The sequence below is a fragment of the Aotus nancymaae genome, unplaced genomic scaffold (assembly GCF_030222135.1).
Source record: "Aotus nancymaae isolate 86718 unplaced genomic scaffold, 86718_ANA_hifiasm-v0.15.2.pri h1tg000007l, whole genome shotgun sequence".
Taxonomy (NCBI): domain Eukaryota; kingdom Metazoa; phylum Chordata; class Mammalia; order Primates; family Aotidae; genus Aotus; species Aotus nancymaae.
Window position 1 is genome coordinate 49,861,072 of NW_026988418.1, and position 144,179 is coordinate 50,005,250.

Below are 144,179 nucleotides of genomic sequence, written 5' to 3' on the forward strand. Positions count from 1 at the left end.
CAATGTGCTGGGGAGTGAGTACAGACCAAGTTCAAGTCATCAGTTCCCAGTGGTTCCGTCAGAGTGTCTTGTGAATTCTGCCAGGGCTCTCCGGTTTTAGCAGGGTCTCCATGTGTAAACCTTGCCTTTTCACAGGCAGGAGGCTGACCAAGCTGTTCTGGGGAGGTGAAAGGTGCCGGGCAGTTGATGCTTCCTCCTAAGTGCTGTATAGAGCAGGCTTGGCCCAGATCCAACATGGGCACCCAGTAAAGGCTGGTTGTCTCCCTACAGCCCTCCCAGCCATCCCCTCACTTCCCTCTGTGGCATGCTATTTGCAGCTCTCTCCCTCCACATGCCCAAGGGCCTTTCTGGAAAGAGGGGTTCAGAGATATCCATGACCAGCCAATCTAACCTTTTCCGGGTGGGAGGGCAGAACTGAAGTTTTACAGTAGACACAAGGCCTGAAGCCAAAGGAATAAAACCTCTGCCTCATGGGAGTCCAGGCATGCTCAGGCAGGAGGGGTGGCAGGTGGGTAGGAGAGCTTCCTGACCCCAGAAATCTCGCTTCATAAGTGGCACCTTCTCTGAGCTTTCCAGAGAACCCTGAATTTGGTTCTACCCTCTGTTCTTGCCTCTTCCTGTCTCCTCCTCCTCAGTCCCTCCCCACAACATTCCTTTTGTGTTTAGGGAAATTTTCTAGTCCCTCCCTGGCTAACAGATCAGATCCATCTGAGTCACACTCAGCCTCCCATTTAGTCAGGACTCTGGAGTCCAGGTGGCCCAGGCCTCATGCCAAACCCACTACTGCTAATAGTAATACTATTATAATGGCTTTTATACTTAAATCTTCTAGGAGCCCCAAGGTCTTAACAAATCCAAGAATTACACCATAGTCCAAAAAATAGAAACTGAAGAAAAATACATTCCTTATTCCAAGTCTACTCCTTCATGGCTTTACATAGTTGCTTTGAAGGATGGATCTTTAAAGATTCATAAACTTTGGTGGGTGAGCGGGATGGATAAAGGAAACAGGCTTTCTTCTTGCCTGAGACCCCACCAGCTTTCACCATCTTACCTTTCATTGGTTTTGCGGCTCAAAGACCCTGAAACTGCATCTGGGTGAGTCTAATAAACTTACGTCTTAGAAGAAGAGGTAAGGTTCAATATGAAGATATTTGGCTCTCATAGAGGTTATGGATCTAACAGGTGCTTACTGAGCTCAGCTTGTTGTTGTGTGGCTTAGGACAGACAACAAGGATGACCTACAGCAGACACCTTGAAGGATGGAGTCCGCTTAAAAGACAAGTGTGAGGTTTGGCTGCTCACCCCTGTCCTTAGCACCTGTGAAGATCCGTGCAAAGAGAAATCCAGAGCATGGCCCACTCCTCTGCGCCTGGCGCTGTTGGGTGCAGAGGAAGGGAAGAAGCACAAGGGGTGGGCATGACCAGGACCTGCCCTCCTTTCAAGGGTCCAGCCACCTTGTTTCATGTAAGGGAAAGAGAATTCATCCTGAAGCCAGGCAACATAGCTTCCCGTTTGGACTGCACCTTTTCACACCTGGCATTCCCTCAGTGTCCACCAGGTTGCTTTCTTTCTGTTTGAGAAGAAAGTGCTGTCTAACTTTAAGTATTAAGATCCGATCTCCTGGCTCAAACTCATTCTTCACTGGTGACAGAAAGAACGTTTCCGTCTTCCAGAGAGAAAGTTCGTGTTGCTTCTTCGCTCAGAAAGTCTCAGTGGCTTCCCATCCGCTGTGGGAAGGGGTGTGGCTCCTTTAAGGTTGCATTCAGGACCTTCTATGCTGCGTCCCTAACTTTTCTTTCAGCCTTGTTTACCACCACAGCTCTCTGGTAGCCTGGACCAACCAGGACACTTATGTGTACTTTCATAGCTTTTTCCCTGCTCTCCCAGTTCTCTATGGAAATCTTTCTCACCACTCAAGACCTAGCTCAAACAGCGTTTCTCTGGGACAGGTTCTTTGATCCTGAAAGTCAGAATCTGTTCCTGTTACTACACTCACAAAGCCCATTGTTTGTGCCTATGTTCAATAATAGTGACTTGAGAAGCACATACTTTTTGAATAAGACTGACTCTCTTGCTTACCTGTCATGCACCTTTGGAAAATCACTAATCTCTAAGTTTCCTTGTTCTATCAAAAGTAAAACAAAAGCCAGCTTCACCTTATGTGCTGTAAGAATTGAATGAGGTCGTAGCTCTAAAATCCTTGGGAGAAGAACACTGGGTGAACTGAAGGCATCAGTGTTCCCTAACGCTGTGTTCCTGGTATTGTCCACTGGCCTTCTTCCCTATAGGTGGCGAACTCCAAGTGAGGGCCTGTTCTGTCTCTTGACATTGTCCCCATCCAACTCCAACATCATGTCTTGTGTATAGGGACATTCACTAAACATTTACAACAACGAAAGCACTTAATTTCTCAGTTCCTTAGTTTCTCTATCTGGACAGTAGTGAAAAAGAATAGCAAAAAAGAACATTCTGGACTCTAAAGAAAAACTCTCAAAATGCCCCTCCCAGGACAGAGCCTATTTGTTCTCAGCTAAGCATGTCTTTTCCTTTCATGGGGCCCCCTGCAATGCCGTTTGGGAGACAGTTACAGCTACTTTGAGGATAATAATGACTGTCCCAAACTCCTTTGGAAGAAAGTTGGGAAGATAAATGAGATAATCCACCTGACAGCTCTTTGAGCTCTTATGAAAAAGATACCCTTGAAATATAGGATACAGGTGTGCCTTGCTTTGGTATGTGAATTTTGGAGATTTTATGAAAATCTGAACCTACAAAACAGGCAAATTAAGGGGTGAAAATTAGCATCGCAAACAGCCTCTTGGCTTGACAAAAAGATTCACAGCAGGATCCCTTTAAATAGCCAGCTCCCCTGGTGCATCTAAAATATGACTCAATCTATAAAGAATCTGATTTACATGTACCCAGTCAGGGACACTTCTACTACAGAAGAGGAAGCACATATGTTTTTTATAATAAAAATTGATAACTTTGGGGTTTTAAAAATATAAAATATTTCTTTCTTCTCGTCATCTTTAATCCTGCAGTTAACACCTCCAATGCTAGGAAGCAGCTCTGAAAAACAACTGCATGTTCTGCAGGGTCTGGGTCCCCACGAGCACAGCTCCAGGAGTGTGCAGATAGAAAATGCTGTTCAGCTGATGCCCATCACTTCTAAATGCAACATGCTGTTCCTAACTGGGCTAAAGCTTTTTTTTTTTTTTTTTTTTTTTTTTTGAGATGGGCTCTTGCTCTATCACCCAGGCTGGAGTGCAGTGGCGCAAACTCAGCTCACTGCAACCTCCGCCTCCTGGGTTCAAGCAATTCTCCTGCCTCAGCCTCCCAACTAACTGGGCTTACAGGTGCATGCCACCATGCCTGGCTAATTTTTTTGTATTTTTAGTAGAGACAGGGTTTTGCCATGTTGGCCAGGCTGGTCTCAAACTCCTGACCTCAGGTGATCCACCTGCCTCAGCCTCCCAAAGTGGTGTGAGCCACTGTGCCCTACTGGCTAAATCATTTCTGACTTAATATAAGATTGAAAGCAAGTAGTGGACTTCTGAAGTCTGGAAAAGTAAAGGCCAGCCTTATTTAGAAGCAGAACCATATATGGCAGATGCAGGAGCCTCTAGAAATGAGCAACCTCATTGTTCAACTTTCCTCTTTGGGAGTCTCTCAGGGTGTGTGTGTGTGTACACACATGCATGCATACCAGTGCTTGGAACGATCTCCCAAAGATGTCCACATCCTAATTCCCAAACCTTCACATATGCTATGTTACGTGGCAAGGGGAAATTAAGGTTGCAGATGGAATTAAGTTTGCTAATCAGCTGACTTTAAAATAGGAAGATTATCCTGGATTATCCAGGTGGGCCCGGATTATCTAGTGTAATCACAAAGGTCCTTAAAGGAAGGAAGAGGAAGAAAAATCAGTATCAAGTGATGCATGTGAAAGAGACTGCCTGTTCAGTGCTGGCTTTGAAGATGGAAGTGAAACCAGCCTAGTGAGACCCATTTTGGACTTAATGTTAGACTTCTCGTCGAGTTCAAGGAGGAAACAGAGACCGGAGTGAGGAAATTAAAAGCCAATTTATTTAGCTCCCGGGCGAGGTACTATGGTCCTGGAAAGGGGCCAAAGAAGTCGCGCTTCTCTTCTTGGGGCGTGGGGTTTTATAGGGAGTAGAAGTGGCTGATTGACTACAGGGGAAACAAAGACAAGGTAGTTCTATTGGGTATTAAAGACTGGGGACGGGCGAGGTGAACAAAGCGGGGCATTTCCATTGGGTATGAAGGGAGTGAGCACGGATGAGGGGCTGGCCGAGGACGTACGGGGGAGCTACCATAGGGCAGGTTCTTGGCGGGCCTTTTCAAAATTTCTGGCGGGTGCAGGGCTGAGATTGGAATGCGGAAATGGGCAAGGGGGAGCCCGCGTGGAGAGGGCAAATGCTGAGCAATGCGCTCAGAATGATCACGTAGTTTTTAGGCGCGGAGAGAGAAGGGCGTGTCCATTCGGCTCCCAAGGAGGCACCGGCCTTACACTTTTGATCTCAAGAACTGTAAGATTACACATTCGTTTTGCTGTGAGGCAATAAATTTCCAGTAGATTGTTATAGCAGCCATAGAAAACAAATCTGGTAGTGGGGAGGTGGGTGGTAGCAGTGGTTATTGCAGCTTCACTGCAGATTTCATGCTGAGGAGGCCCGTGTAAAATCTCTGGTGGTTTTTGTAAACGTGGATGCAAACTCATATTCAATTGCTATAGGCCCCACGTGCCTAGAACCACATTCTAACCAACAGGCGAGTTGCAGGGGAAAACAGAAACACTGTGGGCTGGGCCTTGAACCATCCTGTGTGCCACACAGGAGGAGACCTAGAATTTCCTCGAATGACAATGACTTCCTTCTTCTGATTAACTTCCCACTGTAGGTTTGCTCCACAGAGCCAATGGCACAGGTATGAACAATTCCAAGTTCCTCCCTTCCTCAAAGGGACTATGTCTCTAGACCCCTCCTCTGGCCTCAGCAGCTCCATCTCCATGCGAGCCCTGGTTCTAGCCATCTTGGAGCTCCTCTGTGCCTCCCAGCCCTTCCCTTAGTCCCTCCAGAGCAAGAGGATGTGGTGAGCTGGCTGGCCTGCCCGAACATATCCTAGAACACGGTTTCTGTTGGAGGAGCAATGGAACACTGCTCTGCCTTTGACATCGGCCTGACCCCTGAGGGTTCGGCATGCTTGTCTCCCTCACCTGCCCCTGGTGGGTTGCCCCCCTGCCACTTCCACTGATGACTCCTTTGCTCCTCGAGCTGAAGTCTGCACCCCTTCCCACCTCCTCTCACAGCCTCAGCTCATCCCCTGATGGCCCAGATCAAGTTTCCATAGGATGAAATGAGGTGGGGGCGAAGTTATGTCTGCCTCTTAGAGTTCAGGGAATATCCAAAACAATCTAAGTCATACCACCCTGTTCAACTTTGTGACCTCATCCATGTGAGGAGAAGGCAAGAATCCCAACAGCTGAAGTGTGCCAGAAACATCATGTTTTGTTTTAGTGAATCAGTGTAATTTCCATTTCGAGTCCCCATTTTGCTTGCTGATTGACAGCTGATATTACCGCTGGATAGTCTTTCTCTTGCTGGGGGTTGTATCTCCATTATAGGTGGCTTGTTACTATCACAGCAGTGTGTGTGTGTGTCCTGCATGCACAGAGCGGCCCTCTTACCCAGGTTATCTGTCCACACCAGCCTCCCAGGTCTGTATCACCCCATCCCACCCTTGATCATTGATACCCACAGGTTTGTGGCTACACTGTCTCACCACCCCCACTGCAAGGTCTGTACAGATTTGACTCTTTCTTAACTACTTCTGTGTCCCCTTTTGAGGGCCTGTAAGGAATTCTGCTACGCCTCCACCCCATACCCTACACAACCATTCCAGGGCTGTGGTAACTCTATGGGGCTGTCACAGGCCTCTCGATCTGGGCACACCAGGAATCATTTTCTACTCTGCTGTTCCTGTCCATGCTGGGCACCCAGGAAAGAGACAGTGGTGTCTTTGCTCTTCCATCCCAGAACCTCTTTTGTCCTTCTCTTATTCCCCTCTATCCTCCAGGGGACAGCAGTAATGCAGCTCTCTCTCAGGGCCCCCACTGTTTCCCTCTGCTCTCTTTTGGAGACTCCATCTCATCTTGGGTGGGGAGTGGGGTGGATACACCAAATCTTTTATATCTTTGACAGACTTTACTTTTGAATCTCAAAACCCAAACAGTTGGATCTTGGGTGCTTTAGTTCCACTGGGACAACATTTTTTTTTTTGACATAGAAATGCCACATGTGGGAGAGTCATGACACAACAGTGACACTAGTGAATATGTGTCCCCATATTCACGTGTTGTCCCCATACACAGCAAATGGGTGCAAGATGCTGCCTGCCACTCATTGTGCAAAGACTACCCACACCAGGGAAACGCAGAGCCTATGCTCCATGAATCTGCAATCATGGGTGTCGAAGCTTAGAATATCCCACTCTGTTGCAAGTGAAAACATGCAGGTGTACCCAACTCAAAAGGTAGATGTTTCTCCCTTTTGTTAATACGGTCACTTGGCAGTTTCAGCTCTCTATGAACATTCTTCTGGAAAAGAATGTCAGCTTGTTGTGTAGTTAAGTTTATTCAGCATATAAATCCCTTAAAATTCATGCCCTTAAATGTTGATTGTCATGCGGGATATTGTCAGTGTCAGAGATGGGCAGGGTTGAAGGCATTTGGGGTCAGACTACTTTCTTTTAATCTTCTCCAAACATTTTAGGTTTGGCAAAACCTAAATTGCATTTGCCAAGCCTCTGTGCCTGTAATTTGCAAACCCCTGTGTATTTTCAGGGAAATGTAGTCCATATGTTTCTGATTGATTTACACTTAACTCATCTAAACGTTGTTTTGTTAGTGTTATTTGTCCAAAGGGCCTCAGAGCCTGTTTACGTCTGTCTAAGCTGCTCTTTTTCCTCCCTGAGACTCAGGAAGATCTGTTTTGCCAAGAGTAAACTAAGTCGAATACTGCACCACCCCTCCCCACTTCCAGCCCCCAGGATTGGATCAGACTTGGGTTGAATCTGACAAAGATCTGAAGAGGTTGCCCTGGACTTTGAAGTTGACCAAACACTCTACCCCACACTTCACCAAGAGGAATTAGAGCGCAAAGCCTCCCTCTTGGGGACTGTGACCAATAACACGAATACAGAGACCAGCTCATAGGCCAGGCCAACTTCCCAGCCTGGCCCTTTTCCTTATGGCACTGACATTCAGCTGCAACTAGCCACCACCGACCTCAATAGTCCCTTCCCTTATGACTATTTCATCCAAGCTTCAGTGGGAAGGGTGGAATAAATTTTATACAGTGAATGAAAGCTATTGAGCCTCTTTCTAGATCTGTGATAACAATCTCATAGAGCAAGAGTGTGGTTTTAAAATGAAACAAAAGAAATCCTTAGCTAGTGTCCCATTTCACTGAACCTTAATTTTAGATAGCTTGTATTTGCCTTGCAAATGAGTCCACAAATTACCAAGCCACAAGCATTTAAAACCATCCTGCCCACTGTCAGAAGGAGTATGCCTGGCAGAACCAACGAGGCTGGCCCCCTACCGCTCCACCACAGTGAAAGTGAGTTATAGGAGTGATGCTTGAACTGAGATGGCGTCCCACAATTTTGGAAACATGATAACTAGGGATGGAGGCAAACTTACTGCAACTTTATGATACATTATTGAGGGAAATGGCACTTTGTTTTGAAAGAAGCGCTTTAATGGGAATTTGGTCGTGTTCAAGCAAACTCTATTCAGAATGGAGGTATTTGAGACAAAGAGGAGCCAAGTAACTGTAAAGTAACGTGACGGGTTCTCTTTATACGCAGAGTTGCATCTTGGAGATAATTATTACATTGGACTTGGAGGACACTCTGGGAGATTTCTCTCTTTTTTGGACCCCAAAATGTATCAGGGAAGCCAGATTCTAGGTAGAAGGAACGTGGTCAAAGCATTTGGGGGAAAGCCGGCTGGCCCCTGAAATGTGGGACAAGTTAGGGGTTAAGGACAAAGATGGTTAGGACTTCTTATCTCCAAGGTTTAAGCTTTCTGTTTCTATTTTGTAATTCCTGTCTGCTATCTTTGAGCATTCAGAAAATTTCGATCAATATTGCAGTTTGGTCTTATGTTCTGGAAGACTAAAGGAGGAGTCTGGGTCTATGCAATGGGGGAGCCAGCGACCTGGAGAAGCCAGGGGAGACTCAGAGGAGGTAGAAAACTTGTCCATCCAGGGCAATGTGATGTGGCAAACAGACCTGATCTTTGGAATGTGGATGCATTTCTGGGGGATTCTCAGAAACACCTTGGATGGGAGAAGCTCACTAAAGGCTAGCTTTCCTGCAATCTCCTGGGATAGGAGCTAAGGTTGTAGCTATTTGCATTAAGGGAAGAATTGAGCCTTGAAGGCTGGAGAGCTTGGGGACATGAGTGTCGCATCAATGTTAACTCTGGTGGGTGGTCAAGTAACCATATTTGCATGTCTCACTTTCAAACTGGCAGCAGTGGTGCTATCACAAGGTCCCTCATGCTGGAGCCTCTGCAGAAGGCCAGGCAGGCTGCTTCCCGCAGTCATGTGAGCAGATGTCCTCTCCTGCCTCCATGAGCCATCCCGTGTGGTTACCTGGATGGCATTATATCCTCCTGCCCCACCAGAGTGCTTTCTCTGAACTGCATTTTACTGTGAAGGCATCAACCGCCACTGAGGGCTGAGAAATGCGTCTCCTGTGAGCCTGTTGCTGAGGCTGTCCTTTATTACAACCTTAAAAGTCTCCTTTTGGTGGAACACTAAGAAGAAACTTCTTCCTCATCTTCGTATCAGAAGCAGAAAGGTCAGCTTCTCAGGGCCTGGCTTTTTTTTTTCTTTTCATTTTTAAGTTGTAACATTTTAGAATTGTGGTAAAGTGGATACAACGTAAAATTCACCATCGTAACCATTTTTATGTGCATAGTTCAGTGGCATTCAGTGCCTATACCGTTGTGTTACCATCACCACCATCTATCTTCTGAACTCTTTTCATCTTTCCAAATGGAAACCTTGTCCCCGTTATACAATAACTCCCGGAACCAGCGTTCTGCTTTCCGTCTCTGTGAATTTGACTCCTCTGGGTACCTCCTCTAAGAGGGATAAGACAGTATTTGTCTTTTTGTGACTGGCTTACTTCATGGGTCTGGTTTGTTATGATCACTGACTTTTCTAACAAATCAGATGTCTCTCCTCCCCCATCTTTTTGCTTTGCCATGGCAGCTAGAAGACAAAGCCAAATCTCTGCCTGATCCCAAATAAGCATATGAGCTAGAAAATTTCATTGTAGCCTCATCCTTGATTCTACTTTTTATTTACAGTCTTGTTTTTTTTTTTAATTGCTAACCCATCTGTGATTTATCGAATAGTTCTTTATAGAAGGCGTCTTTAATCAACATTTTGTGACAAGGTTCTTCCTTGTATATTCTTATACATTTAAAAATACAGGCTGAGTTGCCCTTACCCAAAATACTTGGGACCAGGAGCATTTCAGCTTTAGAAAATTGTTGGGGATTTTGGAATGTTTGCATTATAAAATCTGACTCTGCAATGCTCCAGCATTTTGATGGCACTCAAAAAGTTTTGAACTTTGGAGCGGTTTGGATTTGGGATACTCGAATGTCTGTATTAACAAGTAGCTCATGGAGGGATTTAGGGGATTGGGCCAAGCACGTAGTGAAGTGGGTTCTCACAGCCAGAATGAGGCTCATCCACCCGACTGCACTCGCCCTTGCCCCTGAACAGCACCTCCTGCTGCAGGCGCGGGCAGTGGAGCTGCCCTCACTCATCTCTTCTTCCATGCTGACCCCCTCGGCTCCAAAGTCACTGCACTCAGATTACGGTTAAGAAGCCCAAGAACGCTTCTTATAATTAAAGGTACTGGTCTAAGCTAGTGGGTTCCTAAGTGTTCTGTGTCTTGCTGCCAACACCTTGGTCTTTTAGGGACCCCACTAAACACTCTCTTTGAAGTTTCTGGCAACCAGGTATGGGCTACCCACTCTGACCAGTGGGCTTTTGTGGGTGAGACTGGGGCTGAGGCTGGGCTTGGGGGTGAGGAGTCTGACTTGAATGAGGAGGACTTCTTATTTAAAGCCAATACTGCCAAGCCAGGATCTGAGTGATTTCCCCTGGAGTTATTTTTCCACGCTGGAAAATTGTTCGTGACCATTAAGCCCTGAGGAGTCTGTTTCTTTATGCTCATCGTGGAGTGGCTGCTTAAGCCTGAATCACTGCTGCGTGGGGTCTGCCACTGGGCCTTCTAGGGGCTTCTGGAAACCCCGTTGTTTACACTTAGCTCACTTTAAAGCGGACTGGTTCGTGCAGACCATTAGGGTTGAGTCCAGTGTTTGCAGTCAGGAGACCTCAAAGCCTGTCTCTGCCATTCACTAGCAGCATGGCTTTGGGCAAACTGATTCACCTCTCTAAAACTCCATTTCCTGCTCTAAAAGAGGGATGATAATACCCTTCTTTCAGGGTTGTTGTCAGATTAAGGGGAGTAACCACAAAGTTAATAACAGGTTATTGTTACAGTAATTATTGTGGAGAACAACTGATTATTAGACATTATTCCCTGAATCCAGCTCTTTGCAGCAACTTTGTGCTTCCTCTCTTGACTTAATTTTTACAAATCTGAGAGAATTAATGGTGAAGGACTTTCAAAGGTCATCAGGACCATGGTTCCCAAAGCTGGCTGACATCAAAGTCACCTGCAGAGTTTAAAAGGCATTTAAAGTGGAGGCCGAGGACTCTATTTTCAGGGGGCTCTCCTAAAATACAGAGGACTCTATATTTTTAGGGGGCTTTGTCTGCGGATGGACGTTTGAGTTACCCCCGGTCTAGACCTCTCTCTGCTATTTGGCAAGAACTCTTTTCTTGGCAGGTGAAGACCCATCCTGTGTTTACAGATTTCCCCAAACAGGACTCCATACCCTGCTGCAGAGTTTGCATAGTGTCTGAAATCCTTTCATGGCTCCACTCTTCCCTTTGCATTCTCTTCTTATATCTCCAAAGATCTTGAATGGCTTGTGATGACCGTCCCACCAGTTTCTTTGTCTCCCGGTCTGGTTCCTGTCATCATCATCTCCTTTGGGAGATGGGTTCTTCCATTTATCTCTTCTGAGGCTGGAGTTTTGCTAGACTCTAACTTCAGCTCTTCATTCTTTCCCCACACTTTCTCCCGTCTGGAGTTTGGGTTTATTTTTCTTCCTGCCTAACTACTTCTAATATACTAAGTCAATAAACAGATTCTCTGCGGTTACATATGGCAAACAGCTGAAATTTACAGTTGAGAGTAAAATTTCCTCATTTGGGAAAAAACCCCTCATTTCACAGATTTAGAAAGTGGTCATTCTGATCTCCAGGGCAAATAAAAGTGTTTTATAACCTTCCACAAAAGCTTATGCCTTGATTAAATTTTTATTATGAATTATTAATTAAACCAAGGAAATGCAGAGGCCTAAACCTTTGCTTAAATTTGCTCCAGATTGAGACACAAACCAAAGGCGGCAAGAAACCCTGAAGGGGAGATTTAATGATGAGCAACACATATAAAACTATCCGCACACTTTCATCTGCCAAAAGCTCCAAACCAGCTATGTAAATGAGCCCACGTGCCCAGACCCGGACAGAGGCTGGCAATGTGCCTGGAAGAAACGGGACCTCCTCGGCTTCTCTCTTCTGGGTTCTGTGTTTGGGTTGCATGGAGCACTGTGCTGTTAGAGACACACAGGCTTATCTACTTCATGAGCAGCTGTGGTTAGAGGGAATCGGTACTGGAGCAGAAAAGCAGCCTGGTGTCTTGGAAGCTGAGCCAGAGGTCAAGAGAAGTGGGTCACTGCTCTCTGGTTAGAGTGATTGATCTGACCAGAGCCAACCGATATAGCTGTGCAGGTTGCCTGGAGGCCGGCCCAGCGGGTGTGGACATCCAGCTCATGTCCTACTCACCAAGACGAGCTCCTTGCTGTGAGGCTGCACCCACTGTGAGGAGAGAGCACCTTTTTCTGACTTGAACAAGGGAGTCACATGGCCTTGCTGGAGGCTGATAGTGTGCATGTGGGGTGAGTGAGAGGGATAGGGCTGCATTCTTCTTTTCCTTAGAACACAGAGGTGTTGTTTGGGCAAGAGGTAGCCTAGAAGTGCACCAGTAGATACTGGGGATGCCAAGCTGAACCAGACTCTCATTCAAAGAGCTCACAGTACATTGAGGAAGCAGTCAGATATGCAGAGTATTACAACACAGTGGGGACAAGCGCCGTACAGGACAACTCTATGGGTGTCCACCCAGACGGGATCAGGCAGTGAGGAATCAGAAGCTTTCTTGGGGATGATGTCTAAATGAGTCTTGAAAAGTGGAAGGGGTTGGGATGAGGGTGAGAAGAGCGAGAAGGCACTGAAGGTAAACGGAACTGCAAGATCAAAGTCATGGAGGATGAAGGAGCACTGTCCAAGAGCTCTCGGGGAAGACACGGAGCTCCTGTGGGGGCTCCTCACTTCCGGTAGTTGCAACTTGTAGTTCAAGACATTCTCAAGTATGAGCAGTTATTCAAATATGAACTAAGCGGGTGGGTGATGCCCATTCCCTTCCCCAGTGACCAAGACTGGGGGGCTTGAGAACTCTGAGTTCCCAGCACGATGCTTGGCGTTTGAGTGCTAGTTTCTTCCCCTCCTCACTTCCTCCTGCCCATTCACTTTTAATATGAAAACGGGCATAAAATACATACATCTGTGTGTCTTCATAACCTTCAAAAAAGAACTAAAAAATGTGAAGTGAAGGGTAATAGCATGACCCTGTGGCCATGGTCGGCTCCCCATGATTTTGTGTCCCTGCTTCTGGGCTGGCTTCTAGGAGTGGATGGCGGTTGTGGCCCAGCAAGAAGCTGGCCTCTCCGGATCAATCACTCCAGAAGAGGAGAGGAAAAGGGAGTGGTCTGACTGCCTCGGAAAGTAAAAGTTACCATTATCTGATTATCTGTAGGGATTCCCGACTCGACTCTCTGGATAGTCATGACTAGAGAAGATTCTGCATGGAGGCAATGTAACATTTATTCGGCTTTTATTTTTACGGAATTCAGTGCTCATGGAAAGTGGCACATTGACAACACTGCTTCCTAGCATGACATCACATAAATAAGTTTGAAGATACTGCTTAATAAGAACCCTTTAAAGATAAGAGAAATGGTAGAAAGAACTGAAGGATGCTGTTTCCTTTTTAATATCTGCCATGAATCATAGTCCAGAGAGAAGACAGAAAGCCGAGGCACACAGGGACAAGGCACTAGCACAGGGGTCAGGGGATGGGCATTCACCTGAGCGGAGCATATAGCTCAAATCCCTGCCTTTGCTTCACATTGAAGCTGGCAGATAGGGACATGGAAAGCTATGGAGCTGGTCTGAAGGCAAGGGTGGGGTGGTTAAGCCTTTGCTGGCCTGTGGCCTTGCAATCTCATACACTGAATAAATCCATCAGAGCACTGCATCCGCTCACCCAATCAGCCTGCACCTCATGAACACCTATTGTGAGGCCAGCACCGTGGGGAAACTCTGAAAGAACCAGATATCCCACCACCAGCGAGGAATGACCTCACCCTGGGTGGTAACTCTTTCCTTCTGCTCACTTACCCAAAGGGAAAAGAAAGTGCAAGATGCCTAGTGTACACTGACTTGCTTGAGGGAGAAAAGGCTCTTGGTAAAACGATGCCTCATTCCTTTCCTTTGGAAGTTGTTTCTGCGGAATACAGCTCAATTGTGGGTCCCCAAAAGGCCCCTGAAGAATAAAAAAAAAAAAGAGGTGGTGTCAGGCGAGGGCTTTAGGGCGTAGAAAGTAACTTTTGGTTGCTGTCCTGTTGAGCCAACTGCTTTACTAACTGGAGCCATCGCTCAAGCTGGAGGGTGAGGGAGTGGGCGGGGCTGCAGCTGGGGCTTGCTCAGTGGTTGACCCCAGGTGATCCTGTTTGAGGAAAACTCCTGCAATCCCCTATCAGAATATTTTGAAGGTGGAAGAGTCCGCTGATGGGAGGGAGAAGAGTGGGAGGAGGAAATAAGCATCAGGCAGCTTCCTTCCTTGACAGATGGAAAATAAAGGGCCTGTCTGCAGCTCGGCAAACTGCTCCGTAGACCACCCAGTGGGGCTGCTTTCTGAGGTGATGGTCTTCTTGCTCCTTAGCCAGCCTGATGGAGCCAGCTACTGACATTGGAAAGGAGTTGGAGGATGGAGGTTTGTGGTCAGGAAATGAGAGTTATTGGGGAGGAGGAAAAGAAAAGCAAGCAGGCTAAGGAAAAATGTAAGGCAGGGAGATGGTTCTTCAATGAAACCTCTGGCCTTTTTTAAACCATAAAGATGTTTTGGCTGGTTTGAATCCAGTCCATAAAATAGCTCAGAAAGATCTTAGGGATTATTTAGCTCAAACCCCCGAGAAGTGAGGAAACTGAGGCCCAGAGGTCCAACTTGCCTTTGGTCATGGGGTGCATATGGAGCCCAGCAGGGTCCCAGCTCCTCTGAGCTGCGGCTCATGGTCTTATCCTTGCTGGGGAGGCCTCAAGTTCCTTCAGCTGGTCCTTCTGAAGCAGAGGAGGAGCCCACGAGGAAAACATTCATCTCAGAGTTAGGTGACCTTGGCTTTGGGGTCTAGTTGCCCATTTCTTCCACCTTCCTTGCTAACATCTTTCCCAAGCCTTCCAGACCAGGGCACAGTACCACCCCCTTGCCGTCAGGCAGGCGGCCTGTCGTGTGAGCAGGAAGGGGAATTCAAAGCAGGCGAGGCCCACTGTGAGCCCCCTGCTAGAAGTGCTCTCCCCTTCCTTCTTTTGGAGGTGGCAGTTACTGGGCAGCATGACCCTGAGGAGGAGATAAGCTGTCTCAGATAGGAAGGTTTTATCTTTGAGGTTATTGCAAATGCGCCTGACTTCTTCATCTGGTTCTGTCTGGATCTGAACTGGTAGCCAGATAAACTGTTGGTGGCCCCATTTCATGTATTTATCAAGTCTAAACAATTGTCAGGAGGTAATTATCCCCCAGGAAGCCAATGGCAGATAAGCAGTGCCCTGCAGTCTGGTTCCAGCCGCAGAATCTGTAAGCTGCCCCTCCTCGGCCTGTGCAGATTTTCTCCTCTGTCCCTGCTGCCCTGAATTTTAAAGGTGGTTTGATGTTCCAACAAGTTTGTTTTGCTGTTCTTTGCCCATAGCCCAAAATAAAATCTAATGGTTTTTATAGCTAGATAAATCCTTTTTAAAGGCTCTTTTGTTATCACCACGGGGTTTGTGAGCACTAAAACCGGGTTTTAAGGGATCAGTGAAACCTTAGAATCACAGTTTGCTGTATCTGGAAGGAATCCTGACCACTTGGTACAGCCCCCTCATGCTGTAGATGAAAAGGCCAAAGCACGAAGGGATTTAGTGGCTGGTGAAGGGAACGTGCTCTTCAGACTTGGTCAGACGTGCAGCTGAAGCTTGGTCTGGCCACCGATCTGCTGCCTGGCCTTCGGTAAACTTCTGGAACCTCTGTTTTCTTATCTACCACATGTAGATATCAATCCAGACTCCACATCATTGCCAGAGGTAAAACTGTTTCCCTCTGGTCAAGGTCACACGGACAACTGGGGGGCAGAGCCAATACCAGAACCTTAGTAACCTGGTTCCCAGATCTTGATCCTTTCCATTATTCTGCAGGAAGTCTTCAGGCTACTGTTAAAATAAAAAGTAAAGATTCTACTTTATTCCACCCAAAATTCTAGTTCAGCGTTTCCCAGACACAGCACCTCCAGCGGGTCCGAGGCTCAGTTCTATGTGGGGACTCATGTTTATAGGATGACAGCATCTATATTTTTTCTGAATGAACTAATAATCGACTTGCCATTGTATTTAAGAAAAATCAGACATCACCTCATGGAAGACGTCTCATTGAAAGGGACCGTCAGTTATTCCATTCGTTCTGGCAAATTTTCTTTTTAGCTTTGGTTGCAGCAGGAAGACAGAGACGTCAGAGGGGCTTTTTGCCTGGTGGAAGGGCATCACTGGTCCACAGCGGGGGGACCCTGGGATGACCCATCCCAATGTCCCAGCCTGAGTCCATGGTCTCAGAGCTGGTCGCAGGCCGTCCTTGCAGCCCTCGCTCGCCAGGGCGTTGTCTGCACCTCGGACACTAGGTGGCGCCACAGGAACATCCTCCCAGCCCAAGGCACGGTCGCCGGGGTGGACTAGCTACGGTGCCTTGGAATTGTCTTTTTTTTCACGCAGGGTCAGCCGTCCTGCTGGCCTCCTCTCGCCACCCTGCCCTCCCGTCAGAAGCCCAGCTCCTCGCCGGGGAAGGCCCTGTGCTGGCACACCTTGAGCTGGGACTTGTGCCCCATGGGGTGTCAGGAGTCTCTGGTGCCGCGCGTTCAACCCCACAGGGCCAGGCTGTTTGCTCCCCATCGGTCGCTGTTCCCGCTTCCTGGATTATTAAGGACTCATTTGCTGGGAGAGGCATCATTACAAGTGTTTGGGGTACTAAATATACTCCCTATTTTTCTGTTTTCGAAAGGCTGCAGGCGCGATGCACAGTGCGCTTGCACGGTGGGGCCTCGTGCTGGCCCGAGGAGCGGGCGGGGGCCGGGCAGGGGCGGTGGGCGCCGGCCACGTCTCGGTGGGGCTCAGCCAGGCGGTCCCCGCGCAGCGGCCTCGGCGGGCCCTGCAGCCCTTCACCCCTGGAGGCGGCTGGGGGCCGGGCGCGGGGCGCTTCCCCTCCTCAGAGCCCTCAAACCGCAAGGGGGTTTCGGCTTCCCAGTCGATGGTCTCCTCTCCCATACCCGGCTGCATCTCCATTTGCCCGTCGCCCATTTCCTCTGGCCGTCCAGGCTCCTTGGCTCCACTGGGGTCTCCGTTCCTTGTTCCCGGCCCCCCACGCAGGTCGCGGCTCCTTTGTCCAGGACTCCACAGGGGCTTGACCCGAGGGCGCTGGTTTAGGCCGGATCCGGGTCCCTCGTCACTCCCCGGCTTCTTCCACTTCCGGATCCTGGAGAACCGGGAATCAAGCCCTGCGTGTGCCTCTCCTTTCTCCTCCGTGCTGAAAGCACACTTCAGGCACGCTTCCTGTCTGCGGGGCATCAGTTCTGAAAGTGATCTGAGAACAAGGAGTTTCTTTTTCTTCCCCAGAAGTTGCCTTTTGTAAGGACTGTGTCTGCGCCGGGGCTTGATATCTGTTGCTGCTCCTGGGAGTGCGGGCCCGGGAAGTTGATGAAAATGTCAACATTAGCTTTAGTGGTGAGGCCAACGGGAAGATGGACCCAGCATCAAGCCCGGGTAGAGGAGAACGGGAGAGGGAGGACCCGGAATGGGTGTTACCAGAACCAGGGACCCCTGTTCACTGCTTTGGGATGTCTGAATCCTGCCTTTGCTGTTTGAGAGCTCTAGGATTATGGGTAAGTTGGTTGACTTTTTGAGCCTCAGTTTCCTGTTCTGTCAAATGGGTATACAACTCCCTAGCTCACAGAGTTGTGGTAAGGATTATGAACTATTATGCATCTACAGTGTCCTCCTGGCAAATGAAAAGGCTCAGTAAATGGTAACTGTTATCATGGTCCAATCTAAACTTCCGTTCCAGCCTTTCATCAAATTGATCTTACAGAAATCAAAAGGTTCCTGCTTTTACCGCCTTGTCTGGAATTAGGAAAAAACTTCCCTCACCATTAGTGTTTTATAGCCCTGCCCTTTCCAAGGCAGAAAGGAAGAGAGGGTAACGGGGATTATTTTCTTCTCCCAGAACTCTTGAAGAAGGATTCAGGAGGCGGCTGCTCCACTGGGGATGAACGGTGTAACACTGGGGCATGTCAGCTTCCTCCTTGGTACAGTGGGAATCTTATACAGGCCCCTTTCTTTCCAGCACCAGATACTGCTACACCATCTCATTGGCATGGACCTTCACGTGGCAGCAAGTCCATCCCATTGCTTTTGGAGAAAGTCAGTCCCTTTTGTAAAGATTCTCATTGTGAGAATGGGTAAACCATCCCTTTGACTAAAAACCAAACCAGATATTCCTTTACCTCCTCCTAAAAAGCAGCAGGAGGTATTGATAAGGGAAGTCCTATCTAAATTCCTGGTTTAGAGAATGACTACCCTCATTTTAAGAGTTAAACATGACTCCCATCAATACCTCTGAAAAACCTTCTCAACATGTTTATCTCATTAATATCATGGGGTTGGCAGGTCACTGTAGACAGAAACTGGGACACCAAAAGGGAAAACTCTGGCCACGCTTGCACCCTGTTCCCAGTCCTGGTCCAGCACCAGTCACAGGTCCTAAGAAGCTCTGGAGACTTGACCAGCCCCTGCGATTGGTCACCTTACTTTTCCATGGACAGAGCAATGGACTTAGATTCCTGCTGGCATCCTTTGAGGGCAAGCAGACCCTTCTTCCAGCTTGCACTGTGAACTCTGCTGCAGCCGTGAGGGCTGTCTGTGACAGTGAGCCCGAGATGACTGGGCTCTGTGCTCCCTCCCAGCCCTCCAGTCCTTGGCCCGCCACAGAGAACTGAGCTCTTTTATTAGCACCATGAATGTGACTGATACAGCTAGCCATTCCCTCGTGCGAATGACTCAGTTTATTAATGCTCTGCTAAAGATGGCTTCTTTGCTTGCCAGCAGCCTTAAACAGTATTTCATTAAAACTGGCTTAATTATTTTGAGAAGACGGCCCAATTAAAAGCTATACTCCCTCTATGAGAGTGTTTATACATAGAGCTGTATATATAATACATATTTGTAAGTGTGTGTATGTATATGTGTATGTACGTGTCTATAAATATATAGGCTTAGCAATTTAATTACATGGGATAAATTGTTGGAAAAAATACCCAGGAGCTGGTCCCCTTTCTGTTGCTAGATTCAGGGTAGAGGCAACCCCTCCACTCTGGGAGAGGCTGGTGTTGGTGGTCTCTCAATGACTCTGCAGTGGAAGTCCCAGCTGCACAGAGCTCTGCCCCAGTTTCAGGAGCCAGCAGCCTTGGGAGAGGTGGATCCTGACCTCTGCTCTGCTCTTGGGATAGTCTTTCCCTTCCCAGCAGGGTTGAGATACTTGGGCCGGGAAATGTTGTGGCAAACTGTTTGCCAAAGCTCGGGAGAGACACAGACTTGGGGCTTTTGTTTCTGGAGCTGGCTGTCTAGCTTTCCTAATGAGCAAATATGTTCTCTTTAAGGAAACAAACAAACAAAGCAAAAACACCAATTCATCTGGATTTTATTCATTTGTTTTAAATACAAACAAACAAAAGGAGAGGGGTTATTTCTGCACCAACTATTTCAAATGCAAGTTACTGCATCACTCGGGGTGGTTGGATGGTGCTTGTCACCATAGGACCCACAGGGCTAGTTCCAACTGTTATTTGGTAAGGCTTTTTTCTTTCCAAAATTCCCAGTGTTCCTTTAAGGCCCATTTAGCTGCGGGTTTTGTTTATTCTCCCGGCAATCAGCATTTAAAATAAGACAAACAAGCATTTTTCCTGGGCTGTGAATCCCCCCTGGCCAGCCTCCACCTGCACACCTGAAGCCAGCATGTCCAATCGAATTTCTCGGTAACCCGTATCCCCTTTAGAGACTTGCCCACTTCGTACACCAGCCTGGAAATAGAGAACTTAAGCAGGGCAAATGTAATTTTAAGAATTGCTAATGATGCTAGAAATCTGCAATGCAATTAGCATCATTGGATTTGGCGCTCCTCCGAAGGCACAAAACTCCTTGTCATACCGCAGTGGCAGCAGCGGCGAGTGCCTCCGCATGTGCCGGACTGTCCGGGTATGCTGGCAGCCGCTTTGCACTGAGATGTGAGCAGTTGGTTAGGCTTCCTCTCTTTCTTTCTCACGCTACTGACTTCTTTGTCTCTTTTCTGGGTTGCAGAGGGATGGGTGTTTTCCATTGATTATAACTTTAGCATTTGACCTTCTCGTGGAGTCACCTTGTTTTTTAGAAAACGGAGACTTCTGCTTTGTGAACTCTTTGTGCTCTCTGGGATTTCAGTGCTGTAGTTCAACCACTGATCCCCCTATCCTGAACTCTAGTACTTCGGATGCTGTTACTGGTACCTCAACAGTTGTGGGAGCCTTTCCATCATTGCCCACCATAGGATATACTTTTTTTTCTCTCTCTCTCATTTTTCTAATTTCCTTGTCTTCTTCACTCTCCACAGAGCCAGAGGTGGTATAAAGAGTCAAAAATAGGAATATAAAGAAAGTCAGAGGGAGAGAGGGAGTGAGAAAAATTTTAAAAAGAGAGGAAATGATTTATTGGATTAAAAGTAAATCTTTACTTTTTCACAGAAAAATTATTTTTGTTCTCTGGAAAAATAACATGGGCCAGGCATGAAAAGCATGTCAGCTGGCTAAAAGATTGCAAAATCCAGAAGATGAGCTTGAGGGATCCGATCAGTTTAGCAAAGGTATCTTCTCTGGGGCTCCTCTTTTAAATATGGATGCCCAAATCAGAAGCTTGTAGAGGGGAGCTATTCTTCCAAGATTCCAGATGTGTCTGTGAGACAACACGTTATGGGGCAAATTGATTTCACCCTTGGGAAACCAGGGAGATTTTCAAAGTTATGTCTGCAAAGCTGGCTAATGCAATTCCCCATTAGTGCATTAAAGTATGCCCTTATTAATTCAAACATAAAGGCAACAAAATAAGCTGTTAAATTTAAAATATAATACATATATAATGAGAATGTGTGAAAGCCTTATTCAAATGAAAATACAGGAGTGTTTGAACTACTGAGGTATCTTTTGTATTGAATTATGAGCATATGTAATAGATTTAATTATTAATTTCCCCATTGTTCTATGCACACAGACAGGGTTCAAGGCACAGTCATTCTCTGGCTTTCATAGATCTAATTTGTATAATTATTGCCTGAATAAAAAATTGCTCCAATTCCTAGCTCTCTTTCTTTTTTCCCCCTTCTAAATACTATTTCAATGCTGCATTCCAAAAGGGGAACACCTGCCACTTCTTCAAAGTCAGCTGATCATTTGGAATGATGGACGGCGCTGCTGCCGATGACGTCCCCTTTCAAGTCTCTTTGTCTAAGTGAATTATCGTGCATCCTTTTAATTTTATTGAACAAATTACATTTGTCAAGGTCTATCTTTGTAAATAAATGATAACTAGAGACACATGGATGTGTATTTCTGCTGTTCAAGGGCTCTTGTTCCATTTCTGGAAGCCAGATGAACATGGAACAAAGGAGAAACTTTCCTCTAAAAGCAATTATCTTTCTGCATTCCCATCAGTATAATTATATTGCAGGGAATTTTAAGAAGCTGTAGAAGTAGAATTGAATGCTTAAAACTGTGTTTGCTGAATTGCTATGCAAAAGTTGAACAGGCTGTATTGCATCACACAAAATAGTCTAACTCTCTCCTGGCCACATTTCTATAAGTTTAGAATGCGCCTGAGGATGGAGATGGTGTGGGGGAGGCAGTGGGGATGGGGATGAATTAGATCGCGTTTAGGGTTTCCTGTGTTTCTTGAATGGAATATTTAATGACATTTCTGAAACCTGAGGACTGTTAGCAAGGTGACTGGGAATGTGTATAATAAACCGCCCATTCCAGTCTAGCTGGAAAGCTTCTGATTTGCAGATTGCTCTCTGTCTGAAACAGTCCTCCTAGTTTATTAACTAATCCATGAATCGTGGTGGGATGGGGAGGGGACTGTTCATGAAATGATGGCAGCAGCAATTACACAGCCCTCAAAACAAGCCAGCAGCTGGCTTACGGAGATATTGAATGTGGTTTGTGTGGCTACTGTGTCAATACTGTGCATCAACCAGGACTATTTCTTTATCATTGGTTCTCCCACAATTTAGTGAAATAAACAGTTGCTGTGAGGTAAGTTGTATTGTCTGATCACTGATAGCTCAATAGCCTCATTCCTGCCCCTTCCCAATTTTTAACAAACTCCCTGATGAACATTCAGGAGGAAAGCAAAGCACTGGTGAGAAGTGGCAACAGAGGATGCCAGAATCATGCGTTAGTTTAGTATGGCTGGTAGGTTTTCAGTTACTGGACAATTGATGGGATAATATTATAGTCTAGAGATCTTGAGGAAAGGAAACCTAGAAGCAAGGATGACCTTGTATCCTCTCAGAGAAGTGAGTGAAAGGGTGAATCAGGAGCCTGGCGATAACTCCCAGTTCACAGAGGCTGCATGGAACAGTGGGATGAGCATGGACTTGGGTTGGGATGGAGACAGCCCCGGGCCCCCTGCACTCAGTGTCCACAGTGGTGAGATGAGGGATCTGGACCAGATGATTGAATAGACGATGTTTAGATTCGGGGGTCCAAGGTCAGGAAACCCATTGTATGGGACGCTGATCTCCTTAGGGAAGTAGTGGAGGGAAGGTCCATGTTCTAGGATCGCAATGTTAGAGCTTTGTGAATGTGTTGAAGGGGAAAAATGATCTTTTCTCTCAGGAAAAATGAGTCCAGTGCTTTCAATCTCTAATTTCTGTGGCTGAGGTTTGGTGATAAGCAAGAACCGAAACCCAAGGGATCATTGCAGGTGACATGATCAGAAAGTGGTAGGCCTGTAAAATAGGTTTAAAATGGTGCCTTGGCCATCTTGGTGATTGAAAAGGCTCCTCGCTCAGGAGAAAGTGGCCAGTGGGACTGATTTGTTTGATTCAGATCATCTCACTAAGCAGGCAATGAAGGGAATGTGCAGAAAGAACCAGCATGTCCAGCTTAGTGTTGAATTCAGTGCTCCCCTAAAGTGTCAGACCCTCTGCTGGAGCTAGGAATAGAAGGTCATATGGTCCCTGTCATCAGGATCATGTTGCATACGTATGACAATGAAACCAGGCAGGAATATCTGTGATACCAGCACACAGTGATTGGGGCCATGACACAGGTTTCCTGGGAGGGATCCTGGGGGTGCTGTGGTAGTCAGGGAAGGCCATGGAAGGAAGTGAGGCTTGAGTAGACACAGTCAGATAAAGGTTGGGGTAGACAATGGTAACAGGGAAGAATACGTGACAAGCAGTGACGTAAAGCAGCAAGACATGTTCAAAAAGCTGCTAATGCTTCAAGATGGCCAAGGCAGAGGGTGAGTGTGGGTGAGCAGAAGGGGATGGGGCTGAGGAAATCAGCCCGTGCCAGACAAGGAGGGTCTGGGGGCCTCGCCAGGAGGCTCGACCTTTCTGCTCTGAGTTACAGAAAAGAGGAAAGCTCTGAAGGAGTGTCACAGGTAAGCAGTGTGTCAGGGTCAGAATTTAGAAGGGTCATGTTGACAGCCAGGACTGGATCCTGGAGTGCTTGTACAAAATGAAAATGTAGGGCCTTTTGTTCAAAAATTAAAAAAAAAGTGATGTTAAAGGCATTAAAATACTGAGCGTTTCCCTTCATTCTGCAGTCTCTTGGTCTGTCATGGCATTTTTTTATCCTCTTTAATGTCACGACCCTCCAGTCCTCATGGCAGGACACTTGTGTGGCAAGTACAGACCTTTGAGGGAGCTGGAGATCTCCTTGAGACTTGGGACACGTGGTCCTCCGGCAGCTGGCTCCTCCTCTCAGTAGCTGTGGGACTGATGTGCCATGCCGCAGGTAGGGGCAGGAAGATGCAGCCAGGTGTCTCTCCTTCCTGGAGGCCTGGTGCTCCCACCCTTGGTGAGCAGGTAACCCCCGAGGGTATTACAACTTCCCTGTCAAGATGCACTGGGTATCTTGGTTAAGGTTGGGCCTGAGGCATCCTGTTCCAAGTCACCTGCTAAATGCACGGTGGCACTGATAGCCTGGGGTGAGAATGATCACTGACACACCCCCTTGCAAGATACTGTGAAGCACACTCACCAACCCTGCCCCTCTCCACCCTGTGCCCAAGCCTCCACTGAAGTGGAGTTGACAGTATCACTGGGACAGGTTGTGGGGGAGGCTGGGCAGGGTCCAGGGTGCCAGGGACAGGGAAATAGGTAGCTGAGAACCTGTCCTGGGAGGCAGGGAGGTGGTAAGAGATGCTGCACATGAGAGCCAAGACCCTAAGCCCCTGGCCCGTGGTTCATGTGCCATGGACTTCACTTCCAAAACAGTAAATCATTAGGAATTTCAGGATGGCAACCAGAGAGCATTTGCCCTCAAGCTTGGGCCCTACTGAGTATGAATCCCTGGGCTTTGTGACTACAGCAATCACTCAATCTTCATGAAGCCTATTGGCAGCAAGGCAACTGTAGCAGAGCTAGGCTTGAGGCAGGGAACCCACCAGGAAGGGGCTGGAGTTATCAGGTGATGAGTCCTGAGAACCACAGTGAAGATACTGGTTTTCAGAATGGAGAGGAAGCAACGAAGGGAGATATTAGGAGGTAGAAGTTGTAGGACTAAGAGGCAAACAGGGTGTGGGGGTGAGTGAGGCCGTAAGATATAGGGTCACTTACAGGTTTCTCATATGGGTAACTGGTACTTTATGAAATACTTTTACATAAATTTTATCACTTAATCTGCAATATATATCATGTTTACTTCCATCTTATGGTGGGGAAATAGCTGAAAGAAGTGAGGTAATTCACTCAAACTCATCTGGTCAGAAGACTTGGGATCAGCCCAAGGCCTTGATTTTGATGGCACATTCAATCTACCATGACTCCTCTGCTGCTCTGGATGAGTCTGCCCTGTTTGTTTGTTCATTCATTCATTTATTCATTGCTTCATTCGACAAATACTTATGAGGTGAGCACGAGGTGCTGGGCATTCGTCTAGGTGCTGGAGGTCCATTGGTGAACACGCCAGGCAAGGCCTCTGCTCTCATGGAGTGCACATTCTAACAGGGCCCAGGTGCCAGATTTAATCAGAAGTTTCACTAGGGCTTTCAGGGCCAGTGGAAGCCATTATTTATTTATATTTTCTGTTTCTTGTCCCAGTTTCTAATGAATTAGAGTTTGATTAGCTTCAACAGAGCACTATGACTAGAGGGAGAATAATAAAGTGTCCTTTCATCCACCCCTATCCGAAAGCTGTGTGTAATTAGAGGCATCAAACCCTGTGCGCTTCATCTCCACCTGGGTTGGCAGAGGTCGGTTTATTCTGTAGATACGTAATTATGTTGTTTTGCTCTTTCATTTAAAAAATATATTATCTCTTTCAATGAATCTTATAAATCTCAGGCTAGGAGACTGGATACCCCTGATAAAGAATAAATTTCGAGGTGTTACATTGTTGTCGAGCCAACAGCAATGGTTCTGAATACTGATCAGATGACTCAACCGTACAGGTCAGAAAGGCACTTAACTGGCTGACAACTCAGCCCTTCCCAGTGACTTGCACCATAGAAGACCATCAGTAATGCATGTGTTAAATGGTGTTAGGATGAACCAGTTTTCCCCCTTGGTGCACAGCCCCAAGGAACTCGAATGGCTGCCAGATGGCTCTGGGTGCTAGGACGTGAGCATTCATTGTGTGAAGGAAGTTTGGAGACTGAAATCCTTTTAAAGGCAATGTTTCACTTGATAGGAAACAACATTATTATAAGACTAATCAAGACCACTGAGTTAGTAGTCATGGAGAACTAAAATATTACAGGTTATTCTTGCCACACAAATTCCTGGACCTGATGATACCTCTGTGGCCTGTCATAGGTCAGAGAGTCGAGGAATGTAACATGAAAACCTGTAATAGCAGAGACGTAGAGCACGCTCCAGTCTACTCACTTTGGAATGTCTGGGGTTGGCCCTTGGCTTCTGAGCTGATGGCCAAGAGTGGGTGGAAGAATAAGTGGAGGAGTTGGTCTTAGAAGGTCTGCTCTACAGTAGGCCTGGGGAGAATGGTGGATCAAGAGGAAGATTCAAACCAAGTGGCACTGAGACATCTGAAGACCGCCCCTATACCAACCGGTACTCCCCTGGCACAGTGTCATCATCCTGGGCCCCATGTGGCTGCCCATCGCATATGGGAGGCCTTATTGTGTGTCTGCTGTGTGTGGCATGACTCCTTCTAATGGCATTCCTTTTCCCTCATAGCATTGCTCTGCTCTCGCAGTCTCTCTCCATAGTAACAGAAGCTTCCACTGAGTTAACACCTCAACCCATTAAGCTTAAGTGCTTTTCAAAACATTTTATTATTGGCTGAGTGTTTGTGAAGCCGCTTACCTTGGACTCTGACTGGCTTCAAGAGGTTTGAGCCTGTCTTGTGTTCCAGGGAAGTGGCCTCGCAAATCCAGTACATCCCAGCACCCAGCTTTCCACCCTTTCTTTACCTCTCTCACCAAATGGCATGAGGTCATTCATGGGAAGGCCACAACGAATTCTGATTTCAGTCTTTGTATCATTACTTAGCTAATTTAAAGATAGATATCATCCCTTAAAATTAAAAATTGTATGTTACCTGGATGGACTCCACCCACCCAGGGTCAGGCAATGAGCATATGATTAGACAAATGAGGGAGTGGCACTTTCCATGTTACTCTGTTGAGTGAGGATCACAGTGGACCATGTCCTGGGTCCTTTCTGGGACACTCCCTGGTGTCAAGTTCTCTAACTTCTGTTGGCTGCCAGGCACCAGTGTCAGCATTCATGTTGCAATCCTGATGCCACAGGGTGGCTATCTCAAGGAAATAGTATTCATAATATTAACATCTTCTTAAAATTACTTAAATAGGCACCCCAGTGTTTCAGGTAAGAGCCATGAATCTTGAGCAAACTTGACTCGTGAGGTACCTTCAGAGAATTATTTTTGTTTGTGTGTGTTTATAAGGTGGGGCAGGGGTAGGTCTGGGTATTAAACATCAAAAGGTCATGCTATGCAATACATGCAATATATGAAGTACTGATTCAATAGAACCATGGCAGGTGCTGTTGTAATTCTTTCTTTCTGCATATAACGTAGAATTTGCAATATAAAAATTAATACATGTTATAATCTTAAGGTAGCTTAAGCAAATAATAGGATAAAGAACTCCATGATAACAAACCACAGTGCATATTCATAGCTGGTGAGATAAATTTCCTTCATGAGGAGATTTTGATTTCCACCCCTTATAAGGGAATTGTAAGATAGCGGCAGCATCTAATCTTGAGGTAGGTAGATAGTGGTGAGATGGCTACTCATGAATAATTTTAAAATCAATCATCTCTGGCTAAATGTAGTGGCTTCAAATCACTTCACAGCTTTGAGCTGCAGAGGGGAAAAGCCATTGTGGTGAAATAGAGTAAGAAACGGGAGATGCAAAGCTTTCCTCATTTCTTGCTTCAGTTCGATTCCTGTTCTTTAATTGCTCTGGGACTTAAGATTCCTTTTCCCGAAGCTACAGAGCGTTCTACATCTTCTCAGAGCTGGGTCCTGCCGCCCTCTTCACACGGAGGGAAGCTCCTCCCCGGCTTCCTGTCGCAGGTGGCTCAGCAACTTGGGGAAAGCCCAGTTTGCCACCTTTCTGGACATCCTGGGGACCTGCGGGTCAGCCACAGCAAGGCCCAGGGAGCGGGTAGCTGGTGTCCTGGGCTTCTCCACTGCCCGTGACTTGGAAGACACAGCAGCAAAGAACAGAATGGTGCCCTAGGTTTCTGGAGGGTCCTTGAACTAAAATGTGATAAGAAAATCTGTGTCAGGAGGAGATGGCAAAGAGGGGAGAATGGTCTTCTGGCCACAGCAGGACTCAGGGGTGGTGATGGGCCACAAATGTGTACCCACCTCATTGGAGTGCAGGGCTTGTGGTGGGAGCTGGTGGGCACAGCAGTGTTTACACTGTACAAAGTAGACACTCTTCTGCAAACCTTCCTCCCATAACTCCCTGCCCTCAAGTATGGCCTAAACTGCATGAACCTAAAACATTTCAACAGTATATCAATGACAGCTAAATTGTCATGACACGACAACATGGTTAAATTGAACACTGCCTTTTAGCCATCCATGGTGTCTCTGTATTGGTGACAAAATATTTTCCTACAACCACACATCTGTTTTCACTCTCAGGTCCTTGTGTCATATATCCTTATTCACAATTAATGATGCTGATGCTGATGGTGATGGAGATGATAATGATAGTAGCTAACACTATGTAATGTTACACACTAAGCACATTTCATATGTTAATTCATTTAATCTCTGTAAGACCCATCTGGGGTAGGTACTATTATTATTTCTATTGCATTCACATAAGGTCACATTTTGGTAAGTGGTAGAAGCAGGTTTCAAATTGAGGCACTCTGGCTTTGCGGTCTGTGCTCTTAACCACTTTGGAATGGTGCCTTTCATTTCCTCTATTCTTAAACAACAGAAGAGTGCAAGTCAGAACAATTACCTACAGTATTTAAAGGTTATACGATTTTCTGTTAGTTATAAAGTATCAGCAACCAATCCACATAGTCCAGGGAATTATACCACTCCTTTGCATTTTCGCATTCTTGCACGGTTGCATTCAGACATTTATTGATTACCTACCACCTGTCAGACTACCATGCTGGGGGTAAGACCAAGACAGACATGGTCCCTGATCTCATAGAGCTTCCACTCATTCTGAAAAGTTAGCAAATTAAACAGGAATCACAGTGATGTGTGATGGAGATTATGCTAGATGAAAGTATAGAGTAACAACAGTTAATATTTACTGAGCATTTTGCTATGTATTGTGTGGTGGTTAATATTAGGTGTCAACTTGACTGGATTGAGGGATGCTGGTAAAGTCTTTTTTCTGGGTGTGTCTGTGAGGGTGTTGCCAGAGGAGATTGACAGTTGAGTCAGTAGACTGGGAGAGGAAGACCCACCCTCAATGTGAATGGGCACCATGCAATCAGCTGCCAGTCCATCTGAAACAAAGCAGGTGGAAGAATGAGGAGATAAGCTGGCTTACTGAGGCTTCTGGCATTCTTCTTTCTCTCATGCTAGATGCTTCTGTCTGTTCCTACTGCCCTTGGACATCAGACTCCAGGTTCTTCAGCCTTTGGACTCTTGGACTTGCACCAGTGGTTTGCCAGGGGCTGTCGGGCCTTTGACCACAGACTGAAGGCTGCCTTGTCAGCTTCCCTACTTTCGAGGCTTTTGGACTCAGAGTGAGCCATTACTGGCTTCTTTCTTCCTCAGCTTGCCGATGGCATATCATGGGACTTTGCCTTGTGACCATGTGAGCTAGTTCTCCTCAATAAGCTCCCTTACATATATACATTTGTCCTGTTAGCTCTGTCCATCTGGAGAACTCTGACACATATTGCTAGGCACTATTCTCAGTGCTTTTAATGGATTCATTCATTTAATTCTGATCGCTACCCCATGAGGTAGGTACTATTTTATCCCCATTTTATAGATGAGGAAATGGAGGCACATCAGGGTTACAGAGAAGCTGAGTGACACAGCTATTTAACGGTGGAGCCAGCAGAACACATCTGGGAGGGTTAACTTTGCCTGGGAATTTGGGAGTCCAGTTTCAATCAATTGGTGAGCAGTACTCATTGAGATAATGAAAAAAGGGAGGTCCTTCATTCAGTCAGTGCCTTTGTTCATTCAAAAGCATTTATTAGTAGGTATCTTTGATGTGCAAAGATCAAGGGAGCGGGTGATGGTTGGTAGTAGATGGATATAGAGATGGATAACAGGGTGTTTACATTTGAGACATAATTCAGTAGGCAATACTCTATTAGTATTTAAGGGCATAAAAATAAAGAATTGCTTCTTAGTCTCAAATTGATATGTTTTAAATATATATAATTAAAAATGATACAATTATGCTAATATATGAATCACCTCACATACTTATCATTTCTTTGTGGTAAGAACATTTAAAATTCAAACTTTTAGAAATTTAGAAATATACAATACATTCTTATTAACTCTAGTCACTTTGCTGTGCAATGGAACACCAGAACTTGTTTTTCTTGTCTAACTAAAACTGTACTCTTTGGTCAACATCTCTCCATTACCCCTTCTCTCCTCCCCAGCCTCTGATAACCACCATTCTACTCTCTACTTCTGGGAGTTCGGATTCCACATATAAATGAAATCATGTAGTATTTGTCACTCTGTGCCTGGCTTATTTTGCTTCTTAATTTCACATTCTCCAGATTTATCTACTTTGTCACAAATGACAGCATTTCATTCTTTTTTAAGACTGAATAGTATTCCATGTGTATATATACCACATTAAAAAAAAATCAATTCATTCCTTGATAGACATTTAGGTTAATTCCGTGTTTTGGCTATTATGGATAGTGCTGCAATTAATGTGGCAGTGCAGATGTCTCTCCAACATACTGATTTTAATTCCTTTGGATATACCCAGAAGTGAGATTGCCAGATCACATGGTAGTTCCATTGTTAGTTTTGGTACATATTTAACAGAGGAGTGCAGGCAGATGAGATGGCTTGTGTGGAGAGTGTGGCCTTCAGAAGGGAACAGCCTCCACTTCCAGCCTGCATTGTCAAACCTCTAGCTGTATGACCTTGACCAAGCCTTGGACTTCTAGAACCTTAGAATGAAGACCCTGTACCCTCATTTTACAGATGAAAAAACTGAAGCTTAGAAAGTTGTCATAAGCTAGAGGAATATTTGAAAATGGACTGATTCTGATTCAAAAGTCCCTTTCAGCCTCTGAGACATAGGAATCTTAACTTGTAAATGATTGTTGAATTTTCTGATACTCAATGTACATGTTAGAGGCTTTGACAAGCTGCAGATGTGGGGATTCAGTACTAGAGGAAGCCTTCCTAGAGTCAGTGAAAGGAACTTCCAAGGAAGAGAGGAAAGCAGCACAGGAAACAAGAAGGAAATGCTCCCAGCATTTGGGGTATCTTGGGTGGGAGCTTGGAGGTAACATGAAGGAGAATGGTGGCGCTGCACCAGACTTGGCAGGAATGAAGGAGGGCTGCAAGAAATGTGGTAGGACCAGCGGTAGTATTGGGGAGGTTTGGGAAAGCAGAGGAGATAAGGACGGGAAGAGTTTCCTTGGGTTTAAACCTGTATCTTATTCATCAACATACAATTCATGCCTCATGTCAATTACTTGCATAAGTGTGCCTTGGGTTTCTGTGCTGGTTTGGGTTCCTTGGGTAAATGGAAGTGTCTAATTACAAGTTCAGGTGGTAGAGGATGAGGCCTTCAAAACCTCTCACATGAGAGCAGGATAATTCTTCCCCTGCCTCCTCCTCCTCCTTCTCCTCCTTCTTCCTCTTCCTTTTCTTCCTCCTCTTCCTCTTAGAGACAAGGTCTTGCTCTGTCACCCAGGCTGGAGTGTGGTGACCTAATCGTAGCTCACTGCAACAATGAACTCCTGGGCTCAAGCAATCCTTCTGCCTCAGCTTCCCTAACAGCTGAGACTATAGGCACATGCCACCACACCTGGCTAATTAAAGAAAATTTTGTGTTTTGTAGAGATAAGGTTTGCTATGTTGCCCAGGCTGGTCTCAAACTCCAGGCCTCAAGCGATCTTCCTGCCACTGCCTCCCAAAGTGCTAGAACTACAAGTATGAGCCACTGGGTTCAGCCCAGAATTTTTAAAATCTACTTGCACAATCAGCCTTTCACATTCACCTGAAGCCTCTATATCTTCAACAAGAACACTCTTTAGTTTGGCCCCATTTACCTGCTAGAGTTGGTGGGGGAAGAATGTAGAAATAAGAGAGAGTTTCCTATTTCCTATTAGACAGCGACTATATTTTGGGCATCATCTAGTAATGGAGGAAGAAATCGGAGAAAGAGAGAGAAGGGTTGTGGGGAAGCGGAAGGGGAAGGTACACAGTGATTGGTAGCCCCAGTTCCTTTGGGCTAGTTGCTTTCCCGGCTGATGCTGCTTCGAAAGCCATGTTAATATCACTTAAGTCTGTATGTGATTTCTCTCCTCATTTTCTTCTTTTATGGCTCATATTCCAAGCACAGTCAATGAGCAGCTACCAAGAGGGTCCTAGAAAACATGTTTCTGAAGAATGTAATCTTGGCAACACTGTTCCATCTGCACCAGCCAAGGGGAAATGGAGGCAGAAAGTCTGCCACACACACCAGATCTGGAGATATTCTAAGGTACATTAGGGAAAGATGGTCTCTTCTGGAGTACTTTGCCTTAATCCCTGAGTACATTACCCCAAGAGTACAACATGGATATTCCCTCAGATTGCCAGAGCATTTTAGAGTGTTATTTGACTAGTCTATAAAAAATATTTGCTGTAATAAAAGTTACACTGGGCTTGGAATCTGAAGACTTTGGTCTGCGATCTAGCCATTTTTATTTCCTAGCTACGGATAAGTTGCCTTCTTCACAGCCTGGTAATGAAGGGCAAATGAGAAAAATGATGACACCACTTTGTAAACTGTAAAGTTGTGCAAATATTACTTGTTATTGTTACCTAGCAATACTCGGGGATTTTCCTTGTCTAGGTTCCAGTTTAAGTAACCAGGGCCTGTGTTAGGCTTGGAAGCTTCAATTACAACTGAAGGGTGAAATGAGGTGATAAAGGCTTTAATATAGGTTTCGTTTTGAGGACCTAAGACAACACTAAGGGTGAACCATGTGCGAGTTTACAATCCTGAACTGTTGCTTTGGGTGGTAGCTAGCAATCCCTTCTCACCAGGGATTGGCCCTCCCTTCCCCTCCCTTCCCCACCTCCCCACATTTCCCCTGGGTGGTCCTGAAAGCCTGGTATCCTTCACAGTGCCTTCTCCTCCCATGGGCTCAGACACAGATACTTCTTAAGAGTCTCGCATCCTCAGGCGACTTTTCCAGTCTGCTTCCCAGCTCATCCCACTGCCTTGCCTGGGCTCAACCGCTGACACTCTGCTCCATTTCAGTTTCCATTTTCCTTCTCCTCCCTTGGACTCATTACTTCCTACTCCCCCTTGCTTCCCAAGGTCCTTTCCCCTCCCATACTGATCACTTGAAAGGAAAGCTAGGGGACTGGGTCCCACTGCCCCACCTTGGGGCAGGTTGGAGGTCCTTCTGTTGGAGGATATATTTGGAAGTGTTCTAACCAGGGGGTCTTCTCATGCTCTCCGCATTTCCTAGAGTGCACTTTCTGATGCCTGGGAACTCCACTTTCACTGTGGCTGCTATGCTACTGCTGAGACGCTTCCCTATTTCACTGGACAGTCTCTTTGAAGCTTCCACAGTTGCCTATTACATTATGCTAGGAACAGGGAGCCACTTCTCTCTGGCTGGGAGACCTCTGGGCCTTGTCAGGCTCCCTGGTCCTGGATGACTGGCTTTGACCTCGGCGGCCTCACTCTTCCTACAGCACACTCACTGCCTGCCTCTGCTAACCTGCACCACCTCCTTAGACTGCCGTTAGCATCTTCCTAAGACAGAGCTTTTCTTGTGGCCGCTTGTGCCCAAGGAACAGTCTTAAGCCTCCAAGTCTTCCCAAGAAACTGACCTTAACCCCAAGGACCACCTTCTTAACACACTGGGCGACCTCAACCCTCTGGCCTTGTTTCCATTATTGATCCCTTTGGTCTCTGCTGAGTCTTGAGGCTTGTGATCCCGTTTCAGGGCTTCAGTGATCCCCCTGCTCCCTGCTCTGGGACAGGTCTGCTCATCCTGTCTCCAGTCCCCATGGTTGGAGCTGGGAAGCAAGAGCTTCTGGGCAAGATGCCACCAGAAAGCCTGTCTCCCTAAGAACAACAGACCGCTTTTCTCTCTAGTCGTTCTGAAACTTACCCCTTCTCTCTCGCAGCTGTGTGAAAAGAAGCCAAATGCCCATTCTTGATGTGTGACAACTGAGGCTCACATGCAAACTGCTGTTATCTCAGCAGGAGAGCAATTTGCAACCATTTAAAACCCTTTCACTCTCCCCTCCTCCTCAGTGTATGGTTATACACACACCAGTCCATACTTATTAGTGCAGATGGTGAGAAACTCGTCATTGAAAGGGCTTAAAGCACAGAGGAAAATGGATTTTTGGCCTCACTCTGGCCTTATAAACAAGAAGGCTTAAATGATTTTAGGTTCCTGATTCTTGCCTCAAAAGAGCACAGTTTGCTTCTCTCCAAACACAAGAGGTTGTAAATTGGTAATTCATCTCAACCAAAGGCCACATGATGAGCAATTGTAGAAGTATTTTTTTTCTTGTTGTGCAAAGGAGGAACCAGACATCTGAGTATAGGTTCCAGCTGGAACTTGCCTTTCACCATTTGTAGCCTGAAGGCACTGTCTTGGCCAGCCCTGGGCTTCGTACAGCTTTTGCCTCTTCACCTGCATGACTAACAGGCCTATCGCTATCGCAAGGGTAGAAATCAGCTCAGCATTTCCGTGGGACTTCTTTTTTTTTCCCAGCTAAAAAATAAATCTGTTCTAATAAAAACATTTATACTATATTCTTTATTGTCAGCTAATCCTGCCCGAACTCATTAAATGGCAGTGTGTGGGTTATTTGCTGTCAGTGAAATTATCAAAGGCATTTTTCAGCTGGGGCACCAGGAAAACATATGCTTCAATGCCAACTAAAACAATAATGAGGAAATGTTATGATCAGTCCTGACCAGATGACCCTGCCCATTTTAGATTAGTTCTTAATTTCAGCACAAGGGTCATCCTGTGAATTCTTACAATAAGTCACTGCTCACCACTCACATGAAAAAGATGTGACTTATTAGAAAACTCACTGTACTCATTGCAGTTAATGAGATGTGGAAAGCTTTGTAATTTGATTTGCTGGGCCATATGCTGTAAAGGGATACTGCTGATTTCATTCCTCCGTATTTAATTTAAGCTGTATGCAATACCTTCTTCATATGGCTACTTATATAATAAAAATTAACTTGGGGTATAAAAAATACACCATTGTGGGGTTTACGACTTGGTGTGGTTCAGTTTCAAGTGTTTTGCATGGAAACATCTGTAAGTAATGTGTGCGGGTCTAATTTTAAATCCCGCCAAATATTTTCCATTTAACATTTGGTTTAACTGACAAGCTTGCAGGGGTGGTTTTCAGAATTGTCAGTAACAGATATGTACAGTATTCCCAAGGCCGTAGCTTTTTTGTTTTTTTTTGAAAAGGAAGATAGTAATTCAAACTTGGTTTTATTTTTATTTTATTTTTTACATTTCAGTAGATAAAAATAGCCGTGCAGAATATGGCTACTCCTATCCCTTGAAGACCCAGCTGCACTTTAATCTATTACCCGCTAAAAAGAGTTACCTTGGTTTTGACTTTTGCTTCAACATCTGCGAACTAGGACACCTGAGGCAGATTGGGAAGACTGATCGTGGGAACGGGACCCTTCGGGACAGGGTCCTGGCTCCACAGTGGAGAGACAGGGAGGGAGAGAAGAGGGTAGGACTGAGAAGGGGGCCAGTGTCCAGGGAGGTCTGAGCCTCCAGAGAGGCTCCGAGAATCCACATTCGGACCATTTTCCTACCGTTTAAAAATAATTCTCACCTAAGTCTTAGGAGAGGCCCAGGCCCCCAGACCTATCCAGGGATCTGCTCAGAAGCTGAGCCCTAAAGCCATAAAACAGAACCTCTCCTTTCTCTGCTGAGTAGGATTGCCAGATAAAATAGAAGGCCCCGAGTGAAATGTGAATTTCAGATATACCACAAATATGTTTTAGTACAAACATATCCCTTGCAATATTTGGGACATACTTATACTAAAAACGTATTTGTGGTTTATCTGAATTCAATCTTAACTGGGCATCTTGTATTTTTACTTGCTAAATCCGGCGACTCAAACGCCAGGGTCGTACGTGTTTGCTGACTGCGTTCTATTCGTGGTCGCGGAGGCCTTATTTCAGGTTGTTTGATTCCGGTGGCTGACAATATGAAACAGCTTGAACAGGCAGGCCGGTGGGCAGAAGCCATAAATAGCCACCTCGGGGCCCCCCTGGTCGCTGGGAGCGCCACGCTGCTCTGTTAATAAACATGCGCTCGCTGGAGTTCTCATCCTGGGGCTCGCGGAAGCGCTGACTCAGCACCGGGGCAGGGAGGATGCGGGGACCCCCCAGAAACATAATTAAACAGTTTCCATGACTGATTCGAAAATAAAATTGTGTGTGGGAAGAGAAACTTGAGGGGGAAGTTAAACAACAAATGGAGAGGTGCGGAGTGAAACCTCAGGGAAACTGTTGGTTTTGCTTCAAGGGAATTGAATTGTGAAATTTGCAGTTGTGAAATTTCACTCGGTTGATTCTTGTGAGAACTGAAGTTTGTTTTAATTGTCAATTAAAGCGAATAGTGCTTGGGTCCCTGGGATCCAGGGAACCTCAGGGCGGTGCTCACCTCTGCCCGGCTGCGAGAGAGGGACCCAGTGCGGGCCCGATGACAGGGTCGGCCACTGGGGGTCAGGATAAGCTTGCAGAGTGGCCCTGCCGCCGGCCTGAACTTTCTCGGGAGGGGAAGGGGAAGGCGGCTGTGCACGGAACGGCACGCCCTGGGAAGCAGAGGCCTGTCGGAGAAGTTGATGAAAGATGCACCTTAGGTGTCCCCGAGCAGGGCCTCTGGCCTCTCCGGAGGCTCCCGTGGCAGCCCTTATTTGTAAGGCAAATCCAGCCCGCGCACACATTGCTCCAATGTCAGGTACTAAATTGCCTTTATGAGAGTCACGCAGGCCGATGACAACACTCTGATAACAAAAGAAGTGTAGCCTCGTTGAAGATTTTATGTAAAAGGAAATGATTCATTTGAATTCAGAAGGAGCCTTAAAACAGGGCAGAGAGAGCCAAAACCTAGATTTTCTGCCTGATGACTTGTTCCTTAGAACTTGTTTAAGAAAAAAAGGGGAGAAAATTTAAACAAGAAAAGCTACCCCAAATCGCCAACCAAAGTTTAGATTTTCGTGGGTTGCTATTTTCTTCAGATCAACATTGCCTTCTTGTTAACCCTAGACTGCAGCCGCAGAAAATTAGATTCCCCCCGCTGAGGGATTAACCACATAGAAGAGTTGGGGAATGTGGAGGTCTGGAGAGACTTTAGATCAACCAGTTTGAAACGTTTGAAAGAAAAAAATCTTCAGTGGTTTGAGAGCTTCACTAAGATACTTTAAAAAAAAGAAATCAAAATTGCCCTTATTTAAGAGCTTTGGAGATCCAAATATAAGTCCCTTTTCTTTTGCCAAGAAGGCCACTTATTCATTTTGTGTGTCTTTAACGCTCAAAGGAGATGCTGGGATTCCTATTCAATCCCTAAACAGAAATCTTACAACCAACTGTATGTTTTTTTGCAAATATCTTTTTTTTTTCTTAAAGCCTCAAATTTCTATTCCTTTCAATGACGATATGTTGAAGAGGGAATCAGTGCCTTTCTCAGCAAGTGAATGAGAGAAAGGTCTCGCATCTTTTGAGTGGACCTGCGTTTGGGTAGCAAGGCTGCTTGGATGGGGAGTGATGTGACAGGGCTCTTTGACACACTGCTCCTTGGCTTAGAGATGATCTATTTGGAACACTCATTCATTCACTTATTCAACCAGTGTTTATTAAGCATTCACTGCCTCTGTGCAGGGCTGGGCGTGAGGGATACAAGGTCTAATGACACAGAGTCGTAGTCTCACCCTCCAGGAGTTTGCAGTCTGCTGGGGAAGTCAACAACACAAGAAGACAGAGGTTATTCTGCTCTACTGGAAAAGGCACTGATCTTCTCTCTTTTTCTTCCAGAAGCTTTTTCTCCCAGATTGGTCAACATGGTTTTATAAACAAGTGGTACTTTAACAACAGCAACCAAAGTCCTATTTAACTCCCCAGTGGAAGGTATCCATCTCTGATGGCCAACTGTTTCCTTTTACCAAGGGACTGGTCCTCTCCTTTGGTGACCCAAAATGCCTTTTACTTTGAGCCACACCCTCTGCCTGCAATCCTACAGGATAAAATGGGGAGGGAGGCAGAAAGCAAGAAAGGAAGTGGATCACCTGGTACTGTCTGACTTGATAACCAGCTGTTGAATGGCCTGACATGGCTTCACTGCCAGAATGGGGAAACTGTTCTTTTTCTTCTGGAAGAAGGAGAAGCCAGAAGTTTATTTAATCTTTTCTAAGCAACTTTTTTTATTGCATTTTTAATTTCCTCTGTTGCATTAACATGACCCTTTTCACTGGCTTCCCACGCCTGGTGCTTAATTACTTATCATTAGCAATGTACACGGGGGCCTTGCTGCATATTTATAAATGTGATCATTAGTACATGGAAAGACAAAGGCTTCTTTAAGACTGTCATTAGTTATTCTGTTTTCATGGAAATGTTCATTAGGAGAAACTACCCACCTGGTTAAATAATTATAATTAAGAATTGGTAATCTCCTTTGCATTTTTAACTTGATCTTCCGTCTGTTTGTATGAAGCTAAACAAGCCTTATTTGGCAAGTATTCTATCTTTCATTTTCACAAGAATTGTCAACAAATATATACTCTTTGTTTTCAACCTATAGGTGCTGACTGATTTGCAGCATGATAAACATGATTTTTGTAATTCAGCAGTTAATCTCCAAGCATGTTAACCAGCCGTGGAATGGTGAGTCAGTGAATGGAGTTAAAGGATCTCTGGTTGATTTTATTTTATGGACTTTAGTCAGTGGTGCAAATTGAACTCCAGGCTCCCAACCAAACTTTGCAAAGGGTCTCCTTTAACTTCTCAACCACAGAGACAACAGGCTGGGTGGCCACTGGCCACTGCTCCTTTGGGCGTGCCAGGCAAGACAAGTGACAGTTGGATGGCCCGGGTCTTTGTGTGTCAGCATCCGAGTCGTTGTATGTTTGTGACTGGGGGTAACCACAGCAGTGTCATAGCTGTGGCCCTGCCACTGCCTAGGCAAATAGAGTCCACTGGCATTCTTCACATTGCTAGCAAATGGTCATGCGGCTCGTACGTGGTTACGTGTCAGCTGAGCTGAAACAAACGAGGTGACAGAAACACAATAAAGGAAGCTTGGTTATGCTGCCGCCCACTCCCCTCTGCCCAGACTGGTTCAAGCCGCCACCCTGGACTGATGAGAATATGCCAGCGATAAACCACAATTGTGGGAAACGCTGGGTGGGGGCATAAATATCATCTGTAAACAATTAGGCAGCCACTGCTCATTCAGTGCCGTTTGGAGAAGCTAAGGAAGTCTGCAATCAGTTATATCTCCAATTACCATAAAAATATATTAGCCATTCATTCATTTATTAATGATTCATCAGTTAACCACACATAATGAGCAAATAATTAGCAGTGCTGTACGGTTGCCAAAATTGAAGAAGTGTTGGCATTTTAAAGATGAAAGGTTGAATTTATGCAAAAGTCTGGTGATGATAAAGTTAATATGGAAGATAATTATAAAAGTGGCTGTCCTCTATTACAGGCTGAGGTACCACAAAACTTGCCTAATTGAACTGAAATTAATATTCTTCCAAAGTCTGCGTGTTGCCACACACAAACTGCTGAATTTCTCTTGAAGATCTCCCTTCAGTAAGGTGCACCGCACAATACAAGTTAATAAAATGCCAGACAGCTAGACTGTGTTCTTTGTTTGCTTGGTTCAGGGCCTCGTGGAAAACAATAAATTGCATTCATGTCAGCTGAGGCCCATCCCTTTGCTAATTACCGTTTGGTGCTGAAATGACTTCTGTGAAATTGGGAGCATGAGGAAACATACAGCCATACAAGGGAGGTTTTTCAGAGTTTTGCAGTAAATGTGAGATAGGCCTCAGGCACACAGATGTTAAAACAGCGAATTCCCCCACAGATTACACTAATGGAAACCCTGTCAGGGTAAGTCAAATCCGGGTCTGTGGTCAAAATCTAATTAAGGTTTCTGTACTTAAAAAGAATATGAATGCCTGGGGCTGGCGATGAATGTATAAGAAACTCACTTGTTTGTAAAATTGTTAGCATGAATAGTAAGTACCATGGGGCTGTTACCTGCGAGGTAACACCTGTTTTCTGAGGCTTTGCTGAATGTCTCAGGATGGGTTATTTCAGAGGTCAGTGAACTAGGCTCAGGCCATGGCAGCCTCCCATCTTTGGGGCCTGGTGCAAGAGACATGGTTTGAGGTCACAGATGCAAATGGATCCCTTAGAAGTCGCCCTGGAATCCCAAAGGATGCTTTACTTTGCCACATGAAAACCACCCCAGATGATCCTGCCCAACTGCCTGGCGCCACTGAGGAAATAGTTCTTGCCGAGGGTACGGGGCTGGCCAAATCTCCCCTATTGGGGAGACAAAGGGTCGTCTGCTCCCGGCTGCCCTCCAGCCTGTCGGGACTGCCTCCTGGAACAGCTGCAGCGTGCAGGCGCGGCCCTGCTTCTAATAGAGGAAATGAATTTATAATGCTGCAGTCTCTTCATTTTCACCCAGCACAAATTTCCCCTTAAATACTTAAAAACAACACCCAGAGCTGGATATACCTTAAATTTCCAATAAATGAAACCTTAATCCAGTCTGTTGCTGAGTCTGAGCTGTTATTAAAGAAATAAATTTGAAACAGCAAGTGGTTTGAGAATTTTTGAATTTAATTATTTAAATCTACTTAGGGTAACTCTCATGCGCTATTTCAGTTTCCCATGGAGAACATGAATTCTGAGAAAGGTATCCCACGCAGGGCCCTGGAAATACTAACTTTCATGTACAACTGTGGGCTCAGCCGTAGACAGACTGTGCCACCCTCCTCCCCGGAACAGCAGAAGAAAGAAACTCAGATTTCTTTTTCTGTATAATTCAGCCAAGGGATACAGGATATATTTTTCAAAGAATGAGGGAAGCCAAGTCCTCTTCTTTCAAGTTCTGTGGGCCTCTTCAGATGCACTGTTTACATGGAGTTCGTTTGAAGCTCTTTGGAGAGCGGCAGTTCCTACAGTCAATCACTGAGCAACGTTAGGGAGCAAAAGGTAAAGAGAAAGTGTAACCTGTATGATTTAAGTGGCCAGCAGCTAATTTAGGCCTCGTGAGTGTCTGGAGCCTAATTTTTGACATTTGTGAAAATGGACCATCCACTGTGACTGTCCCAAGGATAATAGCTCCGGGCTTGGGCTGGAGCACCTGAGACTTTTGGTGCCACTTCTGTCTTCAGGCTTGGAGAGAGTCTGCTTTCATGATTAGGGACAGATGACACCCTGGCCTTAGTTCTGAGAACACAGGATACCTTTCAGATATTAGCACTTGAGCTTTTTAAAGGCATCCACTTTGGGATGTGGGAGGAGGGGAGGAGTAGGTGAAAAATTTGGGCACACACTCATAACTATCTCTTTCTCCAGTTCACCAGGACTTTGGGTGGCACATGATGGCTTTTTTTTGGACCCTGTACAAGTTGGTTAAATTACCAGATACCTGTGAAGCATCTCGCTAGAGCGTAATCTCACAAACACAGTGAGACCCCAAGACCTGAGTCAGAGAGATGCTCAATGTCCAATTTGTTTCTCTTTTGTGCTGGCTGTTTGATAGTAGTTGGGACCTCAGAGCTGCCAAATGGAACTTTCCCACACCCAACACAGACTACCAAGCGGATATTGACTTGGAGTGATTTCTAGATCCAGAGTTCTATTTTTCCTTCCAATATAAAAATCTGCACGGAAGCCAAAAGTCTTTAAGGAAAGAGCAGCTCTTAGTGTGGGGCCCATTCTCAGCCTCTGCCTCATCTACAGTAAATGCAAAGGGCCATGGAAATTGCATACAATTCACAGTGTTCAGAGGATGAGTGAATGTTTTATCAAAGAGCAGATTGGGGGGATTCCACAAGAAGTAAGGTCCAGTGGCCAGCAATGCCTCAGAAGTCAAGAGTTTTGGGGTTTATGTTTTTTATTTTTTTGAGACGGAGTCTCGCTCTTGTTACCCAGTCTGGAGTGCAATGGCACGATCTCGGCTCACCGCAACCTCCGCCTCCTGGGTTCAAGCAATTCTCCTGCCTCAGCCTCCTAAGTAGCTGGGATTACAGGCATGCGCCACCATGCCTAGCTAATTTTTTGTATTTTTAGTAGAGATGGGGTTTCACCATGTTGACCAGGATGGTCTCGATCTCTTGACCTCGTGATCCACCCGCCTTGGCCTCCCAAAGTGCTGGGATTACAGGCGTGAGCCACCGCGCCCGGCTGGGGTTTATGCTTTTTAGTAATGGTAGCAGAGACTTATATCTAATGCTGGGTATTTAATTAAAAAATCTATACATATTTATGGAATAAAGCTTCTTTCCAGGTGCAGTTCTGGGTTCTAGGACTTCAGAGAGAAAAAGTTGTGGTTCCTGCTCTTGGGAGGCTCTCATTGTGGCTGGGCGAGCAGGCAGGCACCCAACAGCCTGAATCAAACTCTATGTAGCCAAATTTCTACATCATTACAATACCTAGCATGTAGGAACCCAATAAATGTTTGTTGAATGAATGGATCTGTTAAAAAGGGAGTGTCATGCTTTCTCTCTTTCTAAGGAGTTATTTTGTGAATTAGAGGGTTAACATTTATAACACCTTTTATGCCCCTATATGCTGTATAAGTACAAGTTATTAAATATAATAAATGAGGGTCCTAGGCAGTCAATTATATATTCTTCTGAAGTTAGTGACATTTAGATTCTTTTGTTAGGCAGATGGTGTAATATTGCACCTGCTGGAAAAGTAAGCATTTTGGGAAGGGACATTAATTCAGAACTATTTATAATATAGCAAAATGCTGGCTTCTTAATAAGTGTCCTTGTATTGTTTCTCAAGGAAGTAACGTAGCTGAACAGTCCGAGTCTTTGAATTGGAACTTCTGAAATTGGAAGACCATTATTTCTTAAAACTCTATTTAGTTTACATTTTCTCTTCACTTCTGATTTTCTTTTGCACTCTCTGGATTGGCTTTTAGTCCCCAGTTTGTTCACAGCCTTCTCTTTCCTCCACATGTCTCTCTGCTCCTCATTCCTCTCTCTTCACTGTCTCCCTCCATCTTCCTCCTTTCCCTCTCCTGCCAAGATATTCCATTTCTCTGGAATGCCCCGCAAGCCACTTTTGAGTCCAACTAAACTATGGTCTGCTGGGAAGTCCAGAGTTGCTGTTTCTGCTTGGATGTCCAGCTTTCCATAATCCACCCACCTCCTAGTCTACTTCTAGGCAAGAAACACTGCAGCAGCCAGGCTGACTCCGTCATTGCTCTGCAAATGCCATGTTTGTTGGGCCTTTGCTCTTGTTAATATCTCACCTGGAAGCTGTCTTCTTCTGTTACACCTTTCTAAAGTCTGTGTATCAATTGACTATCTCCTCTTTGACATTGCTCTTATTTACTTCCTTGATCTTTACCTCTTCTAAGCTCCCCATGCCCACAGTTTAGCAACCCCTTTTGTTGAATCTCCTCATTTAGTAGCTTCTCATATAAGCCCCAAGCTGCTTCTGTTTAGAAGCTACAGTGCTCCTTATTATGTGCCAGGCTCTGTATTAAGGTGCTTTGCATTATTATTTCATTTAATCTCCATGACAACCCTATAAGGTAGACATTTAGTCATTTCCATTTTACAGATCGGGAAACTAAGGCCCAGAGAGCATGACTGACTTGCCCAAGGTCATAAAGTTAGTAAGAGCTGGAGCTGGGTTCTGTGGGAGTCACTGTTCGCTACTACCCAGATCCCACTTCAGGACTGAAGCCTTACTCCTCCAGCTGCTGAGAGTGCCATTGGCTGACAGCCCTCATCTGTCACCCCCTCTGCTCAATGCCCTCTATGTAAGTGAGCGTCTTCACTCAAGGTAACAACCCCTCTCCTGGGTTAGCCAGTGTCCAGAACCTTATACTGTAGAGCTATAAAGGTCTCTCCACCTCACCACAACTTCAGACAACTAAGTGCAAATGAGCTTCTGAGCTCTCCGTGAGGTTAGCTGATGCCTTCGTTGTGACTGTATCGCAGCCCAGCTTCTCCCTTGGCCCAGTCCTGTTTCCTTCCCTGTGCTTTCACTTCTGTGAATGGTGATTTCCAAGAGCAGGCACTGATAAACTTCCTACACAAATCCCTGATTCAAATTCTGCTTCCCAGGGAACCCAGCCTAAACAGTTGGTACCAGGAGTGGTCTGAGAAAGGCAATGCTAAGATGGGATTCAGGAGCCAGATCACCTGCCGGCTACTGATAGTGAGGACCTCATCTCTGGGTCCTCACTATCTGGGAGTGGGAGTGGGTGGAGCAGAGTAGATCGTGGCACAGGGTCGCAGTGGCAACGTGGAATGGTACGCTGGTGAAAGTACTCACTAGTAGGTGAATGTACCAGGCATTGAGAAATACGGGGAAATAGTAATGATAAGAACAATGACAATGGGTGGGTATCACTGGGGGCAATTCATGCTTTGGATGAGAAGGCAATTCATAAGCAACTAATATGTAAACCAGAGGGCATCACTGTTGGATATCAAGTAAGCCCCATGTCCTATAGTAAGAAGGCAGAAAAGTTGATATCAGGGCTAGGACTTAATCATAAGATTGAGAGAATTCCTGGGAAGGTTGAATGCTCAACCTAGATATGTGAGCTACACCAGGACAGGTTCTGACTGGGAAAGAACAGGCCCTTAAGATACTAGATGGTGACATCTGACGTGATGCACTTAAATATCTTGAGTCTCCAGATTCCCCTAAATTCTCTGGGCCTACAGAAGTGGCCCACTCCTGTCTGTTAAAGGCTAGCATTACTCCTCTCTTGCTTGAAGAAGATGCAGAGGCCTCTGCCTTGCAAGACAAATGTGTCCTTCCCACTTTAAGATCTGCCCCCACAGTCCCTTTCCTGGCAGCCAGACTAATAAATGGGGTTAAATCACAACGTTGCCTGGCTGGGGAAGTGCGGGGCCTGCTAGGAACGGAAAGGTACTATACCTTGGAGGAACTGCAGGACGTAGCCAACAGGCACTGGCAGGATATCAAACATTATTTAAAGGACTGAGTTCTGAGAGTACTGGATCAAGGTAGGTGGAATGTAAAGTTATATAAGGGGAAATTTATCAATATGGGATCACTCTCTTGGGCTACAGGATTTAGCATCTGGCAAAGATCCTGGGATCCTGCTAATGTACTGCTAGGATGGCTCTCAGAAACTTGGAGTAAGTAAGAGCTCACATAAAAGGAGGTAGAAATGAATTACAATGATAGTTGGTGGGAGAAAGGACAAAAATGCTCAGAGAAATATAATGCCAGAAAACCCACCAAATGACTATGTTGAGTGAGAGGGTTCGGAGCAGAGGTTACACACGTTTTGAAAAGCAGCTCCTGGTATGCTTTGGGACTCTGCCTGTTAGTCATCTGGTGGTCGTGAAGCCAGAACTGCCCATCATGAACTTCTTTCTGTCAGACCCAATAAGTTATAAGGTTGGTGGGTGACCAGAGGTAATCCTTCTAAGATGAAAGGGTACATTTGGGACTGAACACGAGCAGGGACAGAGGTCAGCAGTAAGTTGCATGACCTACTGGCTCGGACCACCAAATTGTCATCCACCACCATCACATTACCTCTGCCTCAGTGTACACCTCTGGCTGCACGGGGGTCCCTTATGGCCAGTTGATGGAACATATGAAAGGTTGAGCTTGGTTCATGAGAAGGTTGGCTTGGTACATGGGTGCATGCTGAACATGAACTGCCACTGCACTTTAGCCCTACTCAGGGTGACCTTGAAGTCACTAATTAGTAGAAATCATCCCAATGGGCATAGCTTTAAGTGGGGCACCTGCTCATCCACTTTGTGTGGAAAGAGAATATGTCTAAGCTCATGGGCAGTGGAAAATGGCTTAGTCAAATGGTCAAGGCCTGGAAGGAAAAAGACAAGGGCATTTGGGGAAGGGGCACACCTACAGGAGCGGGCATGAAGTGTGAAGAGCTTTGTATCACATGTTAACTAACACCCACCAGAAAGCATTCAACACAAAGATAGAATGACTAGGCCAGCTGACATAAGCCAGCCTCTGCCATGGGTCACAGCAGTGCTGGCACAAAGGGTACATCAGTGGAGTAGCCAGAGTGTTAGGGTTGGAGGTGATATGCGGGTCTACAGCATGGCTCCTACTCACCAAATTAATATAGCTCTTGCTGCTGCTCAATGTCTGATTGTCAGCAGCAGAGAACAATTACCAACATGATACTATCCTTTGAGGTCAACGAGAAGCCACTTGGTGGCAAGTTAGCTACATGGCTAGAAGGAGCACCAATTCATTTCAGAATGGAATTGCCTTTCCTTGCTGCAGAGCCTCAGCCTGCACCACCATCTGAAAGCTTAAAGTATTTTATCTATCAACAGGGATCCCGCATCACATTTGTGTCACAGCATGGGACCCACTTTATGACAAAGGAGGTGAACCAGACAATGAATTCAATGGCCCTATCTCATACAGTACCACGTAGAAGAATCTGGTCTACTGGAGTGACTGGCCTATTGAAGGCACATAGATGGCCTATTGAAGGCTTGAAGATGGTATCTGTGAGGATCAGGCATTATTCTCCAGAATTCAGTGTACACTTTAAATCAATAACCATTACCCGGAGCTGTTTCCCGGTAGGCAGAATGCATGGGTTCAGGAACCAAGGAATGAAAGTCACTGTGGCTCTGCTTACCATCACTCCTGGTAACCCACTTGGGGAATTTGTACTTTTCTTGCCTACAGTTCTGGGTTCTGCAGGCTTAGAAGCCTTGGCTTCCAAAGGGAGAAAGCTTCCATCAGGGGATGCAGCAGGGTACCATTGAACTCTAAGCTATGGCTGCTGATGGGGCACTTCAGAGTCCATGTGCTGAGGAAACACCCTCTTAGCAGCACTATTTGATCCTGATCAAGAAGTGGAGGGCTGCTCTTACAGAATAGAAGCAGGAAGACCTATTTTTACCACCCAGTGAGCCATTTGGATGTTCTCTTTCGATGATCTCTTGCCCAATTTTGATGGGTAAATGGATAAGTGCTGCAACGATGGCCTGAGAAGAGGCTGAGGGGCTCAGACCCCTCAAGAATAAGGGTCTGGGTCACTCCGCCAATTAAGCCACATAGACAAAATAGATGCTAGCTGAGGATAAAGAGAATCTTTATTAGGAGAGAGAGACAATGATATCTATTGCAATATTGAGACCAGCGGCCACAGTAGTAGGAGCTGTGTCTGCAGAGCTGGAGCTGGCAGGGATACATACTGCTACTCTTAACGACTTAAGCTCCTTACCTTCCAGGCTACCCAACCATTTGGTTCAAAATTAGTCTCCATTTCTGATATGCCACAGTAGATGTGTTAGATGGTATTTACCATTTTCTCACAGCCTTTTCATATTGTTCGAAGACTATTATTTTCATATTGTTCGAAGAACTATAATAAATAGTTCGAAGACTATTTATTCAGCATCTACTGTGTGACAGGCTTTGTGCTTGGTACAGGGAATATGAAAATGACAAAGAGAAATAAGAAATAGCCCTGGCCCTTAAGGACCTTGCAGTCAAGTGGAGCAAAAGATAATTAACTATTGCAAACATCATGGTGACTGCAGTGGTAGAGATGAGGATAGAGGAGTGATACCTTATGTAGTTGGAGAAGGATGGTAAAGGCAAGTTTCCAGGAGGAGTTGATACTTGAGCTTAGCCTTGTGTAATTAAAAAAAAAAGCTCAGGATATGGCAGAAGACCCTTGTAGGCAGACCAAAAGTACAGGATGAAAAATGGCATGGATGAATGTTTCTGTGGCATAGAGGACGAGGTCAGAGACACTGAAGGGTCAGATAAGGAAGGCTCTTACAGCCCATGCTGATGAGCATAAACTTCACTGTGTGGGTGATGTGGAACCATTGGCAGGTGTTCAGTGGGGAGCGTGGCTCTCAAGTGTCCTTCAGTCTATTTTCTTCAGCCTCCTGCTTACAGTCGCTTCTGCTTGAGTGCCTTTTAGTCATTGTCTGTGGCATCTTACAAAAGCCTTACCTGAAGCACGTAGGGATGACGCGTTTTATACTAACAGCAAATCTCGGTTCTGGCAAATACCAAGCAAATCTGGCTGCTGAAAAGACATCCTTAAGGTCACTACCTATCCGTAGGGTCTTCGGCATTGGAGTTCTTGATGCCTTTTCAGCTTTTTTGTATCACTGAAAATTGCCCATTTCCCCCCACATCATTTAAAATGGCAGTGCTGAAAGGCACAGCAGGGGAAGTCGGTGATTGATTATGGGCCTAGATATCACAAAGAACACTGGTGTTTTGACATTACAATCCAGAAGCTCCTGCACTTTGATAGTACTCTGAAAGGCCTCATGTTGGCATGAGCTGCTTTGCTAAATCATTAAAATTCATTGATGATAGTTCTGAAGACAGACTCCACACAAGATCAGCACACATCCTAGCCACAAAATCCGAGATTTCAGCATCCCAAGGGAGCTTAAAGCAGGCAATGAACTCTGATGATCAGACAATATGTTATCTAGTGATGACCTGAGGGACATGGAAGGAACAGCAGTCAGACCATTATGTATTAGGAGAAAAGGAGACTTGGTAGCTATTTCGGCACCAAGCTCCTGACCGAGTTAAAGGTTAACACTGAATCTCAGGGTGAATCCAGTATTCCCTGTAGATGACCTTAAATGTGAGGTAGAGGCCATCTTTGGTTTCTTGGTTGTTTTCTTTGCTAATAACCATACAGAACACATATTGGTGGATTAGAATAATCAACAATGTATTTGAGAACTACAGCCAGTCTACCGGGATAGAAACCATGCTTGTTTGCAGAAATGTGGCATTATTGAAAAATTATAATGTCAGCAGGATGTCCCACTTGGGCAACTGTTCTAAATTAAGGATCCACAAAAATTTCTAAAAACAGAACCATTTGTATCCTGGGTTAGTACTTGGTCTTCCCTCACTTCCCATCTAGTCCACATAGACTTAATGCCAGCTGCTGTTCCAGCATAGCCCAAGGTGTCAACCTATATACTGCACACGGAGACTCAGAGTAAGGGTCTGCTCCTCAAAATCAAGTCTGAAACCAGACATCATAATTGATGATACAGAGTGCCCTTTAGAAATTCGATAAAAGCTTAATGTAGCAAAGACTGTATAAGACAACAGCAAAAGGTGGATCCTACAACCAAAATTGTGGGCTAGCCTTTTGTGAGTGGCTTTTTGTGAGCAAAATACCTGTATAGATGGAATGTGGGAAAAGCTTTTAAAAGTGTTTGTTTTGAAAAAACCTATTAAAACAACGGTTAAATTTAATTTAAATGTTTTAGATCTGCATAAAAATGGTGATGTTTCCAAATGGATGGAAGAACTGAGAATTGATAGTCCTCTGGGAGTTTCTAGTTTTCTAACCACGTCTCTGTCTCCCACTTCAATCAATTGCTCCTCCCCTTCCTTCTCCCATCTCTAAAGCTCCTTTTAGTCCCTAGTAAGTTGAATTATTTAAGCGCAGTATAGTTTTCATCATTAGAAGTCCAGCAGTTCCCACAGTGTTTCACTTGGTTGCTCTGCCCAGAAGAGACTGAAGTATAGACATCAACTACCATTGATTCTTGTTGAGCTGGGCTGAAAGCTGACTGAAAGGGGAAACGAGTGAGTGATGCTTGGTTCCGAAAAGACAATACAGAGAGTAAAAGAAGCAAGCTTTCTTGGTGGAGAGAAGGACTGTTTCAAGGAAGTGATAACATTGGATCCAAGTGGACTTTCTGGCCCCGAATTTGATGTATCAGTTTCATCCATTTTTGAGTCATAGAAACTGAGGTAAAGATGTGGAGTTTCCAAACCCAGTTGTTATTAACTTTAGAACCTGGGTTTCCTTACCTGAAGCATGGGGAGATGATGCAATGATCTCTAAGTTTTCTTTCAACTTGAACATTTTATGAAAAAGAATCACATATGGATCCCTGGCTGGTTATATTGCTACTGTATGTTTTCTTTAAACCAAGTCTCAAATCCATTCAATATGAGGTAGATTAGTAATGGGAACCAGAAACTCGGGAGAGGCCACCCTCATATACAGGGAATTTACTGTCTTGCCCTGTGTGTTTGTGTTTATTTTTGCTGACTCCTTGGTGAGGTCGATTCTAGGGAAGTAACATTGCTATAAATCCAAGTGGAGGGAGAAGTTTTCTCCTTCATGTCCCCTTCCCAAACAACCTAGCTTAGTTCATCAGCTTGTGTTGACATTACTTGTAAATGCTAATGAACGCATAAGTGCTAATTAATAACTCCATGTGCTGCTATTTATTAGCAAATATAGGAATCCAGGTGCAGTATAGACCTGTCCCCATATACAGTACATTTCTTCATCTCTGAGCCGAGGAGCATGGCTGGGATGACTCTATTGCAATAATGCCAAAGTCAGCGCCATACACACTTACAAAATATACTCAGGAGCTACACTTAAACTCACACAAAAGCATCATCTTCTTATTATCCACTGAGATAAGAAACCAGGGTCAAGTCCAGCTGTATTAGTCAGGGTTCTCCAGAGAAACAGAACCAATAGGATATATGTATAGCTGTATAGAACGGGATTTGTTCTGAGGCTGAGAAGTCCTGCAATCTGCCATCTGCAAGGTGGAGGCACAAGAAAGCTGGCGGTGGAGTTCCATTCCAAACCCAAAAGCCTGACAACAAGGGGAGCCAATGATATTAGTCCTGGTTCAAATCTGAAGGCCTAAACACCAGGAGTTCCAATGTCCAAGCTCAGGAGAATATGGATGTCACAGCTCAAGCAGAACAAGGAAATTCACCATTCTCCATTTTCATTCAATCTGAGCCCTCAACAGATTGATGATATGTTCACCAGTGTTAGTAAGGTGGTGAGGGAATGAGGGAGGTTTTTTTTTGTTTTTTTTTGTTTTTTTTTTTCAGACAGGGTCTGGCTCTGTTGCCTAGACTGGAGTACAGTGGTGCAATCACAGCTCACTGCAGCCCCGAACCCCTGGGCTCAAGCCATCCTCCCACCACAGCTTCCCAAGTAGTTGAGACTACAGAAGTCTGCCACTATGCCCCAGCAAATTCATTTTGTTTTTTGTAGAAATGGGGTCTTACCATATTGCTCAGGCTGGTCTTAAACATCTGGCCTCAAGTGATTTTCCCTCTTCGCCTCCCAAAGTGCTGGGATTACAGGCATGAGCCACTACCCTCAACCTGGGAACTCTTCTTTACTCAGCCTACCAATTTAAATGCTATGCTCTTCCAGAAACATTCACACAGATACACCCAGAAATAATGTTTTACCAGCTATCTGGTCATCTCTTAGGCCAACCAAGTTGACACATTCAATTAACCACCACACCAGCAAATGGCAAGATTAGGTTGGACTCCTGATCTTGGGATTGGAATGCTACAAGTCAGGGGACCCACCCCAGCCTGATCTGGAGCATATCAAGGCATTGCCTCCTTGCCACAAAGAGGGACAGGAATCCCATAGGGGCAGAATGGAACGCTCTGCAATATTGGACTGACGAAGGTCCATGGGTCTTTGAGGAGCACAGGATGCCAGTGCTTTTGCTCTCTTATGGGTGTAGCTGCCTCTGTCTCCTCCGCTGGCTGGTGATCTCTGGAAAGTCAGGAGCTCAGTCTGCCAGGAGCCAAGCCTCCCTATATATGTGCCATGTTAATATTACTGATTAAGGTGTGGACTTGTGGTCTTCTTTGGGAGACCTTGAACTTTCTTCAGCAAACAAAGAGATGAGGCCAGACCTTGGTTCTAGTGATGGAGTTCATCAAACACTTACGATGTACCACTTACTGTGTACCAATTTAGCATCAAATTCCCCAAACAGTGCTATTTTGTAGTTACTATTTCTATCACTGCCCCATTTAAGCATTTTGTAAATTGAGGTAGAAGGATAATGTAACTTGGCCAAGGCCATACAGCTGGTAAATAGCAAAGCCGGGGTTTGAACTGCCCTGTCACCCTGAATGAAGCCCATGTCTAGACCACTGCCTTGGGTGCAGCTCCAGGTGTGACTGCAGACTGCCGCATGGGGGCCTGTGCCTTGCACAGATGACTGTGCTGTTAGCAGCCCTGCTGCCTGGAAGTCCCCCTTCCTCTCTCTTTCTAGGACCTGTTTTCTCTCCAGATTGAGGAACTGGATCCAGCTGCAATTTGCCTCTGAGCCCCCAGAACCTTTCCTGAATTGGAATCACCCTTTCCCCGAGCAGCGCTCTCCAGCCCTCTCCTGTCCTCTCAGGGCCCAGCTCCATCCCTTAAAATCACTGTCTGGGATATGGTTTTAAAATCACTGTTAAATAAACTTAGGACCGACCCCCGCGGAGAAAGAGCCATGATTACAAGGGAGCAGAGCTGAAGGTGAACACTTGTATCCTTGTGTCAGACCCAGGCTGGGGATCAGCACAAGATATTTCTTTTGGATGCGCCTACCAGGAGTGGAGGAATTTCTCTTTGTAAAGAGAGGATCTTTAGAAACCTTGTACTTTTTTCAAGGAGGCTTTATGGGTGGCAAGGATAAAGCTATAGAGGCAGGAAAAAGAGTTGCTAACTATATGCCAGTACAGCATGCTTTTTAAGGGTGGGGTGTGGGAAGAGGAGGGGAGTTTCCCCTCAGCCGCTCTTTCCCTGGATGCGATGAACACATGATCCTTTGACACCTCTGCCGCCGCTCTGCTCCCTCCCTGGGACAGCCTGACCCCCTCCATCTCTGCTCCTCACGCTGGGTGGTGCTGGAGGGAGAAGGGGCCTGTGGCTGTGTCTGCCAGTCCCAAATGCCAGCAGCTGCACAATCCTGCTATAATTGCTAATATCTGTTTCTTCTCTTTTCCAGGCCTCGGAAAGTGTTCCAGGAATGGACTTTCTGCAGTATGATGACCTGCAAAAGCAGCCCTTCCATTTACATTTCAAACTCCAAGTCAGCCGTGTCAAAGTTTGAACCAGGACTGTGGAGGATAATGGGTCAGATGCAATTAGCGGCCCAGAGAGCCGCACGTTGCAGTCTGATTTATTTTTTTGCCCATCAGATTCCAAGAATCCTAGTGCTTAAAAGCAACTAAACAATCGCTCTATTGTACTGCAATAAAGCCCAGTTAATTCAGAAATCAATTGCACCACCAGGTGGGGCACACTCTGGCCCCAAACAGATGGGGTTGAAAACTCCCCCCAAAATGCAGTCTTGTTAAATTAAAAACTTGATCCAGGAGTGGAACAAATAGGGAGCCATGAATAGAATGGAGTCAGGTCCACTCAGGCGGATTCTTTCTTCTCCCACTCCTTTTCCTTTAAAAAAGAAAAACTCCCCATTTCACTTTCATCAGTGTTAGCATCTATGCAGAAACGCAGCCACCCACCCTTTCAGTTCAATGTGTTACTTTAATTAGTCTGAAAATTAAAGGGCAACTCTGGGCCAATGTGAATGATTATGAAAATACATGTGCATCCCATGCAATCTTCTCATTTAATTAATAGTCTTGTAAACTATATGGCTCACTTTAAGTCAGTCAAGAGGTATAACAACTCCATTTTAAATATCCACTTAATACTTAACAGGATGTGAGGAACACACTATAGCATACGGTCCCTTCTCAAGTTTCACTGTCTGAAATTTTTCAAAGCTGACCCAAGTCAACCCGAAAAATGTTTAACACCCTGGGCTTGAACACAAGAAACTCTGTGATGAACAGACATTCAATTACATTTTTTAAAAGTGAGAAGCATTTTTGTAAAATAGCGACTCTGGAAACTAATTGGCAGCCGCCAAACTTGTGAGCGAAGGCCAGATCGTGTGGGGAACTTTTACTACAGTAACACGACTCAAAGAAAATGGGAATAAAAGGCATCTTTGTTTCCCAGTCAAATTAGCTGATTAAGAAATAAAACATCTTAACATGCTTTTAAATGTAGAATTGATTATTTATATGAGAAAAATTAACGCCGGGTTATGTGAATTCTACTCTGTGTGTGAATTGAATGGGGCAGAAAGAGTAATCCGTGCAGATCCATGTCTTAGGTCATTAAACAAAGCTAAATATTAAGAGCTCCGGTTATGGAAAAAAAATCACATTCAGGTCACATGTTGTGCTCCCCATTTTGATTTCCAAAGTCCAGATTAGTTATGGTCCACATTGAAAATGTGATTCAGAACAAGGAAACTGCTTTGTATTGGCTGAGTACTGACAGTTGAGTGGAAGAAGAAAACACACAGCTATACAAAGAGCACAGCCAACTCCTGGGAGGGAACACAGGCCTTTTGCTCCTAAGGAACCTGAGAAAGATTCACAGAAGGAATTTGAACAGGCCATTCTTTATTTCCTAATGGGTGAGTTTGGAACTCATGAAAACAAGACAACCTAAGTTATGCGTTAGTCTCAGAAAAGAAGTGGGCAGGTGACCTTTGACATCTCAGGCCCCCATGTCTCAACCCAAGCCCTTCGTCCCTGACCTCTTAACATTCCAATATCCTGAAGCCAGTCTCTCCCCAAACCAGGGCTGCAAATTATCTCTGCCATGTGGATAAACATTCACTGGGTCAGTGTTTTTCAAGGTGTGGTCCTGGGACCACCGGCATCAGAATTGCTTGCTGAGTTTTCAAAAATTAAGTTTCTGGGCCCCGGCAATCACTGGATCAGATAGCAATGGGGCCCAGGAGTGTGCGTTTTCAACAAATTCTCTAGGATTCTGTATGGATGTGAATATTAGAATCACTGCCCCCATGTCTACTTGGAGATCACAAGAGTAACTTTCACTAAGTTTCTTTAATGGGTTTCCTGTATTGAAAGGCATTTACAAAAATGTCTATAAATCTCTCATTAAACAAAAAAAGGTCCTTCAGCCATTTTCATTTCTCGTGGTATCTCTTAACAGAGAGAGTATAGAAATGCTTTGTCCTTTAAAATAAGTTCAGTGAGTACTTGAAAAGTCATTTGGCAAGAGATGAGGGATGAGACAAAGGGGGAAGATTAATGACGAACAGAATCAGAGTCCTTGCTAAAATAAAAATGGATTCACACCCAACTTCTTCTGAAGGGTAAGACATATGGCAGCTCGTGTGGGAAGCGAGCGTGTTTAGTAGAGAGAGGTCCTGCTGCAGAGCTGTGTGATGCAGGGTGCAGCTTCCTCAGCCAAAAACAGAACATCACATGCTATGGGAAGACGTACCATCCCTCCTATGTGATGAGAGGCTGACTTTCTAAAGAAATTTGAGCAAACGGTTGCCTGAATGGCTTTAACAAGTTTCTCAGAGTCAAGATGATCAGGTTTGGGCATTTAGACCTTAGTTTTGCTCTGATTTTTGGGTTTGGCCTGACAGCTCAACATTTTCTGTGACTGTTTATGGAAGCTGCTGATAGCCTGAATTTCCCCATTTATAAAATGGAAGAGGCGAAAGGAGGAAAGTGCTGGCCGCTAGAAATTGTGGGTCAGAGCTTCAGCTACAAACTCTGGGCGTACTCTTCCACATTCTCTTTTGAGATGATTTTTTTGAGTCTGACCAGGAAAAAGCCAAGACACACCTGCTTTTTTTTTTTGTTTTTTGAATAGAGAAGAAGGGCAATTCATTTGCACTTTGTCATCTGTAATGTACCAGCGTTAAAGTAGCAAGTGCCCAGTAATAGACTTCAGGATTCCATTTCTAGGTTTCACTAAAAACTATAAACAGGTATACAAAGGCCATTTACAAATGTGGCTCTGATTATGCTTATAGTAGCAGTGATGAGAGTTCAGTTTTTGTCCATGGAAATTCGCTGCTTAATAAGAACTTTCCCAAATGCATGTCTCCTTTGAGATAAAAATTTCCACACTAAATTTCATCGCCCTACTAGAATTTCCTTTGGAATGTTTGTGTTAAATTCCTTTCTCCCTGATTGAAGTATACAACACAAAATCTAGCTTGAAGACTTAAAAACAAATGCACTGAAAGGCACAGATTTATAGAATAACTTGGGAGGAGACTGGGCAGGGGAAAGGCAGAGGAGATTTGGGAAAATGAATTAAAACCTCCCAATAATTAAGAAGTGATTTACTCAGCACAGTCAGTATTTGGAATGCTTGTACAGGAGGGCAGGGTATGACTTCCTTATATGCCATGGGCAACCTCAGCAACTCAGTTTTGCTGCAAGAAGTTTTGGCTTTTTTGTTGTTATTTCCTGACTTGCTGTGTGCTGTTGTGAACTTAATTAACACACTAGTGATTCTGCACCCTCAGAGAAAAATGGTAAATTTTCTGAAATGTAACTACAGAAACAAAAAAGTTCTTTCCTTCCTGATCATAGCTGTTTTTTATTCCCTCTCTTGTATTATGCATCAGAAAAACATGAAAGCCGCATGAAGCTTTAGAGAGTCCAACCCTCAGACCCATACGGCACAATACCCCGGTATTCCTCACTGTTCCATCTTGTAGACTAACCTAACTGCTGTTGTGTGAGAGAAAGCAGGGTTAAGAAGTAGCAAAAGTTAGCCATTTAGATAACAGTTCATCGTATGTGCTTTTTAAAACATTATATTGCTCTCATTTGGAAGTATCTTGAACCATTCCCTTTAGAATCAAGTCCTATAAATTTGATCAATATCATTATTTTCATGAGGCAAGTTTAAGCTGATGAAGTTGTCTTGCTTTGTCCCTCTTCCCTCCCACCCACCCTCTAAAAAAAAAAACAACTAAGGAGAGTCACAACTTCGACGTGAAGCTTGAGTGTGAAGCGCGGGTATGGAAAAGTTTATGAAAGATGACATTTATAGATGGGTACATATATATTTAATTTCTCGTATGTGAGTGTGTGTGTGTATATATATTTCTACTTCTGTTCATGGAGGATACAACATCATAATTAAGGACATTTTACTTTATCCAATGAAGAGTTTTTTTCAGTTCTCTCTAATTGGTAATTTAATTACAGAGCTAATTAGGAACATAGTGGGTGTTGGGACTACAACGATTGTCTTTAACTGGAAAGTCTTACCACTTACAAAGCAAGAAGGTTTTTAAATTATGGAACACTTAAATAATGGATTAATAAGTTAGTAAGTACAACTGTATAAAGGTAGATCATTCACATGCTTGTCAATTGGCAAAATTTTTAATTCGAGTCTGATCCATTCCACTAAGTAATTATCACTCTGCTTTTCCAGCATACTGGGGGGTCCATGCTGAGGCCCCAGGGAATTTATGTGCTAAACTCTGGGGCTGGAATTCCTGGACCAGAGCTGGGGCAGAAGGTGGAGCAGCTGAAAGTTGTTTGGGAGGAAATACAGTCCAATATTAGAGCAAAGAGGAATTCTCTTATTAGACTCTGCTGCTCACTTTTCATGGAGAACTGCCAGCTCAGCCCTCTCTCTGCCTCAGTTTCTCTTCATCTGTGCCCACTTCAGCAGACACCTATATCCCAGGACAGCAGACACCTATATCCCAGGACAACAGAGAAACATTTGGAGGTGGTTGAAGATGGACTCAGGCAGGGGTCGCTTTGGCACATGCTGGGTGGCCCTTTGGGCCTTGAGTCCTCTGGATGAGAGGCCTGGAGCTGTGTGAGCAAATCCATCCCCTGCAAGATGAGGGCCCTCTGGGGGCTAAGCTTAGCCTGGGAGCAGTGGTGAAGTTAATAATCCACAGAACATAGCCTTTGTAATTTGGGAAGACTTGTGATTTTAGGAGGGCAATCATTTGTTCTTTCGTCAAACATTTCTCAGTATTCATGGGAAGGGCTACTACATACAAGATGTGCATTAAAACACAAAAACACTGAGTGTAAAATTGTCTCTGAGCAGAAAATACAAGGAATTACCTAGAGGGCCAATTTCCACAAGTGCCTGGAAAAAAGCTAGATCAGAACCCCATCACCTGGGCCTCTTTCTGGGAAGATCTCATCTGAAAAATGGGGGCCCTAGAAAGGCCAGCAGTTTGTAATGGAAAATGCTCAAGGTAATCAGATTCAACAGATACATTTGGTAAACTAAATTTTCTCACTTCACAATGACTGCAGGGGGATGCTGTCAGGGAGACAAAAAGGGAAAAAGAGAGATAACTGGGCTAATTGAAATCCACAGAAAATCCCTAAACTTGATTTCAGCAAATAGTTTCACTCAAACCCATTCTCCCCCAAAACTTGGACCATAATTACCACCTGTGAACTGAATGGAGTTGAGATTTGCTGTTTTCTTTCTGCTGCATAGCATGACCAAGAAAGGCTTCAGTGGGCCTGGCTAAGAAGATACGCATACACAAAGCTAAGGCTGGTGCACAGACCACCTGTTAGCAGCTCGGCTTCCCCGACCAAGAGAGTTACTTGAGAATGGACAGATGCTTGAAAGAAATTATTTTTTAAAAGTTCCACCCTTAAATATTATTTTTTCATTAAATTATTGGATTTATAATTCATCAGAACTTTCACTTATTAATAAATTTACAAATATCTATCCAGGGTTTATGATGAGTGAGGGTCATATAGTTTTAATCCCGACTGTCCTCTGTGAGTTTCTAGTTAAATTGGAAAGCACTATGTGCACAAATTATTCTATTACATGAAAGAAGATAATAAATTCCACGTGTGAGCAACCGATAATATGAGGCTTTTGAGAAGTCAGGAGAGAGAAAGCTCTCTTTCAGTTGGCGTAATCTGGGAAGTCTTCATGGAAGGGGAAGATGGGGTTTAATTTGGGACTTGGAGAAATCGTGTAGGCAGTATTGAGGGTAGGGCATTTCAGACAGGGGAAAGTGCTTACATTTGTTGAACACTTACTTTTAGCCAAGAACTATGCTAAGTACTTTATATGCATCTAGCTCATTTAGATTTCACCAGGATCCAATAAGGAAGGAATGATTATTTTTCCCTAAAAGCAAATCATAACTTTATTAAGGATTTACTGTATATCAGGCACTGTTCTGAGTGCTTTAATGGATTAAATATTTTAATCGTCACAACTTGATGAAGAGGGTACTACTCCTACTATTGTTATTATTCCCATTTTCCAGATGAAGAAACCAAGGCACAGGGAGGTATTTGGCTTGCCCAAGTTTACCCCTCCAGTGTGGGGCAGAGCTGGGATTCAAACCCAGGACTCTTGCTTCTGAGTCCCCCTTCACTTTTAATTATAGTCTACTGCTGCCCGAGGGAAATGACACAGAAACAGGAAAAGCCAGTGAAAATGTCTAGGAACTCAGTGCTTAAGTTTCTTTGGAGTGGGTTTGCAAAACTCACACAAGTCAAAACATGTTTAATAGTGACCAACCTTGGAAAATATTTAAATTGCTACAGGTATTGCTCTGGAGGTGAAAAGATCATTTTCAACTCATGACTACTTGTCTCTGTTGACTTAACAGAGCTGCGAAGGGTGAGTGGGGCACTCTGGAGAAGGGGGTGGAGGGAGAAGGAGGGGAGGAGGAAGAAGTCTCTGTGGAGGAGGTGTAGTGGGGCACCTTTCTAGCAATGGTGAAGTAATTTTCTTTCTCCACAGCAGAAACCTCTTGCAGGCACGGAGGGTGGGAGTGAATTATTTAGGCAAGTCATTGTATGGAATTTGTTGGTGCAGAAGGGGTAGACCTGGATGTATAGCTGAGCATGTTTGGGCATGTCTTCTCCAGGATGCAGCTTGGGACATCTGCGGTGATTTGGATGAATGGTGCTAGCCAATGTGGCTCATGAGAGTGCCAGGTTCTGGTAATGAGGGACTGCACTCCGCTGCTTGGTGTTCAATCATAGAAGCATGATCTTGATAATCATTTGCTCTAAGAGTCACTTGAGCAGTGAAGGATTCAAATAGAATTCTTAAAGGGCAAGTATAATTTTGTCTTCAAACCTTTTGGAGTATTCTATAATTTTCAATGCAGTCTCCCATGTACTCTATCACTAGATCCGTAGATTTAAGTAGGGAGATCAGGGCATTTTACAGACAAGGAAACTGCAGTTGGTGAGTTTAAGTCAACGGGCTAAGGTGTCACTGTTGGGTTCAGGTCTGGTACTCTGCCTCCTGGTGCCTGCCCTTGCAGAGACATTGCACCTTGCCCTGGAGGTGGGTAAACAGGAAGTTCAAACTTGACAAGGGCTGAAACTCCAGAGGATACAGACGACCAGCCTTTTCTGAGTGGACCTAGGGAGGGAGAATAGGACAAATGAGGAAAGAATTCAAAACAGAGAGGTAGTAATTTCATTTTTTTATTGGAAAACACACTATGTAGAAAGCCCTGGATATAAAATCCTCAAGACAGATTCCCTAAAGCCAAGACCTTAACCACCTGCAAAGCAAGGAACCTAAGTGGGAAAGGAAATGAACATTCCTACATTCATTCAACAAACCTTTAATAAACAACCACTGTACCCCTGGCAACAGGGACACTGAGATGAATTAGATGCATCTTGTCCTTAACAAATTCCTGGTGAGAGTGGGTGGGTAGACAGACATGTAAATAAATTCTAATAAAGAGTAATGAGGGCTCAACTAGAGAAACACTCTGGGAGTGCAGCGGGGGCCCAAGGGAGGGGCACCAAATTCCTATGTGGCCAATGCTTAGCCAGAACTTTCTAGATACCATTGTCTATGGTACTACACAGGAGTCTCACATCATCATGCAATTTTTCAGAAGAGAAAATGAGGCTCAACAAGGTTGAGAAACTTGCTCAAGGTGACATGGTTTAAGGGGTAAAGATTCAAACACGCATTTGACTGACATTGAAGCTCACATTGTTTGAGATGTCCACATTCTGAGTGACCAAAGGGCTGCATCATTTTCATCTGTTCTACCTATGAATACTTACAGTTTGGTTGTGCTTTGTTTCTACCAAAACTCAGGTTGAAATTTAATTGCCCATATAATGGTGTTGGGATGTGGGACCTTTAAGAGGTGATTAGGTTAAGATAGATTCATGTCTTTCTCACTATACTGGGTTAGTTTTCTGGGGATTGGATTAGTTCCCAAGAAAGTGTGTTATTACGAAGTGAGGCTTCGTCTCCTACTTCCCCCTTTCACATGCACCTGCTTCCCTTTCTGCTCCTCCACCATGAAGGATGCAGCACGAAGCCCTTATCAGAAACTGAGTAGATGTCATGCCATGCTTTTTGGACTTCCCAGCCTCCAGAATTGTGAGCCAAATAAACTTTCATTATTAATTACCCAGTCCGTGGTATTCTGTTATAGCTACACCAAATGGACTAAGACCAATACTGTGCCCTATTTTCTCCCTTGTCCATGCAAAGGTGTTGGTGGGTGTGCGGAGCAAAAAGGGGAGAATAGGAGTGAGCTTTAGGCAAATGCTGAGCAGATACATCGCAGAATGGAATTCGCCTTGAACTCTGACGACTAACTAGTAAACTCTGCAGTTCCTTAAGCCCAAATCTCTGAGGGGCAGGCAGAGTCCTAGAAAACAGAGCTAACTGCATGGTGGGTGCTGGGTTGTGTTAAACAATCTGATGGTGATTTCCATGCATTTCCTGTGATGTTAGGTTTAGGAAGCAGCAGAGAATAAGGCATGGATTCTCAAGGTCATTTAATCTGTCCCCTGCCCTTGTTCAACTTCTTAAATACTCCTTTAAGAGATCTGTTGGCCTGAGTATATTAAGAAAAAAAAAGGCTCATTGATTCAATGACCTTCATGGATAAGACAGGACCAATTGTAGCCCACTTATCTTCTGGAAAGGGGGCCTGTGTTGGTTAGGCTTCCCATTTCATTGATTTACCACTGCCACACGCATTGTGGGGCCCATGGCTGGGAGAGTGTGTGCAGAGAAACTGCTAACAGTCATCTTGCCACCTGAGCAGGAGCACTCTGGGGGTTACCTCCAAAACAGTTTCCCACCTTTGGATAATTATTTTGTTGGAAATGAAACCTCTGGTGTTCCCAGGGCTCATTTCGATACCTGCCATCCCTCCTTTCCCTCTTTGGAGTCCTATAGTAATGTCATTAAAGCCTCTGGAAAATGTCAGCTGAAACCAAGGTTTCTGTCGGTTATAAGCTATGAAAAATGTATTGGATTTAATATGTTTGGTTTGGGAAATCAGTTTTTGTCCACTATAACCAATTGTCCATAATAACCATGTCTGTTGTAAGTGGTGTGCACTGTAATAACCCTCATATAAAGGGTAAAATGAAAGACAAACCATTTCAGATGGTAGCTGGAGCCATATCAATATAGATCACTGCCTACGTATATCAAATGATTGATGGCCATTTTTAAGGCTTTTTCAATTCAATGCCAGTGCCGTCTAATGGCAGTAAAGCACACAGTATTTGCTGATACCCTTCCTGATAAACCGTCTGGTTGCAAGTGAGAACAGCTTAAGGAATGAAAAGGCACCAGGAGCTGTTTCTTTCAAATGATCCATTTGCAGTGTCCTGGCGGGAGGACAGTCCTCACTGCAGAAGACGGGCCCATGTGGGAAAGCAAGAAGCAGATCTGTGGCAGGACATGCCTCTGGCTAGGAAAAGGCTCTGTTCTAAACTCTACTTAGGTACAGGCTGGACAAGGCTGAGCACTGCTGGGAAGGAGTGGCGTGAGAAGCAGCGTGAAGGGCCAGAACGATCCTGGCTCCCAACACGAACAGAGTGTATTTGACCTTCATGAGGATAGCAAACACTCACACGCACAGCTGTAAGCACCTTATGCTTGTTAATTCATTTAATCCACAGATAAACCCCATGAGGTCAGTATTCCTATTAGTCCTACTTTACAGGTGAGAAAATGGAGACACACAGAGGTGAAGTAACTCGCCCAAAATTGCACAGTGAGAGATCGAGCTAAGGGTGGATCCGAAGTCTGAGCTTACAGCTGGTAAGCTGGTCTACCTTGGGGGCGACAGAAGCACATGGGCACTAGCTGTGTTTTCTTGGAGGAAATGTTGGCAGCTCATAAGGCTGCTTGTTGCTGACATCCATACCCACAAACATCTGCTGACACCCTTTTCTTGAGGATGCCTTTAGTTTCTTTCCATCCCTGTCTTACCCCCATGGTGCCAGGTGACAACTCCGCCTTTCCCCCAGGAGCAAGCACCAAAACAAGACTGTGCCACCCTGGCTGGTTTTCCTGGCACACATTCACACAGGAAGCTGCACAGTGCATTCAAGTTTTACCTTAAACAATCATTTGCATAATTTAAAAAAAATAGAAGTCCTTCAAAATAGACTATAAACTCTTGGGGGCAGAGACCATTTGTCTTATTCATGGCTATCCCCCCAGTGACAGCCCAGTAATGAGCCTGGCACACAGTAGGATTCAAGAATTGTTAAAGAAAAGTAAAATGAATGAAATTCTTCCATACTGAAAGGAAAAGAAGGTATTTTATCTGTCTTTCCTGCCCTTTATCCAGGATGAGAAACGAGATAAATCTTCTTCAAAAGAATTACTTTCCTTAAAATATCCATGTCTCGGTTAAGAAAATGAAATTCCACAAGAGCCAGGACCTTCCAATATGAAACCAGTGCAACTTTCAGAAGTCTTGCCTCCAGACACACACGCATGCACACCCCTGTGTGTGCCCCATTAAACCCACCAAGCCCACACTGCTGCTCTTGCGTCCTCCCGCGAGGCTTCCTTCCTCCTGGGGAGCATGCATCAAAGGGGTTATCGCACTATCTCGGCGGAATCCTCCTGATGTTCACTTGCTTTGGGAACACATGCAGATACTCACAGTTTAGCACATGGGCCCTGTCTTTTCAGCTGTCTTTTAATCTTTGGTAAATTGAACAAGCGTGGAGAACTTGCAGGTGACAACCAGCTCAGCTGAGACTGCAGGGATGAAAACCTTGTCAGTACAGTCCCTAAAAGTCCTCCAATGTGCTTGAAGCGTATAAAGAGAACCCTTGATCCTGGCTATCAAAGGGTGCAGAAAGATCAAGAAGAATTAAAACTGATGGTGTGCCAGAAACCACCTGCAACAGAAGGTCATTACTTCCCCTCGTTAAAACAGCCTCAGTTCTGGGGCCTGATCTGAAGCTTAATTGAAATGTTTCTAACAGTGGATTATAAGGAAGATGAGACATCCCCTGCCCATTTCATGACCTTTGCTAAGAAAGGCAGATTGGTAATAAGGTAAAACTAAAAAAAAAAAATCTGAGCGATTGCCTAAAGACAGCCAAGGCCTCTTAATGATATGAACCAGGACACCTTTCTTGGTAAAGGGAAGCTCTCCAGGATGCTGAAGGGATCGGGACAATCAATGTGAAGGCAGCAAGAAGACCCAGGCCTCACGATCCCAACCTGAAATCTGTTTCTATGTCATCATTACTGTGACTTTTCCTTCCCTAAGCAGGAGTGAAGGGACCGCAGATGCAGCACTACCTCTGGGATAACTGTCCGTTGTTCCAAACGTTATTTTTGTGGTGCGAAGAGTGCATTCCCTGTCATGCTTCTTTTGCAATCTTTCTGTCTAACTTGGGTAACCACACATGACCTCCTTGATAGACAAAGATGAGGAAGGCCCTCCAGGTCTGCAGAGAATGGGACTGCATCGGGAGGGGGAACTGGCAGGAGATAGCTCAGCTCCGATGCTATCAAATATCCTGAAAAAAAAATCACAATGCTTCTGCCACTTAGGCTTTTCACATGATAATAAATTGCAAGTCATATTTGCCCAGAGATTTGAATGCCTTCTGGCTCTCTTCCCCTTTTTGGTATGATTATCTGCCCTGGCAATAAAGTCCATGTCTGAAGTCCTGTGATTATCTCAACCTCCAGCTGGCATGTTGTGAAAGTCAGTGTTTTGGGGATACTGTTGGAGCAGCTGATATGAAAGCTTTACAGAAGTTCCTGCATCTTATGGCTATTTCTGCTTTGGACTCACCTGTGCTAACCAGATGCATATTTGAAGTCTCTTAAATGAGTGCTCAGATGCTCATCCTTGAGAACCCTCTAAGACTTCACTGTGCAAAGCCTGGTCCACAGCACCAAGATCACAGTAGCTCTTGTTAGAAATGCAGAGTCTCAGGCCCCATCCAGGCACGATCTCCAGGTTATTAACATGCACAGTAAAGTTCAAGAACAACTTTGGGAGGAGGAAACTGCATTGGCCGATGGGTTTCAGGAATCAAATTGAGTGTTCCTGGGTACAGAACACCTAGGATTGGATTTAGTTGATCCAGTTACTGAGCAGGCCCAGAGGAACCCTTTGCTTCTCTTGCACAGTTCTAATGGAACATAGTTAATAAGTCCTTCAACAGCTGGAGCTATTTTGCAATCAAGGACCAACATAAAAAGACAGCAGGCCAGGCACCAAGGCCAGCCTGCCAGAGCCGTTGGATTAGAGCGCCTAAGACAGCCTACGAGAAAGTACTAGTTGTTCCTTCTGACTTTATTAAACTTTTGTGTGGTGGCAAAGTTTGTTTGAACTTCACTAAATCCTCCAAATAAAAGACTAGCTTAGACCATCTGGTTCGCTAGGATGAAATAATTTAATTCAGGGCAAGCAATTGTCAATCACTGTTTCAGAATAGTTAAGAATGGAAACTCTTAGTCCCACCTGCTCTGGGTTTCCCTCCTGAAAGTATTTTTTTCCCTACAACTTTGAGTGGAGAATTAAACTAGGGAAATCAGTGTGATTTCTACATCTTGCTTTGGGTATCTGATTCCATCTTATTTCATCCTAATGTCGTGCTTCCTTCAAAATTCACTACTTTCTTCCCCTGAACTTTGTTTTCACTATTTGTCTACATTTCTTCTGTCTCTGAATTTCTCCTTTCTTTCTTCCTGTTTCAGTCTGTGATGCTTTTGGGTTCTCGTCATCATACTTAATACTCCTCCCAAAATTGTTCCGTTTTTCTTTCCCGTTAATCTCCAACCACAGTTGTATCTGAAAAGCATTTACCGAAACGTCCAAAAAGGCGCTTCTATTGAGATATATACCCTGATGTGATTTTTATAATTTTGGACCTATATCCAAAAAAACCCAATTTGTAATTTCTATCCTGTTACTTCCCAGACTTTAGAGCTTTGGGGCTACTTTCTCAGGTTATATTCTCGTTTGACTCTTTGTATGACTGAGCAAGAATCAACATCGTTTGCTGTGCTTTGGAGCTCTTGGTCCAGAGTTCCGAGATGATCGCAGGAATAAGTCCCACCAGTCTGTCAAGTGAATCATTTTTCTTGCCTGAAAAGGGAGGTAAATGCCACCTCCATATCCTCATGGAAATGGAAGGGCTAAGGAGAGGGCAACAAATGTTCTAAGCTTTTTCTCCATAGGGATGAGTGTCCTGAGCCTAACATCGCACTGAATGCCACACAGCCCTTCTGTCCCCCCACTCCCGTCTCATCTCCTTGTGCCCTTGCTGAACCAGGTGCTCCAGCACATGGAGTCTTTATAGCTCCCTGAGCACACCAGATTGTTCCATCCTGCTCATGTCCATGTGTGCTTGTCCTTCCATGGGATAACCTTTCCCCTGTCTGCACTAGTCATTTTCTGAGATCATCTTTGAACAGCCTTCCTTGATTTCCCCAGGTGAAGCTCACCATCCTTGCTTTATAACCCTTCTGTTCACTACACATTCCTTCGTCATCGCGTCTGCTACCTACTTGGTGTATTAACCTATGTTGTGTGTGTTTTTCAAATGTGTTTCTGTCTGTCCCACTAAACATGAGGCTTTTGGGGTTAAAGATTGTGACTAAGTCACGTCTGTGTTTTTAGTGCCTGGTTTGGCAAATGATTGTGGTATAAATGAACACATGGCCTTCAAGACCAAGCTACATTTCTAAAAAGTATTTTGGATAAGGCTTTTGGGTTGCAAGCAACAGAAACAAACCTGATTATGCAAAAAGGAGGAAATTTGTTATAAGAATTCCAGGACATCTCATGGAGCCCAAGGTAAGGGATTTAGCCAGAATGTAGGACGAGAATGGACCTGAGAACTCCCTAAAAAGCAGGGATCTCATTTCCCATTTCTGCTCTTATTTATTCATCTGCCTTTTCCTCCTCCTCCTTTTTATTTTTTCTTTCTTTTCTTCCCTCTCCTCTTTCTCCTCGTGGGTTCTCAGATAACAGGAAGAGACTGTGTGTTATGTGTCCTGGCACCTACAGGGTCTAATAAATGCTCCCTTGATTTCCACTCTAAATACGCAGTAGAGAATTTGGTTGGCCCAGCTGGGGTCAAGTGTCCACCTCTGGATTTATCATCTGTAGCTGGGGGAGTAATAGAAATTCCCAGAGAACAGCGCAAAAGCAGGCACCTCCCAAATGTGGCCAGGATGATTGCCTAATTGGAGAATAATTTAAATGACAAATTCGAGATGAGTTCAAATGGTTAAGCTATACGTATTAAACAATGATTTTGTAACCACATATAACAATAAATTTTATTAAAACATATGCCTGTAAAGTTAATTTCACAGGCTTTTTGGGGTCCTTAAAATTTTTAATGTGGTTCTTTGTGCTGATCTTTAAGTCCTTGATAATCACTTTTTAACATTTTTCTAGAAGAATATGAAGTAATCCGCCACCTAAGGCCTATATTACTTAGTTATTTTATATGAAGTGTGGTAACTGTGGGTGTCTGGTATTCTTAGAGCTGTTTGTTAAAACTCTCACTTAAAAATTCATGAAAAACCTTCAAGTTTTTTGACCTCGCTGGACAATACTGGCTGTGATAGAACACAATGCAAAGACTTTATTGACACACTGACTTTCAGGTACTTTTTAAAGGAAAACAATATGTCTTTGTCCACAAATTATGTTTTCATTTTCTTTCCAAATCTGTTATTCTGTGGATTTCCACAAAGTGTAATCTGTCTAAAAGATGGCAGTTTTAATCTTTGTTCTCTGGAGGTTGGGGGACTGAGGGTAGATTACCAATTGCAGATAGGATATCACAAAGCTTTCTGAGTCTGTGGCATCGAATCGCAGTGTGCTTGGAGTTGGTTGGACAACCTCCCAACTAGTGAAAATGACGCTTTCACAGATGGAAGGGCTGTAATGTAAGGTGAGATGGGACCATCTACTGGGAGGTTTTCTTTCGGAACTTAGCCTTGCTGTATGTAGCTGAATGGAGTAGTAAATAAAGAATGATATACCTTTAATCTCTGTTATTTTTGAATACTATCAGTGGATGTGCATTGTTCTTCAATAATGGACAATGGATTTTCCAAGTAATATTATATTACATGTAATTCTCCATTATAAGAATAATTATTATTTACAACTCACCAGAAACAGGACTGGGAATAGATTTAGTGCTTGAGCATTGTTGTAGCTGTTTTTACTGTTATTGGTTCACAATACCAAAAAAAGTAATAACAACAACAATATTAACATTCACAATGGCAACAATGCATTTCCAATCATGCTTTATACTTTGGAGAGCGTCCTAATGAGATAATGAATGTGAAAGCACTTAGTAGTTCTACAAATCCTAGTCGTCTGTATTACCATCAATGATGTTTTCACTTCATTTAAGTTGTTTGTATGTTACAGATGATGACGTAGGAGATCTGGAAGACAACACAAACATTGGACTTTGCTTTCAAGGAGGTTCAGTTTTACCTGAGTATGTAGGAAAAATAAAAAAAATATAAAAACATCACGACTTGTGAGCTATAGTCTATACGTTTGGCGTGTGTTCAGAAGAGATGAGGGATCAGAGAGATCTAGAACGTAAGTTCCATGAGGTCAGGGAAATTTTTTACTCACTCCTGTATCCCTATCACCTAAAACAATTTGTGGAATATAATAGGTGCTCAATAAACATTTGATGATTGTTCAATGAATGAGGAAAGACTTAAGCATTGAAAGATGGATATACTTTGTATATGTGGAGAAGAGGGGGAGGGAATCTAAGTAGTAAGAGAAAACCATATACGGAAAAATAGTAATCCCAGCACTTTGGGAGGCTGAGGTGGGTGGATCACTAAAGTGTAGGAGTTCAAGACCAACTTGGGCAACATGGTGAAACCCCATATCTTAAAAAAAAAAAAAAAAAAAAAGCCAGGCGTGGTGGCATACACCTATGGTTCCAGCTACTTGGGAAGCTGAGATGGGAGGATCACTTGAGCCTTGGAGGCAGAGGTTGCAGTGAGCAGAGATGGTGCCACTGCACTCCAGCCTGGGTAACAGGGTAAGACTATTTCAAGAAAGGAAAAATGGGCAATGAATATTACTTGGAGGAAAATCAGTATTGAAAGAACAATTGTTTTACAGTGACGCATAAAATGGCTCATAGACTGGAAAGAGTAAACAGTGGAAGAACAGTTGGGAGCCTGTCAAAATAATCCCACATCAACTCCACTACTATAACCTATTGGTTTATCCTCTCATTACCTCCAGGCTGCACCAGTGTCTCTCCATCACTACTCCCAACCTAGCTTTGTTAGTCTTCCCTCACCCGTAAACTGCAATCATTTCCTAACCAGGCCATCGGCATCCACCCTTGCCCTACCCCCATCCATCTTTCAGACACTGCAGTTGGAATGACCTTTGCAAAATCAACATCTGATCATGTCACCCTTCTGCTTCTCACTGTTCTTAAGATAAAAACCAAACAGTTTGATGTGGTCTGGCTTGTGTCTGCCTCTCCGGCATAATCTGAATCACGTCATCCCTTGCTCTTGTAGTTTCAATTGTAATGACCTTCTCTGAGTCTTCTAAACGTGCCACACTTCTTCCCACCTCAGGGCCTTTGCACACACTGTTGGTGCTGCCTGGCAGACTCTGCCTTTACCTCCTCCTTTGAAACTTTCTTAATAGTCACTTCCTCAGGGAAACATTCACTGACTTCTCCAATTTAGCCTGATTTATCTTATATGTGTGTAGAGTCCTACATGCATCTTATTACCATGCTTTAGATCTAATATTTATTTCCATAACTACCGAATTAACATCTGCCTCCTCTACTGGACTGTAAACTCTATGAAGAAAGAAATAAATCTTTTTTTTTTTTGCTCATCATTGTATTCTCAGTATATATATCTGAATGGTACTCAATACATATCCTTTTTTTTTTTTTTTTTTTTTTTTTTGGCGAAGTCTTGCTGTGTCGCCCAGGCTAGAGTGCAGTAATATGCAACTCGGCTCACTACAACTTCTGCCTCCCATGTTCAAGTGCTTCTCCTGCCTCAGCCTCCAGAGTAGCTGGGACTACAGGCATGCACCACCACGCTCAGCTAATTTTTGTATTTTTAGTAGAGATGGGGTTTCACCATGTTGGTCAGGGTGGTTTCAAACTCCTGACCTCAAGTGATCCACTTGCCTTGGCCTCCCAATCAATACATATCTGTTGAATGAGCAAATGAATGGATGGCTGAATGAGGGTCTGATCAGTGACAGTGGATATTGCAGTTGTTTCACAGCAGAAAGTGTTCTTGAAGGTTAGTAGCCCGGGAGTTCATTCACCCAACAAGTATTTACTGAACTCAAATATTTTGTGCAGTGATTAAAGAGGAAAGCAAAGCACAAGGTAAATGAAGGAGATGAGGGCAGATGAAGGGGTAGAATGAGAAATGGATGATAACCTTTCCCGCCCTGCAAACTACCGCTATACAGTGCAGTGCCAGAAGCCCTGCTGTTTTTCTAATAGTAACCTCTATAATAATAGCTAAATCTTACTCCCATGGGCCAGGCATTGTACCAGGTGCATTTTAATTATCATAATGACTTTATATCATGGGTCTGATTTACTACTATGATGTGTCAAATGAACACATGAGACAATGGAGGCATGGAGAGATTAAGCAGTTTACCTGAGTTGGCTCAGCTAACACGTGTTGCAGGGAGAGATTTGAACCCAGGTAATCTGACACCTGAGCCCATGCTTGTAACCCTTCTCCATGCTGCCCTGGGTAAAAACTACATCCCTGGGCATCAAGAATATACAGGTCCTGGCCAGGCGTGGTGGCTCAAACCTGTAATCCAACACTTTGGGAGGCCCAGGTGGGTGGATCACTTGAGGTCAGGAGTTTGAGAGCAGCCTGGCCAACGTGGCAAAGCCCAGTATATACTAAAAATACAAAAAAATAGCTGGTCGTGGTGGCGCATGCCTGTAATCCCAGCTACTTGGGAGGCTGAAGCAGGAGAATCACTTGACCCCAGGAAGTGGAGGCTGCAGAACCCGAGAACTGAGATTGTGTCACTGCACTCCAGCCTGGGGGACAGAGTGAGACTCTCAAAAAACAAAACAAACAAACAAACAAACAAACAACAAAAATATATATATATAGAGAGAGTCATCCTTTTCCAAAGAGTCCAGGAAAAGCAGGAGAGGTCAGGAAGCCAAATCCTGCCTGAATAAAACTGCTAACCCAGCCCTATCTTCTGAGATGACTGTCATCTTAGCAGCCCTCCCTTCTCAGGATCTGAGATGGTCTGTCAGGATCCACCTGTACTTTCGACCTGGAAATGGGTGTGTTCATTATTCACTCAGCCTTTGATTCGAGAGAGTGATGTGTAGAGGGGGCTGTTGGGTAGCTTCCTCCTGCCAGATTCTCTGGCTGTATTTAAGCCATGTTTGTGCATTAATATTTTATACTTAGCTAAATTGCGTGCATTGCATTTAAGGCCAGGTTTGCCTTGTTTAAAAACATCCAAATTGGGATTAAGTATTCAAGCTGTAATCTCTTTAGTGGGCGTCTGTCTACTGGATTTGTATGACATAAAGAGGGTTATTGAAATACTGCAACTTTAATATTTTTTATCCTGTAGATAGAAATGACTTCTAAATGAATTTAGAAACTAGAAAAGACATTGAACAGATACCAAGGAACAGAGCAGCCTGCATTATTTTTCAGAATAGTTGTAGTAGAGCCCACATCTGTGTAAGCTTCTCCATCCAGATTCTTCCTTTCAAGCAGTCTTACACCATGCTCCTTGGTGCAGGATGGTAGCTGCCCTTGGGGTCTCCGATGTCTCCCTTCTCCCTCTCGCAATGGTGTTGTTAGAAGCTGACAAAGTTTCCCTTACTCTTTACCCCTAGGCTGCCAGAGAATTTGATTCATCCAAATTCAGACTGTTTCGAGGAATGAGGCAGGGGTAGACGGAGTGGGGGTTAGGATGAGTGTCATGAAATTTACATATTTGTATCTAATTAAAGAGTGTGAAGCTCTAGTTAGTATTCTGCAAATATTGAATATGAATAATCAGATAAGACACGTACTAGTATAAAGAAACCAGTAAATTTTATTTTTGTGGTACATTAAAATAAAATTCAGATAAAAATTTTAAATCATAGCATATCCAGAATAACCATTTGATAGCTATATATAAATCTATTTTAGAGATGTGCAAGCACAAATTATGGAATGCCAGAGCAAGTTGATTTAAGCTGCTTTTTCTCTAATATAAATAATGCAGAGTGCTGCAAATATTCAAGTACACTTAACTGAACATAATTAAAATATTGGAATATATTTTAAAAATAAATAATTAAGTAGTTAGAAGTATCTGCAATACTAATTCAAAGTGATAGTCATATGGTGATTATATTATGCAGTTTACCCAGCACTTTTGCTTTAAAGTGCAATAATAAAATTTGCATTTAATAAAAATTATGAGTCTGTAATATTTGAGGATATGGGCAGATTATATTTCAAGTACCAAACACCACCCTTGTCTCTCTGATCCATCAACAGATGGACTGAGAACAATTTTCAGCTAAGCTGAGCAGCTTGCCTGCTGAGACATTGCTTTCACCCATTATCACGTTTTTTAATGCCACGGGGAGTTTTTGTTTGCCTGTCTCCCTTTCTAAACAGTCAGCTCCTTGAGGGTAGAGACCTATGTGTGTCTTTGTATACCCACTGCTGAGGACAGTGCCGGTGAGTAGTAGGTGCTTAATAGCTATTGCTAAATTAATGAATCCAAGGGTGAATGTTTGTACCCTTCTACTTCAGGTATTTGCCCCTGCTCTTCCTTCTGTCTGGAAAGCTCTTTTCCTTTACCTTCTCCAGTCTTTGTTCAAATGCCACCTTCTTCGTGAGGCCTCCTCTGACTACTCTATTTAATTAAATTGATTCCCGGCCCATCCCTATCCCCTACCACACACTCTCAAACTCCACTGGAATCACTACAGAAAATACTTGTTATTTACTTGCTGGTTTTGTTTATTACCTATCACTCTCACTAAAAAATGTTAAGTTCCATGGAGGTGAAGGGGAGGGGAGCCAGGATGTGAGAGGAGAGGTTTTGGGGAAAGAATGTGTCTTCTTGTAGCCCCATCGTTACGTTAGACTTAGGAAGACATAGCCCGGTTGAAGACTCCATTCTCAAGCCAAGGAAAAGCTTATCTCTCCTTCTGCCCAGCGACCACGTCAGTTTACTATCAGTCATCTCAACTGCTCTTGCTCTTTCCTCAGCTGCAAACCCTCCGCAGTCTGTTCGCTGCTGAATCCTCAGCCCTCAGCACAGCGTTTGATTTAGTAGATGCTCAATAGTAATTTGTTGTAGGAACAAATAAATAAATGAGTGCGCTGATGGTGGGAAAAGGGCATTGCCTTGAAGGTATAAGTTGAATAAATGTGACTGTAGCTTATGTTTAGTAATTTGGGGTTCACAGAATAGATGAGGCACACTTGCATAGCTTTTTGCCTCACCTGCCAAATGGCTCCTCAAGTAGAGCTGGAAACTGGGCATTTTTATTTACTCAAAATATTTGTGCAATGTTCCATCAACTCTATGATCTCCTCTGGAGATCTGAGTCTGCACTGAAGCCTTGGCACAGATGAGTAACATTTAATTCATCTATTCAGGACAGTTTAGAGCCTTCCGGGGGACTCATTCACTAGCCTCCTCCTCTAGCTGCTTATTGTCCCTGCCCTTGTCTTGTGTCTCTCCCACACCCATAACTCCCTTATAGCCTCGAGTCCTCACTGCAGCATTATCCTTGTCCCACACCCGCAGATCTGGAAGCACTAAGTCCTGTAAAAAATTCTGAGTCTGTTGCCTTTGTGTGACCGTAAGCAAGAGGGTAGATTAGAGATGGTTGCAAGTTTCTAGTTACTCTCTTTTTTTGTGAGGTGCTCTTGCATTTGGGCTGGTTTTGTAACCGGCTTTGACCAGTAGAATATGGTGGACGTGCTGTCATGCCAGTTCCAGGACTAGGCTTTAAGATGACTGACAGCTTCTGCTTCCTTCTCTTCACAGCCCTGAGCCATCATGTAAGAAGTCTGGCTTTTCTGCTGGAAAGGGAGGGGTCTTAGAACTACGTGAAAAGAGAGTTATGTCCCAGCCCCAGCATCCCAGCTGCACCCAGCCTAGTGGCTGTCCCCTGCACCAGTCACGTGAGTGACATCTAAGAGACTCAAGTGAGACCACTGGGAAGAACTGTCTAGCTGAGCCCTAGTCAATCTACAACATTCTAAGAAATAATCAATTATTGTTTTAAGCCACTAAGTTCCGGGGTAGTTTGTTATACAGATAACTGAAATAGGCAAGTTATACAACTTCTTTAAGCCTTTATTTTCTTATCTAGAAAATGAAAATCGTAATCTTGACTTCAAGGGGCTGCTATGAGGCTGTAGGTAAGGCACCTAGGACAGCACCTGGAAAACATAATCATTAGTAAATATCGGTTTCCTTCCTTTTCCCTTCCCTGCCCAGGGCTGTAAGCTCCAGGCTTATCCTTCCAATCTTACTACTCACCAAAAACCTCCCTCTCCCTGCCCAGCCCATTTACTCTTACAATTTATTTTGGGGAAGACAACTTGAAAAACTCATCCCAGAGGATACAGACAACAGCTTCATTTGTTAGTGCTTCAGGCAATCTGCACTTAGGAGGAAGTCTGGTAAAGCACTGATTTTTTTCTGAAGGATTGAAACTTTTTCAGCAGATTCCAGGGACAGCGACAGGGAGGAGGGCTGGGATGTCAGAGGAGAGGTTTTGGGGAAATAATGTGCCTTTATGTAGCCCCTCGTTAGCCTTAGGAAGACATAGTGCCCAGTTTAAGACTCTAGCTAAGGAAAGCTTATCCGGCTTTCTACCCAGCAACCACATCAATTTACTGTTAGTCGTCTCAGCTGCTCTTGCTCTTTCCTTAGCTCGAAACCCTCCACAATCTGTGCATTTTTGCAGTGTTGCAGAACCGGAAAGGAAGACAAACTTCATTTTGCTGCTACCCCTCAAGTCTTTCAGTTGTGAAGCCAACAATTTTTTTTTCCTAGGGTGAAAGGGAAGAAGAAATGGAAGAGGCTAGGGGTTGAAAATGACCCACCAAGCCACAACTGATTGTTTATTTTTTTTTCCCAGGCAGATTTTCTCTGATGTATGGCTGAGGAGGACTTTGCGAGAGCGTGCACAGGAACATGTCTTGTCTACTTGGTAACACTGATTTTCTTTTTTTGTTTTATGGTTCAGGGATACTGTTTCTGCTTTGGAGAATATACATAATATTTTTTCAATTCCCACCCCCGTTTTTATAAAACTGATAGAACAATATTAAAGAAAACTTTCCCATACCCCCAAAAGAAAAATAATTCCCTTGATGAGGATCAAAATTTATTTTCAAGTTAAGTCAATGCTATTCAAATCTGATATGAAACAGATTTTTGACTCTTTCTCTGCTGGTGGGAGGGATGCATAACATGGAGAGATGAAATTCCCAGCAAATACCACCAACTTAGTGAACTTATTTTTTTCAGTCAAAACTCTTAACAAGGCATATAGTAATGACGATTGAGGAAATTGGGAATAGTAAAAGGGTAGAAAACAAAAGGAAACGTTTAAAATCATTATGCAAAAGAACAGATTGCAAAAGGTCTGGATAATGTACCAACTACATAATTGGTCACTAAATAATTGTAAACTGGTTATTTCTAAAAGCATGTTTTTATCACTGTTCGTAGCAGAGAAAAGAGTACAAAAGATAATTGTTTAAGATCACTTCAGATTATAGAAGAGTGTTTTAGTTTTTGAACTCATGTTTCAGATCACGCTATCAGGCTAAAAAAAAAAGGATATTTTACTGGTTTCTTCCAAATTTTGATTAATGGAATTTATAGTGGTTTGGGGATATGTGCATGGTGAAGGTTGATGGCTTTCTCATTAACCTTATGATCATTAAGTAAATAGAAGCTGCAGCCTTTTCATTTCCTTGCCTTCAGCAATGTAAAAATCCTGTCCTCTTATCTGAGCAGTGATAAGGGAGTTAGAGTATCTGGGTTTAAGTCCTGGGACTTTTCCACTTAATTTCTTGGAATGCCCATTTGATCATCTATAACATAGAAGTAATAATAATTCTGTCCACACCTACCCCAGTGAGATAATGCCTGCATAAAAATGCAACACACTTGAAAGGGGTGAGTCTCACCATAAGAACCATCCTGTGGCTGGTGGCTGTTCCTGTCACCAATTAATACGGAAAGATGCTAGGTGGAAGCTGGTCACATAAAGTAGCCTTTCTACTTTCAACTGGGCATTCTAAGAGCTTTCATTCTGCCGCATGGCCTAGTTAGAGCAGCCTGCCCAGTCAGCGATGAGCTTTCCTTAGAACTGGAGTGATTAATTCTAATTGGGTGGATGGCCCAATTTTTGTCAAAAACAGATATTTCAGAATAAATCATTTCTTTTGGTCTTTGTAGATTGTGAAGGTGCATAATCCAAAGCTTTGAAAATGCTCATTTTAAATTAGAAAAATAATACAAATGCATGTAAAGAATGGTAAACTGGGGAGTGCTATAAAATAACAAGCCACTCATAGGTAATCACTATTAAAAGTAATTAACTCATGAACTCTTGTCATAGCTACTATTATAACTCCAAATAGTGTACTTCTACCTCCTAATTTATCAACTTTAGATCATTTGACTCCTTGCTATGAAACATGAAGTTAGAGTAATTTACTTACACTTTCTTGTAATTCTTCTCTTTTTCTCCCAATCTTTATTAATTATGTCATTTTCACAGTGTTAAAGTTTACATTTACATTTTTGGTGATTATATGTTTGCTGAGTTCACAGTTTGACTTAAAAAACAAAAAAAACCGGCTGGGCGCTGTGGCTTAAGTCTGTAATCCCAGCACTTTGGGAGGCCGAGGTGGGCGGATCACGTGGTCAAGAGATCGAGACCATCCTGGCCAACATGGTGAAACCCCGTCTCTACTAAAAATACAGAAAAAATTAGCTGGGCGTGGTGGTGTGCACCTGTAGTCCCAGCTACTCGGGTGTCTGAGGCAGGAGAATTGCTTGAACCTGGGAGGGAGGTTGCAGTGAGCTGAGATCGCCACTGCACTCCAGCCTGGTGCCTGGTGACAGAGCAAGACTCTGTCTCAAAAACAAAACAAAACAAAACAAAAACCAATCCTATGATTATGCACATATTATTCACTACAACCCATGAGTCTGTGTTTAGGTCTAAAGAATATGAAACTAATCCTGGGTCACCATCCTATTTCCCTCAAGTGAGAATGTTCTGAGTATTAAGGTCAAAGGGATTCTTTTAAAATGCCTTTTTAGCTGTATTCATTTCTTCTGGCTAAACTGTACTCTTTTTAAAAAAATCTGTCATGTTGTCTATTATCTTTGATTCTTTGCTTGTTTGCTTTTCTGAGTAATTTTTCACGTAGAATTCATGGTGGCAAACATTTTAGCCTTTGCATTTCTGCAAATATCTTTATTTTATCCCATTCTCTCTCTCCCTCTTTCTCACACGCACGTGCACGCACACACACACACACATCATTTAGTTGTGTCAGAACTCAGAACACAATATCCCAAAATACTGCATCTTGACATGCTGAGTACTTTCAACTGAAGGAGAAAGGAGAACTTCAGAAGCAAGGCCTTCCTGACCTCCCCACTCCCTTTTTCTCCTTCTCCCATTCTCACCAGAGACAGGTCATAGAAACTAGAATTCCTCTTTCTCAAAGCAAGCCATAAAACCTAGAATGATCACTTTCCAAAGCACCTCTTCTGAAAGTAGATCATAAGGCCTTCATGTGACACATGTCCTACTCCATAGGTGGAGGTAAGAAATGCTACACAGGCAAGCCAAGAAGAATCTGAACAAAGAGGCCTTGTGGGTTCCTCCCTCAGTTTGTTACCATTTGATCCTTTTGTTACCATTTGTTACCTTTTTGTCCAATCATGTTTCTCCACAACTGGCCACTTCTTTCATCAGGCTCAGCATAAAAACAAACAGTTTTCCCTAAAGTTTTGGGGAAGATTCAGGGAAAATCTGGAGGCTCCTAGACCACATAAAACTTTGTTGAATAAATTTGTTATGTTTTCCTCCTGCTAACCTGTCTTTTGTTATAGGAGTGTCTACTGTGACCCTTGTGAAGAAAAATATTACCTTTCCACTCTACAGTTGGATATAGAATTCTAACTTTGAAATAATTTTTCTTAGGACTTTGAATGCACTACTCTATTTACCTTTTAGCATCAAATGTTGTTGATAAGAAATCTGTCAATCTACCCTTTATTGTGAATAGTCTGTTTTTTCTCTATGGTAGTGTTAAGATTTTCTTTTTAACCTTGGCTTTCTGAAGTTTCATCAGGATATATCTTGAAATGGATCTTTCTGTTTTTTCTTTTTTTTTTTTAAATTCACACTGCTCATCATCTGGTGGGGCTTTTAAATCTGAAGACTTGTGTCTTCCACCAGAACAGAAAACTTTTCTTGTATTATGTCTTTGGTTATTTCTTCACTTCTGTAGTTTTTGTCCTGTTTCTAGAATCCTGATTAGCCAGTTACTGACCCCATAATCTCTATTTTTTATCACATTTGCTATCTTGTCAGTTTGTGCCATATTTTGACAGATTTCTTGGCATTTTCCAGATCTCCATTTGTCATCCAGTGTATTCAATTATTCAGATTGTCCATTGAATTTCTTATTTAAATATTATGTTTTTCTATTTCCAATAATTCCTTTCTGTTCTCTGAACAATTTAAGAAAAATAGCACCTTGTTTTTGGTTATTGAATATGTTGTCCTCTTGAGTCTTTCTTGAAACTAATTGAATTTTTAAACAAAATTATTTTATTTTTTGAATAATCTTTGTTTCCCATAAGATAAATTGTTCCCCCTTCTTTGTTTTCATCATTTCCTTAAATATTTAGTAATTCTTAGAATGTGTCTCCACTGTGTATTCTTAGGAGTTGATGAGTCCTAAAATTTAAGAGAGTTTAAAATTTTGGTTTTTATTTTAGTGACAATCTTTTAAAATATCAGTTGCAGATTCTGAAGCACCTAATATGGCAAATATGTCAGAACCCACATTTGCATTTGTGTTTACTATGGCATTCAAGTCTAGTGTTGGACAAATGACATCAGAGCCCAATATATGGATGATAATTTGAGCAGACAGACAAGTCTGAGGAGGATTAAATCCTTATACAGTGCCTGGGCTTGGGTTTGAAAAAATGTGGCTTCATTGTTTTTCACTCTTGGATGAAGTGACTACATAACTTATTACTCAAGTTAGGATATTTTTGAGAGTGAAAAGAAAAGTGTTAATAATTGTGTGGAGATTATAACATAAACTGAACAGTCTGAGCCACCCAGGATAACTGGTCATCCTATTTAAGGCTGAGCTGCCTTACTTTTTACAGTTTTCTCCTTGGCAGCTGTTGCAGAAGTCCAGAATTGTCTCTAGCTCTACTCTGCTTCTACCTCAATAAAGGACCCCCGTCTAGGCAGAATACTCCCCTTCTCTAGGGAGAAATTCTTCTGACTTTAACAGGAAGGCAAAAGCCACTAAATTGTTAGCTGATCTGCAGGCACAGGCGAGGGGTGTGGGGAACATTTGCCTCATTGGTTCAGCTGTTCCAAATGCAATTCTTTTAATTAATTGCTCCATGGTTTCTCACTCCCCACCCTGCCACCTCTCCCTACCTCTCCAGCTTTGCATTTCTTGAGCTTGGAACTTGTCCAGGACTTCCTTTAAGCTTCCTTAGTTCTCATTTCACTGTCATTCTAGTCTCATGTAATTTGTGTCATCCAGGAATTCCTCCATTTCTAGGCTATGTTGCATTCTACTTTTCTTGAACAGTTTTGGTTTTATTATTTTAAAACACATCTTTTCTATAATTTCTATAGGATCTTTGTAGGAAAGGAAGTCAGAGATCTGTGCTCAGAACAACATAATGAACTAGAACTCCTTGTTCTGTAATTTTGAATTTGTCTCTGAATATGGATGTATCTGCTCTCCTGGGTGTATACATTACCTCGAAGTAAACAGTAGGAAAAACCCACGCAGGAGACAGCTGCCTTATAATATGTCCTCTCCTTTCCTAAATAAACCCTACACTCCATGAAGAAATCAATTCTCAGGAGAGAATTTTCTTAATTAGAACTCCACTCACTCTTTAGTTAACTGTCTTTTTAACTTATACTTATCCTGTATTACAGAAAGAATAGTTAAGTGGGTCAAAATAGAAGACTTTTTTCTCCTAATGTTCTTTGGATATATCAGAAAACAACCAGAATTTTTTTTTTAAATTAAACATTTGTTGAGAAGCCATTAAAATGGTGGGCTAAGTAACACAGGAAAGTATAGCAAACTAATTTCTGTGCTCGTTATGTTAATTACCCAGTGGAGTTGCAAATATATGCAAGGAAAATTAGGGGAAAAAGAGGAAAACAGAGATAAGGTAGATGTCAGTACCTAAATGCCAGGTCAGAGGCTGGACCTTCAGAGTCATGAGTTCACAGGTTGGGAACTCTCTGTGGGATTAGGGGCTCAGGGAAGCCTTCTTATGTCGTAGGACATACTTTGACCTTTGAAGAAAAAGTAGAATTTGGACTGGTGAACAAGAGAGGCCAAATAATTGAGGTGAAGAGTATGTTTTAGCCAAGAGGCAGAGCCTACTGTACTCAGTATTTGGTGGGTGAGTCAGAAAACTGAGTGCACAGTGACTATATGGTAACAGTGCAGGAAGTAGTCAGTTAGTAAGAGAGCTGGGAGCTTAGGAAGCAGCTAAGATAGTTGAATTGTAGACTTGCCAGGAGATTTTGAGAATAAATACATGATTAGAGTTCTCCCTAAGAAGTCTACAATGTGTTTAAAAAGTGTTTATAAATCCAACTTGTGAAGGATGAAAAGAGAATGATGGTGCAAAGACTAGATAGAAGATAATTAGTTAATTATATCTTTGGTGTTTATTAAAAAGTTACTATTTTTTTGTTATAAAGTTAACGGAAGTCTTTGGAAGTAAAGTAGATGACAATATCACCAATTGTTTTACACCAACATGTACTTAGTAACTGACAGGGTGTAGCTCTGTGTCCCCGCCCAAATCTCATCTCGTAGTTCCTATAATTCCCACCTGTTGTGGGAGGGACCCAGTGGGAGATAACTGAATCATAGTGTGGGCCTTTCCCATGTTGTTCTCATGATAGTGAATAAGTCTCATCAGATCCGATGGTTTTAAAAACAGGAGTTTCCATGCATAAGCTCTCTCTCTCTTTGCCTGCCACCATCCTGGTAAACTGTGACTGCTCCTCCTTGCCTTCCAGCATGATTGTGAGGCCTCCCCAGCCACGTGGAAATATAAGTCCATTAAACCTCTTTCTTTTGTAAATTGCCCAGTCTTGGGCATGTCTTTATCAGTAGAGTAAAAAACAGACTAATATGGTAATAAACCAAAATTTTAACAAACTTAAGGTTTAAAATAAGCCTTCTTAAACTTTGTTCCAAAATTTTTTGTAAAGCCTGGGCATCCTGAGACTAAGGAATATAGTTTTCTCATATCATACCCCATAGAAATTCTAAAGAAACTTATTCTTTAAAGAGGTGTGTGTGTGTACGCGCGCGTGTGCGTGTGCATGCACGAAATTATGTAAAGATGCACCAGTGGGCATAAGCGCCACATTTATTGTATGTTGTGGTGCCTAATTCATTAGAAAGACTACAGGCATTTGGCAGATGACAAGAAAATGGGTAAGACCCACATTTTAAAATAGATTTTAAAAGCATTTTTGTTTATGTTCATGATGGAACCTAAGAAGAAATAGAAGAACTCCATCATCATAATTAAAGTTCTTCTGGAAGCAATGAGTCAATCAAGATGATGGCACTGTCTCTGAAAGTCAATATCATATCAGATTTGGGTTTGCAGAATTAAATTTATAAAAACTCCAGATAGATTGAGGTACTTTAGTTCCAGCCTCTCTGTGCATCTTTGTTGTGCCAATCACTGTGGGAATTGCAGAGTAGTTAAAGATAGGGTTCTTGTGCTCTAAGAGCTTGCCATTGAGTAGGGGCATAGGAGCCAAATTTTATTATAATCTCAGAGTTGAAGATTTTTATGTTGTCAGCATATACTAACAGAATGGTCAAATAAAGCAACGCACTTACCACATTTCTTTACTTCCATCTGGTGAGAAACACAGGCATCTTGTTGATTTTCTGAAGCATCTCTCCTGTTGTCTTCTGCCTTGATAAAGTGCTGCTTTGGATATTTTTGTAATCACAGCATTGGATGGACCCAGGCCTAAGGAGGTAGGTGAGTGACCTTAGGCTCACATCTTGCCAGATCTAAGGTAAATTTGGGGTCCTTCTTTGGACACTTTATGGGTTTGTTGAGCAGTCAAGGTGGGTTCTCCAAAAACCCACTGGTATTCACTATTGCATTGTCTGGGAAAGCAAAAGAGCAGGGGCCAGTGGTCACTTAGGCTTTTAAAAACAGGACATTATGTTTCCTTGTCTAGAACTAAGCTGTTTGATTGGCACTCAGAGAATCCATTCATTTATATATTTAACAAATATTGGTTAGGCATTCCCATGTGCCAGGTACCAAGGACAGATAATGACCAAGACACAATAATATCCACCAGTAGCTTTCGGCAGATGCAAGAGGCAGACAGAGGTTGTGTAGTGAATATATATTGTTTCTGTTTATTTAGTATCCTTTTTTTTTTTGGTTTTTCTGTTTTGTTTTTGGTAATAAGATTCTCTTTCCTATGGGGAAGTTCTCTTTTGCAATTCCGAGTGGTTTTGGGAAGGGTGGCAATCATAGTAGTTCACCTCTACTCCCCCTGATACTGTTGTGGGGAGCGGGTGACAGACTTTTCATCTCCATGCCTGTGGCCGCAGTGATTAGCCCAGGAATAAACCTGCAAACCAAAGCAAGCTCAATGGGAGTAGTTCTCTGGGGTTTACTGTGTGGCTGCTGGGAGATAGCAGCTCTGTTTCCTTGGAGGCCGTTGTGATGATGTAAACTCAGTACCCTCAAAGCCAGGCTCTCCCCAGCACTCTCTTCCCCCTTCTAGTTTCTGCTGCATAGAGGATAAGACCCACACAGAGTGAAGCAGAGCCAGTAGGTAGAGAAAAGGTGAAAGAGAATGAGGAGAAACGAAGAGAGAATGTAAACTGGCCACATACTTTGAATCCAGCTTTACCCTGGCCATTGCAGATACCTGAACCAATACATTACCTACTTTTCTTAGCTTGAGTTGCTTCTCCGTCACACATAATCAAGAGTCTTAGAGAACACATAATGTAACAATCGCTGATTGTAGTTAACATAGCTGCTGGGGGATCCAACCCTCATCTGGTCTCGTGGGGGTAAGGGAGGACTCTCTGAAAGCAGTGTTATCTAAGCTGAGGCCCAGTAGCTTTCCAAGAAAACCGGAGCTGGAGGAGTAGGGAGTGGGAAAGTTGAAAAGTTCCAGGCAAAAGGAACATCTCATGCAAATACCTGGAAAAAAGAGAGAAAATGGCACGTTTTGGGAACTACAGGGACTCCGGGAGGCCTAGAATGGAGCGTGCCCAGTCTAGCTAAATGGCATTGAACAACACTAAAAGACTGCCTGTTCTAGGTCTTCATGGGGCAGAGACAGGTGAGACAGTCGTCTCCACCCACAAGGAACCTATGATTTCCCCAGGAATATTGTATATAAATATCTACAAAGTTCAACAACAACATACATTCACATAAGATGATATATCAGATCGCTGACTGTAAGGTGGACAAGAGCTGTGAGAATTCAGAGAAGACAGCCGAGATTGGTGATTGCAGAAAGGAGCAAGCAATGGGCTGGCCTGAGCAAAGGGCAGGGTGTGTATGGGCGTGGGGTCCAGTGCAGAGCAGAGCTGGTTTGGGGACCAGTATTGGTGATTGCAGAAAGGAGCAAGCAATGGGCTGGTCTGAGCAAAGAGCAGGGTGTGTATGGGCGTGGGGTCCAGTGCAGAGCAGAGCTGGTTTGGGGACCAGTGAGGACAACAGCTAAAAGTTCAGCAGGATTAAGTTGGAGAATAGTAGAAAGTAAGCTTGGAATGGTTGCATGTGGAGGGCCTGGGCATCAAGAGACTGTAAACTTCATGCTGAAGGCAATGAGGAGCCATTACTAGCTTTTGAAGATCAGGAGGGATGAGGCATTCAGTGAGTCAGGTTAGGATTGACATGGCGATGGCATGCAGAGTGACCTGGGCCAACGAGTCAGGAGGCCAGTGGCAACTTGCTTATGGCCTGCACCAGGGCAGTAGCAGGAACAATGAGAAAGGATGGAAGGGAAACGCTTATGAAGGCAAAAGAAGGGATGGACTTGAGTTTCTGGATGTGGAGAAGAAAGGAGAAGGATGAGCAGGGCTGCCCATCTGTCAGATAGCACAGCCTCTTGTTACCCACCGAGATGGGCTGTGTCACCATGATCCCTGCCTGCCACGTGGGGTGCTCCACCACACTCATTCTCTGGGGAAATCTGCAGCTGCTGCCACAGTGGTGGCAGCAGCCTTGCCACAGGACAGGGATGGATGACAGAAGTGATTATGCAGTGATGCATAACAATTGAATCACTGTAGGTTACACCTCCTGTGTCAATATGCAGAACTGGTTTGACTGAATTCAGTGAAAAGAACACCTGAATTCAGGAAGACAACACATTTTCTGAAGTGTCAGCATGACATCAAGGACCCTGCCTGAAATGCTTCAACTTTCTTTAAAAAAAAAAACCAGCTCTATTGTTACCCAGACAAATCAGAATAGTCAGCTGGTAGCATGCCAGGCTCCCGAGGCCAGCTCACTCGCTATCCTGATATGGGCCACTTAGCTCCCCATAGACTTCCCCCAGTGGTGTCAGGGCAACCAGTGTACACTTGAGGGCCTATAAGTGCCTTGAAGGTGCTAGTGCTGGGGCTACTGAAATAGATGCAATAGGATTCCACCCTCAGGGTGCTGAAATCACTGAGGGCAAGCGTGGGTTGGTGGAGGGGCAGTAAGTCCTACTTTCAAATTCCAACTCTGTCATTTAACTAGTTGCAGGAGTTCAATCTTGTTGACCTTCAATTTCCTCACCTGTAAAATGGGGATAATAATACCTTGGGTGAAAAGAGATATTTATGTGTAAAGTGCTTAGCATAGTGAGTGGCACATGTGTCTTCAATAAATGATACCTATTTATCATACAAGGTGGGCGATGCAGTTCCTGAGGTGTGTGCATGATGCTATGGAAACACAGAGGGGGCACAGTTAGCCCAACTTTAAGGAGTTCTAGAAAGACTGCCTGGAGGAGACGACACATGAGTGGAGTATTGATGGTGGATAAAGACGGAAATAGGAGAGAGGAATTCCAGGCAGAGGACAAGCAGCACCTCCTGACAGAGGCAGGTTACCACCCGAGGATTAGCTAAGGATGGGTGGCTAGCCCAGGGCCCACTGCTGCCTGGCTGGAACGGCAACTTCTAACTTGTGCCTTGCTGAGTGTGAGTCCGGCTTTCACCCTGGGATCCAGGGCCTGCAGAACAACAGCTGGTGATGCTGGTTATGTTTCATACAGTCGTTTATACTCAGCCAGGGAAGCAGCTCGGCGCTCCCTCGAACAGCAAACTAGCCCGAGTCTGTCTTTGCTACTCGCACTCATCCCACTGGACTCCTGAGAGCAAGGGGAAGCATGTGGAAATTGTCTAGGGAATGTCCCCTAGTTGCCTGACGTAGGTTTAAAAACCGGAAATAGGGCAATTAGTAAAATATCCTGTGCTCACAGATCATGGCTTTCTCTAGGCCGGGAAAGCAGCTCCCTTCTTTTATGTATGTCTTGCTATTGATGCCCTTTAGATGGTTTCTTCGGGACCACGTTGTTATGCCCAAGTTCTAGATGGGGCAATTAAATACTGACAGTCGGGCTGTTATTTTAGTTGCCTGTGGAAACAGAATTTACAGTGCTCGCTTGTCCTTTTCAATTTTCCCCTAATGGAGCCGTTTCCTCCTTTCACCTTGGAGGAAGCAGCACCTTGGTGGTGGAGGGAGCCTCTCACTGGGCTGGCTTTTGCAGGGGCCATGGCGTCCCTCTGGATGAAAGGCTCAGCGGAACTCCAAGTCATTATCGTGATCAAGGACGAAGGAACCGTTTCAGCGTGTAAATGCAGATGCTCTCTTGGTTTCTGTGATAGATGTGTTCCCAGTGCCAGTGCAGCAGTGTGTTGAATTCTTTTTAAAATCTGAAAGACCTGCAGGCTCTTCTCTCCTTTTCGTAAATCCATTTCCCCGTTGAGATGAAAAATGTAATACTTTTCAGCTTACTTTAGACTTTCTTCAAAAGTATTTCTGGAAAAGGATCCTTCATGTGGAGCATATGAAAACTGTCAGAGGATAGGAGAAAGGGAGGTTTTAAAAACACACTAATGGACAGCCATTATGCCATGGGGAGGTCCCCCGGAGAGCAGAAAAATACAAGCTGGGGAAGTCGGGGTGGGAGTGAGTGGGGAGCGGAGCATAGAGCCTATGGGTTAACAGACGAACACAGTCCAGAGATAGGAAAAACTGGGTGTGTACGTTAGTCCCCTTATCTGTGGTTTCACTTTTCACAGTTTCAGTTACACGTGGTCAACCGAGTCTGAAAATAGGTGAGTACAGTACAATAAGATATTTTGGTCAGGGGGAAAGAGAGAGAGAGCAAGACTACATTCACGTAACTTTTATTACAGCATATTGTTATGCTTGTTCTATTTTCTTAGTTGTTGTTATTCATTGCTTACTGTGCCTAATTTACAAATCACACTTTCTCATAGGTGTGTAGTAGTCAGCATGGGGTTCAGTGCTATCCTCAGCTTCAGGTTTCCACTGGGAGTCTTGGAGTGCATCCCCTGCAGATAAGAGGCGACTATTGTAATAAGTGGGGAAAACAAGAATGGCCAAAATAAAGGACACTGTCAAGGTTTCCCTTTCCGAGTGCCAGAGAACATCAGTTTTGTAGTCTGACAGGTGGAGTTCAAATGCTGACGTTTGCATTTGCTAGCCGTGACATTGGACAAGTTAGGTTTTGTGTGATTCAGTTTCCTTGCCCAGAAAATTGTCATAAAAATGACTTCTTCGTAGAGTTTTGAGCTAATTAAATGTAGTCATGTATGTAGAGTGTCCATCTTGTTCTCTAGTATACAGTAAATATTCAGTAAGTGCTAGCTTTTCTTCTTGTTATTATTATAGTAATTCTTGCTGGCATGAGGAGATAGGTGGCATCATGGATGGCTTTTGAGCAGGTGGCCAGTCTCAATTCCCATCCAAGTAAGTATGTGCATGCCTTTCATCTAGCCGAATGGCACCCTTCTCTCTGGCAGGCGGCAGATTAGCACACCGAATCCCATCACCGAGATGTCCTGGCATACATCCTGGGCTCCTCTGTGAAGTGTTTGCCATGGCCTCGAGCCCCTCAGGTTGAGTGCACTTGTCTGCAGAGGGCTGTGTTCTATAGCAATAGAGGACCCATGAAGGAAGTCTTGTGATTCATTTTTCATTTCATCATTACTTGCCTTGCCTCTATGCCAAGGCTGGGAAGCAATGGGCCAGAGGTTTGGGCTATGAGCAATTCTGAATCATGTGGAGAATATGAAGGAAAATGAGAAGTTTAAAAATACTCCATAGGAAAGAAATGGTAAACAACATGGTTTCTTTTGAACTTTCCCAATTCAACTTCTGGTGTCATAAACCTCTGCAGGGGTGGCTAAGGGCTGGGACAAAGGCATGTCTGTTGCAGACGTCCCCATAACTCCCGGAGCAAATCTCTTTCTTCCCCTCCTAAATAACTCCAGAACATTACATGGCATTAACAAGTTTCCCAGGACAGGAACTTCTAGTTTATTACTTGCTCACATTGTCATCAGAAATTAATTTTGTCCCTGAAAGACAAATTGGCTGGTAGCTTACGAAGTTAAATGGAAAGAACAAGTGCGCATCTGTTTCTTCTGCATTTTGTCTCCTTGGTGTCTTACATATAAATGAATCAGAGTGTTCAAACTTAAATTAAGATCTTTGGCTAGATAAACAGTTAAAACTGGTTCCCATAGCTACCTCTCACACATAGCTGTGATTGCATTATAATCCCCTAGTAATCAGCTCTAAATGAAAGAAAGATGATAAGGGTGCTCTTTTCAGTTTTCGGTACTGATTTTTATTAGCTCTCAATCAGTCCGGGACTACTCTGTCTTTCATCACATTGTGGTAGTGTTTGTAGAATCATTAGAGTAATAAAGTGTAAATCTTACTGAGGTGCATTTTTCTTGAGGTGTTTTATATAACGAAAACTCTGAAGATTACACTGGCTGGTACAAGGAAGATTTGTTTCCGCGACGAAAGTAAGAATGTAATGTATGCTATATTCATTTAATCTTTACCAGAGTCAAAACCTAATGAATTATCCGGCCTAGGTAAAGCAACCGCCGCAAAAAGCTCTTGGACTTAACGCGGCCAAGTATTGCCCTAATATAGATTTGCATGTATTTAGCTAGTTTCTAATTTGGCTTGTTATCCTTCTTCAATACTCTTCCAGTGTAAAGCCCTCACATCTACAAGTGCATTACCCACAAAACCGCAAGCTTTGCTAGTCCCAGTGTGATTTCTTTAGCAAATAACTGTAATCCAATAAAACATCATGTCCCACCAACATTGAAGTATTTATTGCGGAATAAATTTCAGTTTTAAAAAGTGTGCTTGCCCCCCTTCATTCTCATGTATCATAGAGTGACCAGTCCTCTCAGCTTCCTTTGGGCTGGGGATCACTAAGTGGGGAAAAGTGGCAACAGGAGATAACAGCTCTCTGATACCTCTCTCCATTTGTTCTGGATTTTTCTAGGCCCGTCCAAGAGACGGTAGTATGGAAAAGAACTGTGAGTTTTCCAAAATGTGGGATTTTTCAGATTTTGCAGGTGTGCTACACATTTGCAGTTAACAGAATACTTAATCCTGATGGGCCTTTCCCTTCCCGTAGGCTTTATTATAGCTGGAATATGTGACAATGCATCATACCTATAAAAATGCCTGCTTGTTTTAAATGTTGGATTTTATGCATTTTATATTTATATTAGGATGAGAGTGTCCTTATATTTTAGTGACAGACATTTACGCTCGTCCACAGGGTAAGAAACGATATAATGTAGCAGTATGTAGTCTCTGCAAGAGTTTATAGCAGTGGTTTTATATTTAATTTTAAGTTACTATTTTTTAAAGAAAGATTTTGCCTGAGATAATTATTACGGTTCCCATGCTCACACGGTGATAATGTGCATCTTTGCAATAAGCAGAGTGTCTGAGTCTTTCAGGTAGTCAGAGAGTCAGCTGGTGGCACTGTGAAGATTTTCACCAGGTATCTTTTTGGTTTATACCATTAGGTGTAAAAATATGTGTAGGATTTGACCTGCAGATAGAATTTTTAGAGAGCAAGAGGAAGAAATCACTTGATAAGGATGGATCAAAATGATAAAGGAAATTTTGTTTTCAGGGTTTTTCTTTTTAACCCTTATATACCCTTGAAAGAGACCTCACTTGTTATTTACTACTTATATTGAAAAATGTAAAAGCCTGAATACACGCATTGGTTATCTCTCTCTCTTTTTTAAAGAAAGCAAATAAAATATTTTGCTGATGATGGCGCTTTTTGTATGTGTTTGCATGTTGGTACTTAAATGCAATATGTCTGGAAGATGTTGCTATTTCACACTACACGCACAAGAAAGAGTAAATTGTAGGTCCTGATTATCAACAGATAACAAGACATACTGTATATAAATAAGTGCTCGGCATCAAAACCCATTATTGGATTAGCTATATAATCATGTCTCAGGCTGTAAGTCTGTGCTGACAAATGAACACTTTTCATTTGGCTCAAGGTCCTCATCAGCAACGGAACTAATTTTACATTCTCACCCATTAAGTGAATAAGATGTGGAAAAAGCTGTCTGCTTTTTGAAGTGTAAATTTGCTGCTACAGGCTGTGCAGACCAAAGCGCTTTTGAAGCAGGCAAATGAGATCATCTCTAGGGACATGTGAACCTCACAAAGTTTAGGTCATTTCTGTTGAAGGGACGGGGCGTGCGTATGTGTGTTCACCAACGTTCATACTGTGTAGGTAGCTATGTACCTTGGGCTGTGTGGGTGTTCTTGGACATAGATGATGAACGATTTGTATAAACCTGGGAGAGAATTGGGAGCACTGTCTTCCTGTTTTCTAGAAACCAAGGACCCAGAGAATCTCTGTGAAGCCTGAGACGGAACCATCAGGGGTTAGCTTGTTAGACAGTCAGGATCTCAGCCCTCTGAGAAGAATAACCAACCCTGCGAAGGAGCAACAGTGGCTCTGCACCTTAGTTGTTCTTGGTGACTTTAATTCTTCTCTACACTCATGACTCCACGTTTAAATCTCTAGAGCAGACCTCTCCTTAGAGCTCCAGATCCTTAGATGCAACTCTCTACTTGGTATATCTATCTGGATGGTTCATGCATATCTCAAACTTAACATTGCCCCAAATAAAACCACGGGAGTCTACCCCAAAACATGTCTCTAACTCCCAATTCCTCTTCCTCTCCTAAACTGCATCAACATCTTCCTCCTTGCTCAAGCCAGAAACTGAAGTGTCATCTTTGCTTCACCCATTTCCCTCGCCAGTGAAATACAATCTATCAGCAGTCATGCTGGTTTTATCAACACAATCTCTCCTGGGACATCTAGCCCAGGCCCACATCAACTCTCACGTTGGGAGCAGTGACCCTAGTCTCCAGATCTTGCCTCTGCACCTTCACGCCAATCACCCCTTCTTCCCATCCATACTTAGCAGAAACTAATCTTAAAATGTGGGTGTTATGGGTTGAATTGTGTCCCCACCCCAAAATTATATGAACTTGTAACCCCTAGTACCTTAGAATGTATCCATATTTGGAAATAGGGTTATTGCAGATGTAATTAGTTAAGATGAAGTCATGCGGAATTAGAGTGGGCTCCTATCCAATATGACTGTTGTCCTTATAAAAAGAATGCCACTTGGAGAGAAAGAGCCTTGTACAGAGAAAAGATGATGTGAAGGAACAGTTAAGCACCATCTGCGAGTAGTGCCAAAGATTGCCAGCCAACCACCAGCAGCTAGGAGAGGGGCCTGAAACTGATCTTCCCTTGGAGCCTGCAGGAGGAAATGACGCTGCCAATACCTGGATCTTGGATTTCTAGCCTCCAGAATGATGAGACAGTAAATTTCTCCTGCTTAAGTCACTCAGCCTTGGTATTTTGTTACGGCAGCCCTAGCTAACTAATACAGTTGGATTAGGGGTCCCTTCACTTCTTAAAGGCCCGATGGCTTCTCATTTCATTCAGAATCAAACTCAAATGCCTCCTATCGTGACCTATAAAACTTCATGATCTGGCTCTGGCCGGCTTCTCCAGTTTCACCTCTCACTCATGCTTCCCTCCTCATCTTCAGCCACACTGGCAACTCTCTGTTCCATGGTCACGCCGAATGCTCTTTTTCCCAGACCCTGCACACACTGGTGGGCCGGAGTGCCCACCACCACCACTCCCTTTGTGTGGCTAACATCTCAGCCTTAGAGTCTTAATTTACATGTCACCATTCCCCACTCCTGCTGTTATGCTCTGCCTTGGCCCCATTTTTCTTTTATAATTATCATTAAATGTGTTTCTCTTATATTCTTGCATACTTTCTTTCTTTGGTCTAGTCTCTGAGGTCCACGAGACACATCATTCTGATTCATCAGTGTGTCTCTTGTGCCTAATACAGTGCCTGGCACACCCTGGATGTTCAATAAACATGTGTTCAGTGGGTGAATGAGTGGAAGGTGTCTAGGAAGCCCCTCTCCTCAAGTCTTGTGGCTGCTGAATTTATTGTCACATAAGCCTTTATCTTTTTGGTGACTGTTTGGAAAAGGATGAATTTTACATGGGAAGCGTCCTTTGATTTCTCCTTATGTTGGAAATGTCTGGATCACTTCACATCCTTAAGGTTTTATGTCTGGAATTGGGGTACCCGACCAAGAATCTAGATGTAGCAATACCACAGGAGAAATGGGTGATGGGTCAGGTCTTTGCCCACTAATTGCACCAAGATACTTGTGAATCTTCTCCCATAAAAAAATGTGGCCTCTTGGCAGGCCAAAGAGTACATTGCTGTATAGAAATACTCCCTGGTCTCAGCTTTTGCCAAGTTGAAAAATAGGAAGTTGTGTGGGTGAGTATGGGGGAGACTGCTAGCTATCCACCAAAATCTGTTTTTCTTTCTTCCTGGGCACACAATTAAATTATATATCCCAGCACCCCAGCAGTTAGTTGTGGTCACACGACTGAGTTCTCTCCAGCGGTTTGTGGGCAGAAGTGCTGGGTACTGTTTTCAGGCCCAGCCCACTGAAAACCTCCCACATGCACTGCCCATGATCTTTTCCCTCTGGGTGGTGGGGCCGTCAATGCCTAGGCAACCCTAGAAACCATGGTTGAAAATGGAAAACCACCACTAGCCTGGATCTCTGAAGACCGTATGGAGAAAAGCCTCCCTTCAGCCCTGAACTGACCAGGTGATCCTGGTGAGCACTTTGTTTGAAGCCACTGCAATTTCAGGGTCTATCTGTAACTGCAGGCTAGTCAATCCTAACAGCATCATGACCTCTTCTTTAGGAAGCTGGCATTCATGAGAGGGGTGAAACCAGCAAACACCGAGTTGCTGACAAGGCCGGCTAAAGGAGACGGGCTTGAGGAGGGAGGGGAGTGGATTGTTAGAACTGACTCAGGCAGGAACCTCTTCTCTCTCATGCACCACACAAAAAGGGTTTTGGAAAGAAATCAGGTAATAACTCATTCTTTTAACACTCTGTGAGACAAGAGAGATCAATGAAAAGATGACATCTGTGAGTGTCTTGCCGTGTTCTACTACAATCCCTGGATGCTGTGCCACTCCCGATTAGCCCTGTGTCCTTTCTGGCCATGACCCCTCTTGAAACCATGGCAAAAGCTTTTAAGCCAACAATAGGGAGATCAAATTTGTGAGGTGAGCACGCAGGGCCTAGAAGGGGAAGAAAGGGCAAGTACACTTTAAATGATATTCTGATATGTTTGGTATCTTCTGAATGGTTATATCTGCCAGGAGGGTGGTGACTGTGTCTTATTGATCCTTGTATCTATCCCAGTCCAGTGCTTGGTAGATCTTATGTGCTTAATGAATGTTTGAAAAATGAATTAATACATTATCTCATTTGTGTGTCACAAAAACCTTGTGAGGAGATAAGACTTTATTGCAGACATTGCTGTTTGCCTAATGGGGTCAGAACAATTCCTGTTTCATTTTCCTCTTTCCAGTACATGGGAGACTACACTTTCAGTTGGGGAGGGCCACTCACTGGTTCTGTCCAAAGAAGTGTGAGGGAAAATGACCTCTCCAGCTTCTCCCTCTGCTGCGGGAGTAAACCTGAGGCCTTGTGCTGATGAGGTGGAGCCTCTGTCAGTCTGATCCTGAGTCACTCTGTGGAAAAAGAAAGAGCCCTTCATTGACTTGTGCTGGGCATGTAGTGTGAGCAAGAGATGTTTCTATTGGGTTAAGCCATCATGCATGTTACACTCCAGCATGGCCTAGCCCGTGCAAACTAACATACTTACCCAATGGCAACTTTCCCCTTTTCATTTTACATGCACAGAACTTCAAATTTTGCCAGTTCTTCTCTGGATGGCCATCTGCTCCACAGGAGGCCAGGCCTCTCCCAGTCTCAGGGGTGAAATGTGGTTGGTCTCAGACGATCACGGTGACCTTGATCCACTCAGCCAGTGATGATTTTAGGGGTAGGTGTGTAAGCTGGGTCTGGCCAAGATGACATCTGGGGAACTCTGTTGGGGAACCTTTTGGGGAAATTTTTTCTTACACGTAGACCAGGAGACAAAAATGCTTTGTTTTTGTGCCCAAGGGAATTATTTTGGGAGGACATGAGGCTTGGAGCTGCTACAACTGACCTGTGGCTGTAAGGGGAAATACCAACACATAGAAGGTGGCAGACTGGGAAAAGACACAATTCTCTTCAGATTTTTTAAGTTGAGTATTCTGTTTCTTGTACCTCAGAGCAACCAAACAGTTATCTCCAATTTATCAATGAGAAAAATGAAGTTCAGAGAGTATAAATGACCTGCCCAAAGCCTCTTGGCTTATAAGTAGGAATCAGGTCTTCTAACTTGGAGTTTTCCTCTCTTTGCATTATTCTAGGGACAGCAATAGTTTTTTCTCATCTCCAAACAACAGATTGGATGTACCTGCCTGGCGAGTTGTGTTGGGAAGGGTTTTAAGACCACATCCAAAAAGAAAGAGGGTTTTGGTTGATTAGCGAGTTCATGGGCATAAGGTAGGACTGTGCTTTTTCTCATGACTGCAGTATCCCACGGTATTTCTGGATTATCTTGACGGTGGGAGGGATGGTGTAATAGTTATCTATTACTGAGTAACAAATTTAGCAGCTTAAAAAAAAACAGGCATTTACCATCTCAGTCTCTGTGGGACGTGGAAATACAGACGTGGATTAGCTGAGCGCTTCTGTCTCAACATTGGCTATGTGGTGGCGATCACTGTGGAGCTGGGGCCACATCCTTGTCTGTATCATCAGCTGGGGGAAGTATCTACTTGCATGCCCACTCGTGCGGTTATTGGTGGGATTGTGTTTCTCATGGGTTCTGGGACAAAGGGCCTTGGTTTTTCAGTGGCTGTTCCTTAGGTTCTTGCCACCTGGAGCTCATCATGGGACAGCTTGCCCTGTGGCAGCTGCTTTCCTTAGTGTGAGCCAGCAGGTGAGAGAGGGCATCCAGGAGAGGAGACATAGCCTTTCTGCAGCCCAACCTCAGAAGGGCCATCCTGTCACTTGTGCAGTGTTCTACCCCCGACAAGTGACAGATGGAAAACACATGCGGTGACTTCTTCTGTTACCATTTCTGTCATTGTCACGGTTGGCTATTTTGCCTCAAAAGTTGTGATTTCTCTTCTCGAAGCTCATTCTCTTTCTGTGCATTTGAGCAATAGTACGAGGGCCTGACTCATGTCCTCTTTCCATGTCAAGGGCTTGAGTTTATTATAATTAGTAATTTTAGTTCATAATAACTGATAATCTTAGAAAAGAGTACCCCAGGCAGTGACTGCCGGTGGCATTGGTGTGCTCCCTCTCACTCCTGTCCAGTCTTGGTCACATCACACATGTGCCCGTTTTGAAATCGAACATGACCAAGGCTCCCTTCGCTGACTCTCTGGCCTCCTTCCCATGCAGGACATGGCTGGAGGCTGAACTTAAATCTTTTCTGCCTCTGGGAATTTGCCTGTTGAGAGAGGGCACAAGAAAGGAAAGGAGAAAGGAAGGCACCTGTGAGGGCAAGGCACCAGGCGTACAGTTTGGGGAGAAAAAGAAACTCTTTCAGAGACTCCAGATAAGAAAAAGATTGAAGTTGAATGGGTTAATGTTAATCAAGGGGGCTGAACAGTTGTGGGACTTTTACTAGCCTATCAGGGTGGATAAGACGAGGGGAAGAAAACTGGACTTTCAATAAAGGGAGGCAGATTAAATTAATCATGACAGGAAAATGAGCAAGAAATGCTTTCACATTGTTATTTAATAAGAAAAATGTGTAATTAACTGATAAAAATAGTTTTTGCAAGAAGCAGGCAGTTAAATAGTTTATAAAGCCAGCCAGGCCCAATCCTCAGCATCCCTGACTGTTAGCAATCAGAATGCTTTTTATATGGTGTCTTTCTTTGGAAACGCACAAACCATCTCACCACAGACATTACCTCATTTGCTTCACAGCCTAATGAATGCTTTATGGCTGAGAAATGGTGGAGGAAGCGACTGAGACTGAAGAGATGAAGAAACTGAGGCACACGGGGAGACACGGATGTGGCGTTCCCAGCAGTACTCAGGTTTTCTCCTTCCTAACCTCCTGCCCTTGCGTTGTGTTTTAGGCATTGGCTAATGAATTTAAATGAAACAATTGCTCGTGTCGGCCAAAAGCTGCATAGAGGAACCTGGGCTGTGTATTATGGCTGATATGATACTAGTCTTCCGAACGGAAGGTGGGGGTGGGAAGAGATCCTGGCATTTGCCATCTGGTAAGCCTGTCTTTAATCCTCAGTAAAGTAATGGAATGGAGATGAGGAAAAAAATGTGTAAGAATCAAGAGCATAATGCCACCATGAGCAAGCAGCTGTCTGGATTTTTAAAGAGCAAATTCCATGAGACAAATTTAATTGCATTTTTTAATAGAATTAAAAAAAAAGTCCACAACATTAGTGGGTGAAGGAAATGAAATGGATGCATCCAGAAATCTCACTTGAAAGATGAATTCAGCGGGGCTGGTTCTGAGCTGTCTCCTGTATTGAAACCCGGCTGGAAGGCCACGTGAGCAGCGGTGGGCGGCCGTGGAGTGACTGGGAGATGGTGGCCAGTGGCGTGCTTCTGGCAGGCTCTGAGATGGGCCGGCGCCTACAGAGCATCATTATTAATGACTTGCAGGAGGTGATGAGCAGAACATTAATTAAACGTGCACATGTGGCCAAGTGGGAAATTGGCGGCGAAAACACCAGAGAGGCAGGCACGTAATACCCAGGTACTTGTTTTTCAGCCTTTGTGATCTGGCCTGTGAGGCTTGACTTTGCCTCCCCTGCTCTTTCCCTGCTGTCTTGGGCTTGAACTAGATTTTTGCACGGTGCCACAGGGGAAGTGGCAGAGGAGCTGCCCTTTAGAGCAGGCTCACAAATCCCCTTGCCAAACACTAGGATGAGTACAAGTTGCACCTCTAGCCTGATGTGCTGAGAAAGGAAGCCTGCAAAAATTAATATTGATATTAGTAGAGTAATGAAGCAGCTGCAGAGCTGGTTTGCAAACGTCTCGCCCTGTTTTGTGGCATGTTTACATCTGCAAAAGGGAGAAGCAGCAAGAGATGTGGGGATGCGGAGGCGTCTCCTCTGAACCGTCTTTAGGGGAGTCTGTCAGTCTAGCTCATCTTTGCCGGAGAAACCTGGATGATTTGACTTCTGAATACATCCAGGCATTTGGAAATTAGGTGACTGGCCCCAAATCCTTAAAAATGCAATACCGTTGAAGTGAAGGCTGAGCATTACAAAGTTTTCACATTCAATCAACATTTAGTTCTCTACTTAAGAGAACATCCCTAATAACTCCATTAGTTTGGCTGGTCGCTTTGTCACGACTGGGTCTTGGCACTGTTCTTATTGGAACTTACATTTATTTGAAAATTACTCTGCTGCCAAAGTAAAAGGAATAGCTCCAGGAGAATGCAAGCTCCTTGCTCTGCAATATCAAGTACTGCGTGTTCCGAGATGGTAGATTATCTTCTGTATTTTATTTAATTTGAGAGCCTTTCGCCAAACCCTGTATCAACAAGGAGAAGTCTGTAATGGGGAAGGTGACACCGGCCAAAGCTATGGCATTTGGAAATTGTACTGTGGCCAAGCAAGTGTTTAGGAAGAAGGATAAAAACACCACCCCCACCATGACACCAACAACAATAACGACAATAATGTGATTCCCAGCATTCACTGGTTGCTTCAGGCATTATCTAAACTGTTTATACAACAATGCTATGGAGGTAAGTATTATTATTGTTCCTGTTTTACAAATGAAAAGATTTATCAGAATTGAGACAAGAGCTTCCAGAGGGCAGTGTAAACGTCAGAGAGTGCAGCCTGAGTCTCAAGCCTATTGCTCCAGCATCGTGCCCATCACTCAACCTTGAACCACAGTTGCTTGGATGGGAGATTTCATGCCTAGGATAATGGTTCTAGAGTCCAGGGCCTGACACTGAAATGCTACTCTTTAGTTATTTGTTTAATATTTTTTAGAGAAGTTGAGGTTGGCTTGAGGGATGTGCAGTGATGAAGGAATGGTGGTAGCATTCTGCCTGCTTTCTACGCTTACAAACAATTCATCTCTGGTCCCAGACTTGCATAATCTATCCAGGAAGGCAAAAGATCTGAGTTGTCTGGATCTACTCTCTTGAGAATGTATGTCAGTGACCCTCTGCTGTTACTTAAGCATGCTCCCTTTGAGTCTCACTTCCCACCTCTGGAAGTCTATCAAGGCATTTGTTCCAATGATACATTGCATGCAGCCTTAGGGGACTACTGATATATTCAATTTTCTCCATATTATTTCACTTCCAGTGATTTTGTTTTAGGTCTAAGTGTTAATTTAGCACTCTTTATAGATTGATGCCCCAAGTCACTACCTTGCTGGCCCTGGCAGACCCACATCCACTAAGTCTTTCACTGGGATGGCAGGAAGTAGGTATTATAGGATTGCACTGTGTGAACAAACAACTTCAGGTCAGGACAGAAAATCTCTCAATGATGACAAAGCCACTTTGGCCTCAAAGCTGATATTGGATATTTTAGACACCATGCCATGGGAAGGCAATCAGAGATTTTTGTCCCCAGTTCCCAGTTACAGATTGTATTTTGCAATAATATCCCCATCCCACACATCTTCTAAAGTGTGACTTTATACTTTGCTATTTGAGAAGAACCTAATATCCTCCTTTGAATCTGGGTTGACCTTATGACTTGCTTAGACTCAATAGAATGAAGGGGAAATGACACCATGTGACCTCTAAGATTAGGTTAGAGAAGGCGGTAAAGCTCCCCATAGAGTCTCTCGAGACACTTTTTCTAGGAGAAGTCAATGTCATACAACTAGTCCAGCTGCCCGGAGACCAACATGCAGGAGAGGACAGGTGTAGTTGTTCTCATCAGCAACCACAATGGAGCCCAGCCTTCTAGCTATCCTTAAGGTACCAGACATGTGAGTGAAGCCATCTTGAAACTACATACCCTTATGCCAACTAAGTGCCGCTCAATAACCTCAGTTGACTTTACTAGGAGTAGATGAATCGTCCAACTGAGCCCTGCTTGATTCCTGACCTGACAATTCATGAGACACAATAAAATGGTCATTGTTTTAAGTCAGTAAGTTCTAGGGTAGTTTGTTACATAGGACGGAGACTAGAACATCTCTTACCACTCATATTTAATTCCATTCAAATCCTCTACATCATATAAAACCAAAAAAAAAAAAAAAAACATTTTATCCTGTATTGGGAAATAAGCTGACTTTGGCTTGCATCATCATTGCCCCCTTATTAACATGTCCCTTAATAAAAAATTGTGTTTATTTCATCTATGATTTCCTATCTTGCTTTCTAGTCAGTAGAATTGGCTTGGTGTGGAACCAATATTTTTACATGATCTGTGAAAACACTCATGAAAATTCTTTATGCCCCATAGTATAGTCTAGACAAATTAATCAGATTTTTTAAATGGCATAGATAAAAATACCAGGCTCAGAGCCGTAAAGATTCAATTGCTAGAAAACAGTTGGATTAGAAAATTATTTTCTGAGTTCAGGACTGTTTGGAGTTTCACCAAATTTGGAAGACCACTGAAGGACACCAGGCTTTGCAAATAAGGTTGCCAGCTATGAGGGAGCCCATATGGAAATGACTCCCTCAGAATGTGGGGCATTTTAGTAGAACTGTTTTTGTGAGTGGATTAGCATTCATTTTTCTAATGGGGAAATCTGTGGGGGATGATAGTTCTTTTCTGACTGAGAAGAAGGCCTTTTTGACTTCTCACTCTGTGCCAAAGCTGCCTTCTCCGAAACTGGGATTAACATCACCTAAGAAGGGCTCTTAGGCAGAGTCCCAGTAGCTCTTAAACAGCAGTCTCTTCCTTTCCTGTTCTTTGGGTCCCATGTCTTAGTCATTGTTTTTCCATTCTCTCTCCCTTTCTCCCCCCACCACACCTTTCCTTTTGCATCCATCCCCTTCTCCTGTGCATCCTCCTAAATTTTCTTTTTCCTGTCAACTCCCCTTCCATCTCTTGAGTAGGGGAGACACCAGAAAGGGAGCTCATGTGTGCAAGGCAATTGTCTTGTGGGGTGCTGTGCTAGAAGCTTTATAGATGTGATTAGGTTTTAGCTCCTGACAAGCCTTTGAGCTAAGTGGTATTGTTCCTGTTTTTTCAGATAAGGAAACTGAGTCCCAGAGGAGTGGAGTACCTTGCTGAAGTTCACCCAGCACCTCCTGGAGTTGAGTATGTTTCTAGAACTGTCTGTTTAAAAAACCACTCTCTTTTCATTGGCGGTTTGGAGGAGAACTTCATTTATGGCACATAGTTATATTTAAATAAACAGTTTAGTAAATGATAGAGTGTTCTTCCACACTAAGGGTTTGATCATTTCAATAAATCCTTTGTTGTCTTTATAAAGTCTAGAGTTAAACAAACAACACAGAGCACAATATCCAGGTTTTGTCAAGTTTCTGGTGAACATAACGGGCAAATCTACAAGCTTTCTTTAACAAGGTTTATTTCCATCTGAGAGAGCTGGAGAGCTGTGTGTTACACTAACGATACAGGAGCTTAAGGAAACGAGTATCTATCACAAGCTTCAAAATGTATAGTATAGGCTGGGTGTAGTGGCTCACACCTATAATCCCAGCACTTTGGGAGGCCCAGACAGGTGAATCACTAGGTCAGGGGTTCAAGACCAGCCTGGACAGCATGGTGAAACCCCATCTTTACTAAAAATACAAAAATTAGCCAGGCATGGTGACAGACACCTGTAATCCCAGCTACTCGGGAGGTTGAAGCAGCATAATTGCTTGAACCTCGGGGACAGAGGTTGCAGTGAGCAGAGATCGTGCCACTGCACTCCAGCCTGGGTGACAGAGTGAGACTCCATCTCAAAAAAATATGTGTAGTATCAAAATGGCAGTACCCAGGGTATAATAAGTGTCCAGTAAATACATGTATATATTACACACACACACACACACACACACACACATATATATATAGAGAGAGAGAATGGGAGTATGTGTCTCACTCTGTCACCCACAATGGAGTACAGTGGTGTGATCTCGGCTCACTGCAGCCTCAACCTCCCAGGTTCAAGCAATTCTCCCACCTTAGCCTCCCAAGTACCAGAAACTACAGGCACATGCCATCATGCTTGGCTAATTTTTGTATTTCTAGTAGAGATGAGGTTTTGCCACATTGACCAGGCTGGTCTCGAACTCCTGACCTCAAGCGATCCACCCACCTCGGCCTCCCAAAGTGCTGGGATTGCAGGCGTGACCCACCATGCCGACCTGATAAGTATTTATTGAAGAAATAAATGATTATTATTACAATTTTTACTTTTTTGTTTTTGGGTGGGGCATAGCTGATGTTTTAGTTTCTGCTGATTTTGTGACTGTACACCCCACTGTGAGTGTGTAGTGGGGTGGGGTGGAAGCATGGAGGGCAAGGGTGGCTGTGTCTGCCTGGAGAATTGTAAAAGGCCAGACCTCAACTTGATCAAACCGTGGTATCATTCTGGACCTCGATTTTCTTATTTGAAAAGTAAAAGTTGGAGTGAGATGATCTGGGTTCCTCTGGTTCTGTATGTGACCATCGAAAGTCTTATATGGAGACAGAGATATATTATTCAATGTGGAATCTGGGAAACTGGTAGCAAGAATGCCGAGTACAATCATACAGTAGGATTTTTAATCCAAACATTATTTATCCAGCACGAATCAAAAATGCACTGAAAGGATTTAAAAAAATAAAGAGCAAACTGAGAAACTGCCAGAGTATAAAACAAGCGATTTTCCTCTCTAGCTCTTACAGACTCATTCTACCAGCTGGGGGATTTACAGGTGTTAAAATTGCCCCTGAAAGGAGCCTTTTTATTTCCTGGGGTGATGGAAATATATTGATAATTACAGGGGGAAATGAGGTTTTTTAATAAAACAATTAAAAGGGCTTAGTGTTTAAATGAAGGAGAGTGTAATTTTCCTTTATCTATCGTTAAATTGATGTTACAAGCTATTACAAGAGTTTAGTGAAGACTGATTTTCAAATATAATCCATACTTATGTGGAGAGTCAGAGAGGAGGTGGGAAAAGCTCAGTTTCCACACAGGCGCGCGGGCACACCCACAAAGAAACACACACACATACACACACACACATCCCTCAGGGGTTTCTTAATTTAAAAATTATGAATACTCAAATGGTGACCAAGGAGTGGCAGAATATGGAATTAGGGGCATATGGGGAACTAAAGGAGCAATCTCTTTTTCCTGTGAAGAGGCTATTCTTGATTTAGTGAGAATGCTGTACAATATTTCCTTTTTTTAAATTTGTAAGTGCATGACTTAATTTGCAAGCACCAATATGTGACATCTGAGCAGATTTGAGACTATTGTCAGAATTGTCAGAGGCATCCTGGCCAGTCACATGCCTCCTGATGCACCATTCTCTTCCCAACTCTGTGCCCAGGGGCATCACATTGGACGATTTCAAACTGAAATCGTCCAGGGTGGTAGTACTGACATCATGGAAATCAGCAAATGATACAAATCAGGGGTCTGGTTGTGATTTAACCATAATTGTTAGTATATATTTATCAACACATCACTGATCACAGTGAAATAAAACTTACAATAAAATTAATGGGACATAATACATTTGTTATTGTTTGCGATGATAATTAAACCTAAAAGATTCATATCCACTTGTATGCAGAACCAGCTTCAGCTGCCCTTTACTGAGCCCCTCCTATGTGTCAGACCCTGTGCCTGTTATAGATTGTCTCTAGTCCTCGTAAGTGTCCTGTGAGGCCAGTGTTATTGTCTACATTTGATAGGTAAAGAAACGGAGACTCAAACAGAGTCAAAAAATTGCCCTGTGGCCACACAGTTAGTTAATTGTTCAATCAGAACTAGAACCCAACACTCCCCACCTGCATTCCCCAACACTCCCCAGCTTCATTCCCCAACACTCCCCACCTGCATTCCCCAACACTCCCCACCTGAGTGAACACAGTGTTGCTGAGATCAGCTCATGAGGTTGCAGGGAGGGGATGATGCTGAGCCAAATTAAAAACCATCAATGCCTGTTGCAAGACTCAAGGATCTCAAAGTTCGGAGGCTGAGCTTCACCTCATTTCTGCAGTAGGCCCTGCCTGTGAAGAGTGTCAGATAAGACGCCAGCATCCTAGAAGGCCTAGATTCGCAGCTACACTAGTGGTGAGTGCTTGTGAGTTTCCACAGCGTTGAGAAATAGTTCTGCTGGCTTAGCTCCGGAGAAAGATTTTCTTGCTGCCCTTGCCTTGATGTCTTTTTCAGAGGGGTTTTCTTGCAGACACCCAATGACTGGTGTTTCTTCTCCTTGAACTCCCTCTCTCTGTTCCTCTTACTTTCCTTATTTGGCCATCTGTGCAGCCCGTGTCTTAATCTACCTGTTCAGTCCCTGCTTGCCCTCCCACTCTCTTACCTAACTCCATCTTTGTACCAGTGGCATCTCAGCAGAACACTCCCTCTTCCCATGTTCTCAACAGTCCCAGGGTTTTCCAGGGTAACAGGATAGAGAACATTTTCTTATTCTAATAATTGACAACAGAGTTTCTTTAAGGGAGAGGAGTCTTTGGTTTCGAGAGATGCCTCTTGGGGAAAGGAGCCTGGACTGGCCCCCAGACCCCTGGGCACAGGCAGCTGCTGGGTGTGATAAGTGATGAATGAAATCTAGAAGTGAAAAGAGAAAGTGGAGGGAGAGAGCAGAAACCTGCCTAGGATGGTTCAGTAAAGTTTATAAAACTGCGCAAGAGTTAAGTGAAGGATTTTTACATTTGATTGCAGAAAATGAAGAGAGCCAGATTCCACACTGGGACTGATATATGTGGGACAGAGGTAGCTGGTTCAGAAATTGGAGGTAAAAACCTTGAAAAGAGGACCCTAGGAATTAGCAGCAATCTGGAGGAGAGCTTTGGGTTTCCAAAGGCCACAGAATGGGTGGGAGGTGGATTCTGGTCAATTTTCTTCATACCTACAAAGAGCTGGGAGCCTCTGGCTGGCATCTGTGTTACCCTCAACAGCTACAGCTTCTCCAAACTAACCCAGCCTGCTCTGGTCTTGACTGGCTCAAACCTTCTCTTACACCCTCTCCCCATGTGTCTCCTTGGGCCTTGTGTAGGCGTAGAAGAACCAGCTGATAGTATGGGGATGCTGGTTTGGAAAGATGGAGCACCAGACAGTGGAAGAGAGACAGGGCCTAAGAAAAGGGGGAATCAGTAAAGAAAGCAGAAGCCCCATTTCATAGCCCTCCCTCTGCCATATGAAAGAAAGCAAAACAAATGCATATCCCAAGCCACAACTGACCTCCCCCAGAAAACCATAGAAAACTCACTTTCCAGTGTTAAGCTAAAGGGAGAACAGGCAACGACAGCAAAGTGTGGGTGACCTCGTTGCACATTGCACAAACAGTGAGCTAAGATGGAGTGTTAGACCAAGACAGCAGAAGGTGGCCACAGGGATATTTCATGCCTTTTTCAGTGTTCACAGGTGTACACTAGTGAGAACTCGCATCTTAAATTCTGTCCCTGAGTGTGAAGTTGAAACAGCAGGCCCATTAAAAAGGGCCTTTAAGAGTGCTGTGGAGAGTTGATAAAGGTGTGAGAATCCTGCCGTGACTGACATCACAAAGAGAGAACTTGAGATCCCCTTTCAAGTTGTGGCTGAGAATTTTGAACTGGAATAGCTGGTTTTAAACACTGACGTTATGAATGCTTGGGATGTGAGTAAAACACCTCAAATTCTTCAACCAGCCAATTGTGAATAGAGGAATAATCCCATTTTTTAACGGCTTGCCTTAGTCACTGAAGGTGATTTCCTAAACCCCAGAAAATTGCTACAAACTGTCAGACTGTGAGTGCCACAGCCCTTAGTCAGTAAAATAGTCCCACATAGTAAGAGAACATTCCGATCTCTCCAAAATGGGAATAAAGGCATTCAACAAAATTACTCAGACTTTAAAAACACAATACCATTTCTCACTTTGCGTTAATGTAGTAACAAATTCTGACAGAGGCAATTCTCAAATATGCAATTGTATAAACTTGCCTCCTGAATGGAAAGATTGGAATTTAGGCAGCTGACCCCTGGGGTAGTGTTTCTGATCAAATCCAAGAGAGAGCTGTTTGCCTGTCGTGTCCCAGTCAGTACCACCCTGCCCAGCATCTTTGTTTGCTAAGGGCGTACATATACAGCAAGATCTGAATCAATGAAAACATATCCCATGTCTTTACAGAGTGACCCAGAGAGAACAGTGTTGACACTGACTGAGAATACGATTCAAAGAAATTCAAGGAGATTTACTGGGCTGCCATTTACTAGCTGTAAAATCAGGGTTGTGATAGTCTCTACCTCATAGAATTGTTGGGAGAATCAAATATGATCACTGTCATAAAACTTTAGGCTAGAGCCTGGCACTCAGCAGGTATACAGTATGCCTGTAGGAAATGGTACTAGAACTTTTGTTAATATGTGATGGAAAGTTTCCATGGTGTGGAAAATTTTTAACTGAATTGAACACAGTCCTTTCTTTAAGAATCTCACTGAAAAGAGAGTAGAATAAGACAGATCAGTGGATAATTATGATATACAGCCCATAGTAAATGCAATGTATAATAATAGGAGTAAATATTGGGCATTGCTTTAGGAGACGTGTCAGTGCTCCGAGATGGGGAATCATTAAGAGTGAAAGGGCCATCTACTTGCATGAAGCCTGTGAATGTGAAAGACTAGGTCCTAGCAAGGCCAGGCTTGCCGTTCTGCTGTCTTAATGATGGATGCAGATTCGTGAGCAATTGAATTGAGCCACTGCCATTACTATTGATTGTTGGGATAGAGTTCTTCAGCAGAGCCAGTAGGCCACAGTCTGGGTCGGTGGCCAGACTGACATAGGTTTATGACCTTTCATAGGTTTCTCATGTATCTCACCACACACCCGTCTGCCTGGGGCCTAGGATCAAGCTGGCAGTAAAGGACTTGAGAAAATGAGGCTTGAATTAAGTGACCTCAGATCTAAACCAAATGTGGCTGGAGCCTCTTCCTTCTTTTGAGAAGGAATTTTTGTTGTTGTTACCAGAGCTTTGGAAGCAGTTTAATTAAGGGTGTAGATGTGGAAATGAGATGCATGTAGGGTTCAATAGTAGCTCCTATTGCTTTGCTCTTTGACCCTGAGAAAGTTCCTTATCCACTCTGAACCTCAGTTTGTTGTCTACCAATCAGGGAAAATGAGACCTACCTTATGAGGATTTGGGATTTTGTTGTTCATAACAGTTTTTTTTTAGACATAATTTATATACCATAACATTTACCCTATCAAAGGAATTTCAGTCAGTGATTTTTTTTAGTGTATTTACAGAGTCATGCAACCATCACCACTATCTAATTCCAGAATATTTTCCTCATCCCCGAAAGAAACCCATACCCATGAATATTCCATTCCTCCTTTCCCCTATCCCTCCTAGCAACCACTTATTTCAGTTTCTATGGATTTGTCTATGATAGACATTTCATGTCAAAGAAATCATACAGTATGTGGTCTTTTGTGACTGGCTTCTTTTACTTAACATAATGTTTTTAAGATTCACCCAATCTTTTGCATGTTTCAGTACTTCATTCCTTTTTATTGGTGAATAATATTTCATTGTACAAATATACCATATTTTGTTTATCTATTCATCAGTGGATGGAACATTTGGGTTCTTTTTTTGGTAATTATGGATAATGCTGCCATGAACATTTGTATACAAGCTTTTCTATTGAATATATGTCTTTATATCTCTTGCGTATATGCCTAAAAGGGGAATTGCTGGGACTTAAGGTAACTCTATGTTTAACTTTTTGAAGACCTATCTAATTATTTTCCAAAGCAGGTTCACCATTTACAATCCCACCAACAATAAATAAGAGTTCGAATCTCTTCACATCCTTGACAATATTTGTTATTTTCTGTCCTTTTGATTTGAGCCATCTTGGTGTGAAGTGGTATCTATCACATTATGATTTTTATTTGCATTTCTCTAACAACCAATAATATTGAAGATCTTTCACATGCTTATTGGCCATTTGTATATTTTCTATGAAGATGTGTATTAAAATTATTTGCTGATTTTTAATTGGGTTATTTGTTTATTGTTGAGTTGTAAGAATTATTTATATTCTAGATACAATTTCCTTATCAAATATATGATTTGCAAATATTTATTCCTATTTTATGGGTTCTCTTCACTTTCTTAATAGTGTCCTCTCTTGCACAAAATTTTAAAATTTTCGTGAAGTTCAATTTCTCTATTTTTTTTCTTTTGTAGCTTGGACTTTTTGTGCCCTGTATAAGAAACCATTGCTTTAACCCAAGATTATAAAAATTCAGTCCTATGTTTTGTTCTAGGAGTTTTATAGTTTGGCTCTTACATTGAGGTCTATAATCCATTTTGAATTTTGTGTATGGTGTGAGGAAGGGGTCTACCTTTATTATTTTGTATGTATATGGATATGTTGTTGTCCTGGCATCATTTGTTAAAAAGACTAGACTATTCTTTCCCTATTTAGTTATCTTGGTATTCTTCATTAGGTTTGTAGCAATACATGACATGATCTATGTAAATTTCCTAGTATATGATAAGTTTCAATACATGGTAGCTATAATTTTATTACAGTCAGCTTAAGATTTATGTAAGATGTGCAAATAATAATAGTAATAGCAGGAGCTAACATTTTATTGAGTACTGCCTATGCACCTGGTACTTCACTTCAACAAACTCAATCATGAGATCAGTACTATTTTCTTTTATTCAGATCAGGAAATTTGAACTTAGAGTGGCCAAAGAACTTGTTCTAAGTCACACAAGTATCAAGCCACATAGTGGATAATTTAATTCAGACAGTCCTTGGTTATGGTTGTGATGGAAATGAATCTCATGAGATATGAGTAAGAGGCTTATTAGAATAAGAGAATCAGAATGACATGACTACTGCTAACAAGCAGTAGAAGGTGGCTAATAGAACTAGATCATGTGGGTTTGAATCTTGGCTCAGCCACTTACAAGCTGTATGACCTTGGGCAGCTCAATTTCCTCAATATATAATGGGTATATTTGGACTTCTTTTTGCATGGGCTTGCTGTGAAGCATCGATGAGTTAACATGGTAAAGCACTTAGAACAGTACCTGGTACATAGGAAGTGCTTAAAAATTGTCAGTTGTGACACTGGTGGAGAGCTCTAAATCTGAGCCCAAGCTTGCATTCCAGAATTTTTCCTGCTCTCAGGGCTGGCTCCATGGGTGTACAACCTATACAACTGCATAGCACTCTGTGCTCAGAAGGGCCTTGGATTTGATTTAATGCTTTGTTAACATCTTGAACTTCTTAATTATTTTTGAACAAGGGGGTATTTTCATTTTGCACTGGGGCCCACAAATTATGCAGCCAGTCCTGGGCAGGGCCTGGGGCTGGCCGGAAGAGTTCCCTCCTCCTAGTGATGCCCAGCACAGCCCACGCAGGGGGTCTCTTCACACACACTGAAGAACCTCTGTGGCTGCCCTGAGCTCCAGTGTATCTCAACATGAAAGATAGTGCTCTTCAGCTTAAGTATCACATCATTGAAGCCCACGCACATCCACTTGACATTGCTGATTTATTACCTAAAAGTAAATGCAATGCTTCGTGGGCCCTGAATCCTGCCTCTATTATTGGACTGAAAACCTCCATTGACTTCTGCTGGCAGCCGGCACCACTAATTGAGGACAGAGTTTGGCCCCGCGGGTTTTATATAGAACATTTTTCTTTATTTCTTGTTTTCATGGTTGTGTGTTGTGGGCTGGGGATTATTTTTATGTTTTTCCACTTCCTGATTAGTTTTAGGACTTGTTTATTTGGAGACTGCTTTAATAAATTTGCACAGCAGGGTGAGTTAGTAACAGGGTTGGTGTATTTAACCAGGAACTGCCTTCATTTCAGTTTGGTGTTTGGTGTTTAACTTCAGGGCATAGTCACTTTGTTTCAGTACCAAACTTTTGCCAGAAATCACCTATCCTTGATCTACACATACCTTGGTGGTTTAACGTGGGTGCAGAGCACCGCTCCCCCGAGGCCCTCTGCAGCTCACCACCATAGTGCATCCCCGTTGCACTTTTAAAGTGTACTTGAGTTCAGATGATATTTTCTTATCTGCTTATTCTTCTGGGCTGTGGAGCCCACAGGGCAGGGTAGAGGTTATTGGTGGAGTTTCTGCTCTTCATGTAGCTCCTGTTATAAAACCCTTCATTCAAGAAATATTTCCTGAGCATCTATTGTGTGCCAAATGCAGGTGTTGATGTGGCACAAGCAAGGCGAGGTCTCTGCTCGCAAGGGGCTTACATCCTATGAGTGAAGCACAGGTACAGATAGGCAAAGGATTGTAGCAGTAATTGTAGAGTAACTGTTATTAAAAATAAAAGTAAATAAAATAATACAGGGATACAATGGTTTGTGGCGTATGTGTGCCTATGTGTATGTGGTGGTGGTGGTGGTGAAGGAAGGGCTCCCAGAGATGACCGCTGAGTGGAGACGTGAGGCTAGAGGGAAACTGACGTATGCAAATTGGCACCGCAGGCCCAGGGCGCCGCTGATGCAAAGGCCCCAGAGTGATGCCGGCTTGGCTTTGAGGAGCAGAAGGGAGGCAGGAACACAGTGAGCATGAGGACAGTGTTCAGAGATGAGCCTGGCCCTGGTAAGGAATTCGGCTTATTCCAAGGGCAATGAAAACCTTAGGGAGAAACGCTGCATTTTCAGAGAGCGTTACGGCTGCTTTGTGGAAAAGGAGCCATAGATGGGGTGGGCAAGTTTGGGAGCAGGAAGACAAGGTAGGGCCTTTTATGGTAAGCTGTTGAACTGACTGAATTATTTCCAGAAGGAAACTGGGGCTTTTCTTACTGAGGCTGGTAGTGGAAAGTGGAAGTGGAGTAGCAGATCAGGGTTCACAGTGTGTGGCTGAGAGCAGAGGTGACATTCCTCTGGATGTTCTTCTGGACTGAGTCCTTGCATCATCTACATTTAAAATGAACCTCAGAAGCCCTGGGCCTGTGATGCTGATGCTATTGAGGCTAAATTCTCAGGAAGCAAAGAAAGGGCCTGGCTGAGAAGGAGAGGGAGGAGTCCCACATCAAGGGATGACTTCACTAGGAGGGAAACTGGAGAGAGGTGGGTATTTCCAGGCAGAATAACAGCGTGGTGGAGAGTGAGGGAGCTGATGGTCAGAGTGATAGCTGGTTTAATAGAGGGTGCATTGCGGCGCTATCAGCAGTGTGGAGTGGGCCTGCGAGGTTGCATGCTGGAACTTATTTAAAGAGGCTATTGTAAAAGTCTCTGAGCCAGTTAATTACCAGTTTTTGTTATGTCAGGAACTCCTTGAGTTAAAGCAGAAAGAAACCATTCACAAGCATGTTCCAGTTCTGTAGTTTAATGGCACATGTAAAAAAAAAAATTTAAAAACTGATAAAATGATTTAGTTCATGGAAGGATTGAAAACCCTCACAAGAAAAGCTGAAATTACATATTGTGCTCCATCTCTTCTTATAGAAGCCATTGAAATGGCTGCAGACTTAATTGGACTAATGACCCATTGCTGTTATGCATAAAACTCTGGTGTTCACAGAGAATTGACAAAGCTGTGGAAACAGTCCAAAAATATGAACCCAGGTGAGCACAAAGACCCAGACAGGCTTTCTGAAGCACCTGCCCAAAGGTGAAAAGGAAAAACAAAACAAAACAAAACAAAACAAAACTATAGAAGCAACGTGTACACACAGCTGGGAAACCTTCTATGATCAGATTCCAATCTAACTTGTGGCCCAAGACCTAAGTGGAAAAAAAAAGAAATCCATATTTTCAACCTAGGACAAATTTTTGAAGGATCGGGGAGTGCAGGTTCAGGATGAAGAGGAAGAGGAGGATTTTTGAAAGATGTATAACCTAAATTTATCAGGTAACAAATGTCATCATATAAAATGAACACTTGAGATAAGAAGAGGCAGACTGTGAATATCTTTTTCAGGTCTAGTTTTATTCCTTGCTCACCTATTCTGATTGACTCATCTCTGTTGGGAATTCATCAAATCCCAAAAGTAGATCTCTGGAGTGGTGGTTGGAGAAGACACATACTCATGGAATTTGCCTCCAGATTTTACTCACTGACGGCACTGGAGTTAAATGGATTTAGCTTCTGGCCCTGGTTCTGGCACTTACAGGGGTGTGATAATGGGCCACTTCTACCACTTTCTCATCTATCCAATACAGACAATGTCCCCTCCCCATGGGTGGGCCACCTAGGTGATGGGTGGCCCTGGAAGGATATGGAGGGTGCTGAGGTTGTCTTTTCAGAGGAGTCTTGTGGGGCCAGCTTGGCAGTCTGAGGCCACTCCTGCCAGCTGTGCCACAAAAGTGCGGATCTCCTAGAACAGCCCCTTTCCGCCAGCAGGCATGGTCCTGCCTGTTCCTGAGACAGCTGGATTTTCTTAGCAAAATATCCTTTATATTTTAATCGTGGTGGTTATATGAAAGAAAAACTGATACGAGCTAAAGAGGAACGAGTAGATTTTAAATTAGCTTCCCAAAGAAGAGTTGAGTTTTTGGTCTTGCTTTATTTTGTGGTTGTGAAGCAGAGCATCTTCTCTGAGGGGCCATCTTGGGGCCTGGGGAAGGTGTTTGCAATTTGCAATGAAAGGGTGAAAATGCCATTAATAACTAGGCCTTCCAGAGAGTAAACAGAATGTCAATGAAAACTGCAGATGATACTAAATGTGTCAGCCCTGGTGAAATGGAGAAGCAGCCCACAGGGTCCAGCTGAGGAGGATTGGGGGACAGAAAAGGGCACGGGACTCAATGAGAGAAAAGACAAAAGAGAAAGATGTGCCTGGGCAGAGTGGGGTGGAGGCTAAGATGTGGAACCGTGAAGGCACTGTGCAGTGCAGTGCAGGCCCCTATGGGGCCACGTCAGGGTGAGGCCAGTGACTGTGATGCTCACTTGTCCTCATGATGTGGTGTTTTGACTGCAGAAGCATGCTTGGAGGGGCCACTGGCTCAGCCCTCGACCAGGAACTTAACTGAAAAAGTAGCAACTCTGTGATGACTGCAAATTCCAAAGACAAAGAAAATGAGTGGAAATGCTTTACCGGGAAATGTAGAACTCTTGCTACAAATTCGACGCATGTGGTAGCCTGAATAATGGTCTCCAGAGATACTAACTTCTAATCTCTGGAAACTTATAGGGTAAAAGAGGCTTTGCGAATGTGTTTAAGTCAGGGATCTTGAGATTGGGGAGTTTATCTTGAGTGATGAGGTAGGTTCTAAATGAAATCACGAGTGTGGCAGAGAGAGATTTGACTACAGAAGAGGAAGGAGGTCATGTGATAATGATAGAGGGAAAAAAGGTAACCCATCCCTATACAAGAATAAATACGTGTTTTACCACCAAGTTGGTGGTAATTTGGTACAACAGCCAGGGAAACTAGTATGAAATAATGTGTGACTTTGGCCTCACTAAGCCGTGGTCTCCCCAAGTGTAGAATGGAGGTGTTACTACTAATCCTTTCCCTCTCTCTCATGGGTTTGCTCTGAGGCTCAAATGAAACACTTTATGGGAGGGCTTGTTATTCATTATAATGGACTACATACATGTGAGTTAACAATGTTCTTGAAGGATACTCACCGCGGTAGCTCTTTTTAACAATATGAATCCTGAGCAATGCAGGGACTGGTGAAAGTCAGAGGTGCTCCAGGATAGGGCAGATGACAGTGATGGTGGAGGGAGAGGAGAAAGAGATGGGAAGAAGGTAGACATTGGGGCTGAGGTGCAGCCTTGTCACAGGATGCCCAGGGCCTAAGCCTGGCTGAGGGGAAGGCTTCTCAAGGTTTCAAGGAGACATCCTCTGGATGTCTCCAGAGTTCACCAGTCTCCAGGAGCCCAAGGTTCTGTGTTGCTTGGGAAAAACGGTAAAAAGGAATCAGTGTTCAAGGGGATATTTTCTTAATTGGGGGCAGGGACAGGCAAGGCTTCCTTGATTAAACGAGGCATCTTGAACTTCTGGCCCCCAGAATTGTCAGATAATGACTTTGTTCCCTAAAACAAAAAGAAATTGCTGCTAGAGTGCATTTGAAAACATTGCAGAGCCGACCTGGGGTACTGAGGTTGTTTCTTTTTTGTTTTTAATTTAATTTAACTTAATTTTAAGTTCCAGGATACATGTGCAGGACATGCAGGTTTGTTACAAAGGTAAATGGGTGCCATGGTGGTTTGCTGCGTCTATCAACCCATCACCTAGGTATTAAGCCCAGCATGCAATGGCTATTTACCCTGATGCTCTCCCTCCCCGGCTCCTGACAGGCCCTGGTGTGTGTTGTTTCCGTCCCATGTCCATGTGTTCTCATTGTTCAGCTCCCACTTATGAGTGAGAGCATCCGGTTTTTGGTTTTCTGTTCCTGTGTTGTTTTTATCTACTTCAGTTTTTTGGGGATCCTTGTCTATCCAAGACTTAGGCCTAACGTTAAAGAATGTGTTTATTATAACATAAACTCAGAGGGTAATTCCACTGGATATCTTGCTTGAAGTCACCCTATAACTATATGCCTTTGTCAGTAACTTAGGTGAAATATGATGTTTTCTTTATTTATAGTTTAAATCCAGCCAATACCCAGGAAAGTTTCATAACAAACAACTAGAATAACTAAAATATCATTTATAAGGCCTTGATTTCCCTTAGGATAGTTTGTAGCTCTTAACAATATATTCTCCAACAATCCTGTGAAGTAGGTGGCTCATACTTTCTCTCCCATTTTCTCTAATAAGCAAGTAGTAGGCCTTTATAGGATGTTTGCGTTAACAAATGGCTGAGTTCTTCAGGTCCTCTGTGTCCCAGCTAGGACTGTGACTTGGCTATCTGACACGTAGGGCCATTGTCATCCCTGCATTTCGTGCATGACCATGGGTCCTCTTCAGTAACTACTTTCATAAATGAGCAATAATCCCATCCAAAAATGATCATGGTTTCACTGTGTCTTAAATGAGCAGGTCCTCATCTAAATTAAGGTTATCTATGGCAACAGGGAAAAAGGCAGGCACCACAGGTGCAGAACAAGGTGATGGATGAATGAAGTGAGGGATTGCTTTTCTAGGGTTTGTCAGTTGTCTTGACAACAGTGTTTTACAGATGTGTGCATATTGATCTGCATGATTTAAAGCAATAGAGCCATTTTTGTATTTTCTCTTTTCATTTTGCGTTTCCAGGAAAGCTTCTGTCAGTAGGCTCAGCTTATAGCCATGGGGAACTAGCTATCAGATGTACTTTCACCACTGCCTGGACTTGCTTCTGAGCTGCTTCAGAGAGAATGAGGGCCACACTTGCTGGCTCCATTTCTTCACCTCTCCTTCACGCCTCACTCCACCGGCTGGCTGCTCCTGAATCCACTAATGACGTGTTAATTGCCAAATCTGATAGACACTGTTTGGTCCTTACCTGATTTGACCCTTCTGAGGACTCTGACTCTGCCCCCATGCATACTCTTCTTCAGACTTTCTCTGTTGACTACCAGGACAGCAGTGTGCACTTTTGCCAATTCACTTCCTCCCTTCTGGGCCTCCCCTCTGTCCAACATTGTCTTCCCAGGGCTCTGAACTCAGCCTTTCTCTCTCCTCTCTCTGTACTCTCTCTCTCTCTCTCTCTGCAACTCACAAGCACAACAAGGTCTCAAACATCCGGGACCTGTGAATCTTGACCTGTAGCGTGTCTTGCCCAGATGGGTTTCTCAACTGTCTGATCCCACCTCAGTCACTTACACCTGTGCCTTGTCATTATCAACCCTGGCAGCTCTTCTATACTCTCAAATTACTGCCCCTCCCTTGGTCCCCAGCTCCTATCTTTCCAGCTCATTCTCTTTAGTACCTGCACTGAATGATGCCCTTGGCCGCCAGGACCATACTTGATTGGTATTTGCACTTTTTCCCTGTCCCTCACCCCTTTGGTGTCCCCATTCTTCTTACCGAGCTTAAATCCCATGCTCAAACCTCAATCCTGTTATGTCTTGTTGACCGCCCCCTGCCCCTCTCTCATTTCCTCAAACTTATTTAGTGAAACCATACTCTTGGTTAAATCCAACTTGCTTCCTCCTGCATCTGTGCAGCTGAATATGATCGGAGAAAAACACACAGCCGCACTAACTGTTCTCACTTTAAATTCATGACCATGAACTGTAAGTGGGTCCTTAATGATGCCAGGCAATCATTCTGTTAGTTCCTGGTCCTTTCATTCTCCCAGTTAACTAATTTCCTCCCCCTATACCCACTCTCAGCTAATGACCCTGCTTCCTACTTCACTGAAAAAATTAAAGCAAACAGAAGAGAAAGTCCACAGACTCCTGCCCTACTTCCTCGCACCTACTATCATCTGCACCCACAGACTCCACCTTGCCGCCTGTTTCTACGGATGCTCTGTCCTTGCTTCCTTCTAAAGCCAGTCAGTCTACCTGTGCAGTATGCCACGTCTCCCTCTTCTACTCAAGGATATTGCTACAGCACTGTATTAGTCAGGGTCCTCTAGAGGGACAGAACTAATAGCATACACACACACACACACACACACACACACACACATATACACATATATATATCTATGGAAATCTATTAAGTATTAACTTACGCAATCACAAAGTCCCACCATAGGTTTTCTGCAAGCTGAAGAGCTAGGAGAGCGAGCCTCAGTCCCCAGACTGAAGAACTTTGAGTCCCATGTTTAGGACAGGAAGCATCCAGCACAGGAGAAAGGTGTAGGCTGGGAGGCTAGGCCAGTCTCACATTTTCAGGTTTTCCTGCCTGCTTTATATTCACTGGCAGCTGATTAGATGGTGCTCACCAGATTAAGGGTGGATCTACCTTCCCCAGCCCACTGACTCAAATGTTGATCTCTTTTGGCAACACCCTCAGCCACACCCAGGATCAATACTTTGTATCCTTCAATCCAATCAGGTTGACACTCAGTATTAACCATCACAAGCACCTCTCCCTTCCTTCTGACGTTTGCAATGTCTTACTCTCTACTGCAGCATTCCTGTCACCTCGGCTCCCTTGCACTCAGAGTAAAAGCCTAAGTCCTTACAGTGGCCTATATGGCCCTTCACAATCCAGCTACCTCACCGGCTCTCTCTGATCTCACCTCCTGATTCTCTCTCCTTACTCACTTCCCTTCAGACCCCCTGGCCTCCTTGTTGGTCCTCCAACCTTAGGACTTTTTTTTTTCTGTCTGAGATGCTCTTCTCTGAGGTGTCTGCTTGGCTGACTCTCTTACCTCCTTTGAGTCTTTGTCCAAATCTCACTTCTCATTGTGGCCTGACTCGGCCACCCTAGTTAGAACTGTAACACCCCCTCCCCCAATCAGCACTCCTGACCCCCTTACCTCCTCTACTGTTTTTTAGTTTATCATCTGCCTTATTATGTAGTTTGCTTGTTTATTATGTTTATTGTCTCTTGCCTCTCTGCATTAGCATGTAGGTTCCTTAAGGGCAGGTGTCTTTGGTTTGTTCACTGATGTATTCTAGACATCTAAAACAGTCTTTGGCATAGAGCAGGACCAGGAGCTTGAGAAACCTTTGTTGAATGAATGAGTATCTGCTGGTCCTATTCATGTGGACACTTTTTTACTTCCCTCCTCTTCTAATCCTTCTGGCCTGGTTTCCTACAATATCTGCTCATATAATGGATAGCATGCCATTTCTCACATATCATACAGCCCTTCCTCCCCATCACTCTATGGAGTTAACTTAGGTTCCAGTCACACAGACCTTCTGGCCATTTCCTGCACGTGCCATGCTCTTTTGCACTCCAGACTTCACCCTTGTTCACTTTCCCTGGAGTGCTCTCCACTCCTTTGTCTGATGTGGACTTCTACTGAGGAGTCAGCCCAAATAATTTTTCCTTGGTGAAGACCTCCTGGAATTTTCAGGCCCTTCCATGGGGTATTAGAGAAGCTTGTGTGTAACTTTATTGCAGGGGAAGGGACTGCTTTCATCCTCTCCCTGGTTCTACCACCTTCTCAGTGCTTGGTACTATGTGAATGAGTACGTGCTTGGTTCATCAGTAGAACTGACTAATGATGGAGGCAGTGACTACTAACCAGCAAAGACTGTATGCATAGCTCCTGCTCACACTTGTCAGACCATGTCTGGCTCCTGACATCTGCAGTCCTTTCTCCCTCTCCTGAAGCCCCTCCAAGCAGCACCTGCTGACTTGTACCTGTACCAATGTTCCTCACCAGGGTTGAGGAACATCGTTGACCATGGCAGAAGTAATAGAAGAAACTCCTTTCCATCAGCTTTGAATCAAAATAATGCCAGCTCTGTCCCTTGTGTCCTGAAAATTGGTCCTTTACCTTTTAAAAAATTTTTTAAATGTTTTTATTAAGAGCTTCTGTACAGCAAAAGAAGCTATTGTTAGAGTGAACTGGCAACCAACAGAATGGGAGAACATTTTTGCAAGCTATCCATCTGACAAAGGACTAATATCCAGAATGTACGAAGAACTTAAACAAATTTACAAGAAAAAAATAACTGCATCAAAAAGTGGGAAAAGGTTATGAACAGACACTTTTCAAAAGAAGACATTTATGCAGCCAACAGACATATGAAAAAAAGCTCCTCATCACTGGTCATTAGAGAAATGCAAATCAAAACCACATTGAGATACCATCTCAAGCAAGTTAGAATGGTGATCATTAAAAATCTGGAGACAACAGATGCTGGAGAGGATGTGGAGAAATAGGAATGCTTTTACATTGTTGGTGGGAGTGTAAATTAGTTCAACCATTGTGGAAGACAGTGTGGTGATTCCTCAAGGATCTAGAAATAGAAATACCATTTGACCCAGCAATCCTATTACTGGGTATATACCCAAAGGATTATAAATCGTTCTGTTATAAAGATACATGCATATATATGTTCATTGTGGCACTGTGTACAATAGCAAAGACTTGGAACCAACTCAAATGCCCATCAAGGATAGACTGGATAAAGAAAATGTGGCACATATACAGCATGGAATACTATGCAGCCACAAAAAAGGATGAGTTCATGTCCTTTTCAGGGTCATGGATGAAGCTGAAAACCATTATTCTCAGTAAACTGACACAAGAACAGAAAACCAAACACTGCATGTTCTCACTCATAAGTAGGTGTTGAACAATGAGAACACATGAACACAGGGAGGGAAACATCACACACTGGGACCTGTTGGGGGATTGGGGGTCTAGAGGAGGGATAGAAGGGGGTGGGATCAGTAGCCTGGATCAGTATGGTGACCAACAAAGTCTCATTAGCAACATAAAGAGCATTATTGAGTAGTAATTATTTTCTTTGGAAATGATTATTTTTCAGAAGCATGCAATTCTGGGCTCCTGGAAAGTGGAATCATGGCTATCTTGGGTAGTTGCTTAAGTCATCCTCATTTACAGTTGCCTACATTATGATGAAGCAGATTCACAACTCTTAAAATGCAAGTTGGGAGAATGAAACGTAGCATTCTGAAATTTCCAAAGAGGTATCATGTTTTTCATAGCCCCTTTGCTCTCCGTTCTGGGCATGTGAGAGTAAAAAAAATCCCTGGCAGAATAATGTTTCTAGAAATATGAGGAAAAACTTAATTTCTTTCATTTTATGTCCAGATGTTTTCCAGCAGGAAAGAAAATCTCCATAGAATGCAAGGTTCCCAAACAAATAAAACTTCCAAAAGAATCCTCCTTTCAGCAGATCACGTTGTATTACTTGCAAACTAGCTGTTGAATAAAAGAAGTTTGAAGTTTGTATAGTCAATCAAAAATGTTTCTTAGAGATAAAAAGACATATAATCTATTAACAAGTATTTTTTTCTTGATATTGCCTATGTTTAATTAATCTTTATATGTAGTATTTTAATACTCAAAGTAACATTTGGAATTGATGAATAAGACCCTGGACCAGGCAGCGTGGAAGTGCCAGAATGAACAAGTCTTGGTTATTGACCTAGGTGGCCTTCCAAATTAGGAAAGGGGTTAAATCTAAGGCAATAAATTTGTAATAAAAGTTAGCACATGAGAAACTTTATAAAAGAGAAACAAACAAAGTTCTGTGGGAGATAGGGTGGGAGAGATCATTTTTGCCTGAAGAGATCACAGCAGACTCCCAGGAGGAGGTGGCATATGGGGTGGAAGGCTTTGGGCAGGCTGGGAGTGGGTAGAGGATTCTAGACAAAGGACACAGCAGAAGCAAAGTCATGGGGTTGCCATGGCATGGGGGCAGGGAAGTTGGAAAGGAGTGGCATCTGACTGGCTGGTAGGTGGACTGGAGAATGGGAGCACCAGGAAAGTGAGTCCTGGGGTGCTGTGTCAACTTTGTTCCTTGCCACACTGCTAGTCCTTGGCACAATGCCTTTCTCAGGAGGCTCAAGGATATTGATGAACTCAATAAGTGAACAAATGAAAGAACAAGACGCAGTGAGCAATAAAGGAGGAAAAGCCTTCATGTTGGTGGCAGCACATTCTTTTGTCTACTTCACCGTCTGGGTACATTGATATATTTACTTCTTAGTACAATAGAAACCCCCTCTTCAGTCTAGTGTTGGTTATGTGGAAAAAATTAGTTGAAGAGGTGAACTATGGAAAAGTATGGATTTATACCTTAAATGTTTTTAATTTATCTTAAATAAGTGTACTTTAATTCACTATCTTGATTATTCTTATTATTACATAGGGCTAAGACTATTCCTTTGAGTAAGCACCCACCCACATAGTATTTTTTTTTTTTTTTTTTTTGAGATGGAGTTTTGCTCTGTTTCCCAGGCTGGAGTGCAATGGTGTGATCTTGGCTCACTGCAACCTCCCCATCCTGGGTTCAAGCAGTTCTCCTGACTGAGATTACAGGCACCCGCCACCACACCTGGCTAATTTTTATATATTTAGTAGAGACGGGGTTTCACCATGTTGACCAGGCTGGTCTTGAACTCCTGACCTCCAGTGATCCACCCCCATCAGCCTCCCAAAGTGCTGGGATTACAGGTGTGAGCCACCATGCCCCGCTTCCCCACCCAATTTTGAGTAAACCACATCCATAACTCAATAGCTATGATTTTATGATTTCCAGCTTAGGTTCTTTTAATGCAGGAGGCAAACATAAATAAACCTGTGAAGCAATCTGAACACAGAACCATTTCAGGCTTTTACTATTTTGCCCCAATCCTGTACAGTTGTCTTTCTCACATCCCCTTAGGCAATACGTTTTTTTTAGCAATAGCCTTTACCAATTCTTTCCAAATCATTCTACTTAGTTTTCATGCAAACAATTCTTTTTTTTCCCCGAACTCATATTTCATCAGATTACATAATATTGATCAAAATTATGTAATTATGATAACAAGGAAATTTGGAATGAGGAATCTGAGAACCGTCACAACCACCTCTTGATAAGAACATAATTGAGACTGCGGGAGCACAAACACACAAGCCAGGTAGAGAGACCTTTTCTCTTAGACAGTTGCATGTGCCGAGGGCCTCAGCTGTGTGTCCTCCAGAGAGCTGGTTAATTCTGAGTTCAGAGAGCTTCTAGTATTCCACTAGCACCTCTTATCACAGTGTACTGAAACCTCGGCCAAAGCGGAGGGATGTCATGCAAACCGGACATAGAGCTGGACTGCCCTAGAGTCCATCTGGGGTGCCTTGCCTTAGAAATGCTAAGGGGATGCTGCTGTAAGACTTTCACTATCAAGGGGTCCCATGGGGATCCCCTCCTGCCGACTTCAGGAGTGAAGCTCCAGGGTGTGTAATTGTTTTAGCATAAATCAATTCAAAGTGGGGAGGAAGGCTCTCGGGGATCGTGGAACAGTGCTTGGCATGTTGCTAATACGTATTAAATAGCTCCAAATAAAAATGGACATGGCTTTCTGCTACAGTAGGCAGATTGCTTGACTCTCTGGGAGTTGAGTACTTGGAGGAGAAAAATGAAGGTTTTCAAGACTCTGGCTGGTGTCCTAGCAAGATTCATCTTCCCTTGTCGAGGTGGCTGGTTCCCTGTGGGAAGGGAGGGAAGGCAGGCCCACCTAAGCATCTCAGGCCAATGTCTGGAGCCCTGACCCTGCACAAAGCATGCAGAGTGACCCGTGGGGAGAAGACTTGGGTAGGGGTCAGGAGCCAGCTGTGCCGTCTTTTCTTATGCTTAACTGGTCACATAACCTAAAGAAAATTCTTTGATCCCTGAAGGGCTATTTTTTCTTCTTTTTCTGTAAAATGAGGGTAAACTGAAAGCATTTGTGAAAGTCAAAGGCTAAGAGTCATGCACTGTTCAAGACATTATAAGGCCATGGGGCTTCTTAAGACATAAATTACTCAGTTCATTCAGGGGCAAGAGACATGCCCCCGTCTGTCTCCTCATCCTCCCTTCACTTGACGGAACTGAGGATGATCTGCCTGATGCCTGTCACACCATCCATCCACCCACCGTGTCTAATTAGTGCCTCTGCCCTTGAAAATGATCCCACCCCTCAAGATTAGCCTTGGGACATGAAGATCATTGCCTGGAAGAATATGATGAGTCAGGGAGTTGTAATAACTGAGATTTTTTTCCTCCTATCTTCTGACTACACTGAGGATTTGATTCTTTTCACCAAACACCCTCAGTCTCCTATGAATACCCACCACCCCAGTCTTCCTAAAACCTCCTACCACAGAGCAGATGTTTAGAGCTTTCCACCAGGGAGCAAGTCTGGCCTTTCTAACCTGTCATGAAGTCAGACGGCAGAGAGGCAAAATGGGAACCTAGGTCCACCAGTGCAAAGCTGCCTCCAGGAACCCAGGGCTTGCGGTCTCCTGGAACCTTCCTGTGCTGCTCTGTTATGGGACGAGGAGTCCAACAAGCTAATGATTGAGTCAGCGGGTGAAATGGCCCTTTATGGTGTGCAAAATGCTGCTACCACCAGTAAAACAAGCAAAGGAAAAGCAAAACCTCCATTACTAAAGAAATGATTTCTTTCCCTTAAGTGGATGGTGTTTAAATCTGATAAGGAACAAGTGAGCCTGGTTAGTAGTGACTTAGGCCCAGAATGAGGTTTAGAATGTGTTTCTGGAAGTGGTGTCAAGGAAGGATTTCTTTAGGGCCACCTTTGAGACCTGGGAGAGTAGAGGAGGGGTGAGGGGTAGGAACGGGAGACCCAGGCCAGAGGATGGAACTCCGAGGGCTGGCAGGGATGGAGGCCTGGGGCAGTGGGGACCGAGTGGCACTGCCATCTGGCTTTGGTTGCTTGGGCTTTGGAAAGTAAGTTGGTGTTCTGAAGGCAAGGCAGGAGGGATCCCAGTGCCAGGGAACAAAGTAAATGAGAACTTGTCTCTAAGCCACGGATTCTGGAATTTCCCATAATTAACATTCCAGCTGAATATTCAAAAGGCCCGGGCCTTTGGTAGGCCTGTAAATTAAAACAGAATAAAGTATTTAGGGTCTACTTATGAAGGTAATGGTCTGGGAAACCATGGCGTTTGTTACTTGTGAAATGTGACTCAGTTTTTGCATCTGTAAAGTGGCAATAGATTCAGAAATATTTAAAATATTGGTCCTGACAGGGATCTTAGAGAGAATCTAACTTTTTTTATTTTAGAGTGAAGGCTCCTGAAAGCAGAAATTTGTTACTAATGATATTAATATTAATAATGGTATTGACTATGCTGAGTGTCTGAAGTATGTAAATTCATTTAATCCTCACAAGTTCTTTCTGGATAGTTGTTACTATTATCTCTACTTTATAGATGAGAAAACTGAGACTGAATAAGGTTGTGTATCTTGCCCAAGGCCACACAGCTCATAACAGGCATAACTGGAACTTGATTCCAAGTCTGCTGGATTCTAGATCCTGAGTCTTAGAGAAGTAACTCACAGCAGCTCATATAAAAACTTTTATTCACTTTAGGAGGCCGAGGCAGGCGGATCACTTGAAGTCAGAAGTTTGAGACCAGCCTGGCCAACATGATGAAACCCTGTCTCTGCTGAAAATACAAAAAAATTAACCGAGCCTGGTGATGCACACCTATAATCCCAGCTACTTGGGAGGCTGAGGCAAAAGAACAGCTTGAGCCTGGGAGACAGAAGTTGCAGTGAGCTGAGATTGCGCCACTGCACTCCAGCCTGGGTGACAGAAGAAAAACAACAACGACAACAAAAACTTCTTTTATATCTCAGAGGTCCAGAGAGAACCATCAAGGTGTGAGGTGTGAGAGAGATGTTGGTGCTTCTCTGCAGTCTGTGCCGCCTTGTCTGCCAGGAATAGTAATGATTGACAGGGAGCTGACTGTGTGTCGGATATGGTATCCAGTTCTATACCTGGATTATGTTAATTGTGAAACTCTCACTTGAACCTGTGAAATGCAAGGTATTCTGGCACATGTTAAAGATGGTAAGGCAGACTGTATTCCTGGGGATCATGGCCATTGGTATTGGAATCACTGCACTTGGAGCCTGCAGAGAGGGGAGAGAGTAGACCCAACTCTTTCTCTGACAAGGACAAGTGGTTTATAGCCATGGAGTGGGTGGCGGTCAGTGGATAGAAAATAGCTAAGAAGGAACATTGAGGATAAGGGGGTTTCTGGCTAAACCAACTCGATGGGATATTTGTTGAAGGCAGGCCAGGGTGATTAGATACCAAGGGCAGAGGATTTTTTTTTTTTGATGGGGTTTCGCTCTTGTTGCCCAGGCTGGTGTGCAATGGCATGATCTCCGCTCACTGCAGTCTCCACCTTCCAGGTTCAAGTTATTCTCCTGCCTCAGCTTCCCAAGTAGCTGGGGTTAGAGGCACCCGCCACCACGCCCAGCTAATTTTTGTATATTTAGTAGAGACGAGGTTTCACCATGTTGGCCAGCCTGGTCTCAAACTCCTGACCTCAGGTAATCTGCCCAACTTGGTCTCCCAAAGTGCTGGGATTACAGGCGTGAGCCACCGCGCTCGGCTGAAAATTTTTGTATGTTAGTAAGATTCTTGATGAAAATGGATTTACAAAGCCAGAGAGGGACCCCAAGTTCAGGCCCAGTCAAGCTGACTCAGAGAAGCCTGACTAAAGTTTCAATCAAAGGAGAGAGTCTTTGTCAAACTCTGTGAGATGAACGGTATTATTCCCATTTTATAGATTAGTAAACTGAGGCACAAAGATGAGTCAAGTTTACACAGTTGGCAAATGGTGGAGGATTTAAACCTATGGAGCAGGATTTGATGCTATATCTAACATGCCTGTTATTGACATGTCCATCCAACAACTACCGTATAATGACAATTTATGTGTAATATGATGGCCTTAATCATTAAAGACAGATTAAACATAACCATTGTGTCTTTGTTGGGAGATTTATTCTATTGTATTCAAGTATTTTGGGAATCTATCATCCATCTAGTCTCCAGATAACATTTCCAGATTAATATCTCAATTCCTGGCCATTCACCCCGAAGGAGCTATTTGCTTAAGTTGACGGGATTGACCTGGCTACAGCTCACCCTTGTCCTGCCCTTTCCTTTTCAGAATTGGAAGGGAATCCTGCCCTGCCATTCGGCGCTGCTTTCTCCCTTTGGTTGGTTGTATTGGAAGTCATATTGCAGATGAGACAAGCATTAGGTTTTGTGAAATAGTGGAGTCCTTTGGTGTTGAAAGGTATAGAATGAAATTACTTAAAGTGGAAGCTCTCTTCCAAATGATTTTGTGTCTCAGATCTAAATTATTCATTTGAGAAATTAATCAGTTTGGATTTTAAGAGTTACTCTTAGGTGATGCTTTTCTCCTTCTTTTGCCTCTAATGGATAATTTGAGGGAATAGGCTTTTATATTAAAAAGATAAAACATGAGTTTGCAAAGTTGCCATCTGATCTTATTGCCTGATGGGCTGCCTAGGAAAAGGAGTCTCTGATGGGTATTGGATCCTGAGATGCATGAGGGCAGGAGCTACATACAGACAATTCCCTTTGTCTATTATTTAATGCAAAGCCATGCACAACTGGGCACCACACACTTGCCTATTAGTGATATGTGGGAGCCGAAGCGTTGCCCCCGTTCTTGGTTCTACACACCTCTCTTGGCTTTCTTTGTCCCACTGCCTGCCCGAATCTGGCCCTGAGCAGGATGGCCACTCCACAGGACACAAGATATGGGTTTGGAAAGTTGAGAAGATGATCGATCTGTGTTAGCTGGCTTCTGTGTTCCGTGTGCATTTTATTGGAGGCTGTCTGAAGACAATGCCTTGCTTTTGGAATGAGGCCTACTGAGTCATGCCAGGCTGTTTAGCTTTTCCTCTTTCACAGTAATGCCTTATCTGTGAGCATGAAATTGACCCCATGTTTGTCTGTCTCGTTACTACCATGGTTCCCAAGCCCATAACATCCCCTAAACTTTTTCTTCTCTGCTCACGCAGTTTTTCTAGTCATATTCATACTTTAAGAAACTCACTCTTTCATTCTGTATTACTAACCATGGCCCCTTCCTCTTCCTTCTTCACTTTAGCATTTTCTTTTTCTGAGAGGAGATCTTGGGTGAAAGTTATTATAGCTATAATTTATTAAATGTCTTCTGTGTGTCTGGGTCTGTGCTTAGAACTTTATTAATAATTATTTGTAATAATTGTCATCACTGTACACTTACTATGTGCCCAGCAGCACTAAGTGCTTTGCAGACATAGATTCATTTAAGTCTTATAACAAGCTTATGAGGCGAATACTATCAATAAACCCATTTTACAGACGTGGAGACTGAGGATTAGTGAAGTTAGTTAACTTGCCCAAGGTTACTAAGCTAATAAATGGCAATCTTGAATCAGGCAGTACAACTCCCAAGCCCATACTCTCAGTCACTACAATATCTTGTCCTTCTTTTAAGCCTGTGGCCTTTCATGTTCACAGCTATCCTGCAAGGACGGTGTATTTCTGTGCAGAGCTAATAAGTTCCATGTTTTGACCTCACGTTTGTCTGCCCCCAAAGCCCATGCTTTTTCCACCCTTCAAATTGCCTTTGAGGAAGATGGACTCTGAGTTGCCCACTATCACCTCTCCAGTTGTTTCTTTCTTAGGCACAGAGAGAATGATGTAGGATTAACTACATCACATACGACACCCAAACGAAGCTACTGGTTTACTCCAGTGGCTTACCCATGTCTTTATCATCCTTTCCTAAAATTTTACATGGCACAAGAAATCGAGACAAAGCTGCTGTGGTTGAATTCACGGAAGGGGACCTGTGCCCTCCTGTGCCCCACTCTACCTCCCATGAGCCATGGTTTCTGCAGCTCCTCCAGCAAACACAGCTGGAATATCACTCGATCTCGTCCTACGTTAGGAACACATGCCAACCGTCACTAAGTAGAGAGTTGTTTATTCCATTTTTGCATTTATCAAGTATAACATTATTCCAAGACATTTATGGTTAAAAACAACAACAACGTTTTGTCCTTATTCGAGCCAAAAATATATTTTCTAAGCTCATCTTCCTATTGTTACCATTAAAAGAAACATACAGGTCAGATCAAATCAATAAACACTCATCTAGTACCTGCCAGCCCTGGAGAAACAAAACTCAATATGACATGGTAACTTCTAAGTTATGATATTATTATTATTATTCTCAGTTTTCTGAATGGCATAAGCTCAGGTAATTAGGGGCTCTCTAAGATTATAGCAAAACAATCATGTATTGGATTTCTCTTCCCACCGGAACTCCAACATCCAAGCCATAGACACATCACAAAGGCAAGTCACACTATGATTTCAACTAAGCAACTGGAGTCAGCCATGGCCAAGGCACATGCCAACCATGGACTTTAGCTGCTGAGGCCCAGGTATGAAACCAAAATGGACGATAGACAACTCATAGCAAGATGTGGAGTACCGTGAAGCCAAATCTAAAAAGTTTTCTGGCTGTATCTGTTATATTTACTACTTTATTATCAGACCAATTTTTTGAATTTTGATCTCCGTATTTAATGGAAGGAAAGTCCAATTCCTCTGGAGTAAGGAAGGTGAAAAAGATGACATACATGTATATCTTTTAGGTTATGAGTATGGAATAATGGCAAAGAATACTGTGTCTACCAAGTCCTAGTCATTTGTCTTTTAGGCACATACCTAGACTACACCTCCAAGCTATCTTTGCGGGGTGGCATCATGTCATTGAGTTCTGGCCAATAGATGTTGTCAGAAGCGATGTGTAACATTTCCAGGCCTGGCCCGTAAAATCACCCTATGCAACTCTCCATGGTCTCTCCTCTTGTATTCACTGATTAAATGGAGGGGACTCTGCAGATTTGGAGGATAGCAGAGCCAGGAAAGAGAAGGAGTGTAACTCTCCAAATGAGCAAAGAGTTTGTCAGAGTAAGATTTGTACTTGGTTGTGAAATAAGCAAGAAAATTTTTTTGTGTTAAGCTGTTGAGGTTTGAGGAATGCTAATTACAGAATTTAGCCTTCCTAACTAATACAGAGGCACAGTGAATAAGAGCCTAAGTATTAGAATTAGACAATTCTGGGTTCTATACAAACTTTTCCACTTGCCAGCTGGGTGACCTTGCACAAATTACTTAACCTCTCAGAGTTTCAACTTCATTTGTAAAATGGGAATATAATAACACTTACCTCATAGGATGGTGGGAGAACTCTATGAAAACATATGTATATAGTGTCTGTTACATAGCAGGTGTAGCAAGATTACAAATGCACTCACACAATCCAATTGTGAAAAGAAAATGTACTTCCTTTATTTCTCCATAACTGATTGAATTTTCTTCAAGATCCTCCAGCCCTGGGGTAGCAGGGAAACAAATGTGAACTTTAAATGAGCCAATTAACAATATGTCAGTCTCCTTTTGTTTTAAAATAGTTCCTTTCAGGTAACTGCTCAGGTTTTCAGAATCCCCCCTCCCCACCCTACTTCAAGAAGGTAGATGGGTGAGTTTACTCTGTAGCCACAGAGGTGGTCCCAGAGGTGTAGGCCTCTGGCTGCTCATGGAGCCTTCACTGGCCCTGCTGGATTGTGTCCTTTCCCTGTACTGTCAGTGCCTGCCTAGGTGGCAGCTGCTGCTGGAAACTTGAGAGCTCTTCTTTTCTCAGCTTGGGAAGGACTTGGTGGCCTTCTCTTTTGAGCCAGCTGGTGCTGTGTAGCCTTCTGAGGCCTGGCTGTGACTACCACTTGCTTTCTGGTCTTGGCTGCCCTTGGCCACGGGGTCATTTTGCTCCCCCACGGTGACCCCTCTGGTGAGTTGACCATCCAGCAAGTCAGTTACTTTCTCGTTCCTTCTAAAGAGCATCCAGGAATTTCTGAGTGTTTTTCATACAAGGACAGAGACTCCAGCAAACCAGCTGAGGCCTGCTTTCAGCCTAACCATGTGGCTCTGCTATGGCCACCACATGTTGGGTGTGGGGGTGGGGACAGTACTCTGCAACGAAGTCTCTCCTCAGAGACTCAGATGACAAGGGCCTCTTTGCTTTTCGTTGTGTGGCAGACAGGCTCTAAGGTGATTCCTTATGATCCTCAAATCCTGGTGCACATACCCTTGTATAATCCCCTCCTCTTGAGTGAGAGCGGGGGTGGGACCTGTGATTGATTCTAACCAATAAAATATAAAAAATGGATACAGTGTCACTCTGGTGATTATGTTACAGTATATAAAAAATTTCATCTTGCTAGCTGACTTGCAAGAGACTCTGCTTGCTGACTTGATGAAGTGGCTGTGAGGGGAAAACCAATGTGGTGAGGAACTGTAGGTGACTTCTAGGAACTGTGGGTGGCCTCCAGGACCTGAAGGCAGCCACCAGCCATCAGCCAGTAGGAAGTCAGGACCCCCAGTTTTAAAACCACAAGGAAATGAAAACTGCCAACAACCTGAGTGATCTTGGAGATGGATTCTTCTCCAGTCATGCCTCCAGATGAGAATGCAGCCCAGCTGCTATCTTGGTTGTAGTCTTGTGTGACCCTAAGCAGAGGATCCAGCTAATCGTGATCCACAGAAACTGTGAGATAATAAATACCCATTATTTTAAGCTACTAAAATTGTGGTAACTTGTTATGCAGCAATGAACTTTGCTGAGAGAGAGTTGGAGGCATGCATGTCCATTATTTCCCCTCCTGCATCCCTTTTACACTTCTCACAACCTGCTGGGGGTGGAAGAGCACACTTGCATTTTCCTCCTTCAGTCTGGTGGGAGGACCCCCACCACACTGTCCCCAGTCACACACACATCATAACTTACTCCTGATGCCCAAAGTGGCATTTACTCACTCTACTTTCTTTGGGCTCAAGATGTTTTTCTGTCTCAAACTTCTCCTGGCACAGGAAAGGCCATTACAGCTGGGCGGCCCACCTCCTTAGAGACATAAATAGGGCTTGCATAAATGCTTGGGGAGACTGGCCATGGGAATGCTGATCCAGATAAGTAACTATCCAGCTAGAGTCCATGAAATACAGTCACAGATTATTAGAACTGGAAGGAGAGCTATAAAGTCCAAATACTATCATTTTATAGAAAAGGAAATCAAAGCCCAAGGAGGTAAAATGACTTGCAAAAAGTCACCATGTTGGTTTTTCCAAAGCTGGAACAAAAATCTGAACATTCCAATTCACAGACCATGCACTAGTTATCTTAAGATATCACGTACAAACTGCAAATTTTTCTGCAAAGCAGAAAATTCTTTAATGGAGCAAGTTTGGCCGGAGTGGATTATTTTTTAGACTCACTTTGTTGAAACCTCTTCCTTTTGCAAGAGTTAAGTTTTTATCCTTTTCTGCTGATGAAAGAAAATCTTTCCAGGTAAAGCCAAAGAATAGCATCTTTCCTCTGACCTGCTAAATGGTAATAACAACTGTTAGGAATATATCCCATCAGGCCCCAGGGAGTGAGCTATGGGGCATTTACAAACTTTGGGTTGCACTTGGAATTGTCTGAATCTGGGCAGCCTGCTGACCTTGGCTGGAGACAGACCTTTTCACTGTGCTTTTATGTATCATCACTTCTTCTCTGTAATTTTTTTTTCTCTCTTAAGAAGGGGAGCTAGTCTTTACTTCTTCCCCCTTTCTAGCCTTTCAAGACAGGGCACTTGAATATGAATATAATCTTTGTGGAAATGAGTGAGATTAAGAAAAAACAATTCTTTTATCATTTTTATTCATTTCGCAGAGATTTTTCTAGGCTTGGAATTAGAAAATGGTTTGGGTCATAGAGAATGACCTTTTTAAAGCACGTTGTTATTTTATTCCTAATTCTCATAAGCGCGCTTCCTGCAGATGAGTAGTCTGAGACACTGCTACCACTGCTTCGTTTTACGCTTTCACAGTCCTGACAGTCAGTTTACAATGTCCAGCATGGCACCACATTTTAGTTTTGTGATAAATGCAGTAGTGTGGTGGGGAAGAACTCTAGCTACTGAGTCAAACGGACCCGACCGAGTTCAGAGTCTGTAATTTGGGGCAAGTTACTTAACATCTTTGAGTCCGAGTTTCCTCATATGTAAAGCGGAGAGATTAATAGTGCTTACCTGATATGAATGTTGCATACGTTAAATGAGATAAGAATATGGCACAGCTGGCACATGCCTGGCACATAGTGATGTTGTCATAACATGCAGGACGCTCTATTAGAATTACTGTAAATGTTTGTAATCCCAGCTGTACTGAAAACTCCATCAGAGCAGAAACTATGTCTGTCTTGGTGTAATCCTGACTCTCAGTTTAATGCTTACTGTATCATAGGTGCTTATATTTTTTGAATTAATGAATAATCAAAATGATAATTATTACTAGCATGCCCCTTAACTTGAGTGGCACACCAGCAGATCACTGAGACTAGCTGAGTCATTTCAGCAATACCCTTTGCCTAAACACATTCAAGATTGCTCATACAGAGATGCCGGTAGCAATTACTTCCAGGCTTCCTACCTGTGACGTATTTAGTTCAGGTTTAGGAATTTGGAAAGGCATTTCTTCATAATCTGACATTGACTGGAACTTACAGAAAATTCTCACAGACTGAAGTTTAAAAACCAGTATCTGAAGAAGAACTAGAAAGGGCAAGTATTAAAATAATCTGGTTAGAAAAACAAAGTTTCTTACAACTTAGTTCTTAAAATTCAAAACCCAATGTGAACCCCTCATGAGTTCAATAATTTCCAAGGAAACTGAGGCTTTTAATGTTCCGGTTCCATTATAGATAATTTCCTTCTCATAGGAGACCTCTAATGGTAGTCAAGATGGAAATAAAAATAGTCTGAGGAGAGAGAGTGAAAGAAATAAAAAAGGAACTTAATATGGAGGAGGGATAGATCCCTAGGAGTTGGAGAGTTTTGTAAACAAGCTTTCTCTACACAGAAATTGGATTTGCCTTTGCATCTCCGGGGCCTAGCACAGAGCTTGGGCATGTGAGGTGCTCCACCTGTATTCGTTTGGTGAGAGGTGCCTATGAGATGACGTGGCAGAGAAGGAAAATGAGCTGAAGTGGAAGAAACCAGAGCGAGGAAAGCCAACATGCCAGAGTCCATTGACTGGCCAAAGAGCAGAAAAAGGAAGACAAATCCTTGAAAGGTAAGAGGAAAGGACAAAAAGCTGGACTGAGAAGTTCTACTTTCACTTTTTGTTGTTTTTGTTTCATTATTTGAGAAAAGCAACAAGGGGGCTGGGCATGGTGTCTCATCCTGTAATCCCTGCACTTTGGTAAGCTCAGATGGGCAAATCACCTGAGGCTGGGAGTTGGAGGCCAGCCTGGGCAACATAGTGAAACCCCATCAGTACTAAAAATATAAAAATTAACCAGGTGTGGTGGTGCACACCTGTAGTCCCAGCTTCTTGGTAGGCTGAGGCAGGAGAATTGCTTGAAGCTGGGAGGTGGAGGTTGCAGTGTGCCAAGATCGTGCCACTACACTCCAGCCTGGGCAACAGAGCAACACTCCATCTCAAAAAAAAAAAAAAAAAAAAAAAAAAAAAGAGAAGGAAAGAGGAAGAAAGAAAGAGAAAGAAAGAAATTTTGGGCTGAGAAGATAGGGTCTTCTAACCATACAATCTTGTCATATGCAAATAAAGACAATTGTCTTCCTCTTTTCCTAATTGAATATGCTTTATTTCCTTTTCTTGCCTGATTGCTCTGGCTAGAACTTCCAATACTATATTGAATAGGAGTGGTGAGAGAGGGCATCCTTGTCTGGTGCCAGTTTTCAAAGGGAATGCTTCCAGTTTTTGCCCATTCAGTATGATATTGGCTGTGGGTTTGTCATATATAGCTTTTATTATTTTGAGATACATTCCATCAATATCTAGTTTATTGAGAGTTTTTAGCATAAAGTGCTGTTGAATTTTGTTGAAGGCTTTCACTGCATCTATTGAGATAATTGTGGTTTTCGTCTTTGGTTCTGTTTATGTGATGGATTGCATTTATAGATTTGTGTATGTTGAACCAGCCTTGCATCCCCTGGATGAAGCCTACTTGATCGTGATGGATAATCTTTTTGATGTGCTGTTGCATTTGGTTTGCCAGTATTTTATTGAAGATTTTTGCATCAATGTTCGTCATAGATATTGGCCTGAAATTTTCTTTTTTGGTTGTGTCTCTGCCAGGTTTTGGTATCAGGATGATTTTGGTCTCATAAAATGAGTTAGGGAGTATTCCCTCTTTTTGTATTGTTTGGAAAAGTTTCAGAAGGAATGGGACCAGCTCCTCTTTGTAGGTCTTGTGGAATTTGGCTGTGAACCTGTCTGGACCTGGACTTTTTTTTGGTTGGTAGGCTATTAATTGCTGCCTTAACTTCAGACCTTGTTATTAGTCTATTCAGGGATTCAACTTCTTCCTCATTTATTCCTGGGAGGGTGTAAGTGTCAAGGAATTTATCCATTTCTTCTAGATTTACTGGTTTATGTGCATAGAGTTGTTTGTAGTGATCTCTGATGGTAGTTTGTATTTCTGTGGGATCGGTGGTGATATCCCCTTTATCATTTATTATTGCATCTATCAAATTCTTATCTCTTTTCTTGTTTATTAGTCTGGCTAGTAGTCTATCTATTTTGTTGATCTTTTCAAAAAACCATCTCCTGGATTTATTTATTTTTTATGTCTCTGTCTCCTTCAGTTCTGCTCTGATCTTAGTTATTTCTTGTCTTCTGCTAGCTTTTGAATTTGTTTGATCTTGCTCCTCTGGTTCTTTTAATTTTGACAATAGGGTGTCGATTTTAGAACTTTCCTTGCTTCTCATGTGGGCATTTAGTGCTATAAATTTCCCTCTAGACGCTGACTTAAATGTGTCTCAGAGATTCTGGTATGTTGTGTCCTCATTCTCATTGGTTTTGAAGAACATCTTTATTTCTGCCTTCATTTCATTATTTATCCAGTAGTCATTCAGGAGCAGGTTGTTCAGTTTCCATGTAGCTGTGCAGTTTTGAGTGAGTTTCTTAGTCCTCAGTTCTAATTTGACTGCACTGTGGTCTGAGAGACTGTTTGTTATGATTTCCATTCTTTTGCATTTGCTGAGGAGTGATTTACTTCCAAATATGTAGTCAATTTTAGAGTAAGTGTGATATGGCACCAAGAAGAATATAAGTTCTGTGGATTTGGAGTGGAGAGTTCTGTAGATGTCTATTAGGTCCACTTGGTCCAGATCTGAGTTCAAGTCCTAGATATCCTTGTTAATTTTCTGTCTTGTTGATCTGTCTAATATGGACAGTGGAGTGTTAAAGTCTCTCACTATTATTGTGTGTGAGTCTAAGTCTCCTTGTAGATCATTAAGAACTTGCTTTATGTATCTGGGTGCTCCTGTACTGGGTGTGTATATATTTAGGATAGTTAGCTCTTCTTGTTGGATTGATCCTTTTACCATTATGTAATGCCCTTCTTTGTCTCTTTTGATCTTTGTTGGTTTAAAATCCATTTTATCAGAGAGTAGGATTGGAACCCCTGCTTTTTTTTTGCTCTCCATTTGCTTGGTAAATCATCCTCCATCCCTTTATTTTGAGTATATGTGTGTCTTTGCACATGAGATGGATTTCCTGAATACAGCACACTGATTGGTCTTGACTTTTTATCCAGTTTCCCAGTCTGTGTCTTTTGACTGGGGCATTTAGCCTGTTTACATTTAAGGTTAATATTATTATGTGTGGATTTGATCCTACCATTTTGACACTAGCTGGTTGTTTTGCCTTTTAGTTGATGCAGTTTCTTTATTGTGTCAATGGTCTTTACCATTTAGTATGTTTTTGCAGTGGCTGGTACTGGCTGTTCCTTTCTATGTTTAGTGCTTCCTTCAGGAGCTCTTGTAAGGCAGGCCTGGTGATGACGAAATCTCTCAGCAATTGCTTGTCCATAAAGGATTTTATTTCTCCTTCACTTATGAAGCTTAGTTTGGCTGGATATGAAATTCTGGGTTGAAAGTTATTTTCTTTAAAGATGTTGAATATTGGCCCCCACTCTCTTCTGGCTTGTAAGGTTTCTGCCGAGAGATCTGCTGTGAGTCTGATGGGCTTCTCTTTGTGGGTAACCTGACCTTTCTCTCTGGCTGCCCTTAGTATTTTTTCCTTCATTTCAACCCTGGTGAATCTGACGATTATGTGCCTTGGGGTTGCTCTTCTTGAGGAATATCTTTGTGGTGTTCTCTGATTTCCTGGATTTGAATGTTGGCCTGGCTTGCTAGGTTGGGGAAGTTCTTGATGCACAAAAATCAAAAGCATTCCTATACACCAATAACAGGCAGACAGAGAGCTAAATCATGAGCGAACTCCCTTTCATAATTGCTACAAAGAGAATAAAATACCTAGGACTACAACAAAGGACATGAAGGACCTCTTCAAGGAGAACTACAAACCACTGCTCAAGGAAATAAAAGAGGACACAAACAGATGGAAAAACATTCCATGCTGATGGTTAGGAGGAATCAATATTGTGAGAATGGCCATACTGCCTATAGTAATTTATAGAATCAATGCTATCCCCATCAAGCTACCACTGACCTTCTTTATAGAACTGGAAAAAAACACCTTAAACTTCATATGGAACCAAAAAAGAGCCCACATAGCCAAGACAATCCTAAGCAAAAAGAACAAAGCTGGAGGCATCACACTACCTGAGTTCAAACTATACTATAAGGCTACAGAAACCAAAACAGCATGGTACTGGTACCAAAACAGACATATAGACCAACAGAACAGAACAGAGGCTTCGGAAGTAATGCCACACACCTACAACCATCTGTTCTTTGATGAACCTGACAAAAACAAGCAGTGGGGAAAGGATTCCCTGTTTAATAAATGGTGTTGGGAAAACTGGCTAGCCATGTGCAGAAAGCTGAAATTGGTCCCATTCCTTACACCTTATCCAAATTTACCTCCAGATGGATTAAAGATTTAAACAGAATACTTAACACCATGAAAACCCTAGAAGAAAACATAGGCAATACCATTCAGGACATAGGCATAGGCAAGGACTTCATGACTAAAACACCAAAAGCAATACCAACAAAAGTCAAAATAGACAAATGGGATCTAATTAAATTTAAGAGCTTCTGCACAGCAAAAGAAACAATCATTATAGTGAACCAGCAACTAACAGAATGAGAACAAATTTTTGCAATCTACCTATCTGACAAAGGGCTAATATCCAGAATCTACAGAGAACTAAAACAAATTTATGAGAAAAAAAACAAACAACCCCATCAAAAAGTAGCCAAAAGATACGAACAGACACTTTTCAAAAGAAGACATTTATGTAGCCAACAAACATGAAAAAATGCTTATCATCACTGGTCATTGGAGAAATGCAAATCAAAACCACATTGAGATACCATCTCATGACAGTTAGAATGGCAATCATTAAAAAACCTGGAGACAACAGATGCAGGAGAGGATGTGGAGAATAAGAATGGTTTTACTCTGTTGGTGAGAGTGTAAATTAGTGCAACCATTGTGGAAGACAGTGTGGGGATTCCTCAAGGGTCTAGAAATAGAAATACCATTTGACCCAGCAATCCCATTACTGGATATACACCCAAAGGATTATAAATCATTCTATTATAAAGACACATGCACATGTATGTTCATTGTGGCACTGTTTACAATAGCAAAGACCCTAAACCAACCCAAATGCCCATCAAGGATAGACTGGATAAAGAAAATGTGGCACATGTACACCATGGAATGCTATGTAGCCATAAAAAAGGATGAGTTCATGTCCTTTGCAGGGACATGGATGAATCTGGAAATCATCATTCTCAGCAAACTGACACAGGAAGAGAAAACCGAACACCGCATATTCTCACTCATAAGTGGGTGTTGAACAATGGGAATACATGGATACAGGGAGGGGAACATCACACACTGGGGTCTGTTGTGGGGTGGGGGTGCTAGGGGAGCATTAGCAGGGGGTGGGGAGGTTAAGGAGGAATGATATTAGAAGAAATACCTAATGTAAATGAAGCGGGGATGGATGCAGCAAACCACCATGGCATGTGTATACCTGTGTAACAATCCTGCAAGATCTGCACAGGCACCCCAGAACTTAAAGTATAATAAAAAATAATAATAATAATTTTTTGGAAAAGAAAATAAAAGAAGAAAAAATGAAAAAAAAAGAAAGAAAGAGAAAAAATAAAGAAAGGAAAGTAACAAAGGAGAAATATCAAGAGCAGAAAGTGCTGGAAGGAAATGAAGGCAAATGTGGGAGATAAGAATTAATTCTTCATTTCTCTTTTCTCTCTGAGAATGTAGATCTCTGATCTAATTCTCCACTGCTTCCTTCTCTTTGTATCTGCTTTTATTATTCTCTCCCATTAAACCTTGGGACAGGTTTAATAATAAACATAAGTAATTTGAGGACAACAATCAGTTTTACTCCTCTTGTATCAACCATTGGACCTAAGTGGGTGCCTGATTCATCTGATGCTTAATGAATTAAATTGGCAACAATACGAGATACCTGTCAATGGATGTATCTATATAAAGAAACTCCACTTTACCAGGACAATGGGACAATCAATTCTTTCTCCTCTATCTCATAAGATATACACAAGCAACAGAAAATTGAAAATTATAGGGAAAATTTGTTTTATAATTTCACACATGATGTTGCTGGAATTCACTGGAATTTAATCAAAATAATATACTACAACCTATGTCAACTCTACTCCTGTGATTGTTAAAGGAAAAGTATATCTCCAAGTGAGACAAAGGGCATTTGGAAACATGCACTGGTGTTTCATTATAATCTACTAGTTCTCATCTCAGATTAAGTTACTCGATGGTGTTGGGTAATCTACTTTCTTACAGGTATAAAGTCTAATCTATTACAGGTCATTCAATGTTAGAAATAGATAAAGTCATGTCCAGGGATATGGCTGGAACATTAAAAAAAATAGAATACACAGGAGGTGAGCTGGAATGGGATGATATGGAGAGAGAGAGAAAATAAGGGCACATGGAGGACAGAAAAAAAGGATCTGTCAGTGGAGAATAATAGAGCTGCATTTCTATTTCCTTTGATATTTATGATCGATCAAGCCTACACTTCTTCATACTGAGGAAGGAAGATGTGGCTTAAGAAAATAAAAGTTGCAAGTTGGCCTTTGAGTAATGGGAAAAGCATATCACAGTATTCTATGTGAGACCAGGTTCTTAGCTTTTTTTCTGGGTACATAGAGTCCCTTTTAACAATCTGATGAAAGCTAATGTATCTTTTCCCTGCAAAATGCACAAACATCTAAAAGTTGGCTTGTGATTTTATTTTGAAGGCTCAGAGACTCCTGCAGCCCCTCAATTCTGTGCAAGACTACTTCTGGTAGATAAAATTTCTGTGTTCCTTACATTTTATACTGGAATTGAGCTTTCAGTTGCCATTTACCCTACAGCAGATGAGATACAAGTGCTCCTGTCTGTGGGTAGGGGTTATCTGATGTCTATGTTCTACATTTTTGGTGCAAGCAGTTGGTTTTCCAGAAATGGGAATGGCTATAAATAGCAAATATTTGGCTGAGACAATCTGAAGCAGTTTTCTCCAAATGCTCTATGGGCAACATGAATGAAGGAACCAAACCAAACACAAATGGTTTACATGAGTCTGTCAAGGGCGATGTGGAGGTTAGTGGTAAAGGAAGGGGATGAAAAAGACACGCATGAGTGCGTGACGCCTCAGAGCCAACATGTGGCAATGTTACTGTATGATGTGGCACATCTGTTTGCAAGCTGTATGTGCTTCAGAATCGAGCAAATAGGTGTAACAAAAGGTCAAGAATAGTAAATAGAATCCATCTTCCTTATCAATTCCAGTAGACTGTGTTGCAGTCTGCTATATCAATGTCCCCCAGTGGATCACCTCACCTAGCACCAACACATTGTGTAACCACCTCCCCTTGAAGCTGGGCTGCTCCTCTGATTTGCTTTAACCAGTAGAAGGTAGAAGAAGTGCAGTTGTGCCATTTCTGGCCTAAACCTTAAGAAGCTCTGGAAGTCTGCTTTCTGCTCTTGGGAGCCCTGAGCTGCCAGAAGAAATCTATTTGCTCTGCTAGAGTGACCATGTGGAGAGGCCATGTGGAGAGAGAGAGAACCTGCGACTCCATGAAGGAGAACTGAAGACCCAGCCACCAATGAACTGAAGCTCTAGACACAGGACTGCAGGCAAGTTATTCCAGCCACCACCTAGCCCTTTGAGCCATCTCACCTGAAGCACCATCAGACATGTAAGTGAAGAAGCCATTTTGGATGATCTAGTTCCAGCAGAGGACATGAGAAGAAGAGATGAGCCATCTCTGCTGTACTCTATCCAATTCTTGATGCACAGGGTTGTGAGAATTTATTAACGTGGTTGTCGTTTTAAACTACTAAGTTTAATTTTTATATTTATTTTAAGTTCCAGAGTTCATGTGCAGGATGTGCAAGTTTGTTACATAGGTAAACGTGTGCCATGGTAGTTGCTGTACCTATCAAGCCATCACCTAGGTATTAAGCCCAGCATGCATTACCTATTTATCCTGATGCTCTCCCTCCCTCTCTCTCCTGACAGGTCCCAATGTGTATTGTTCTCTTCCCTGTGTCCATGTGTGCTCATTGTTCAGCTCCCACTTATAAGTGAGAACATGCTGTGTTTGGTTTTCTGTTCCTGCATTAGTTTGTTGAGGATAATGGCTTTCAGCTCCATACACATCCCTGCAAAGGACATGATTTCATTCCTTTTTTATGGCTGTGTAGTATTCTGTGGTATATATGTACCACATTTTCTTTATCTAATCTATCATTGATAGATGTTTGGGTTGATTCCATGTCTTTGCTATTGTGAATAGTGTTCCAATGAACATGCAAGTGCATGTATCTTTGTAGCAGAATGATTTATATTCCTTTGGGTATATACTCAGTAATGGGATTGCTGAGTTAAATGTTATTTCTGCTTTTAGATCTTTGAGGAATTGCCATACTGTCTTCCACAATGGTTGAATTAATTTATATTTCCACCAACAGTGAAACCTCACCAGCGGTTGTTGTTTCTTGACTTTGTAATAGTCAACATTCTGACTGAGTGAGATGGTATCTCACTGTGGTTTTGATTTGCATTTCTCTAATGATCAGTAATGTTGAGCTTTGTTTATATGTTTGTTGGCTGCATGAATGTCTTCTTTTGAGAAGTGCCTGTTCATGTCCTTTGTCCGCTTTTTAATATTTTTTTATACATTTGTTTATTTGTAGATTCTGGATATTAGACCTTTGTCAGATGGATAGATTGCAAGAATTTTCTCCCACTCTGTAGGTGCCTGTTTGCTCTGATGATAGTTTCTTTTGCTGTGCGGAAGCTCAGCTCGTTAGTTTAATTAGATGTCATTTGTCAATTTTAGCTTTTGTTGCAATTGCTTTTGAAGATTTTGTCATAAAATATTTGCCCATGTCTATGTCCTAAATGGTATTGCCTAGATTTTCTTCTAGAGTTTTTATAATTTTGGGTCTTACATTTAAGTCTTTAATCCATCTTGAGTTAATTTTTGTGTAAGGTGTAAGGAAAGAGTCGTTTCAATTTTCTACAAATAGCTAGCCAATTCTTTCAGCACCATTTATTAAATAAGGAATCCCTTCCCCATTGCTTGTTTTTTGTCAGGTTTTTGAAGATCAAATGGTTGTAGATGTGTGGTCTTGTTTCTGAGTTCTCTATTCTGTTCCATTGGTCTACATGTCTGTTTTTGTACCAGTATGATGCTGTTTTGGTTATTATTGCCTTATAGTATAGTTTGAAGTCTGGTAGCATAATGTCTCCTTAAGCTACTAAGTTTTTAATAGTAATGAACTACTAAAACAGTAACTTTCACCTAGAAGGGGGGCACTACTGTAACAAAAACCTAAACCTGTGGCACTGATTTTGGGACCAGGCAATGAGTGAAATTGGGAAGGTTTTTGAGGAGACTGTTCACAGAGACCAAAATGACTGTAGGAAAGTTGTGTTGGAGGTTGGAGAAAAGGTGATTCTAATTATGAAGTGGTGGTAAGTGGCAATGCAATAATATAAAATATATGTCTAATGAACTTGTGGATTTTCCTCAGATTATCAGGCAGAATGTTGAAAGGGAGTGTGATAGCTTTTAACTGTGCCTGATAAAGTATAGAGATAAAGAAGAGATGAATGAAAGAATGGACTGTCCAGTTTTCAAGAAGAATCAAGAAGAAACATTTCTAATCCAGGATTTGCTGAGTTACAAAATAAAACAGTTCTTATTCTCAGCCTCCCCAGCCTACAAAATACTCTCAAAGTAAATAAAAACCTGGGGGCAGAGATTGATTCCATGTCACTGCTAGGAAAACATGGCCTTGGAAGTCTAGATTAGATCAAGGTTTTGGCTGTAAGACCTGTTGTGGAAACCTCAATAAGATTTAAGTTTGAGTCTTATCAATCTTCTGAGATAGACAGTAGGATTTTAAGACTCTTACAGAACTGTTTCCTATACTCCCTCTGCTAAAAAAAAAAATAGTTTCTAAGAGTATAAGAGCATTTTTTTTCACAGCACCCTTATTTTCAGCCAAAGGTAGAAAAGCACTTATTTTTGGAAAGATTTACGAGTCTGAAATGTTTTTAATGCATTGCAGTATACTTTTATATATAGTAAGCCTAAAAATTAGATGAATTATTTCAGCTTAGATTAAAAGGGACAGACATAGTTCACAATGAAAATAAGTCTCTGAGGACCTAACTTCCTATAGTCAATCAAGAAGGTTGAAAAAGCTACTTAGCTATAATCATAAAGCATTTCTAATGAAAATGAATGACTCAGAGAGGGTGAAGCTAAGAGCTCAGAGGGCAGACCCGAGAGCCATTGTTGTAACAAAAGCCATTCTGCTCTCAGGGAGCAAAACCGAGCCTTACTCCAGGAACACTCACTGACTTTGGAATTGGAGGATTTCAAAATTGCAGTGGACCAGTGCTTTTATATGTCTTTTATACCCCCTTCCATTTATGAATGGAAATGTCTATTGCAGTTATTCTGTCTCTTTCTCCTGGTTGTGCATGGCATGTGTGGGGAGTACAGCACTTATCTTTTTAGTTCACAGGTCCTTGCACTTGAGAAACTGTATCTGAGTAGCTGTGCAAATGGGGCCACACATTAAGAGTACCATCTATAATTATGCCTGAGATTTAGCTAATAAGCTTTTAGACTTTGAGCTAATGCTAAAAGGATGAGGCTTTTAGGGGATCTTGGGTAGAAGAGAGAGTATATTTTGCACTTGAGAAGAATGTGAATTTTTATGGTCAGAGAGCAGATTGTGGTAGCTCTCAAAAGTCGTCTCTTAACAATTCCTCTCCGCAGTATGCACAAGCTGCCCTTCACATTAAGAGGTGGAGATTAATTCTTTTCCTCTTGAATCTGGACTGCATTTGTGACTGACTTTCATCAGAAGAATGTGGTGGAAGTGAAGTCTGGGACAGGCAGCTTCCACTTTCTGTCTTGGAGCCTAGCTGTCATCCTGTGATAAGCCCAACTGATACAGAGAGACCAGGTGGAGAAGAACTGAGGCTCGCCAGTGGATAGCTCAGACTAAGCTCCCAGTCAAAATCCAGCATCAACTGTCAGCCATGTGAGTGAACCATCTTGGACACTTTAGCTTAGTTGACCCCCCAGATATCTGCAGTCCAGGTGTCATTACATGATGTAGAAAAACCATCTAGCTGATCTCCATCAACCACCTGGATTGTGAAAGATAATAAAATGGTTGGTTTAAGTCACTAGATTTTGGGGATGGTTTGTTATGTCACATGGATAAGTCAAACAGGTTGGTGGTGGCTGCTTGGAATACTGTATTGAGAAAGATTTTTAGGCAATACCCAGAATCAGTGGGAAATGTGCTATGACTGATTACCAATATCGTTATAGAGGCAGGAAGGGACAGTAGAATCCTATATAAAATGGTAACAGAATAACAAAATTACAATTTCCATTCTCTGAGTAGAGCTCAGGAGTAGCTGTTGGCAGTTTTTTGTAAGAAAGTTGTGATTTAGAATCATAATAATTAAAGATCCTGGCTTTTGATTAGCACTAAACTCTTATATGTTCCAAGGTTTGAATTTGTTAATTTCTGAAGAACTTTAACCCAGGAGAACAGACAGAAACTTGGTGAAAGTTAGACCTGTGAGGCTTCAAGGATAGCCACTAGGATTCATCCATTCCTGTTTTCTCCCTTCTCTCTTTCCTTCGAAATTCAGGGCTGCAAACAGGTAGCGTCCCTGAAACAGTAAGCATCCCTGCAGGCTAGTCTACATTTTCCTGCAAATGCCTAAGCCCAAGCCCTGCAAATGTGTAATATAGAGGTGCTAAATATGTGTGTGGAAACCCCGCTTGCCCACTCAATCATTCATTTTAATTTATTGCAGTTATCTTATGTTATGTACAGTGTTCTCTGTGCCGAATATCTCTCTAACGACTGGGGAAAGATAAATAAACATGGCATAGGTTCTAAGTAAAGCATGTCTTCAGGAAGTTCATGTTCTAATGTGGAAAACAGAAAACTAAACCAATCTGGAATTACAACAGGATAAGACCAATACAGGAACAACAGAAGTACATGTTATAAGAGTAACTGGTATTTACTGTGTACTTATTTCAATCTTTTAACATTTTAAATTAGTTTTAATTATTTTTATGACAGTTTTATTGAAATATAATTCATATACCATAAAATTCACCCCTTTAATATGTATAATTCAGTGTTTTTAGTGTACTCACAGAGTTGGGCAACCATCAGTACTATTTAATTAATTCCAGAATGTTTTCATCACCTGTGTATCAGCAGTCGCTCCCTCTTTCTCCTGTCTTCCTGTACTTGGCAACCACCAGTCTACTTTCCGTCTTTATGGATTTGCCATTGCCTATTTGAAACACTTCATGTAAATGGGATCATTCATTTCTGTGTTTGATTTATTTAGCATGTTTTCAAGATTCACCCATGTTATATCATGTATTGGTACATATAATATTCCACTGTATGGATATGCCATGTTTTGTTTTGTTTTTTGTCCACTGATGGGCTTTTTAGTGGTGAATAAGTTCCATAGTGGTGCTTTCTGAGATTTTAGTGCACCCATCACCCGAGAAGTGTATACTGTACCCAATATGTAGTCTGTTATCCCTCACCCACCTCTCAATCTTCCTTCCTGAGACCCCCAAAGTCCATTACATCATTCTTATGCCTTTTCATCCTCATAGCTTAGCTTCAACTTAGAAGTGAGAACATACAATATTTGGTTTTCCATTCCTGAGTTACTTTACTTAGAATAATGGCCTCCAGCTCCATCCAAGTTGCTGCGAAAGGCATATACCACATTTTCTTTATCCACTCATTGGTTAATAGGCACTTAGGTTGGTTCCATATCTTTCCAATAGCAAATTGTGCTTCTATAAACATGCCTGTGCATTTCTTTTTCATATAATCACTTATTTTCCTGTGGGTAGACACCCAGTAGTGGGATTGCTGGATTGAATGGTAGTTCTACTTTCAGTTCCTTAAAGACTGTCTATACTGTTTTTCATAGTGGTTCTACTAGTTTACATTCCTACCAGCAGTGTAAAGTGTTCACTTTTCAGCATATTTATGCCAACATCTGTTGTTTTTTGACTTTTTTTTTTTGAGACAGAGTTTTATTCTTATTGCCCAGGCTGGAGTGCACTGGCACATTCTCGGCTCACTGCAACTTCCACCTCTCAGGTTCAAGTGATTCTCCTGCCTCAGCCTCCTGAGTAGCTAGGATTATAGGTGCCTGCCACCACGCTTGGCTAATTTTTGACTTTTTAATTATGGCCATTTTTGCAGGATAAGGTGGTATCTCATTGTGATCATAGTTTGCATTGCCCTGATAATTAGTGATGTTGAACGTTTTTGCAAATGTTTGTTGGCCATTTGTATATTTTCTTTTGATAATTATTTATTCATGTCTTTTGCCCACTTTTTCATATCATTATTTGTTTTCTTTCTTGC

The 144,179-nt window shown here is 43.2% G+C and overlaps 1 protein-coding gene and 1 long non-coding RNA gene across 2 annotated transcripts; both read left to right on the forward strand.

The window, feature by feature from the left end:
- The first annotated feature begins 12,939 nt into the window (after positions 1-12,939).
- Positions 12,940-20,975, forward strand: LOC110567289 (uncharacterized). The gene is made up of 5 exons (XM_064370655.1): positions 12,940-13,031; positions 14,759-14,897; positions 16,229-16,568; positions 17,944-18,048; positions 18,267-20,975. The coding sequence occupies exons 1-5, from the start codon at positions 12,940-12,942 to the stop codon at positions 18,593-18,595; spliced, it is 1,005 nt and encodes a 334-aa protein (XP_064226725.1). The 3' UTR covers positions 18,596-20,975.
- A 10,749-nt stretch (positions 20,976-31,724) lies between these two features.
- On the forward strand, positions 31,725-53,671 carry LOC105725642 (uncharacterized). The gene is made up of 3 exons (XR_002477728.2): positions 31,725-32,030; positions 38,356-38,438; positions 52,604-53,671. It is a non-coding gene; the product is annotated as an uncharacterized LOC105725642 (long non-coding RNA).
- Positions 53,672-144,179: the final 90,508 nt, after the last annotated feature.

Bases quoted from the DNA above. Each gene is read 5' to 3' on its own strand.
- LOC110567289 (XM_064370655.1), top strand. From the start codon at position 12,940: ATGGCGGTTGTGGCCCAGCAAGAAGCTGGCCTCTCCGGATCAATCACT. The intron at 14,898-16,228 runs GTGGCAGTTACT...CTCGGACACTAG, and splicing joins TCCCCTTCCTTCTTTTGGAG to GTGGCGCCACAGGAACATCC. The intron at 16,569-17,943 runs GTACTAAATATA...CTTTCTTTCCAG, and splicing joins CATCATTACAAGTGTTTGGG to CACCAGATACTGCTACACCA.